This window comes from Dermacentor andersoni, chromosome 2 (assembly GCF_023375885.2).
Source record: "Dermacentor andersoni chromosome 2, qqDerAnde1_hic_scaffold, whole genome shotgun sequence".
Taxonomy (NCBI): Eukaryota; Metazoa; Arthropoda; class Arachnida; order Ixodida; family Ixodidae; genus Dermacentor; species Dermacentor andersoni.
The window spans coordinates 206,484,772-206,628,950 of NC_092815.1; positions in this window are offsets into that span (position 1 = coordinate 206,484,772).

Sequence of the window (144,179 nt, forward strand, 5' to 3'; positions counted from 1 at the left end):
GCTTCATTTCCAAAGCGTGTTGACGGTCGTGCTCCTCTTTACGTTTGCGCTCGTCTTTCTCTTTTTGCTCTTTAAGTTCGCGCTCCTGTCTTTTTGCCGTCTCCTTCTCCTGAATGGTTTCAAGGCATTCCGACAGCTCGTCATCCTCAGCTTCTAACTCAAGAATAGCCCTTAGCAGTTCTGGTTTTCTGAGTTTGTCTGAGACATCCAGACCCAGCTCTCTTGCAAGCTCCAGCAATTTCGGTTTGCGCAACGACTTCCAATCCATGGCTGCTCTGAATGCTGCTTTCTCTACTGCCTACTATTGTCTTGCCGCAAACTAACCCGGCAGCAACGACAACCACAATTACCAGCTCTGTTTCTGACACTAACAAAAGCCTGGCAAAACTCAGAAGAAGAAAGTCCCGCACTCACCAAACCTCGCAGACAAGAATTCAGCGCAGTCGTTCCGCTGCAGGCAACCAGTCATCACACAGGGCTCGTTGCACTGCTCCCGGATGGTCGTTGTGCTGCTCAGCATACTGTCGACCACATATCTTCGCTGCTGGCCTCCGTTGTCGCGATCTCACCGCTGGCAGACAGTTGTTGCATCTGGGTCGCAAGCCCCAAAGGTAGCGTTGGCCTGGCGGCCTGGGGCACAGCTGGAAGCATCCGAAGGTCCTGGCAAAGGATGAGTCGATTGCTAACAGAACAACTTGTTTATTATAGCATCGCAAAAAAGCGGCCGGTCAGGTCGACCTGAGTGGAGAGATGGGAGAGCACGTTACTCGACGGAAGAATTCGGAGCCTCTCTTTGGCGTCCTGGGGCGGCTGCTTATATATATATATATATATATATTATACCAAAGATAGCAAGGTAAAAGAAATAAATACCGTGTATAACGCATAAAAACTGGACGAAAGTGACTATTTAGTAACTGTTTTCCAAGCACATAACCGACCTACACACAGTGCAAATTTTCGGTGCACGTCACCAGAAAGGGGCCCTCAAAGCCGAAGTACGAATCTGACTGACGAGTCATGTATGTCTATTCTATGTAGATTCATCAGAGCCTCTGTAGAAAGTTCCTAATAGAGCATCGCAGGGTGTCAGACTGCCGCTAATCAAAATGTTTCCCGGACTCCTAAAAACAACATGAGAGACGGTAGAAATTCCGCGGCTTTAGAAACAACTGTAAACGCAATGCGCTGCGAAACTTTCACTTTCCTGCTTTAGATGCAAGTGTTGCAGATCAGCCTTCTAAACCCCGATTTCCATGTGCATTCATGCATCGTACGAGATTCGTAGTTTGTTTCTCCGGTGTCATCAGGGAGGTCAACGAGGCATCTTGTTTATATCTGGGACAACATATGGCCAATGTGTAGGCAATGTTCGGAATGGGTGTGCTAAATGCTCATTTTCCATTGGAATACGTATGCAAGTGGTCCATAGCGTTATTAGTTTGTTTTAAGAGCGGTGTAATACTTAGACGGCTGCGTTGGCATAACTACAACTACAACTGAGGTCAACTGAACAATCCGCCAAGTTTATGTGCGATAGTAAATGCGTGTTGATCAGATACAGCGTTAATAAAAATGTAAGCAAGCGTTCGAAAGTACCACGCTGCTGCTATTAGCTACGTCTCCCAATGCCCCAAGAGAACTCTGTTTCAGATATTTTATACATCGAAGAAATAGGCGGCATTTCAAGTGCAATATGTCGCGTAGTTTTACAGTTTCTGGCTTATTTAGAAGCGTTACAAATAATTATTGAAAACTTATCTGTTCCTTTTTTTCATGCATGATATCTTAGTTTCGCCTAGAGTCTTCACTGAAGGAGGCAGCTTCGTTATTTTCGGGATTACAGTCAAGGTAATCAATCGTATGATCGATAGTTTTTCTGCGCTCTGTTAGACATTCCCGTTGGAATTATTCTGATAGCAACGTCATGAAGCGTTTTAAATCGCGCGTTCAAATCACGGCCGTGGCCGCCGCATTTCCATGAAGGTTAATTGCAAAAACACCACTGCACCATGAAATCGGTGCACGATAAAAAACCGCATGTGTTCAAAATTATTCAGGAGTCCCTCGCTGCGGCGTGCCTCATAATCAAATCGTGGTTTTGGCTCGTAAAACTCAGCCTTTAATTTTTTTAACCGTTTCCAATCACAACTGAACTGCATCTAGTTGTCACATTTGACAATATCTGGCAGGTTGGGGGGCCTGAAAAAGCAAAACTTCGACCGCTTAGAGTGCTGCTAGCTGTTCTTCAATAAAATGACGCAAAATTTGCACTTTGGTCAACTAGGCCACATCATTTTTAATGACAGCAGCCGTGAAGACGCAGAAGCTTCTCTCAGATTGTCTAATGTTCCGATGCTGCGTCTAGGCTGTTTTAACGATGTCCCAAAGTGCGGGACATGCTCATAAGTGCGCGTTATTTTGCTAATTGCCTTCGACAAATATCAAGTGCAGTTTGCTTTTCCCACCGTTGGTTACCTTAATCCATCAGCGTTTCGACAGCGTACGTACAAATTATCACGAACAATCCTTGCCTACGTGCGGGGTTTTCACTCACAATAGTACGAGCAGTCAAATTAAGAGCGACGTCCAACCGAAGCTTGACTAGAACTCCAATCTCTTATATATAGAACATCGCCTGCGCATGTATCCTTATTTATTCGGTGGAGTATTGGGCGAAGCTCTACATTACGGTACGGCACTGTACCGGAACTGAGCGAAGCATGCGCATTGTGGGCACTCCAGCGGCAATTGAACGCACACCAGACCGCTAATCTTGCGAATAAAAGGTGATAGAACGCAGCGATGAATTATGAGGAGGCTTCTGCACGCGTCCCGGACTTTACAACCATTGCTTCGCGAGCCTAAACAGTGCAGCAAAATATGAACCAGGTGCCTGCTGCACTACGTAAAAACAAGTGTTTCGCATCCAGCTTTTCTGAACACGAGGGCTTAGTTCGCGTGAGTGCAGGCACGTGGCGTACTGACCTTAAACTTTTCAAACTTCCCGCGGTGACGTGGTGTTAATGTCAACAATACAAAAATAAAATAATTAATACCTATACCTGCGCATTGAACTTCACCACAATGCTTGTCCCGCCGGCGTTATCAGTGTTCTTGATAAAGCGTAGCCGCTCGGCGGCTGGAAGTGACATCATTCTAAGAGTGTTAAGTCGCGACACGCCATGATTGATTCTGCACTTTCGATACGCTTCCTTTTTTTTGTTCTTTATTTTTTTTTTTTATGCAACGGAGTAAACAAGCCAGGATAATCGTCGGAAGCACTCAGTGGCAGCTTTTCTTCCGTCGGCACACATTCTTAACGTGCGACCATCGCACCATCATACGAGAGACGCCGTCGTGGACGGCTTTTGATTTTGATCGATCAATTTGCTTAAGGTGTCCTCAATAATTTCCCTAGCGACTTTGCAATCTGCACTCATGAGCTACCGCAGCAGCTGCAGATCGAGATGTGCTCAAGTATTAAGATATATACACGGATATGTTCGTTTTGCACCTTGAGACAAAAGACAAAACACAAGAATTGTGCAAACTGTCTCTATGTCGTCGTCCCTTAGCATGCTATGGCCGAAGCTGCTCGCAGTATTACGTCACATTTGCTGACTACCGGGCCAGGTGCACCTGTGGGCATGACATATATAGCACTTACATTTAGATCCCAAAGTTGTCTCCTGTTACGGTTTTCCACGTGAGGGCAGGAAGACCGCTATTTAAAGTTACTGTGCAGTAATATATGCGGGATTTGTCTGGTCTCCATTTTGTCTACCATGTTGCCGTTCTGCCTTTGTATTATGGCCGCAATGTATACTTGCAGGTATCGAGCGCATAAATTATGGGGTTTTACGGGTCAAAACCAGGATCTGATTATAAGGCATGCCGTAGTGGGGACTTCGGAATAATTTGGACCACCTGGGGTTCTCTAACGTGCGCCTTAACTTGAGTACATGAGTGTTTTCTCATTTCACCCATCGAACTACGGCCGATCCAAATACACCCATCGAAGCAGCCGAACCAAATAAAAACTAAGCAACTATGGCGGGGAAGGAATGTTGGCAGTTCGATGAAGGGGACAGTCGGCACGTGAGAAAATTTGTTTCCATCCTCATTTAGCGAGAATCGGTACGAGCCGTCGAAGACTCACGCAGTAGAGTGCATTGTATTTATTGTGATCGAGACAGCGTCCAAAATTTCAGACCCGAATCACCCTGTAATGAGTGACGACCAGGCATCTCGCTTATACATGCATTCGCCTGACAGCTGCCGGGCACTGGCGTCGTCCACAGGACCTACTTGACCTCTCTTCAGCACTTGCCGACATTCTCTGCCTACTTCGCACCATAGGGTTTCAGCTGAACTGGTTTAGCAGCCAATTTATTTTTCCAGAAACTTAGCCACCCTGTGAACGTTATGATGTTTTATTTTTAGGTCGTCTTTTATATTTTAGCTAGTGTTGCCCTGACATTCCCAGCGGTTTCACCTTTCCCAATAGGCCCGTATTTTTGTCGGCCTCAGTTCATATATTCAGGAATTTTAATAAACGTTGAAACCATAGCACGGCCCCCTGACCATGCTGCTCTAAAAGTGATTTTATTTTCCTGAGGTCTTGTGCAAGCTCTGCCTTCTTGTCATTTATCATCCTCCTGATTTCCCTGTCGCTTGTATCCCATTTGGTCGGCTACGATCCCACGGAAGTTGACAATGTTGTAATGGCCTGGGATTGAAGCTGTTTAAATCAATTCTACCGCGGACACGTAAGCCGCTTTTGCCCACTGCGAATGAAAATACTGCATTTTTGAGCGCCATTCTCAAGCATATAAATTCTAAAATTTAAAGTCTAAAAAATTATGCGGATCGGACGCACTGTGGGAATCGATGTAAGCGAAGCTTTGAATATTATTTGCTTTGATTGACAATAGTTAGCGGTAGTGCTGATTGCGAATATATAATTTCTTCAGCGTATAGTGCAATAGGTGAGTAGTGAGTTGATGGCAAATGTTACCTTACGTGCACTGCTGCTGGTTGTCTGCGTAGTAACACCACATACAGCCAGCCCTGTTTTCTTGAAACGTTGCTATACGTCATTGTAACCTATGAGACGATTGAGCATTGTTATTGTTTCCCATGGCACATTGCATGACCGCAGACGTGTTGGCAGAATTATGAGGGCCTACGTGCAAAACCAGAATGGGATTGTCAGGCACGCCGTAGCGCCGTACTCCGGATTAATTTTGATACCCTGGTGTTCTTTAACATGCTCCTAAATCAAACTGAACGACAGTTTTTGTATTTTGCTCCCATCGAAATCCGGGTCCCGCTGTGGGGATCGAACCCGAGACTTCGAGCAGTGCCATAGCCGTCAAGCTACCGAGGAGGGCACAGTAGTGTCGATTTGACGTGCGACCGCTTCAGTAGTGTCGGAAATACACTACGGAGAATAATTGCGGCTTTGCGCCTGCGCACCCTGCACCAGTTGTCCACTTGACAAATTTCCATGGTGTTTTTTTTTAGAAATATCAGAAAGTTACAGTACCGTGCCTTCAGTTTCCCCGCAACCGCTTTCATGTCTGTAGTAGTAGAGTTACGTTATCTTGTCACGTAGCCTTTTCCCTCTCCCGTCCATCGCCCCTATATGGGGACTGCGAGCGAAGAATCGCAAGGCCGTTATATACTCGTTTCGCAAATGCCCCGGTTCTACCCATTATCTGCCTCTTTTCCTGGCCCACTGTCTGCCATTCTATCTACCTCTCTTCAGGACTTGCATATTAGGATAAGGGTAAGCGCTGCAGTTTCTGCAATGCTTTTTGCGAGGGGTCACGGATAATTACAGTTGTCAAGAGGCTAATGTGACTGCGTCCAAGGAGTTCCAGGAAGCACTGTGCACATGCATGTGACGCAATGGAAAGGTTAAAAGCGTTTCTTGCGCCGCGTTTCCTCTTTTCCATGCTGCTTCCATGTATATGCACGCTATGAACCTCCCTGCAACACGGCGTGCAAGACAGTAACAGCACCGGTGAGAAAGTCGAAGGAAGAACCAAAGAGAGCTTCACTTTATGAAAATTGTCTTTATTTGTTGGCGTACAGTGGCGTGTTGGCGTGGCGTAGTTGAGTGGTTTGCGGGATTTCTAACCTGCAAGAGCCAACTGACCGACTTGCCCACTAGACTTTCTGTATTCAGGGGCGACCTTATCCTGTTGCCAAGACGCGAATGGTCTATCTAGTTTAGTACAAACCTACAAGACTGTTTTTTTTTTTCAGCCTGTTCATTATTTCCATCCTCCACAGCCAAACTGTGGAGGTACTTCCTTTTTAATTAGCTTCATTAATAAGTGAACTTGTTTTGAAAATATATTCTCTAATAGTGTTACATTCTTGCTATCATTGTCGTACGTAATCTACACAGAGTACACAGGCACCCTCCAAAAAAATGCTTTCAATTTTTCGCTGATTACGCCCGCCATCGTGATGCAAATAAACGGAACTTGAACTCATTTTCTCAGAAATAAACCCTGAATGAAACCCTGACGTCATCCGAAACAAGGTCAACAACCTCTGTAGCACTCAGATTTCTGATGCCCCTATTCACAAGCCTACTTTTTTTTTACGGCATGTGATCTTGTAACGTAGAAACGTCCCTCAGGCGCCTCTGATATGCTCAATTGTATTCTCAAGCACCCAATGTAATATGTCATCGCCGCAACTACATGATGTCCTGGTGGCAGGCTACCATGCCATGCCGCGCATTTAGAGCCACGCGGATTCATTTATGTTGGCATATATATTTCGTGCATCCTACTTCGCTACATTCATCTTTCAAACTATGTCAGAGCTCGAAAAGGCCGTCCATCTAACCTGATTGTCTTCTTGAGTCACTTGATATACCGTACGAGTGCTGTCATTAAGGTATTTTTCATATCACTCGACTGTTTGCCTCTGTTTATTTCCGCAAAGTGTATGTCTATCGCTGTTGTTACCAAATACACCCAACAGTAACCTACCACTCCAGCCTTTCTGGCGACCTGAGCAACTGAAGTCGAAGGCTTTCTTCAACACGGCGTTGACGTTCGATATAGCCATCCTCAAGTACTCTTCGCGGACTTCGCTCACAGCTTGGTCTCCAGTGGCATCGCTTACACTACTTGAACGCGGTAGACACGACACAAACACGCAACGATATTAATTAAATATCAATTACACGCTTGTAGACATGCTGGCGATGCAGTACATTTCCGCTGATCACCGGGTACTAATATGGCCCTGTCTTCGGTGATATTATCGGTCTGCAGTCTCCCTCAAGAACACTGCTCGTAACTCATCAGTTTTTTGGTCGATAGGAGCATACTGTATTTCCTCTCAATATACTTTCGGCTTTAGGTGTGATGTTGCACGCCCCGCTTATTCTGTTACGCTTACGGCGGCCGTTGTCGTCAGGCCGCCGCCTCATTCCGAGCTTAGCCGTCACCAGAGAGCACAGAAACATGACTTCAAAAACAAGCCACTGGGATTAGAGCCCATGTATTTGCAGCATTCTGGATTTGGGCGCTGCCATTAGGCTAGCCATTTCGCTACCACCTCCTCCTCACCTTCCCCCACTTCGCGGCTCTCCCACCAGCTTGCGACTGCGTGCGATCGTCGCCTTAGCTTTATTGCAAATTTGCTTTCACTGACTTTTTTCGCTTAAAGCTGGAACGCTGGACAAGAGTGAGACCTACCGTTATATTCTTTTTCTTGTTTTCTAGGTTTAAACCAAAAACGCTCATTGCTAACTTTAAAGCAGTGACACCTTCAGCATCAACGACTTGAGCGCTCATGTACAGAAATACTGATTTTTGAATAAACAGCACAAAGATACTATATTTCGAGGTTATCTTGCTGTCAATAGGAGCCGGCACCACGTATCGAAGAAAGGTCATCACGCTGCCGATACATGCGACAGCTTATTGAAGGACGAAAACAGAGAACACAACTGTTTTTTTTTTTTTTTTTCGTTCTCGCAACTTATACAAAGAACACAAGGCATCCGCCACCATGACACATTTTTTTCGACAACAGCGACGCACAACCGCGGACAGATATACTCATTAAAGGGTTTTAATGTAATCTTATTTTTTAATTAAAGCGGTTTAATTTATATTTCTCTTTAAGGGCGCCCTGCGCTTGCGCGCGGCGCGTCTGCAAGCGCAGCGCGTACACGACGGTCACGTATATACTGTAGCCGCGCTCTTTTTTCTCTAGCAATATGGCCGCCGGCGGCTTCACGCGCTCCCGTAGGCGGCGGCTGGGACTGGCGCTCCAGAACTTTAAGCATGTAACCCCTTTGCATAGAAACGACAGCATGGTTGGTAATAGACTGTTGGCTTGGATATGTGTGGCACGAGGCCCAAGACGGCACCCTGTCTTCTAAAGCGTTCTTATGTTTGCGTTCACGTCTCTGTCTCGAAGGGACGCGCAACGTAACATGCTGCAAAGGTGAGCGTATGTAATTCGACAGACTCTGTTCTAGACTCTCTGTTCTTTAACTTGTGCAGTGAAAATATGTTTTTCGTATTCCCGCAATCGCAGTTGTGACGAGTATGGCAACCGTAGCCGCAAGCGTCACGGTATGGTAGTAACTTCTCCCGACAGCGCGGTTGTAATTCACAGAGCCTGTCACTAAGGAATATACGGCGAGGTATGGCCGATGAATAAGTAATTGCCAGGACTGGTATTGAGTAAACTTTTATTACCAAGAACGGCAGGTGCTTATACTACCGCAAAGGACGGCCGATGATGGGCGGTGACTCTAATCGTTTACTTGCCACATCGCACATCTACATTGGAATTCAACTGACTTTACCAATTTTCGATGATACTCTGTCGACCCTAAACTGCGACTTCGCCTGCCACCCGGACTCCAGCTTTCCCTCTTTCTGTCCCCCGCTCCTTTTCTAATGTGCTAAGACGTGCTTCCACCGACGTTCGCTCCTCCTTTTTCTCAAAAAATGAAGGTATTCATCCATTACTTCCTAAACTGCTCCAGGAAACAGCCTGTCTTCATCTCCATAAGCATCCTGTCTGTGACCTGGACTCTCCCATCGCAATACAATGTTGCTGTGTTGCAAATGGCTGGGCGCCACATATACAATTTTGTAGGGATGACCAGCAGCGCGGTGTGCAATTTTCGGTGGGTGGCAACACAGTACGGAGCACCTTCTCTGCCACTTCCACATTCGGCACTCTGCTCTGTGAGCTACTATTAGCCGGTTTGACGGCAAGCCACTGTCGGAGAAAATATCCAGGGAACGTGGCCTCAGCATTACAAGATGCACAAGGCGAAAAAAGACCAACTGTGCTTCTTGAAAGCACAGTCGTGCACTGTGTGGACCGTGTCTACTGCAGTGTTCACTCCCGCTACCTCTTCATTCTTTCTATCTTTTTTTTCTTATCACTCCGTTTTTCTTTTAATGCGTAACATTAAGATTGTACAAGTGAAATGAAAACGTAAGCGTGTGAAGTATAGCAATCTGGCCACGTGGGAGAAGTAGAGAGCTGATGGGGCTGCTTCGCAAAGCGCCTATATATCCCTTTGATGCCCACTGTTGCCCTGGAGCAATAGCCCGAACATTATTTCTTTTTCTTGAATGCTGCCTCCTCCATGATACTGCTTGCGCCATCTGTGGGACAGACCAAGCATCTTGAGCTTCAAAAAAAAAAAAATATGTAGACATAGCAGCACCAGTTCTTTGTGTTCAAAAGTAGCGCGTTGTTGCATCGGCTGAGGGGTGGTCACGAGAGTTCAGCACACGTGAGTAAATTTCTTCAACCAAAGCGGTATAGGACACTACTATGACAACTGTTAGAGTTAAAACGGTTCAAAAGACTTTGCAAGATGTTTCATCATGACCATCATCATCATCATAATCATCATCATCAGCCTGGTTACGCCCACTGCAGGGAAAAGGCCTCTCCCATACTTCTCCAACTACCCCGGTCATGTACTAATTGTGGCCATGCTGTCCCTGCTCTTATCTTATCTCTTAACTCTTATCTCAACCCTTATCCCCAATTCTTCCCAATCCAGGTCTCTGAATACCTCCTGTAAACACTCTGTGAGTAGCATTGCAGAGATCGTATCTCCCTGCCTGACGCCTTTCATTATTGGGATTTTGTTGCTTTCCTTATGGAGGACTACGGTGGCTGTGGAGTCGCTGTAGATATCTTTCAGTATTTTTATATACGGCCCGTAATGCCTCCATGACTGCTGAGGTTTCGACTGAATTAAACGCTTTCTCGTTAGTAATTAAAGCTATATACAAAGGTCGGTTATATTCCGCACATTTCTCTGACACCTGATTGATAGTGTGAATATGGTCTATTGTTGAGTAGCCTTTACGGACTCCTGCCAACTCATTTGGTTGACAGAAGTCTAAGGTGTTCCTGATTCTATTTGCGATTACCTTAGTAAACACTTTGTAGACAACGGACAGTACGTTGATCGGTCTATAATTTTTCAAGTCTTAGGTGTCCCCTTTCTTATGGATTAGGATTATGTTAGCGTTCTTGCAAGACTCCGGTACGCTCGAAGTCATGAGGCAATGAGTATACAGGTTGGCTAGTTTTTCTAGAACACTCTGCCCACCATCCTTAAACAAATCTGCTGTTACCTGATCCTCCCCAGCTGCCTTCCCCCTTCGCATAGCTCCCAAGCATTCCTTTACTTCTTCTCGCGTTACTTGTGGGATTTCAAATTGCTCTAGACTATGCTCTCTTCCGTTGTCGTCGTGAGTGCCACTGGTACTATATAAATCTCTATAGAGCTTCTCAGCCACTTGAACTATCTCATCCATATCATTAATGATATTGCAGGCTTTGTCTCTTAGCGCATACATCTGATTCTTGCCCATTCCTAGTTTCTTCTTCGCTGCTTTTAGGCTTCCTCCGTTCCTGAGAGCATGTTCAATTCTATCCATACTGTATGTCCTTATGAGAGCATTCTTACGCTTGCTGATTAACTTAGATAGTTCAGCCAGTTCTATTCTAGCGTAGGGTTAGAGGCTTTCATACATTGGTGTTTCTTGATCAGATCTTTTGTCTCCTGCGATAGCTTACTGGTATCCTGTTTAACGGAGTTACCACCGACTTCTATTGCACACTCCTTAATGACGCCAACAAGATTGTCGTTCATTGCTTCAACACTAACGTTCTCTTCCTGAGTTAAAGCCGAATACCTGTTCTGTAGCTTGATCCGGAATTCCTCTATTTTCCCTCTTACTGCTAACTCATTGATCGGTTTCTTATTTACGAATTTCTTTTGTTCCCTCAACAAGTCTAGGCTAATTCGAGTTCCTACCATCCTATGGTCACTGCAGCACACCTTGCCGAGCACGTCCACATCTTGTATGATGCCAGGGTTAGCGCAGATTATAAGGTCTATTTCATTTCTAGTCTCGCCCTTCGGGCTCCTCCACGTCCATTTGCGGCTGTCCCTCTTGCGGAAGAAGGTATTCATTATGCGCATATTATTCTGTTCTGCAAATTCGACTAATAACTATCACCTGCTATTCATAGAGCCTATGCGATATTCCCCCCACTGACCTGTCTCCAGCCTTCTTCTTGCCTACCCTGGCATTGAAGTCGCCCATCACTATAGTGTACATTGTTTTGACTTTACTCATCGCCGATTCTACGTCTTTATAGAAGCTGTCGACTTCCTTGTTATCATGATTGGATGTAGGGGCGTAGACATGCACGGCCTTCATTTTGTTCCTCTTATTAAGTTTCACAACAAGACCTGCCACCCTCTCGTTATTGTTCTAGAGTTCCTGTATGTTACCAGCTATATTCCTATTAATCAGGAATCCGACTCCTAGTTCTCGTCTCTCCGCTAAGCCCCGGTAGCGCAGGACGTGCCCGCTTTTTAGCAATGTATATGCTTATTTTGTCCTCCTAACTTCACCGAGCCCTATTATATCCCATTTTCTGCCCTCTAATTCCTCCCATAGCACTGCTAGACTTGTCTCCCTAGATAACGTTCTAGCGTTAAACGTTGCCAGGTTCAGATTCCAATGGTGACCTGTTCGGACCCAGGTATTCTTAGTGCACTCTGCTTCGTCACAGATCTGACCGCCGCCGTGGTCAGTTTCTTCGCAGCCGCTGGGGACTGAGGGCCGGGGTTTGATTGTTGTATTCATACATCAGGTCGTGGCCAAGTACTGCACCAGGGTGGCCAATCCTGCTATGGTGAGGGAGGCCGTTACCTGGTCTGGTCACCGGGATCAGGCCGCACTCCAGGCCTGTTTATGCGATTATTTTTTAATCTGGCGGAAAATTGCGCGGCACCGGGATTCGAACCACAGTCCTCTTGCACGCGAGGCGGATACTCTACCTCTACGCCACCGCTGCACCGTTGCACCGCTGCACCACTAAGACGTCTTTGATGACGCTAACCGGTCTTGCCGTAATTTGCACAACAGAATTTTACCCGCCAAAATTGGTGTTGCTCATGGGCAACAACCGGCATATGCGGAAGCGTGATGAGTTATGCGGAGATACTGCTTGGCAGTACTTTGCATCACGCTACACACTGAGTTCATTTTTGAGCTCTTTGAACTGTTGCACAAGCTCATCCTGGAAACAAGCCAGTTTCTTTAGTCTAGCATCGACATCTGAGTGTCTTCTGATTGAATCGATTTCATCTCCCTTATTATCCTTCCCCTCGTCCACCTTCAGGGACCCCAGAACACTGCATGCTTGACTGTCATTTTTGTCATGTGTTGCATTTAACTTTGTTTAATGCAAACACAGGTTTCAGAGCGCGTTCCTACAAGCAAAGGCCGATAAGCACAGAAACTAACTCCTTAAAATGCCGCAAATTAAATATTACCCATGTTTCAAAAGATATAAATGCCGCACATGCCTAAGTCATATCATAAGAAGCCAACAAACGCTGACATCAAGGACAACATAGGGGAAATTACTTGTGTTTAATAGATGAAACGAAGAAACGATGAATTAATGGAAATTAAAGTGGATGAAAAAACAACTTGCCGCAGGTGGGAACCGAACCCACAACCTCCGCATTTCGCGTGCGATGCTCTACCAATTGAGCTACCGCGGCGCCGTTTTACCATCCACTTTCTTGGGTATTTATGTGTCCTAATAGAACCCTGGGAGTGTTAGCCAGTGCCACCACTCAAAGACCTTGGCGGCGGACGTGGAACGTCCTTTTTGCCGCAGGCGTCACGAGAACGTGATATTTTTGGGTGACGGCAACTGGTGAATAAACCCACATCTGCTACCTGAAGGCACCAATGTGGCCGGATTCGAGACCGTCGTTATGTAATCAACGGAAGAAACGGGGTTCGCACGCGTTCATGGACGCGGCCACGCTCTCACCGTCCTGTCAAAGAAATATTCCTGATGCTATTGCACACACACACACACACACACACACACACACTAAAACCACTAGTAGCTCATAATCTTGCCACTTCCAAACTACTATTCAGACATTATAAACACCTAACGCCTCACTTGCTTGCACGTGTTGAAAGACGTGGCACGAACGGAAGCTCTGACTATTCTTCGAAACCAAATACGCACGAAACACACCCGCGCACACGGAAAAATAAATTAAAAATAAACAATAAGAAAACAAGAGTACTAGGAAATCACTACTGAAAGACTAAAAATCAGTAAATCAAGAAAACAGAGGCAAGCTCAAAGCACGCACAAAAATTTTGTGTTTCATCGCTGCCTCGTAGCCCTGGAAAAACACGTCAGTCCACCACAAACATCTGTGACAAGTTTCAGCGCCACCTATGATTTTCTCTAGAGTAACTGGCTCGTCGGGTCACAAGTTGGAGTGCCTTGTCAGGTGAGTAGGCTGTCATATTTATCGTATTCCGGGGTCATGTCTGAGTGCTCGTCGCTAATAAGTTCTTGCGATGCTTTTTGGCAGTACCGGCAACAGAATTTCATTTCAAATATTTCTGCCTTAAGGACTCAAAGCATTCAACAAAGCTTGCGTTAACTTGTTTTTCTGGTACCCCGAAAATTACGAGCGTAATAAATAACGATAACAAAAGAAACGATCGCAACGCGAGAATGAAGTTTTTCAATATAATTTTACGTTAGTAGTAAAAGTTTCCTTAGTTTGTGGCAATAGTTCCATAGCGCGATATTAATCTACAAGATCAATGTTAGCTCCAAGTAATAATAAACATTTAAAGTGTTAGAAAAGAACAACTTATGAGCAGGATTAGAGAAATGTGCATGCCTCAGTTAACTCTGTCTTGCGCACAAAAAGATGTTTAGAGCTGCGAGTCATTCAAAGCGTTCAGTGATCAAAGAATGGGTGCTGCAGTTCTGATTGATAACTTAACAAGAAACATTAAGAAGGCGCCTTGTTGACAGCAACAACTATATTTGCATCCCTTGTCCCCAAATACTTGCCTTTGAAGACCGTGCTGCATCACTCGCGCATTTTCGGAAGAACATCAATAGTGTAGACAATGTGACGTAGTGCTTGATCTCATTCCAACAGCAGTTATATTACAATACTGCGCGAGATAATATTCATTTGGATGTTGAGATGGACGACTTCAGGGTCGTTTGATGATTGTGAGGGAATGTTGAATCGTGTCGCCATCTGTGCCAGCTTTCTGGCGTTGTCTGCTTCCAATTCATAAATGTCGACTACCACCAAGTGTGCACGCTGCTATCCTTCTTCTGTCAGTGTCACTTGTTCTTCTAGGCAAAGATTCGCTTAATAAACAGTTAGTTTCGCGACTCACAGTCTTTGTACTGCGTTTTTCACAGTCGCTACAACGTGGCAGTATAATATTACAAACTCTTTTTTATAGCAGTGCATGACAGAACTGGGCGGTACTGAAGTCTTTGCTGTTTTTGACGACGGGTATCTCAATATAGTCGAGCCGGTGGTAAACTCCGCGTTGATTATTGGAGCATATGGCTGGAGCACTGTCGTCGTTGCTGCTTCGCAACATACGCGCTAAAGTTATTATAAATTTATGCATTGAAATTGCGTTAAGCAAGCTTTCCCCTATATTGCATAACTTCTTATGTCTCTGATTTCTCTGAATTCAGGAGAACCAGTATGCGTATATTGATTCTTATCTCTTATACGAATAGCTCAGCAGCTGATGGTCGCTGTAGAAACATTATGGCCAGGCTGTACGAGGCCTTGCGTTTTCTCATTGTTGAGAAACAAGTGGGGCCGATTTATGTAATTTGGTCACTTTCTTACTGGGCTTCAGCTTTTGTGTGAGGCAGGTACTGACTATATCGCACCGATTATTACTTGGATTGCCAGTTTCTTCACTTACTAAGTGTTATAAGGCGCATGTTCGAAGATTGTTACAAGATCTGGCACATACCGCTTTGGCTGCTCAGCTACCACAGTGTGGCGCTCCTGAACACGAGGTCGTTCGCTCGATCACGCTCACGGGGCTCGCGTTCCGAAGGTGGCGGAAAGCAATAAAGCTGCAAGAAGTGTGCAACAATCTTATCTTGCATGATAGCGTCGAATGTTCTAACGCGGTCCAGTCGTTTCTGAAACGACATATCAGCAAATAGCACCCATTAGGCTAGTAAATATTGTTGACATTTATTAATGATCTACCCATTTATTTGTATAATTCGAAACGTTTTCTTTACGCCGATGATACAACCATTGTAACATTTGCCATAAACCCCATTCAACATTTGGATAACTTTAACTACACTGTACGCCGGCTGGTAGAGTGGTGTCATAAATATTGTATAAGCATAGACCCTGCTAAGCCTCACTTTATAGCTTTCCATTCTCCTCAAAGATCTAAACTCCTAATATACACATACGCCTAATTTACACATAAGCGACGGTGAAATTAAGCAAATAGGTTGTGCGAAGTTCCTAAGACACATCCTAGATTCCAGTCTAAAATTTGACGCTCACATTGATTCAGTAGTTAAGAAAATTGGCTTCCCCATAAGAACTTCCATTAAACTCGTTCAGCTTTTAGCATCAATACATTTCTCTCACCTTACCGCGCTTTCATCCACACACTGATTGAATATTGTATTACTGCTTGGGGAAATACTTGTCATGCTCACAGGTCTCACTTGGTGAGTATACACAAACGAACATTGGAAATTATAACCAACCAACTCGGTAGCTCTATTGCTATGGCCTTGTGCTGCTAAACGTAAGGTCGTTTGTTCAACCTGGCCATGGCCGCCATGCTCTAGTGGTGGTGGAATGCGAGAAACGCCACAAAAACTGTACAACGACTTGCTACGACGCCGCAGTGTCGAATGTTCCAGCGTTGGTCCAGGCGTTTCTGAAATGATATACTGCAAATAATCCCCTTTAGGCTTATAAATATGAAAAAATACTTTCTTTCGCGTATCACATAACATTTTTATTCGCTTTTTGCTTCAACTGTACAACACCACCATACACACTTTACGATGCTACAAGTCTAGCTTTTCAGGCACGTTTTGCATACACACGGCAAAATACTTCATTACCGACGGCGGTATCCATGATGAGCAGAGGGCCGACCTCCGTATCCAGCTGGAGCACCATAGACACCCGGAGAGTAACCCGCTGCATATCCAGCAGCCCCGTAGCCATAGGGAACACTGCCGCCGTAAGCGTATCCTCCAAGTGCTGGACCGCTGGCCGCGTATCCCCGACGTCCGTAAGGGGCGTTACCATGGACTCCAGCAACGCCTGCGTAGGGGTTGTATCCGTGTCTGCCGTATCCACTGTAGCCACCAGTATTGTAAGGTGATGCCGCCCTAGCAGCAAAAGCTGTGGGTGCACCAGTCTGTGCAGCTCCTGAAGGAACCGGAGGGACGACTGGCGCAGCGTTGAAGACCGCGTCGGCGCTGGCACCAGGGGCGGTGCCCGGCTCGTTGGTGTCCACGGTGGCACGGAAGCCGTTGGCATCGGCCACGTAGTTCACCCGGCGGTAGAGACCATTCGCGTCTCGATAACCATAGGAGCCGGTCTTGGCGTTGTTGGAATCGCCTTGTTCGCTGCGGAACTGCCGGTTGCCGTACTCGTCCACAGTGTCGTAGCCGAAGCTGTACGGCTGAGGTGGCTGCAAGGTATAGTGAGAACGAAAGCTTTATTGCTATAGCAGTTTTATGGACACTCCAGGCGAATTTTTGCCGCCGTCATCGTGAAATTCCGAATGTAATTAGATATATGTATGGCATATGTCATCCCATGCTATATGACGTGTGGTATGCGGGGGGGGGGGGGGGGGGCGAGTGTATTGCCGGGCTATTCATTCGCTAAAATTGCTCATACCAGGTCTTTTTTTAATTTCTTGAAAAACTTATTCCTCAGAAGTTTGAGAATGGCAGCCTACAAACAAATCCCTTGGAAGAGAGCACCGACCGCGCATGCTTTTTATCTTATATCGTCCCAGACTTAAATATTAATAGTGCGAAAAAAAACAGAGCTCAAATCTGAACTTGATGTATGGAATGGAATGGAAAACTTTATTGGTTCTTTAAGATATTAGCGAGTTGAGGACGAAGTCTTCATTCTTGAAAACTTTGGGTCCTCTTCAGCCTTGGGTGGGCCCCTAGTCCAGGGCACCACTGAGTCGGGCCACCTCGCTTGCGTGCGCTATGAGGGCCCTTTGGACCCCTAGCTCGCAGCTGGTGAGCCGGCTCTCCCATTGCTCCGCACTTGGTGTTGTATGTTTGTGGAATGTCTTGTTTCTCTCGCATTCCCATGTGATGTGATATAATGTTGGCCTTGCTCCACACCACGGGCATACGCCGCAATATTGTGTGGGGAACATCCTGCTTAGTACGTAAAGATTTGGAAAGGAACCCGTCTGCAGTCTACGCCATCCTGCGGCTTCCTCCTTCGTCAACGCTTTGTGTGGTGGGGGGTATTGGAATCTTCGCCCCCTATATAGGTTTAGCAGCTCTGAATAACTGTCCCCGCAAGTAATCTGAGGCTCTCCCGGGGTGACTGAGGCGCCCGCTCGGATGGTGAAGCCTCGAGCTAAGCTGTCCGCCCCTTCATTGCCCTGAATCCCTGCGTGGCTTGGTATCCAGATTATGTTGTGTGTAGGTTGTCCTTCATAGAGCGGTGCTCTACTAAGGATCTTGAGTGCCGTGCTGCTTATTCTACCCCTGATATAGTTTCGGCACGCCTCTTGTGAGTCTGTTAGGATGTTGAGGGATTTTCCTATCCTGTATCCTTCCTCTGCTGCCAGTGCAACAGCTATTTCCTCTGCTTCGGTTATGTCTGATACCGCTGCCGTGAGACTCGTGATTAGTTTGCTTTTATTATTAGCTACTACGGCTACTGCGTGTTTCCTGTGTTCTTTTGGATAGAGGGAAGCATCTGTGTAGAATGTGTTGTCTCTCTGCCCCATCGTTCTTTCGTAGAATTCTGCCCTAGCCTGTCGCCTGCTGGTATGGAGATTGGGGTCCATATTGCGGGGGACAGGTTGTATACGTAGTTTCTTCCTTAGCAGGTCCGGTATTATTGCCCTACTACTTTGCGGTTTTTCTATTTCCCAACCCAACTTTGTCAGGAGCGCCCTTCCTGTTGTTGTGTTACTGAGCCTTCGCGCTGGTGCCTTGAGCTGGCATTCTTTTAGTTCTTCAAACGTATTGCTGATTCCCAGTTGCATCAGCTTGTCATTGGATGTGTTTCTTGGGAGATGAAGGGCTGTTTTGTATGCCTTCCGAAGGATTGCTTCGGCTTGTTCTCTTTCGGCTTTGATGGTTACATGGTACGGCAGGGAGTATGTGACCCGGCTGACCACCAGGCTGTTGACCTTGATGTAAGTGTTTTGGCGCGGCTGTGCACTACCTCCGGGGTCAGCCTAGGACAGAGGCTTGAAACATACCTGATGCCGAAAAGTTGTGGTACAGTGGCTAAGAAAGACGTTCTTTTAATCAATAAACGTAAATGAACTTGTCCGATGACATTATTCACACGTACCTGATACGGAAAAGTTCTTGTAAAGCCGCTAAGGAATGCGTCAACTTTAATCAATAAGCATAAATTACCTTATCTGATAGCCGGATTTAAACAGAGGACCCTTGGAAGAACAACTCGTTTTTACTTGGACAGCTTGCGTTTACTTCAGTTCATGCTGCCACAACAGCTACGGGTATTCGTGTAATATTCCGATATGCTGCTATCGCGTTCACTGCTTCTCGCTTACGGGTAAACACGTATTTTGTTGTGGTAACAAAACGTCGAATGGGGGGGGGAGGGTGCAAGTAAAATATTGGAAACATTGTAGTCAAACAAGCTCTTGATAGTTTTGCTTTTTTGACTGTTGCTGTCATAATGACAAAGGCATGCTAAACGGTGTTAAGGCTACAAACAAAAACTTCAGGCAGCACTGGTGCATGCGAAATCCAAGTTGACTTACTATGTACTTATTTACGTAGCACTGAAACTAAGCGATATACTTAAGTAACTGCGTTCATGACGTTGTTATCGCAGAATTAGTTAATGGACAACCAACCCGATAAGCCTATTACGTGCGCAGATGCCGTTGCCATACGGCTAACACATTGGCGCTCCTTGGCAGCACTAGGGGTGCTTTCATATCCAAGGGAGACCAGGTATACGCAGAAAATGCTTGTTACGGCTGTTCCAGCATGCTTCTGATATGTGCTTACGCCATTTCCAGCAGTTCCGGCGAAATCAACAGGCTCTTATGTGATTGTCAAGCCAAATTAAACATTAGAAAAAAAAACGCCGTAATAATAAATGTTGGTACTGGTAATGAGCTGGGCTGCCTAAGCATTAATACATCAGCCTAATGCGTTTCTCAAGATCGCTTTGTAGCAGCGATACATAAAGTCATACATGTCACATGTCACACGGCGATTTCCGCGTATCACCGGGCTGTCCTATCTGACTCGCACATTGATTAGGCCGATTAGTCCTCTTAGGCTTATTGTTCAGCAGTTCACTTTTTTTTGGTCACCATACACACTGGACGCCAAGCCTTTCCAAACGTAACAGTGTAAATCAGCCGAACTGTATTGTGTCCAGTTATTTACAGAGTAGGCAAAGAAAGCTTCGCTTTTTTAAACCAACTTCTTGTGGTCTTCTGACTTCTGGAAATGAACAGCTAGGTATCGTTGGTTTCAGGAACACAGATGCTATGGTCGGCTTTAAAGCTCTCCACATTGATGGAAGGTCTGTGGTACCCCTTTTACATATCCGTGACTATAGCGTTTGTAACATAAGTGCTAGACTCCCGGCACTTCTGCTCCATCTTCGTGGTAGATTAGGGAAATAGGTTTAATCCTATGTTCGAGTGCGACGCTAGGCCCATTCAGAAGCCGCAATCATTGACAAGTTTTCTTTGAAAGATGTTTCTGAGCTTTCCGTAAGATGAGCGTTCAAGCTGAATTTCAGCTCAAGCTTGAGGTCTGACACCAAACTTCAGCATGTGCTAGAAGCCTGCTTCCTTCATTGGACTGCGCGTGACGTACGGTACTCCTGTTCGCTTACAAAGTGTCAGCGCCGGTTTCCTGTAACGCCGAGGACTACACTGACGAATGCTGAAGAGCGTGCATAAAGACTCTAGTGTGACGTGGACAATTCTGGCCTCCTTAACTCTGCGGCTTCAAGTGCAAGCAAGCGTAGCGGCATAGAAGACACACTCGACGCTCACAGAGGCATAGGCGTCGTATCGTTCGTAGGGCGCCGACGGAGTAGCATAGCCTGCGAAGCCTACATCCGTGTATCCAGCCAGGTTTGGCTGGTGATGGTCTAGGGCGTAGGCTTGAAGGACGACGCAGACGAACAGCACTTGCACCTGGGATAATTGAAAACAGTAATCGACTTTATGTAAGACATTACGAATGCATCTGTGTAAATGTCGTACAATTGCTTAAATTGGTGTGGCGATCAGCACAGCAAGCTTCGCAAAGCCAATTGTTGTCTACCTGAAGCGATAAATTGTTTGAAGGCGACACCTCATCTTAAAGGCAAAGGTGATAAGGATAAGGGATGCTCGCATAGGCCAGTTACAGTAACGTCGGTGGTATGTAGAATGACAAGGCAATTCATAGAATTAGAACCGCTAAACTGGGTGGAGAAAATTATTTATTGGGTGAACTACAGTATGGGTTCAATCTAGGCAGGCGCTTTGAGGGTATGTTTGTACTAACGCAGTGCGTAGCGATTACAGTGGTTCAAAACGGACCTTTATGGACGGCACTTCTAGATATAAGAGCAGCCTATCGTAACATAGACAGGAAATCGTTATGGGATATTTTCAAGCACGAAGTTATACATCACGATATCGAGAAGCTGCTGAAGGAGATATATAGAGCGAACTGTGAAAAATTGTATGGGAAGGCAGGAAAATGTAACGCAGTGGTGGAAATTCACCAATGACTTAAGCAAGGCTGTCCCCTGTCTTCATGCTTGTTTATGCTTTATGTTAATGGCATTCAAATACAACAACTGGAATACATTGAATTTGGGTTTGACTAGTCCTACATGCGTAATGGACAATTGGTGCAACAGAAGCTCCCTGGACTGATGTATGCGAAGGACCTATGTAGTGCTACTAGCACAAGCTAAAATAGATTTACAGACACTTGCGAATATATATGTGGCAACGCAGCGACAAATCTAGACCTTAAGAGGAAGCTTTAGCTAGGGTGCTCCTATCTAAATATATGTAAACGGAGAATTCGTTTTTCGCGGCAACCACAGCACCAATGTTGACGGGGCTTGTTGCATTTAAAAGAAAAACTTAAAATCTAGTGACTGTTGGTTTCGAATTTTCGATTTAAGTCGTCAATTTTTTATTAAAAATTCGCAAAAATCGCAAATTTTCAGAAAACGAAACTATCAAGTTTACAACTCTGTAACTCAGCAAGAATAGGTGATATCGCAATTCTGTTAATTGTACCTAATAGCACATCTAAAGCGGACAAATTTGACATCTTATACATGAATCTCAAAAAATTTATTAATATGTAATTACAACTTTTGCAGAACCCTCGTAAACAACGTAACAAACTCACGTAAGATGTAAAATGACATATGAAATTTGTCCGCTTTGAATAATCTAATGGATGCCGCTTACAGAACCGCCATATCTGTTCTTGATGCAGAGCTATTAGTTTGTAAACTTCGTGCTTCTATTTTTTTCGAACTTCTGAAATTTTGTAAATCTCTTTAACAAAATTCAAGCCCTAAATCAAAATTCCGCTTCCAACAGTCACTAGAATTTATCTTTCTCTCTCAAATGCAACAAATTTCATTAAAATCGGTCCAGGGGTTATCTCAGAAAAACGTTTTTGCGTTTTTACATGTATTTGAATAGGCCGCGTCGGAGTTGGGCCCGAGCTAAAGCTTCCTCTTAAGCTTAGCCCAGATATTCCGGCAATTAGCATCATTAATGAAGAGACGAGTAACTACATGGTTTCGATTCAACAGCAAATCTTATCTATAGTAAAGCAATATAAATACCTCTGCGTACACATAAATGAAGGAAAGACTTATAGAATCACGCACCAACATAACCTCAAAATAGCGAGGAAGCGGAATTCAGCATTTATAAAACATAGTGCACTGCGGGGCACAATAAGTATGAGGTGGTGCGTGGAATATGCAAATGAGTAATGGTGCCAGCGCTAACGTTCCCAAATGCCAGTCTGTGCTTAAAATCGGAGATTTTCTGACAAAACCAACAGGCCTAGCAGCCTGTTGGTTTTGTCCACAACAACCACAAATGAGGCAGTATAGGGAGACACATGGGTTGAGTCGACCATTGTTTGAAGTCAGAGAAACGCAGATAAAAATTAGCTTTGAAGACTCAGGAACTTTAGACCGGAATAAATGGGCAGATAAAGTTCACAAGCATCTTTGCCCGGAAAGCGTGGGCGCTGAGTGGAGGAAGAGGTCAAGGAAGTTGGCAACCAAGTACAGGGTAATTGAAAGTGCAGAGAGGCAACCAGGAGTAATCAGAAAGAAAGTTAGAGAAACAGAGACAGCGAATTGGATGCGAAGAATGGTAACGATAAATACCGTCGAGATTTAAAAGAATGAGACATAGGAATAGAAAAATCTGTACGATAACAGAAAGGACCACGCCTTGCTATTTGACGTTGGAGATGGTCGCCTATGGAGAAAACATACAAAAACATACCGAAGCAAACATTCGCAAGTAGATTAGGCATTTCTATGCTGCAGGAAAAATCGGGAGGCCACTCAACACATCCTCATGAAATTCCAACGGACTACCCAGTGAAACCTGTAGGCGACGAATACATCTTCCAGAATCGCTTAGAGTTAAAGTGGACGATAGTACCGAACGGTCAGCCGTTGACATGAGAAAAATACGTTTAGAGTATTTGCGAGAAAAAGAGCAAGGAAGAGATTGATATGACCGGATTCGTTACAGTCCTAGGTAGCGGTACTACGTAGAGACGTTTTGAGGAAGAGAAAAAGATTTAAGGAGATGCCAACAAAAATGCCAGAGTGAAAAGCATGTATAGCATATTAGATTAACTCAAGCATTCTAGGTGTTCCTTTGCCCCGGCCCCGTTTCAAAGAGGATGCAATAAATCATTATGATCATCATTGATGTTGTCGCTTTGAAATTTTGACGGCACCTAGGGGTGATGGGGTGACAAGCATTTCGCGCCTTGCAAGGGTCATCTGCAGAATAAAATCACAGTTGAGTGCGGTTTTTGCGACAAACTGGAATCTCTAGGGTAGTGCAGCTGTAAATTCAGGCAAATGAACTGTATTATTCTCGTAGTGAAACTCAAGCTACAGTTCTTAATTCTAGGCTGCATCATTAAAGATCGAATTATTTCGCTTTATTTAGCGTTAATGGGGAATTAGCCATCCGTATACCTTTATTCAGGTAGGTACATGTAAAGATTCTGTCAACCCTGATTTCTGATGGTTATAGCTTACGTACTCAGTAGTTGCCACTGTCCGATCGAGGTCAATGTTTAAGTTTGCTAAAAAAGCTAACTCCGCAGTCATGCACCGTTACATTAAATCTGTCACTATTTTTCCCCGAACCTCGATTGAATCGAGGCGGAGAAGGTATACGGCAGCAGATTTCTGCTTTGTTCGGAAAATACTATCATAAACACCCTCACCTTTAGGAACATTGCGGCGGTGGCGAAGATCCCCCAAGTAGTACGCAGAGCTACAATCTACACTGCGACGCAGAAGGGAAGGCGACGGTCTTCTGTTGGTCCCTGCCTGCGCGCAGGGAGCTTTTATACTTGACACAGCGACACCTCTCTAGTTGTTGCCACACAATGTTGCAGCGCACTTGGCTGCATTGCAGTGTTCGCTTTGCTTTTGCATCTTGCAAAACTGAAATGTTGTGCGTCATGGTGCTCCAAGTTTGCTTTTACTTAAAGTTGCGTCTTCTTTCAAACACGCCACTGCGTCTAGGACACAACTAAACGCACATTCGGATGAATGGTCCATAAATGCGCCATCATTCATCTATTATAATAAATGGTGGTAGGAAACAAGTGCTTTAAGGAGTGAACATAGCGAGTATCTGGATTTTATTGAAGAAGAAGCTGTGGCAAACATACAAATTGCTACCAATACAATTTAGCTCGCATTATTTCTATTAACAGTCTTAATCCAATAATATATTTGCCTACACTTTGCCTTTTCCCAGTAATTTCTTGCAGGTGTTCCTTATAATCTTGCATATATTTGTGGAGGGTATCGCAATGCAGCATCTGACTTCTGGATGTCCGGCTATGTATCATTTTACTGTGTTACAGATATTGCCTCAATAAACTTCTATCGAAAATAATCATGCCATTGACTGTCGATGAAGTTGTACTGATGAATTCTGAGGTCATGGATGCAGTAGCTTGGCACACATTATCGCTATGTGTAATCCTGAATATTTGTGCTGTTTAGAAAAACGAAAATTCTGTGCATCTGCTTCTGTAAGAAGAGGTCGGCGTGTTCGGAACGTATGGGGCGACATCTTTCCGAATTCAAATGTGCGCCCAATATGCCTCGGTATGGACAGTTTATTGTTTCTGGTTATCTCATCCCTTTCTCATAGTGCGTCTTGGCTATCGTCTATGCGGTACATGGGAAGTTCTTTTTAAATCTGTCGTTCAGCAGTTAACGGTTACTTGAGGTTTTTTATTCAAAGAGGCTTAAATAATCTGTTTAACACAAGTGAAATCACTATGTTGCGGAAGGGTGTTTATTGTTGCGGCAAAATAGCGACAACTTCATCACTGCTAGAAGCTCGACAACAAATTGTGCGGGAAGAAAGTCTGAACTGCACGCGGTTTTCGGCCCTTAGGTAAATTTGCGCACGCTTGACAAACTCGTATAAGCCGCGCCTGATTTTTCCGCAGCACGTGTGCGCGAGGAACTTAGCTCGGCAGCTGAACTTCATAGCTTTAGATTTGGTCTTCTACATCAGGGGCCCTATAACGTAAAACTAGTCCAATATGTTTTTATACCAATCCCTTGAGGTGAAATTTACGTAACCACCGACGCAAGTATCGGGCCGTGGGCCGTAGCGTTGCCGGAACAGCCAAATCAAACGCTATCCTCGTTTATAGAAGGTAACCTTGTTTACTTTCAAAACGAATAACATTGCCTACACTAATCAGTTTTGCTTGTTTAATTGGATGACAAGAGGCCAGGAGCACGCCCAAATCGAGAGGACTCCGATGGGGCTATGCCAGCGCACTATAAATAGAGAACCGGATGAAGGTGGAGGTGCCGGCGTCTGCGATTGGTCCGCTTTCCCTTACCTAGCTGGCGGTTGTTTGTCTGAAATCGCGGCGACCTGCAATGGATGGTTAAAAATGCCGCTAAAGAGGATTCTCATGAAAGAACTGTTGGCAGATCGATCTCGTATACGTGCCTAAAAGGCTCGATAAAGTTAGACGGCCACGCACAATGTTTTGTAATACGCAAATAAACCCATGCTCTCCGGCAGGTGCGAGTAGCCGGTGCCTGAGCAATCGGTGGTAGCTATCTTCTGTTCCAGCTATCTGCTATTCAGAAAAGAAATTCAATTTCGTTCGGCAAGTTAATGGATTATTAAAGCGTACACGTCACTTCGACGCAATTAATTTTCGCGGTTTTGTGACATCGCGTGAGACAGGTGAAGTGGGTAGAGCCTGAAAATTTTGGCCAATAGCAGCGGGTGAATCGCAAAAAGGCGACGAATCGGAAATAATAATTTTTCTTTCGTATGGTCGAATCATGCATAGTCAGTGTGTAAACATAATGTCAGATTGGGAGCTGTTGCGGTTTTTATGACGCCGCACGACAGACAGGCGAAATGTGGATGGTCCAAAAAAGTTTTTGACCCAACGCGGAGTGCTGATTGCAGAATTGGAATAGCATAGTTAGTAATAGCTTTACGTTACAATGCCCCGTGTATCAGTCATAGAACCTTGCACATGTCAAAAAGAGACCTTTACAATGGTAGTCAAGTAAAAGCTGTGAAAATATTATTGTTAGTAAACAGTAATATCACTAATAAATCGTAATTCCGAAAACAAAGCCACAGCAATCGCTAATGAAATTTTCTGCAACGTGAGTTACTTTTTCGACTTGGTGCACCACTATATTGCATGCTCCTCCGTAACATAGAGAGAGAGAGAGATGCAAATGAGGGGAAGGCAGGGAGGTTAACCAGACTTAAAACGTCCAGTTTGCTACCCTGCACTAGGGGAAGGGAAAGGGGAAGTAAAGACGGAAAGAAGAGCGTGACAAAAATGAAAGCGTGAGAAAAAAAATTATGAAAAGGGACCAAATGGGGTCATTATAGTCTTTCTAATGGGCCACTGTCACGTAGAAAAGTCAACAGAGCCTTGACCGACTTTTGCTGCGACGACAGTTCATGTCGGCACTCCGAAACTGACTGTTCTGAAAGTGGCCTGTCGTCAAGGCGTGCCAACGCGGTCGCTAGTGACAGCCGGTGCGCGCTGTATCGAGGACAGTGTTAAAGCACGTGTTCGATATTCTCTTCGCCGCCGCAGTGTCTGCAAGCCGCGCTGTTGTCCATACCGACTCGGAAGGCGAAGGATCTTGTGTAGGCAACACCAAGCCACAGTCGGCAAAGTACTGCTGTTTCGAGTCGAGAGAGTCCAGGTGGGGGTCGAAGTCGAAGGGATGCGTCCAGTCGGTGTAGACGTGTATGCTTTAAGCTGGGAGTGTTCCATAAAGTTTTGATGGCTTCATTTGCAAGCACACGAATTTTCGTTGCAGCGTCTGTTCTTGAGAATGGAATGGAGTCTTGCAAGCCCTCCTCGTGTGCAGATCGTGCTGCTGCGTCGGCATGTTCATTGCCCATTATGCCACAGTGGCTTGGAATCCACTGCAACGTGATGTCGTGTCCTTGCTCGACGAGGTGGTGAAGCAGCAGTCTGATTTCCATAACTAGTTGTTCGTGGGGTCCTCGGCGTAAGGCAGAAACCAAACAATGAAGAGCAGCCTTGGAGTCAGTGAACACGCTCCATTTCCTGGGTAGTTCTTCAGAAATTACACGAAGTGCACAACGAATAGCAGCAAGCTCCGCGGCAGTCGATGTAGTCTGGTGAGATAGTCGAATCTTTATGGTGGAAGGTTTTGCAGGAAAGATCACCGATCCTGCAGACCCATTCACCGTGGTTGAAGCGTCAGTATAAAGATGATGATGCTCGTTGTACGTCTCATACAGCAAGAGCAGTGAAAGCTGCTTGAGTGCTGGAGACGAGAGTTGTGCTTTTGTTCGTATTCCTGGTACCATTAGTCGAACATTTGCTTGAGCCAAGCACCATGGTGGAAACGGAACTTTCGCTGGAGCTGTATAACCTGATGGAAGGTATGCACGATAAGGCAGGACTGTTTCACAAAAGGAAGCACGTGGTCGATCCTCTGGCAGTGAGGCTAGATGATGGGCAGGGGCTCGATCAAGGTGTCTTACGTGTGCTCTGAGTGCTTCCATGACTATATGGGTCTTGGCTGGGAAATCGTGTGCAATGGCAATTGTTTCAGCCGTTGACGAACACCGCGGCAATCCAAGACACACTCTAAGTGCCTGGGCCTGGACGCTTTCGAGTGTACGGATATTACTTCTGCAGGTGTTGGTCAGCACAGGCAAGCTGTATCGCAAATACCCAAGAAAGAGCGTCCTGTACAGTTGCATCATTGCATGTACTGAAGTACCCCAGACATTTCCTCCAAGAAACTTAAACACATTAGAGATATCTGTCAGGCGCTTCTTTAGGTAGGCCACATGAGGACTCCAGCAGAGGTCACGATCAATTATTACGCCTAAGAATCGGTGCGTCCTGACATAAGGTATGCTTTGACCGTCGATAGAGACATCGTATGTACTCATTGGCATTCGGCTAAACGCGACCAATGGGCATTTTCTGGCGAGATCTTGAGGCCTTGTTCATTTAAGTATGCCGATGTTGACGTGGCAGCTTTTTGAAGCCTGGCGCGTACTTGCGGCCGTGTCACACCAGATGCCCAGACGCAGATGTCATCGGCATACATTGATATTTTAACTGTGTTCGGAAGTCGTTCCACGAGACCAATGAGTACAAGGTTGAAAAGTGTGGGACTCAAGACACCGCCTTGTGGAACTCCATGGTGCGTATAGTATTGCGAGGTTGGGCCAGCTTCAGTGTTAAGAAAGAGAGACCGCCTATGTAAATAACTGCGAGTCCAACGATATAATGGACCGCCTAGGCCCACCGATTCCAATGCTTCAAGTATGGCGTCATGAAGAACGTTGTCGTAGGCTCCCTTTATGTCTAAGAACATTGCGACAGATAACCTCTTACACGTCTTTTGGTGTTAAACATAGGTTACCAGATCGATAACGTTGTCGATAGAACATCGGTGACGTCGAAAACCAGCCATGGCGTCCGGGTAGATTTCGTAATGTTCAAGGTACCATTCAAGTCTGGCGAGAATCATTCGCTCCATTACCTTCCCAACGCAACTTGCCAGCGCAATTGGTCGGTATGAAGTAATCTCTAAGGGAGACTTGCCAGGCTTAAGAAGCGGTACCAGGCGGCTGATCTTCCAATCTCGGGGAACGTTGCCCTCCTGCCACGACTCGTTATTGATATTAAGGAGTGCTCTTCGTGCCCGTTCACCAAGGTGACATAGCATGCGGTAAGATATGCCATCCGGACCAGGCGACGACGACCGATTGCATAGGGCGAGCGCCGCGTCAAGCTCTTGCGTCGTGAAAAGCCGATCCATGCGTGAATCTCGTGAATCTGGAATACGGTTCAATGTAAGCGAACCTGTACGAGTTGGCTGGCCCGCAACCATAGCACAGAAGTCTTCCGCCACATCAATGTCTTGTCGGCGCTGGAATAGTGCTAGGGCCTTAAACGGGAAACGCTGTTCCGGAACAGAACGTAGACCTCGCACAGTTCTCCATATTTGAGATAGCCGTTTGCGGGGATCTAGCGACGCATAAAATTTCGACCACCGCTGAGCCTCTAGTTTGTCCATGCGGCGTTGTATCTTCTTTTGCATTCGCCTAGCTGTTCTTAGATCCTGAATTGACTTAGTGCGTCGATATCTTCTTTCGGCACGACGGCGAATCGCACGAAGCCGCTCCAATTCCAGGTCGAATGCAGAATACCTTGGAGAACACGTGAGTGTGCGCGTGGCTCTCTGTGCCGTTTCCTTGATAGCTTGTTGAAGACCACAAGAGAGGCCTTTGTGACAAGCGTCCTCAATGTGGGATTTAAAGACAGTCCAATCTATTCTTCGTATCGTGGTGGACGTATACGTGTTCGACATTCCCTTGATCTTGAGGTAAGTGGGGATGTGGTCACTTCCGTGCGTTTCAATGTCCAAAAACCACTTAACATGTGTGGCGAGGCGGTGGGAGACGAAAGTCAAATCGAGGCAGCTGCTGTACGTTATTCCCCGCAGAAATGTTGGACTCGCGTCATTCAGCAGGTAGAGACCATTGTTGGAAACTAATGAAGCTAGTTGTCTTCCCGTCGCGTTAACCTTAGAGCTTCCCCAAATGGTATGGTGTGCGTTGAAGTCCCCGGTGATAATCCATGGACCAGGTTGTGTTTTTAAGATGTCTTCTAGCCTTTTGGTGTCAAATCGGCTTGATGGAGACAGACACACCCCCAAGAGTGCAAAGGTGACATTCCTATTTTTAACAGTCATGCACACATACTGATTGTCGTCATGAGGTTGCACCGGTTGGACGACGTCAGTAAGTTCGCGGCGAATAAACACGACGACCTTGCTACTTTTGATGTTGCTTGATGAGAACGTTGTCTCGTAGCCGGATAGTCTTATTGGATGGGATAATCTTCGTTCACAGATGACAATGATTGGAAATCCGTTAGTGAGAACAAATTGACGAAAATCGGCGATGCGAGATCTTAGACCTCTCGCGTTCCACTGAAGGATCGACGCTTCTCTGACCTCCTTACGAAATGACTGGTGATTGTCAGTCATGGCTTCACTCAAGGCTTGCTAGGACGGGGCTCAGCGCGTCGAGCACTTGTAGTCCACTTCGAGTAGATGGAGTGTCAATGCTTGTCAGCATGGCCCTGATGACATTCACAATGGATCGCAGCACCGGGATCATTTGGCAGTCGACTGTTGAAGCCTCACCAAAAGAAGCGGGCTTCGATGGGAACATCAAGCGTGGAGGCTCCTTAGAAGACTGAGAGCTTGCAAGCGCCGGCCACTCTTCCACGGGGGCAGCGTTTCCCGTCTGAGGCCTCCTTGTGCTCTCGGGCGTTCTATTTGAGGATGATGGCGTTGGCGCAAGCGGCGCACGAACTCCACCCTGTCTTGAGCGTTTTCGTCGATGACGACGTCGACGCCGGATCTTTTCTGAGGCTTCTCTATGGGTTGAGTTATCCCTGATCATTTTCTTCAGAACTTCGAACTCTTTTTTGAGTCTTGGGCATTCTTTAGATGTCGCTTCATGGGTGCCTTTGCAGTTGCCACACCTAAAGTTTGTTGCACGGCAGACATCTACAGTGTGTGACACCGCGCACCGGGGGCACATTGGGGAGTTTGCGCAGGCGCCCTTAACATGCCCGATCTTGAAGCACTTGTGGCATTGAAGCGGCTTTGGGACAAACCGCCGTACGACATGTCGAAAGTGACCGACCTTTACGTGTGAAGGGATGGAATCCCCCTTGAACACAATCTTCACACAACGGCTGTTGCCGAGTCGGCATACGTGCGTGATGACCACTCCTTCGTATGCCGGTTTGATCAGAATTGGCAGGTCCGAGTTCGAAATAGCCAAGTCAACATCGCAGATCACACCTGCAGTGCAGGCCCCATCCATTGGTATGATCGGTCGTACTTTGATGTTCCCCAATTCTGTTATCTGCCGTAGCGTCTCCACCGTGGTTCCACAGGCTGTGTCGACAGCTAGAACATTCTTTCGTGTGTTCAGCCGGACTTCCTTGATTTCGTTTGGCGCCTTTCCCTCAAGAAAAACAGAGAGAGCTTGCCTGTTCAATACTCGAAGGTTGACGGAAGAATCCACTGGCATGAAGAGGATGGTGTGCGGCCAGCGTTCACTACCTGCCTGCATGGTTGACGTACTCGCTGGTGACGACGCCTTGATAAGCCTCCTTTTAGCCCTTCGGCTCCTCACCGACACGAAGCTGTCATCGGATGAGTCGTCACCTGTGATTGAGTAGACCTCTGTGTCTTCGCTAGTGCTGGACCAGGTGCCTCGTTTCCTTGAGGAACTTGTCAATGTAGTGATCTGGCCAGACGGGTCGGAAATAGGCTCTGCATCCATGGCCACAGGAGTACGAGTCTCTCTGGAGCGTTCACTGGTGGTTGACCAGGTGCCTTGACTCATAGAAGAGCTTGCAGATGCAGACTTCTGGCTGCACGAGCCTGCGGAACGTTCCGCGTCCATCGCCTCAAGCCAGGACGCGGGAAGCGCTCCAGAGACTGATGAAAATTTGACGAGAAACTGGCTAGCTGGCACAGGTGCGTTCTAGCACTGAGTAACTTCGTCGTCTCTCCGTAACATAAAAATGTGTAATAGTTGTGCAGCCAGTTCTATTTTGTGTTTTTGTTTTATTTTCAATGATAACATTATTTTTTTGTATCGTCTTAGCCATACAACAAAAATGCACACATCTATCCCGATTACTATTAGACGCCTGCTTGCATTACGCCTAAAAGGAATAAAAATACATATCTGACAAATTAACAAAATTTCACTGCTGAATATTATAACCAGTTACTTCAGCGCACAATGCAATTAGGAATTACCAGTGATTTCGCAAGGAACATCCACGTGGAAATAACTTTGCAACTTCCACCAGTTTTCATATACAGGGTGCCGAATTCTGGATAGAAACGTAACGTTGTTCCGATTGCTAATTTAACAAAATGTATTTTGATGCATTGAAAGTAAAAAATAATCTTAACGCCAATGCATGTCTTGCACACTCTAGGAATGTACATCTCAAAACAAAGGTCATCTTTGAAATTGGTTCCAAGTGAATATGACATGCGGACTCACAGCCACAGTTCGTAAACTTCAACATGTGCCTTAAAGTTATTATTTTAGAAATCACTTAGCGAAATTTCGTAATTCGTCATAGACGCATTTAAATTTCGCACGCAAATAATGTCGGAGTAATTGTGCCAAATAGTTGTAATTAGGCTGCCTGCCTCTGGCGGTTTATGGAATTCTGTGAATGATTGAAAAAACGATGTATATAAAGCAACGTCGGATGTACGCGTGAACAGCCAATGTGTCATCTTGAAGATACGGAGGATCCATAAGAAGAAACCTAGTCCACAACCCTATTCAGCGAAGCTAGGTAAGCGCTTCCTTCAAAATTCAGTGTTTAGAATATGCACAGAGCTGCTTATCATACACTTACACCTTCCCGTCATCAAATATGATAGATTGAAACATTCGCAAACAAGCAGGAGAAGTTACGTGCCGATTTAGTGCTCTCGCGGCAGGGGGCTCGCTATTCTAAAGAAAGAGGCGTTTAGAAGTGACTCTAGGCATTAAATACGTTGTAGGAGAAAATGTTAGAGCAGCATGTATGTAACGTACACAATAACCGACGATGAAACGCCGAAATTGGCTACATTAATGCGGCAAAAGACCCAACAGTTTTGTGGAAGTGGTTAATATGACAACTGGAAGAACTATTACACAAGTTACAGCTGTGGCGTAGGGCTTGCATCTCTGGTTGCTACGCCGCGGTTCCAGGTTCAATTCCACGTAGCACTTTCTATTCGTGGCACTTTCTCTGACGTGAAGAAAACTTCCGTGAGGTAGATCTGATAATGACAAATTACAGCAAACAGCGTGTCCTCGCTGCCGCTCGACAGCCACAGGCACTATAGCGTAAAATTATTCGGATCTATTTTTATTGCATTCTCCTGACGTCAAATTTATGCAACCACCGACGCAACGATCGATAGTGACCCGAACCGTTGTGTGAAACACCCATTCAAACGCTACCCTCATGTACAGATCGCTTGATTGAGGGCGCCGGTGCTGCCGACGATGATAACGATTTATTGACATCAGCATTGAAACGGGTTGTGACAAATAGTGACTTAGCCTGCTTCATTTTATCAGGTATTCCCGATTCCAAGTAAATGCTCGCCACCTCTCGGCGAAAACGAGAAGCAGCCGACTCAGGTTCATGCTTAAACCGACAGAGGGTGTCGTATCCCGGCATGCGCTAAAGCCCCTTCGTAAAGTAGCGACACTCTCCTCCTCCGCCTTCACTCCTCCTCGTTTCTCATCCCTTTCACGCTCCGTCCACGACCGTGGCGCCGCTTACGATGCTCGAGCGCAGCAGACGACCTTTCGCAGAGTGAATGCACGCATAGCAAGGCAGTGCTCTTTAGGCGTTCACGTTAGCTTTCCAGCTCCGCGTAACTTTGCGTACAGCGTAGAATTTCTAGTCGTATGGCTATACAAATTCAGTAACGGCAGCTTTTGTTTCATTTTTGATAACCATTTCTTTAAAAGTAACTGAAGGAGTGTTAACGCTGTGCGTTGACGACTGCGAATGTATCGCGTGCCCTACAATTATAATAATAATAATATTTGGGGTTTTACGTGCCAAAACCACTTTCTGATTATGAGGCACGCCGTAGTGGAGGACTCCGGAAATTTTGACCACCTGGGGTTCTTTAACGTGCACATAAATCTAAGCACACGGGTGTTTTCGCATTTCGCCCCCATCGAAATGCGGCCGCCGTGGCCGGGATTCGATCCCGCGACCTCGTGCTCAGCAGCCCAACACCATAGCCACTGAGCAACCACGGCGGGTGCCCTACAATTAGGTACGCAACATTTGTCAAGGGCGTGTGGCAAGATCTTGTTGCGAATAGTTGTAAATAACACGTTTACGATCTAATGACAACATCTTGACTTCCAGCAAGCCCTCAGCCCAAAGAATCTGCGCCTCCCTTACCTTGTGAATTCGCGGCGCGCATCAGCTATGACGTACAAAGGCTGACGGAGATCACTGCTCTGAAGGTTCGAAAGTGTATTAAAAGCTACAGTCCCGCCAACGTGCGTGCTTGCCAATCTAAGCGCGCGCAAAAGCTCATAGGTGGGCGCTGGTGCTATTATGTTTCTCGTGTCTCAACGTCGACAGAAATACCGCGGCCGATCATCGAGTCGGGACTCTGCGTACACAAAAAAATAAAATAAGTTTTTAGCATTCGTGCGCGAAGCGGGAGCACGATAGCAATGCTTGACTCAATCTCGAACAAGACCACTGTGGGCTTCAGTAATTTTTTTCAGGTTAATGACTTATCACGAATAACACTTCATCGTGCGTTGGTTCGTCCGTTTACTAAGTGACGTACTTGTCGCTAACCGAGTTGCACTGAAGTGCATGCATTGAGGACGGTTGCACTCCCTCCGAAGTAACATTTGCGAGACATGACTTTATTAGTGAAGTCATGATCGCGCAAAGAATCCCGCCGCCATGACGCGGCCAAAATTGCGGCAAGTGAAATGATGTTTTATCTAGAGGTCAAAATGATATGAAACGGCATTCGAGTTGCAAGTTAACAATTTATTTTCAGCATAAATGCATTACAGATTTGCCTTTGCAGACACAAGTCCGTGTGCACCATTTATAGTCTCATTGCGTAAATAAACGCACCAGACTAAGAGGCCTACTGCCAGCGCGTCTCAATTAGGCATAGTGACTGTAGAAACTAATAGTGGAATGAACGAGCAAGCGAACGACTATACGAGCGCGCGAACTAAACGAACGAGCCAACGACTAAGCACGAAAACCAGCCAGACAACGGGCAGGCGACCGCAAGTTTTCTTTGTGAGTGCTCCACCGCCGCATCTGAAGCTTCGCATACTTAAAAGCTCACGCGAATTCGCACATACGTCACAATTACCTATGATGCTGTCGCTCGGCGACGAACGCACCGCGTAACACGGTTTCGGGAGAGCACGCGCGCTTTTCATCGGTGCCTCTGTATGGCAAGTCCACCGGGCGACCGCCAACGAGGTACACGAACAAATGAGGCAAACAACGCTATTCTATCTAAAGAAGGCTAGTAAGTAACCACAAAAGGCAGAGAGTTGCTCTCCTGCGGCGCTTTCATGATCGAGATTGAAATTTTGTCAAAAGGACTGCGCTGAATCTTACCAATTTTGTAATCATGCTATTGCACGCAGCCTCGCGTGCCCGCGAACTCAAGCCGGTTGGCATACGAAACGATTAGGCGCACCAAATACGACTAACACGACCAAGTAGTGCGTACATAAACAGAGCAGACGTTGTGTAAAAATCGTGTTAAAGCGTGCGTACAAATGACAACATGCACAGTGAACTGTGAAATATCTACTACGTTATTGCCCGCAGCACAATACGCAAGCCTGGCACATACTATACTCTGAGAGACTCGCAACTTACCTCGCATAGTCGCGCGGAGGAAGTTGGTCGGAAGTTCTCCCTCCCGATTCGGTGATGTCATGTCTTTCTTCTTAACCCGTGGCGCTTACCGGACGCTATCGCGAACAGATTCTTGCCTTTGCTACAACTATATTGGCATCCGAACGCGCAGCAGGTCATGGTCACAGAAAATGACGTGAAGCGACGTCGCACTTGCCACAAAATGAAAAATGAAAACTACACAGAATGGAACGGAAGGAATGGCGCCAACAAGCGCCGCTTCTCGAGCAAAAATGGCACTGAAGCGTGACTGTAAACAAACGAAGCCGGCGCAAGGGGCCACGTGATGCCATTAGGCAAATAGCGACGTGGCGTCGGCTTTGGGCAGAGCTCTCGAGGAGGGGGCGGCATTCTTCAAAGCGTGGCAGTACTTTACGAAGTTTAAGGGGTTTTAGCGTGCGCTGAATGCATCGCAGTTCTCATATGGTCATGCCGCCCCGCACAGACCCGAAAATGGAAAAACACCGATGTCGAAATATTTTTATTGTGTACTTTTATGCGTGCCACCGTCGTCGAAAGACAGCAATGTATAATTTCATAATTTCCAGAAAGAAATAGATGACGCGCATCTGAGAAGGACTTGCATAATGACCTCCCTCATTGGGAAAATGTGACTGGCACCTACCGGTTTGCTCAATACACTTCACCCGGGATGACTTCTTTCTTCCTGGCGAGTAGACCACTGCTTTCTTTTTATTAATAATAAACAGCTGGCTGGCGTTTAAACCGCTGAGCGTGGTTTCTGTAGGCCGGCGCTTTGGTAAATTATAGTGATACACGCTCGTGCTTCATTTGGTTTTTTGGTTTACAGTAATGGGCCCCAGCGTTAGTGTTATTAGTGCTTTAAGTATCAGGAATATTCTAGCTAATATGGTTTTGGGTGCACGGTAGCGGAAATGGTAACTACCTCGTAATGTCTGAAGTTGATCATGACACCATACGCATATCTACCGAGTAGGCAACGAGGCGCTTGCCCCTCCACTGTCAAGGGGGGGGGGGGGAAGTATGTCAGTTGACACCCCCCCCCCCCAGTTCTCCAAGCCGGCGCTTTCGGCTACATGCCGAAAAATCCAGCAGAACAGCAGCTGAAGTAAAATTTTGTTTCTTAATAGAGTGACCTCATAATTAATGCTTTTCGTTGCTACGCATCCCCTGCTAGGACAGCGAGGATTGCCTTTTGAGCCCTCTCAGGCCGTCCTGTAGCGGGCGACGTACACGCTCGTGTTGCGGATGAGGCCTGGCGCTGGGCAGTTCCCGCCCTAACAAATCTGGGCTTGCGTAACTTGCATCATGTCTAGTTTTTGGGACGGCCATATTCGTATTCTATAACACAATCAGCTTCCTACATTTAACCTGCGGTGGAGTGGGATGTTAGGATGAAATATTATAATCAGCCGCGCTCGTTGGATTACGAATTACTGGAACTATTTAATCTCTTTGCAGACATAGCCTACTGTTACGTCCCAGCACCACAAAGGCGTTAATTGGACGTTCGCCCCAAGACAAACGCCCGCCCATCCATCAGCGCCTATCCAGATGTCAACGGGGCGTGGACACCGTCTCTTGAGGGGTCCTGATAAAGGGTACCGTTCCACCATTACCTGGCAGCCTGAGCTAAGGATGAAAGGTGGGGAGACAATGACGGTCACCTGGGAATCGCAGTTAATTATACGTTTGCCACGAGGCAAGGCACCACTGTTGCATCTGGGTCGCAAGCCCCAAGGGTAGCGTTGGCCTGGCGGCCTGGGGCACAGCTGGAAGCATCCGAAGGTCCTGGCATAGGATGAGTCGATTGCTAACAGAACAACTTGTTTATTATAGCATCGCAAAAAAGCGGCCGGTCAGGTCGACCGGAGTGGAGAGATGGGAGAGCACGTTACTCGACGGACGAATTCGGAGCCTCTCTTTGGCGTCCGGGGGCAGCTGCTTTTATACTCTCGGAGTCGAGGGCAAGAAGGAACGGCTCGTGATGAGGCGCACGTGACAGCGGCGCCCGGACACGTTGAGACGAGAAGTGATGCATCCGCCGGGCCGGCGCCGGTCAGACCTCCTCGCTTCACAGTTGGGGAGCTCCTCTCCCCGGCTGCCGCGCTTTGACAGGCGTGGGCACCAACATGTACAGACACACACACACACACACACACACACACACACACACACACACACGAAGACACGTGGCATTGAAACATGCCTGGACGCGCTTGGGAGGAAGCGTTGCGGCAGCGCTGAACGGGCCAAAATGTCCGCCGCTTTGAACGAAGCCCCGGCGTCCGTTGCATCCGCGCCGGCTATACCGCGCGTCGGAGAGGAAACGTAACAGACCGCCCCGCCGGGAGAAGGAGATCCCGGTGGTCAGGAGACTGCATCCGCTTTCCAGAGGGATGTCGCTCGATGATGCTCATAACCGAAGTCGGTCGTCCCTCGGTGTTTCTTGAGCGCAGCGCACACAGAAGGCCTCGTTCTCACGTTCAGGTTCACACAGGACACTGCAAAGTGACTTCGGGAGAGTTGCCATTTTTTTCTCTCGTTCCCAGCAAGCGTTACAACTACGCCGAATTTCAACCGCTCAGTCAGCAAGCACGGCACAACCCTCACTAAGCCATGCCAGGCTCTTTCCCCTTTTATACTACTGCCTAGTTCCTTACAGTAGTCTAGTAGTCTAGTAGTCTTGCACTAGAAAGCACGTCATCACTTTGAAACACTAAACAAAAGAAATATGTTAAAAATCCTGCCTCGGGAAGGAAACATCAGTAACAAACAACTTTGAGGCTAATTCCTACGTTAGGGGCGTCGACTTAAGCCATCGGCGTTACCGTTGAGACTCCCCTTTTTGCAACGCACCTCAAAGGAATATTGTTGCAAAGCGAGGCTCCAGCGCAGGAGGCGGCCATTTTTGGAAGAGATGGTCTGCAGCCATTGGAGAGGGCAGTGATCCGTCTAGAAGCATGCGAAGCGGAGACCGCAGCGAGCGACCGTATACCAGCTCAGCTAACGAAAACCCCGTAGCCGCATGCGGCGCGGTCCTTAATGCAAATATCACCCCAGGCAGACACAGCTCCCAGTCAGTTTGTTGTTCAAAACACAATGCTCTCAACACGCGCGTCATGACGGAGTGGAGCTTCTCAACGGAATTCGACTGTGGGTGGTACACTGAGCTGTGTAACAGCTTTACCGCACACCTTTCGAGAAAGGCTGTCGTCAAAGCGCTAGTAAACACTGTGCCCTCATCTGACTGGATTTCCGCAGGAAAACCAACTCACGGAAATGTGGACAGTAGTGCATTGACTATCTCAACTGAGCTGAGTTCCTTAAGCGGCACTGATTCAGGGAACTTTGTCGCTGGGCAGATCACAGTCAAGATGTGTCTGTACGCTGTGGTTGTTACCGGCAGAGGTCCCACTGTATCAATAACGAGCCGTCTAAAAGGCTCCGTAATAATAGGTGCCAACTTCAACGGCGCCCTCGATTTGTCCCCTGGTTTGCCCACCCGCTGGCAGGTGTCACATGTCCTCACAAAGTGTTCTGCTTCACGAAAACACCCTGGCGAATAGTACTCTTGCAAGAGATGGTCCTTAGTCTTCTTAACTCCTAGGTGTCCGGACCACGAACCTCCATGCGACAAGCGCAACAGATTCTGACGGTAGCACTGAGGCACGATCAGCTGATCGAACTCCACTCCCCTGCGGTCTAGATACTTCCGGTACAGGACCCCACCTCTTTCTACAAAACGAGCATTTTTCTTGGTGATACCTTCCTTGACATTGCAGCGCATGTTTTCTAGGCTGCCATCCTATTTTTGCTCGGCTATCAAGGCCGACCGGCTGACTTTTAGCAACCTATTGAGTCCATCTGACGTAGGCGCAATGAGCAAATATGCAGATAGCTCTTCTAACTTTCCCGTGTCGGGCATGTACTCTCCAGTATCTGGTGCCTTGAACGCTACAGGCTCAATTTTATTCAGTTCGGGCGTGCTCTGAATATCAGCTTGCTGCGCCTCCGACCCTTTCTCATGGTTCGACAACGTCGGCCCCGCAACTACTGCCTTTGCAGCGAGCTCCCGAACCCTCGATCTGGTTGAGGCCTCAACGCTTGCCTCACCAGACAAAAGCCCCTTCTCGCGCAGGAGGTGATCGGACCTGTTCGAAAATAGGTACGGGTACTGAGGGGGCAGCATAGATGACACTGCGGCCTCCGTCTCAAGTGCTCCGAAAGGTCCTTCAATAAGCACGTTTGCTACGGGCAGACACACGCTATGAGCTTCCACGGCTTGCTTGATCCATGCGCACTCGCCCGTGAACATATCGGGTTCTACGTAAGAGGTGTGAACTACATCCATTGTAGCTGCGGAATCACGAAGCACTCGGCACTCTTTCCCGTTCACGAGGAGGTCTCGCATGTAAGGCTCGAGAAGCTTCATGTTCTCGTCAGTGCTGCATAATGACAAAAACACGACTTTTGTTTTTGTTTCTGGACACTGCGCCGAAAAGTGACCCGGCTTCTGGCACGTATAACACACGCGCGCTTGCCTCGTCTCGAACCGCTTTCTGCGTTCGGCTTCGGCTGCCGCCGTCTCCTTACGTTCGGTCGGACTGCTTTCACTCGCATCCGCACTACGTGTCCCCCCCTTGCTCTCATGGGTGTGAACTTCGGCCTCTCAAACTTGGAGCCAAATTCACCCTTTTGACCATCCTTAGCTCCGCGAGCCCGACGCGTCACAAACTCCTAGGCTAGCTCGGCGGCTTTAGCCACCGTACTAACGTCTGGCCTATCCAAGACCCAGTACCGCACGTTCTCAGGTAACCGACTATAAAACTGTTCCAGCCCGAAAAACTGCAGAACTTTCTCGTGGTCACCAAACGCTTTCTCTTCTTTGAGCCACTCCTGCATGTTTGACATAAGCCTGTAGGCAAACCCTGTATATGACTCACTTCTTCGTTTCTCATTTTCCCGAAACTTCCGACGGAACGCCTCCGCTGACAGCCTGTACTGTTTTAGCAGACTCGATTTCACTTTGTCGAAATCCTCTGCCTCCTCTCTCTTCAAGCGAGCGACTACGTCGGCCGCCTCGCCGGGTAACAAAGTGAGCAAGCGCTGTGGCCACGTTTCCCGAGAGAACCCCTGCTTCTCGCACGTTCGCTCAAAGTTAACCAGGAACAAACCAATGTCCTCTCCAAGCTTAAAGGGCCGCATCAGGTCAGTCATTTTGAAGGATACTCGTTCTCCTGCACCGTGTGCCTGACTTCCATTACGATCGCGTTCCATCTCTACCTCGAGACGCTTCATTTCCAAAGCGTGTTGACGGTCGTGCTCCTCTTTACGTTTGCGCTCGTCTTTCTCTTTTTGCTCTTTAAGTTCGCGCTCCTGTCTTTTTGCCGTCTCCCTCTCCTCAATGGTTTCAAGGCATTCCGACAGCTCGTCATCCTCAGCTTCTAACTCAAGAATAGCCCTTAGCAGTTCTGGTTTTCTGAGTTTGTCTGAGACATCCAGACCCAGCTCTCTTGCAAGCTCCAGCAATTTCGGTTTGCACAACGACTTCCAATCCATGGCTGCTCTGAATGCTGCTTTCTCTACTGCCTACTATTGTCTTGCCGCAAACTAACCCGGCAGCAACGACAACCACAATTACCAGCTCTGTTTCTGACACTAACAAAAGCCTGGCAAAACTCAGAAGAAGAAAGTCCCGCACTCACCAAACCTCGCAGACAAGAATTCAGCGCAGTCGTTCCGCTGCAGGCAACCAGTCATCACACAGGGCTCGTTGCACTGCTCCCGGATAGTCGTTGTGCTGCTCAGCTTACTGTCGACCACATATCTTCGCTGCTGGCCTCCGTTGTCGCGATCTCACCGCTGGCAGACAGTTGTTGCATCTGGGTCGCAAGCCCCAAAGGTAGCGTTGGCCTGGCGGCCTGGGGCACAGCTGGAAGCATCCGAAGGTCCTGGCAAAGGATGAGTCGAATGCTAACAGAACAACTTGTTTATTATAGCATCGCAAAAAAGCGGCCGGTCAGGTCGACCTGAGTGGAGAGATGGGAGAGCACGTTACTCGACGGAAGAATTCGGAGCCTCTCTTTGGCGTCCTGGGGCGGCTGCTTATATATATATATATATATATATATATATATATATATATATATATATATATATTATACCAAAGATAGCAAGGCAAAAGAAATAAATACCGTGTATAACGCATAAAAACTGGACGAAAGTGACTATTTAGTAACTGTTTTCCAAGCACATGACCGACCTACACACAGTGCAAATTTTCGGTGCACGTCACCAGAAAGGGGCCCTCAAAGTCGAAGTACGAATCTGACTGACGAGTCATGTATGTCTATTCTGTGTAGATTCATCAGAGCCTCTGTAGAAAGTTCCTAATAGAGCATTGCAGGGTGTCATACTGCCGCTAATCAAAATGTTTCCCGGACATCAAAATGTTTTCCGGTGTCATCAGGGAGGTCAACGAGGCATCTTGTTTATATATGGGAATACATATGGCCAATGTGTAGGCAATGTTCGGAATGGGTGTGCTAAATGCTCATTTTCCATTGGAATACGTATGCAAGTAGTCCATAGCGTTATTAATTTGTTTTAAGAGCGCATAATACTTAGACGGCTGCGTTGGCATAACTACAACTACAACTGAGGTCACCTGAACAATCCGCCAAGTTTATGTGCGATAGTAAATGCGTGTTGATCAGATACAGCGTTAATAAAAATGTAAGCAAGCGTTCGAAAGTACCACACTGCTGCTATTAGCTACGTCTCCCAATGCCCCAAGAGAACTCTGTTTCAGATATTTTATACATCGAAGAAATAGGCGGCATTTCAAGTGCAACATGTCGCGTAGTTTTACCGTTTCTGGCTTATTTAGAAGCGTTACAAATAATTATTGAAAACTTATCTGGTCCTTTATTTCATGCATGATATCTTAGTTTCGCCTAGAGTCTTCACTGAAGGAGGCAGCTTCGTTATTTTCGTGATTACAGTCAAGGTAATCAATCGTATGATCGATAGTTTTTCTGCGTTCTGTTAGACATTCCCGTTGGAATTATTCTGATAGCAACGTCATGAAGCGTTTTAAATCGCGGGTTCAAATCACGGCCGTGGCCGCCGCATTTCCATGAAGGTTAATTGCAAAAACACCACTGCACCATGAAATCGGTGCACGATAAAAAACCGCATGTGTTCAAAATTATCCAGGAGTCCCTCGCTGCGGCGTGCCTCATAATCAAATCGTGGTTTTGGCTCGTAAAACTCAGCCTTTAATTTTTTTAACCGTTTCCAATCACAACTGAAGTGCATCTAGTTGTCACATTTGACAATATCTGGCAGGTTGGGGAGCCTGAAAAAGCAAAACTTCGACCGCTCAGAGTGCTGCTAGCTGTTCTTCAATAAAATGACGCAAAATTTGCACTTTGTTGAACTAGGCCACATCATTTTTAATGACAGCAGCCGTGAAGACGCAGAAGCTTCTCTCAGATTGTCTAATGTTCCGATGCTGCGTCTAGGCTGTTTTAACGATGTCCCAAAGTGCGGGACATGCTCATAAGTGCGCGTTATTTTGCTAATTGCCTTCGACAAATATCAAGTGCAGTTTGCTTTTCCCACCGTTGGTTACCTTAATCCATCAGCGTTTCGACAGCGTACGTACAAATTATAACGAACAATCCTTGCCTACGTGCGGGGTTTTCACTCACAATAGTACGCGCAGTCAAATTAAGAGCGACGTCCAACCGAAGCTTGACTAGAACTCCAATCTCTTATATATAGAACATCGCCTGCGCATGTATCCTTATTTATTCGGTGGAGTATTGGGCGAAGCTCTACATTACGGTACGGCACTGTACCGGAACTGAGCGAAGCATGCGCATTGTGGGCACTCCAGCGGCAATTGAACGCACACCAGACCGCTAATCTTGCGAATAAAAGGTGATAGAACGCAGCGATGAATTATGAGGAGGCTTCTGCACGCGTCCCGGACTTTACAACCATTGCTTCGCGAGCCTAAACAGTGCAGCAAAATATGAACCAGGTGCCTGCTGCACTACGTAAAAACAAGTGTTTCGCATCCAGCTTTTCTGAACACGAGGGCTTAGTTCGCGTGAGTGCAGGCACGTGGCGTACTGACCTTAAACTTTTCAAACTTCCCGCGGTGACGCGGTGTTAATGTCAACAATACAAAAATAAAATAATTAATACCTATACCTGCGCATTGAACTTCACCACAATGCTTGTCCCGCCGGCGTTATCAGTGTTCTTGATAAAGCGTAGCCGCTCGGCGGCTGGAAGTGACATCATTCTAAGTGTGTTAAGTCGCGACACGCCATGATTGATTCTGCACTTTCGATACGCTTCCTTTTTATGTTCTTTATTTTTTTTTTTTATGCAACGGAGTAAACAAGCTTGGATAATCGTCGGAAGCACTCAGTGGCAGCTTTTCTTCCGTCGACACACATTCTTAACGTGCGACCATCGCACCATCATACGAGAGACGCCGTCGTGGACGGCTTTTGATTTTGATCGATCAATTTGCTTAAGGTGTCCTCAATAATTTCCCTAGCGACTTTGCAATCTGCACTCATGAGCTACCGCAGCAGCTGCAGATCGAGATGTGCTTAAGTATTAAGATATATACACGAATATGTTCGTTTTGCACCTTGAGACAAAAGACAAAACACAAGAATTGTGCAAACTGTCTCTATGTCGTCGTCCCTTAGCATGCTATGGCCGAAGCTGCTCGCAGTATTACGTCACATTTGCTGACTACCGGGCGAGGTGCACCTGTGGGCATGACATATATAGCACTTACATTTAGATCCCAAAGTTGTCTCCTGTTACGGTTTTCCACGTGAGGGCAGGAAGACCGCTATTTAAAGTTACTGTGCAGTAATATATGCGGGATTTGTCTGGTCTCCATTTTGTCTACCATGTTGCCGTTCTGCCTTTGTATTATGGCCGCAATGTAGACTTGCAGGTATCGAGCGCATAAATTATGGGGTTTTACGGGTCAAAACCAGGATCTGATTATAAGGCATGCCGTAGTGGGGACTTCGGAATAATTTGGACCACCTGGGGTTCTCTAACGTGCGCCTTAACTTGAGTACATGAGTGTTTTCTCATTTCACACCCATCGAACTACGGCCGATCCAAATACACCCATCGAAGCAGCCGAACCAAATAAAAACTAAGCAACTATGGCGGGGAAGCAATGTTGGCAGTTCGATGAAGGGGACAGTCGGCACGTGAGAAAATTTGTTTCCATCCTCATTTAGCGAGAATCGGTACGAGCCGTCGAAGACTCACGCAGTAGAGTGCATTGTATTTATTGTGATCGAGACAGCGTCCAAAATTTCAGACCCGAATCACCCTGTAATGAGTGACGACCAGGCATCTCGCTTATACATGCATTCGCCTGACAGCTGCCGGGCACTGGCGTCGTCCACAGGACCTACTTGACCTCTCTTCAGCACTTGCCGACATTCTCTGCCTACGTCGCACCATAGGGTTTCAGCTGAACTGCTTTAACAGCCAATTTATTTTTCCAGAAACTTAGCCACCCTGTGAACGTTATGATTTTTTATTTTTAGGTCGTCTTTTATATTTTAGCAAGTGTTGCCCTGACATTCCCAGCGGTTTCACCTTTCCCAATAGGCCCGTATTTTTGTCGGCCTCAGTTCATATATTCAGGAATTTTTAATAAACGTTGAAACCATAGCACGGCCCCCTGACCATGCTGCTCTAAAAGTGATTTTATTTTCCTGAGGTCTTGTGCAAGCTTCTGCCTTCTTGTCATTCATCATCCTCCTGATTTCCCTGTCGCTTGTATCCTATTTGGCCGACTACGATCCCACGGAAGTTGACAATGTTGTAATGGCCTGGGATTGAAGCTGTTTAAATCAATTCTACCGCGGACACATAAGCCGCTTTTGCCCACTGCGAATGAAAATACTGCATTTTTGAGCGCCATTCTCAAGCATATAAATTCACAGTCTAAAAAATTATGCGGATCGCACGCACTGTGGGAATCGATGTAAGCGAAGCTTTGAATATTATTTGCTTTGATTGACAATAGTTAGCGGTAGTGCTGATTGCGAATATATAATTTCTTCAGCGTATAGTGCAATAGGTGAGTAGTGAGTTGATGGCAAATGTTACCTTACGTGCACTGCTGCTGGTTGTCTGCGTAGTAACACCACATACAGCCAGCCCTGTTTTCTTGAAACGTTGCTATACGTCATTGTAACCTATGAGACGATTGAGCATTGTTATTGTTTCCCATGGCACATTGCATGACCGCAGACGTGTTGGCAGAATTATGAGGCTCTACGTGCAAAACCAGAATGGGATTGTCAGGCACGCCGTAGCGCCGTACTCCGGATTAATTTTGATACCCTGGTGTTCTTTAACATGCTCCTAAATCAAACTGAACGACAGTTTTTGTATTTTGCTCCCGTCGAAATCCGGGTCCCGCTGTGGGGATCGAACCCGAGACTTCGAGCAGTGCCATAGCCGTCAAGCTACCGAGGAGGGCACAGTAGTGTCGATTTGACGTGCGACCGCTTCAGTAGTGTCGGAAATACACTACGGAGAATAATTGCGGCTTTGCGTCTGCGCACCCTGCACCAGTTGTCCACTTGACAAATTTCCATGGTGTTTTTTTTTAGAAATATCAGAAACGTACAGTACCGTGCCTTCAGTTTCCCCGCAACCGCTTTCATGTCCGTAGTAGTAGAGTTACGTTATCCTGTCACGTAGCCTTTTCCCTCTCCCGTCCATCGCCCCTATATGGGGACTGCGAGCGAAGAATCGCAAGGCCGTTATATACTCGTTTCGCAAATGCCCCGGTTCTACCCATTATCTGCCTCTTTTCCTGGCCCACTGTCTGCCATTCTATCTACCTCTCTTCAGGACTTGCATATTAGGATAAGGGTAAGCGCTGCAGTTTCTGCAATGCTTTTTGCGAGGGGTCACGGATAATTACAGTTGTCAAGAGGCTAATGTGACTGCGTCCAAGGAGTTCCAGGAAGCACTGTGCACATGCATGTGACGCAATGGAAAGGTTAAAAGCGTTTCTTGCGCCGCGTTTCCTCTTTTCCAGGCTGCTTCCATGTATATGCACGCTATGAACCTCCCTGCAACACGGCGTGCAACACAGTAACAGCACCGGTGAGAAAGTCGAAGGAAGAAGCAAAGAGAGCTTCACTTTATGAAAATTGTCTTTATTTGTTGGCGTACAGTGGCGTGTTGGCGTGGCGTAGTTGAGTGGTTTGCGGGATTTCTAACCTGCAAGAGCCAACTGACCGACTTGCCCACTAGACTTTCTGTATTCAGGGGCGACCTTATCCTGTTGCCAAGACGCGAATGGTCTATCTAGTTTAGTACAAACCTACAAGACTGTTTTTTTTTTTCAGCCTGTTCATTATTTCCATCCTCCACAGCCAAACTGTGGAGGTACTTCCTTTTTAATTAGCTTCATTAATAAGTGAACTTGTTTTGAAAATATATTCTCTAATAGTGTTACATTCTTGCTATCATTGTCGTACGTAATCTACACAGAGTACACAGGCACCCTCCAAAAAAATGCTTTCAATTTTTCGCTGATTACGCCCGCCATCGTGATGCAAATAAACGGAACTTGAACTCATTTTCTCAGAAATAAACCCTGAATGAAACCCTGACGTCATCCGAAACAAGGTCAACAACCTCTGTAGCACTCAGATTTCTGATGCCCCTATTCACAAGCCTACTTTTTTTTTTCGGCATGTGATCTTGTAACGTAGAAACGTCCCTCAGGCGCCTCTGATATGCTCAATTGTATTCTCAAGCACCCAATGTAATATGTCATCGCCGCAACTACATGATGTCCTGGTGGCAGGCTACCATGCCATGCCGCGCATTTAGAGCCACGCGGATTCATTTATGTTGGCATATATATTTCGTGCATCCTACTTCGCTACATTCATCTTTCAAACTATGTCAGAGCTCGAAAAGGCCGTCCATCTAACCTGATTGTCTTCTTGAGTCACTTGATATACCGTACGAGTGCTGTCATTAAGGTATTTTTCATATCACTCGACTGTTTGCCTCTGTTTATTTCCGCAAAGTGTATGTCTATCGCTGTTGTTACCAAATACACCCAACAGTAACCTACCACTCCAGCCTTTCTGGCGACCTGAGCAACTGAAGTCGAAGGCTTTCTTCAACACGGCGTTGACGTTCGATATAGCCATCCTCAAGTACTCTTCGCGGACTTCGCTCACAGCTTGGTCTCCAGTGGCATCGCTTACACTACTTGAACGTGGTAGACACGACACAAACACGCAATAATATTAATTAAATATCTATTACACGCTTGTAGACATGCTGGCGATGCAGTACATTTCCGCTGATCACCGGGTACTAATATGGCCCTGTCTTCGGTGATATTATCGGTCTGCAGCCTCCCTCAAGAACACTGCTCGATACTCATCACTTTTTTTGTCGATAGGAGCATACTGTATTTCCTCTCAATACACTTTCGGCGTTAGGTGTGATCTTGCACGCCCCGCTTATTCTGTTACGCTTACGGCGGCCGTTGTCGTCAGGCCGCCGCGTCATTCCGAGCTTAGCCGTCACCAGAGAGTACAGAAACATGACTTCAAAAACAAGCCACTGGGATTAGAGCCCATGTATTTGCAGCATTCTGGATTTGGGCGCTGCCATTAGGCTAGCCATTTCGCTACCACCTCCTCCTCACCTTCCCCCACTTTGCGGCTCTCCCACCAGCTTGCGACTGCGTGCGATCGTCGCCCTAGCTTTATTGCAAATTTGCTTTCACTCACTTTTTTTCGCTTAAAGCTGGAACGCTGGACAAGAATGAGACCTACCGTTAAATTCTTTTTCTTGTTTTCTAGGTTTAAACCAAAAAACGCTCATTGCTAACTTTAAAGCAGTGACACCTTCAGCATCAACGACTTGAGCGCTCATGTACAGAAATACTGATTTTTTAATAAACAGCACAAAGATACTATATTTCGAGGTTATGTTGCTGTCAATAGGAGCCGGCAGCACGTATCGAAGAAAGGTCATCACGCTGCCGATACATGCGACAGCTTATTGAAGGACGAAAACAGAGAACACAACTGTTTTTTTTTTTTTTTTCGTTCTCGCAACTTATACAAAGAACACAAGGCATCCGCCACCGTGACACATTTTTTTCGACAACAGCGACGCACAACCGCGGACAGATATACTCATTAAAGGGTTTTAATGTAATCTTATTTTTTAATTAAAGCGGTTTAATTTATATTTCTCTTTAAGGGCGCCCTGCGCTTGCGCGCGGCGCGTCTGCAAGCGCAGCGCGTACACGACGGTCACGTATATACTGTAGCCGCGCTCTTTTTTCTCTAGCAATATGGCCTCCGGCGGCTTCACGCGCTCCCGTAGGCGGCGGCTGGGACTGGCGCTCCAGAACTTTAAGCATGTAACCCCTTTGCATAGAAACGACAGCATGGTTGGTAATAGATTGTTGGCTTGGATATGTGTGGCACGAGGCCCAAGACGGCACCCTGTCTTCTAAAGCGTTCTTATGTTTGCGTTCACGTCTCTGTCTCGAAGGGACGCGCAACGTAACATGCTGCAAAGGTGAGCGTATGTAATTCGACAGACTCTGTTCTAGACTCTCTGTTTTTTAACTTGTGCAGCGAAAATATGTTTTTGGTATTCCCGCAATCGCAGTTGTGACGAGTATAGCAACCGTAGCAGCAAGCGTCACGGTATGGTAGTAACTTCTCCCGACAGCGCGGTTGTAATTCACAGAGCCTGTCACTAAGGAATATACGGCGAGGTATGGCCGATGAATAAGTAATTGCCAGGACTGGTATTGAGTAAACTTTTATTACCAAGAACGGCAGGTGCTTATACTACCGCAAAGGACGGCCGATGATGGGCGGTGACTCTAATCGTTTACTTGCCACATCACACATCTACATTGGAATTCAACTGGCTTCACCAATTTTCGCTTATACTCTGTCGACCCTAAACTGCGACTTCGCCTGCCACCCGGACTCCAGCTTTCCCTCTTTCTCTCCCCCGCTCCTTTCCTAATGTGCTAAGACGTGCTTCCACCGACGTTCGCTCCTCCTTTTTCTCAAAAAAATGAAGGTATTCATCCATTACTTCCTAAACTGCTCCAGGAAACAGCCTGTCTTCATCTCCATAAGCATCCTGTCTGGGACCTGGACTCTCCCATCGCAATACAATGTTGCTGTGTTGCAAATGGCTGGGCGCCACATATACAATTTTGTAGGGATGACCAGCAGCGCGGTGTGCAATTTTCGGTGGGTGGCAACACAGTACGGAGCACCTTCTCTGCCACTTCCACATTCGGCACTCTGCTCTGTGAGCTACCATTAGCCGGTTTGACGGCAAGCCACTGTCGGAGAAAATATCCAGGGAACGTGGCCTCAGCATTACAAGATGCACAAGGCGAAAAAAGACCAACTGTGCTTCTTGAAAGCACAGTCGTGCACTGTGTGGACCGTGTGTACTGCAGTGTTCACTCCCGCTACCTCTTCATTCTTTCTATCTTTTTTTTTCTTATCACTCCGTTTTTCTTTTAATGCGTAACATTAGGATTGTACAAGTGAAATGAAAACGTAAGCGTGTGAAGTATAGCAAGCTGGCCACGTGGGAGAAGTAGAGATTTGATGGGGCTGCTTCGCAAAGCGCCTATATATCCCTTTGATGCCCACTGTTGCCCTGGAGCAATAGCCCGAACATTATTTCTTTTTCTTGAATGCTGCCTCCTCCATGATACTGCTTGCGCCATCTGTGGGACAGACCAAGCATCTTGAGCTTCAAAAAAAAAAGCATATGTAGACATAGCAGCACCAGTTCTTTGTGTTCAAATGTAGCGCGTTGTTGCATCTGCTGAGGCGTGGTCACGAGAGTTCAGCACACGTGAGTAAATTTCTTGAACCAAAGCGGTATAGGTCACTACTATGACAACTGTTAGAATTAAAACGGTTCAAAAGACTTTGCAAGATGTTTCATCATCATCATCATCATCAGCCTGGTTACGCCCACTGCAGGGAAAAGGCCTCTCCCATACTTCTCCAACTACCCCGGTCATGTACTAATTGTGGCCATGCTGTCCCTGCTCTTATCTTATCTCTTTAACTCTTATCTTAGCCCTTATCCCCAATTCTTCCCAATCCAGGTCTCTGAATACCTCCTGTAAACACTCTGTGAGTAGCATTGCAGAGATCGTATCTCCCTGCCTGACGCCTTTCATTATTGGGATTTTGTTGCTTTCTTTATGGAGGACTACGGTGGCTATGGAGCCGCTATCGATATCTTTCAGTATTTTTATATACGGCCCGTAATGCCTCCATGACTGCTGAGGTTTCGACTGAATTAAACGCTTTCTCGTTATTAATTAAAGCTATATACAAAGGTCGGTTATATTCCGCACATTTCTCTGTCACCTGATTGATAGTGTGAATATGGTCTATTGTTGAGTAGCCTTTACGGACTCCTGCCAACTCATTTGGTTGACAGAAGTCTAAGGTGTTCCTGATTCTATTTGCGATTACCTTAGTAAACACTTCGTAGACAACGGACACTAAGTTGATCGGTCTATAATTTTTCAAGTCTTTGGTGTCCCCTTTCTTATGGATTAGGATTATGTTAGCGTTCTTCCAAGACTCCGGTACGCTCGAAGTCATGAGGCACTGAGTATACAGGTTGGCTAGTTTTTCTAGAACACTCTGCCCACCATCCTTCAACAAATCTGCTGTTACCTGATCCTCCCCAGCTGCCTTCCCCCTTCGCATAGCTCCCAAGCCTTCCTTTACATCTCGCGTTACTTGTGGGATTTCAAATTGCTCTAGACTATGCTCTCTTCCATTGTCGTCGTGAGTGCCACTGGTACTGAATAAATCTCTATAGAGCTTCTCAGCCACTTGAACTATCTCATCCATATCATTAATGATATTGCAGGCTTTGTCTCTTAGCGCATACATCTGATTCTTGCTCATTCCTAGTTTCTTCTTCACTGCTTTTAGGCTTCCTCCGTTCCTGAGAGCATGTTCAATTCTATCCAAACTATATGTCCTTACGAGAGCATTCTTACGCTTGCTGATTAACTTAGAAAGTTCAGCCAGTTCTATTCTAGCGTAGGGTTAGAGGCTTTCATACATTGGTGTTTCTTGATCAGATCTTTCGTCTCCTGCGATAGCTTACTGGTATCCTGTTTAACGGAGTTACCACCGACTTCTATTGCACACTCCTTAATGACGCCAACAAGATTGTCGTTCATTGCTTCAACACTAACGTTCTCTTCCTGAGTTAAAGCCGAATACCTGTTCTGTAGCTTGATCCGGAATTGCTCTATTTTCCCTCTTACTGCTAACTCATTGATCGGTTTCTTATTTACGAATTTCTTTTGTTCCCTCAACAAGTCTAGGCTAATTCGAGTTCCTACCATCCTATGGTCACTGCAGCACACCTTGCCGAGCACGTCCACATCTTGTATGATGCCAGGGTTAGCGCAGATAATAAGGTCTATTTCATTTCTAATCTCGCCCTTCGGGCTCCTCCAGGTCCATTTTCGGCTGTCCCTCTTGCGGAAGAAGGTATTCATTATGCGCATATTATTCTGTTCTGCAAATTCGACTAATAACTATCACCTGGTATTCATAGAGCCTATGCGATATTCCCCCCACTGACCTGTCTCCAGCCTTCTTCTTGCCTACCCTGGCATTGAAGTCGCCCATCACTATAGTGCACTTTGTTTTGACTTTACTCATCGCCGATTCTACGTCTTCATAGAAGCTGTCGACTTCCTTGTTATCATGATTGGATGTAGGGGCGTAGACATGCACGGCCTTCATTTTGTACCTCTTATTAAGTTTCACAACAAGACCTGCCACCCTCTCGTTATTGTTCTAGAGTTCCTGTATGTTACCGACTCCTAGTTCTCGTTTCTCCGCTAAGCCCCGGTAGCGCAGGACGTGCCGGCTTTTTAGCAATGTATATGCTTATTTTGTCCTCCTAGCTTCACTGAGCCCTATTATATCCCATTTTCTGCCCTGTAATTCCTCCCATAGCACTGCTAGACTTGTCTCCCTAGATAACGTTCTAGCGTGAAGCGTTGCCAGGTTCAGATTCCAATGGCGACCTGCTCGGACCCAGGTATTCTTAGTGCACTCTGCTTCGTCACAGATCTGACCGCCGCCGTGGTCAGTTTCTTCGCAGCCGCTGGGGACTGAGGGCCGGGGTTTGATTGTTGTATTCATATATCAGGTCGTGGCCAAGTACTGCACCAGGGTGGCCAATCCTGCTATGGTGAGGGAGGCCGTTACCTGGTCTGGTCACCGGGATCAGGCCGCACTCCTGGCCTGTTTGTGGGATTATTTTTTAATCCGGCGGAAAATTGCGCGGCACCGGGATTCGAACCACAGTCCTCTTGCACGCGAGGCGGATACTCTACGTCTACGCCACCGCTGCACCGTTGCACCGCTGCACCACTAAGACGTCTATGATGACGCTAACCGGTCTTGCCGTAATTTGCACAACAGAATTTTACCCGCCAAAATTGGTGTTGCTCATGGGCAACAACCGGCATATGCGGAGGCGTGATGAGTTATGCGGAGATACGGCTTGGCAGTACTTTGCATCACGCTAGACACTGAGTTCGTTTTTGAGCTCTTTGAACTGTTGCACAAGCTCATCCTGGAAACAAGCCAGTTTCTTTAGTCTAGCATCGACATCTGAGTGTCTTCTGATTGAATCGATTTCACCTCCCTTATTATCCTTCCCCTCGTCTACCTTCAGGGACCCCAGAACACTGCATGCTTGACTGTCATTTTTGTCATGTGTTGCATTTAACTTGTTTTAATGCAAACACAGAAGGTTTCAGAGCGCGTTCCTACAAGCAAAGGCCGATAAGCACAGAAACTAACTCCTTAAAATGCCGCAAATTAAATATTACCCATGTTTCAAAACATATAAATGCCGCGCATGCGTTAGTCATATCATAAGAAGCCAACAAACGCTGACATCAAGGACAACATAGGGGAAAATACTTGTGCTTAATAAATGAAACGAAGAAACGATAAATTAATGGAAGTTAAAGTGGATGAAAAAACAACTTGCCGCAGGTGGGAACCGTACCCACAACCTTCGCATTTCGCGTGCGATGCTCTACCAATTGAGCTACCGCGCCGCCGTTTTCCCATCCACTTTCTTGGGTATTTATGTGTCCTAATAGAACCCTGGGAGTGTTAGCCAGTGCCACCACTCAAAGACCTTGGCGGCGGATGTGGAACGTCCTTTTTGCCGCAGGTCAATGAACCCACATAAACAAACTGTGGGTCAATAAACCCACATCTGCTACCTGAAGGCATCAATGTGGCCGGATTCGAGACCGTCGTTATGTAATCAACGAGAAGAAACGGGGTTCGCAAGTGTTCATAGACGCGGCCACGCTCTAACCGTCTTGTCAAAGAAATATTCCTGATACTATTGCACACACACACACACACACACACACACACACACACACACACACACACACACACACACACACACACACACACACACACGCACACGCACACGCACACACACACACACACACACACACACACACACACACACACACACACACACACACACACACACACACACGCACGCACGCACGCACACACACACACACACACACACACTAAAACGACTAGTAGCTCATAATCGTGCCACTTCCAAACTACTATTCAGAAATTATAAACACCTAACGCCTCCCTTGCTTGCACGTGTTAAAAGACGTGGCACGAACGGAAGCTCTGACTATTCTGCGAAACCAAATACGCACGAAACACACCCGCGCACACGGAAAAAGAAATTAAAGATAAACATTTTGAAAACAAGAGTACTAGGAAATCACTACTGAAAGACTAAAAATCAGTAAATCAAGAAAACAGAGGCAAGCTCAAAGCACGCGCAAAAATTTATTGTTTCATCGCTGCCCCGAAGCCTTGGAAAAACACGTCAGTCCACCACAAACATCTGTGACAAGTTTGAGCGCCACCTACGATTTTCTCTAGAGTAACGGGCTCGTCGGGACACAAGTTGGAGTACCTTGTCAGGTGAGCAGGCTGTCATATTTATCGTATTCCGAGGTCATGTCTGAGTGCTCGTCGCTAATAAGTTCTTGCGATGCTTTTTGGCAGTACCGGCAACAGAATTTCATTACAAATATTTCTGCCTTAAAGACTCAAAGCATTCAACAAAGTTTGCGTTAACTTGTCTTTCTGGAACCCCGAAAATTACCACCGTAATAAATAACGATGACAAAAGAAACGATCGCAACGCGAGAATGAAGTTTTCCAATATAATTTTACGTTAGTAGTAAAAGTTTCCTTAGTTTGTGGCAATAGTTCCATAGCGCGAGATAATCTAGAAGATCAATGTTAGCTCTAAGTAATAATAAACATTTAAAGTCTTAGAAAAGAACAACTTATGAGCAGGATTAGAGAAATGTGCATGCCTCAGTTAACTCTGTCTTGCGCACAAAAAGATGTTTAGAGCTGCGAGTCATTCAAAGCGTTCAGTGATCAAAGAATGGGTGCTGCAGTTCTGATTGATAACTTAACAAGAAACATTAAGAAGGCGCCTTGTTGACAGCAACAATTATATTTGCATCCCTGTCCCCAAATACTTGCCTCTTTGAAGACCGTGCTGCATCACTCGCGCATTTTCGGAGGAACATCAATAGTGTAGACAATGTGACGTAGTGCTTGATCTCATTCCAACAGCAGTTATATCACAATACTGCGCGAAAAATATTCATTTGGATGTTGAGATGGACGACTTCAGGGTCGCTTGATGATTGTGAGGGAATGTTGAATCGGGTCGCCATCTGTGCCAGCTTTCAGCATTGTCTGCTTCCAAATCATAAATGTCGACTACCACCAAGTGTGCACGCTGCTATCGTTTTTCTGTCAGTGTCACTTGTTCTTCTAGGCAAAGATTCGCTTAATAAACAGTTAGTTTGGCGACTCACAGTCTTTGTACGGCGTTTTTCACCTTTGCTACAACGTGGCAGTATAATATTACAAACTCTTTTTTATAGCAGTGCATGACAGAACTGCGCCGTACTGAAGTCTTTGCTGTTTTTGACGACGGGTATCTCAATATAGTGGACCCGGTTGTAAACTCCGCGTAGATGATTGGAGCATATGGCTGGAGCTCTGCCCCATCGTTGGTGCTTCGCAACATACGCCCTTAAGTTATTATAAATTTATGCCTTGAAATTGCGTTAAGCAAGCTTTCCCCTATATTGCATAACTTCTTATGTCTTTGATTTCTCTGAATTCAGGAGAACCAGTATGCGTATATTGATTCTTATCTCCTATACGAATAGCTCAGCAGCTGATGGTCGCTGTAGAAACATTATGGCCATGCTGTAAGAGGCCTTGCGTTCTATCATTGTTGAGAAAGAAGTGGTGGCGATGTATGTAATTTGGTCACTTTCTTACTGGGCTTCAGCTTTTTTGTGAGGCAGGTATTGACTATATCGCACCGATTATTACTAGCATTGCCAGTTTCTTCACTTACTAAGTGTTATAAGGCACATGTTCTAAGATTGTTACAAGATCTGGCACATACCGCTTTGGCTGCTCAGCTACCACAGTGTGGCGCTCCTGTACACGAGGTCGTTCGCTCGATCACGGTCACGGGGTTCGCGTTCCGAAGGTGGCGGAAAGCAATAAAGCTGCAAGAAGTGTGGAGGAATCCTATCCTGCATGATAGCGTCGAATGTTCTAACGCGGTCCAGTCGTTTCTGAAACGACATATCAGCAAATAGCACCCATTAGGCTAGTAAATATTGTTGACATTTATTAATGATCTACCCATTTATTTGTATATTTGGATACGTTTTCTTTACGCCGACGATACAACCATTGTAACATTTGCCATAAACCCCATTCAACATTTAGATAACTTTATCTACACTGTACGCCGGCTGGTAGAGTGGTGTCATCAATATTGTATAAGCATAGACCCTGCTAAGCCTCACTTTATAGCTTTCCATTCTCCTCAAAGATCTACGACTCCTAATACACACATACGCCTAATTTACACATAAGCGACGGTGAAATTAAGCAAATAGGTTGTGCGAAGTTCCTAAGACACATCCTAGATTCCAGTCTAAAATTTGACGCTCACATTGATTCAGTAGTTAAGAAAATTGGCTTCCCCATAAGAACTTCCATTAAACTCGTTCAGCTTTTAGCATCAATACATTTCTCTCACCTTACCGCGCTTTCATCCACACACTGATTGAATATTGTATTACTGCTTGGAGAAATACTTGTCATGCTCACAGGTCTCACTTGGTGAGTATACACAAACGAACATTGGAAATTATAACCAACCAACTCGGTAACATGGAATCTTCCAGCGTTCTCCAGGCGTTTCTGAAATAACATATCTGCAAATAACACCCATCAGACTATTAAATATGAAAAAATGCTTTCTTTCGCGTATCACATACCATTTTTATTCGCTTTTTGCTTCAACTGTACAACATCCACCATACACACTTTACGATGCTACAAGTCTAGCTTCTCAGGCGTGTGTTGCATACACACGGCAACAGACTTCATTACCGACGGCGGTATCCATGATGAGCAGAAGGCCGACCTCCGTATCCAGCTGGAGCACCATAGACACCCGGAGAGTAACGCGCTGCATATCCAGCAGCCCCGTAGCCATAGGGAACACTGCCGCCGTAAGCGTATCCTCCAAGTTCTGGACCGCTGGCAGCGTATCCCTGACGTACGTAAGGGGCGTTACCATGGACTCCAGCAGCGCCTGCGTAGGGCTTGTATCCGTGTCTGCCGTATCCACTGTAGCCACCACCATTGTAAGGTGATGCCGCCCCAGCAGCAAAGGCTGTGGGTGCACCAGTCTGTGCAGCTCCTGAAGGAACCGGAGGGACGACTGGCGCAGCGTTGAAGACCGCGTCGGCGCTGGCACCAGGGGCGGTGCCCGGCTCGTTGGTGTCCACGGTGGCACGGAAGCCGTTGGCATCGGCCACGTAGTTCACCCGGCGGTAGAGACCATTCGCGTCTCGATAACCATAGGAGCCGGTCTTGGCGTTGTTGGAATCGCCTTGCTCGCTGCGGAACTGCCGGTTGCCGTACTCGTCCACATTGTCGTAGCCGAAGCTATACGGCTGAGGTGGCTGCATTGTACAGTGAGAACGAAAGCTTCATTGCGATAGCAATTATATGGACACTCCAGACGAATTTTTGCCGCCGTCATCGTGAAATTCCCTATGTATTTAGATATATGTATGGTATATGTCATGCCATGCTATAGGACGTGCTGTATATCGGGGAGGGGGGGCGGGTATATTGCCGCGCCATTCATTTACTAAAGTTGCTCATACTAGGTCTTTTTTTATTTTTTGAAAAACTTATTCCTCAGGAGTTTGAGAATGGCAGCCTACAAAAAAATTCCCTTGTTAGAGAACACCGACAGCGCATGCCTTTTATCTTATATCTTCCGAGACTTAAATATTAAAAGTGCGAAAAAGAAAACACAGCTCAAATCTGAACTTGATGTAAGTGTTTTGGCGCGGCTGTGGACTACCTCCGGTGTCAGCCAAGGAAAGAGGCTTGAAACATACCTGATGTAGAAAAGTTCTGGTACAGTGGCTAAGAAAGACGTTCTCTTTAATCAATAAACTTAAATGAACTTGTCCGATGATATTATTCACACATACATGGTACGGAAAAGTTCTTGCGTCAACATTAATCAATAAACATAAATTAACTTATCTGATAGCCCGTTTAAACAGAGGACCCTTGGAACAACAACTCGTTTTTACTTAGCTTGCGTTTACTACAGTTCATTCTGCCACAACAGCTACGGGTCTTCGTGTAATATTCCAACATGTTGCTATCGGGTTCACTGCGTCGCACTTGCGGCCAAACAGGTATTTTGTTGTGCAACTAAAATATTCGAAACATAGTAGGCAAACAAGCTCTTGACAGTTTTGCTTTTTCGACTGTTGCTGTCATAATGGCAAAGGCATGCTAAACAGTGTTAAGGCTACAAACAAAAACTTAAGGCAGCACTGGTGCATGAGATATCCAAGCTGACTTACTATGTACTAAGCGATATACTTAACTAAGCGATATACTTAAGTAACTGCGTTAATGACGTTGTTATCTCAGAATTAGTGAATGGACAACCAACCCGAAAAGCGTATTACATGCGCAGATGCCGTTGCCATACGGCTATTAGATTGGCCCTCCTCGGCAGCACTAGGGGTGCGTTCATATCCAAGGGGGACCAGGTATACGCAGAAAATGCTTGTTACGGCTGTTTTAGCGTGCTTCTGACATGTGCTTACGCCATATTCAGGAGCTGCCGCGAAATCAACAGGCTCTTATGTGATTGTGAAGCCAACTTAAACATTAGAAAAAAGCGCCGTAATAAAAAAGGTTGGTACTGGTAATGAGCTGGGCTGCCTAAGCATTAATACATCAGCCTAAAGCGTTTCTCAAGTTCGCTTTGTAGCAGCGATACATAAAGTCATACCTGTCACATGGCACACGGCGATTCCCGCGTATCACCGGGCTGTCCTATCTGACTCGCACATTGATTAGGCCGATTAGTCCTCTTAGGCTTATTGTTCAACAGTTCATTTTTCTGGTCGCCATACACACTGGACACCAAGCCTTTACAAACGTAACATTGCAAATCAGCCGAACTGTATTGTGCCCAGTTATTTACAGAGTAGGCAAAGAAAGCTTCGCTTTTTAAACAATCTTCTTGTGGTCTTCTGACTTGTGCAAATGAACAGCTAGGTTTCGTTGGTTTCAGGAACACAGATGCTATGACCGGCTTTAAAGCTCTCCACATTTATGAAAGGTCTGTGGTACCCCTTTCACATATCCGTGACTATAGCGTTTGTACCATAAGTGCTAGACTCCCGGCACTTCTGCTCCATCATCGTGGTAGATTAGGGAAATACGTTCATTCCTATGTTCGAGTGCGGCGCTGGGCCCATTCAGGAGCCGCAATCATTGACAAGTTTTCTTTGAAAGATGTTTCTGAGCTTTCCATAAGATGAGCGTTCAAGCTGAATTTGAGCTCAAGCTTGCGGTCTGACACGAAACTTCAGCATGTGCTAGAAGCCTGCTTCCTTCATTGGACTGCGCGTGACGTACGGTACTCCTGTTCGCTTACAAAGTGTCAGCGCCGGTTTCCTGTAACGCCGAGGACTACACTAACGAATGCTGAAGAGCGTGCATAAAGACTCGAGTGTGGCGGGAGCATTTCTGGCCTCCTTAACACTGCGGCTTCAAGTGCAAGCAAGCGTAGCGGCATAGAAGACACACTCGACGCTCACAGAGGCATAGGCGTCGTATCTTCCGTAGGGCGCCGATGGAATAGCATAGCCTGCAAAGCCTACACCCGTGTATCCAGCCAGGCTCGGCTGGTGATGGTCTAGTGCATAGGCTTGAAGGACGACGCAGACGAACAGCAGTTGCACCTGGGATAATTGAAAACAGTAATGGACTTCATGTAGGACATTACGAATGCATCTGTATGCACCACAGCAAGCTGCGCAAGGCCAATTGGGGTCGACCTCAAGCAATAAATCGTTTGAATCCGACCACCTCATCTTAAAGGCAAAGGTGATAAGGATAAGGGATGTGCGCATAGGCTAGTTACAGTAACGTCGGTGGTATATAGAATGACAATGCAAGCCATAGAATTATAACTGCTAAACTCTGTGGAGAAAAATTATTTAGTGGGTGAACTACAGTATGTGTTCAGGATAGGCAGGCGCTTTGAGGGTATGTTTGTACTAATGCAGTGCATAGAGATTACAGTGGCTCAAAACGGACCTTTATGGATGGCACTTCTAGATATAAGATGAGCCTATCGTAACATAGGCAGGAAATTGTAATGGGATATTTCCGAGCACGAAGTTATACCTCACGATATCGAGAAGCTGCTGAAGGAGATATATAGAGCGAACTGTGAAAAATTGTATGGGAAGGCAGGAAAATGTAACCATGTGGTGGAAATTCACCAATGACTTAAGCAAGACTGTCTCCTCTCTTCATACTTGTTTATCCTTTATGTTAATGGCATACAAAGACAACAACAGGATTGCATTGAATTTGGATTTGATAGTCCTACATGCGTAATGGACAACTGGTGCAACAGAAGCTCCCTGGACTGATGTATGCGAAGGACCTATGTAGTGCTACTAGCACAAAATAAAATAGATTTACAGACACTTGCGAATATATGTGGCAACGCAGCGACAAATCTAGACCTTAAGCTTAGCCCAGAGAATCCGGCAATTAGCATAATTAATGAAGAGACGAGTAACTACATGGTTTCGATTCAACAGCAAGTCTTATCTATAGTAAAGCAATATAAACACCTCTGCGTACACATAAATGAAGGAAGGACTTACAGAATCACGCACCAACATAACCTTAAAATAGCGAGGAAGCGGAATTCAGCATTTATAAAACATAGTGCACTGCGGGGCACAATAAGTATGAGGTGGTGCGTGGAATATGGAAATGAGTAATGGTGCCAGCGCTAATGTTCCCAAATGCCAGTCTGTGCTTAAAATTGGAGATTTTCTCCGGGCTGGAAGTTAACCACGACCGGTAGGCCCGTTGGTTTTGGGTGCTTGAAAACCACAAATGCGGCAGTGTAGGGGGACATGGGTTGCGTTAAGCTTCGTTTGAAGTCAGAGACACGCAGATAAAAATAACTTTTGAGGACTCAGGAACATGGATCGAAATAAATGGGCAGATAAAGTTCACAAGCATCCTTACCCGAAAAGCGTGCACGCAGAATGAAGGAAGAGGTCAAGAAAGTTGGCAACCAAGTACAGGGTAATTGATAGTGCAGATAGACAACCAGGAGTTTTAAACTCCTGGTTTAAACCATCGTAGAAAACCATCGAGATTTAAAAGAATGAGAACATAGGAATAGAAAAATCTGTACGATAACAGAAAGGACCACGCCTTGCTATTTGACGTTGGAGATGGTCGCCTATGGAGAAAAACATACAAAAACATACCGAAGCAAACATTCGCAAGTAGATTAGGCATTTCTATGCTGTAGGAAAAATCGGGAGGCCACTCAACACATCCTCATGAAATTCCAACGGACTTACCCAGTGATACCTGTAGGCGACGAATACATCTGCCAGAATCGCTTAGAGTTAAAGTGGACGAAAGTACCAAACGGTCAGCCGTTGACATGAGAAAAATACGTTTAGAGTATTGGCGAACAAAAGAGCAAGGAAGAGATTCATATGACCGGATTCGTTACAGTCATAGGTAGCGGTAACAAAAATGCCATTGTGAAAAGCATGTATAGCATACCAGATTAACTCAAGCATTCTAGGTGTTCCATCGCCCCGGCCCCGTTTCAAAGGGGATGCAATAAATCATTATGATCATCATTGATGTTGTCGCTTTGAAATTTTAACGGCACCTAGGGGCGATGGGCTGACAAGCATTTCGTGCCTTGCAAGGATCATCTGCAGAATAAAAACACAGTTGAGTGTGGTTTTTGCGACAAACTGGAATCTCTAGGGTAGTGCAGCTGTAAATTCAGGCAAATGAACTGTATTATTCTCGTAGTGAAACTCAAGCTACAGTTCTTAATTCTAGGCTGCATCAACAAAGGTCGAATTATTTCGCTTTATTTAGCGTTAATGGGGAATTAGCCATTCGTATACCTTTATTCAGGTAGGTACATGTAAAGATTTTGCCAACCCTGATTTCTAATGGTTATAGCTTACGTACTCACTAGTTGCCACTGTCCGATCGAGGTCAATGTTTAAGTTTGCTAAAAAAGCTAACTCCGCAGTCATGCACCGTTACATTAAATCTGTCACTATTTTTCCCCGAACTTCGATTGAATCGAGGCGGAGAAGGTATACGGCAGCGGATTTCTGCTTTGTTCGGAAAATACTATCATAAACACCCTCACCTTTAGGAACATTGCGGCGGTGGCGAAGATCCCGCAAGTAGTACGCAGAGCTACAATCTGCACTGCAACGCAGAAGGGAAGGCGACTGTCTTCTGTTGGTCTCTGCCTGCGCGCAGGGGACTTTTATACTTGACACAGCGACACCTCTCTAGTTGTTGCCACACAATGTTGCAGCGCACTTGGCTGCATTGCAGTGTTCGCTTTGCTTTTGCATCTTGCAAAACTGAAATGTCGTGCGTCATGGTGCTCCAAGTTTGCTTTTACTTAAAGTTGCGTCTTCTTTCAAACACGCCACTGCGTCTAGGACACAACTAAACGCACATTCGGATGAATGGGCCATAAATGCGCCATCATTCATCTATTACAATAAATGGTGGTAGGAAAGAAGTGCCTTAAGGAGTGAACATAGCGAGTATCAGGATTTTATTGAAGAAGAAGCTGTAGCAAACGTACGAATTGCTACCAATACAATTTAGCTCGCACTATTTGTATTAACAGTCTTAATCCAATTTGCCTACACTTTGCCTTTTCCCAGTAATTTCTTGCAGCTGTTCCTTATAATCTTGCATATATTTGTGGAGGGTATCGCAGTGCAGCATCTGACTTCTGGATGTACGACTATGTATCATTTTACTGTGTTACACATATTGCCTCAATAAACTTCTCACCACTAGGGGTTTCAACGATCGAAAATAATCATGCCATTAACTGTCGATGAAGTTGTACTGATGAATTCTGAGGTCACGGATGCAGTAGCTTGGCACACATTATCGCTATGTGTAATCCTGAATATTTGTGCTGTTTAGAAGAAAGAAAATTCAGTGCATCTGCTTCTTTAAGAAGAGGTCGGCGTGTCCGGAACGTATGGGGCGACATCTTTCCGAATTCAAATGTGCGCCCAATATGCCTCGGTACGGACAATTCATTGTTTCTGGTTATCTCATCCCTTTCTCATAGTGCGTCTTGGCTATAGTCTGTGCGGTACATTGGAAGTTCTTGTAAAATCTGTCGTTCAGCAGTTAACGCTTACTTGAGGTTTTTTATTCGAAGAGGCTTAAATAATCTGTTTAACACAAGTGAAATCGCTATGTTGCGGAAGGGTGTTTAGTGTCGCGACAAAATAGCGACAATTTTGTGACTGCTAGACGCTCGACAACAAATTGTGCGGGAATAAAGTCTGAACTGCACGAGGTTTTCGCCCGTGAGTAAATTTGCGCACGCTTGACATAACTCGTATAAGCCGTGCCTGATTTTTCCGCAGCACGTGTGCGCGAGGAACTTAGCCTGGCAGCTGAACTTTCTAGCTATAGATTTGTTCTTCTACATCAGGGGCCCTATAACGTAAAACTACTCCAATATGTTTTATACCAATCCGTTGACGTGAAATTTACGTAACCACCGACGCAAGTATCGGGCGGTGGCCCGAAGCGTTGCCGGAACAGCCAAATCAAACGCTATCCTCGTTTATAGAAGGTAAGCTTGTTTACTTTCAAAACGAATAACATTGCCTACATTAATCAGTTTTGCTTGTTTAATTGGATGACAAGAGGCCAGGAGCACGCCCAAGTCGAGAGGACGCCGATGGGGCCAAGCCAGCGCACTGGAAATAGAGAACCGGATGAAGGTGGAGGTGCCGGCGTCTGCGATTGGTCCGCTTTCCCTTACCTAGCTGGCGGTGGTTTGTCTAAAATCGCGGCGACCTGCAATGGATGGTTAAAAATGCCGCTAAAGAGGATTCTCATGAAAGAACAGTTGGCAGATCGATCTCGTATACGTGCCTAAAAGGCTCGATAAGGTTAGACGGCCGCGCACAATGTTTTCTAATACGCAAATAAACCCATGCTCTCCGGCAGGTGCGAGTAGCCGGTGCCTGAGCAATCGGTGGTAGCTATATTCTATTCCAGCTATCTGCTATTCAGAAAAGAAATTCAATTTCGTTCGGCAAGTTAATGGATTACTAAAGCGTACACGTCACTTGGACGCAATGAATTTTCGCGGTTTTGTGACATCGCGTGAGACAGGTAAAGTGGGTAGAGCCTGGCAATTTTGGCCAATAGCAGCGGGTTAATGGCAAAAAGGCGATGAATCCGAAATAATTTTTCTTTCGTATGGTCGAAGCATGCAAAGTCAGTGTGTAAACATAATTTCAGGTTGGGAACTATTGCGGTTTTTATGACGCCGCACGACAGACAGGTGAAATGGGGATGGTCCAAAAAAGTTTTTGACCCAACGCGGAGTGCTGATTGCAGAATTGGAATAGCTTAGTTTGTAATAGCTTTACGTTACAATGCCCCGTGTATCAGTCATAGAACATCGCACATGTCAAAAAGAGACCTTTACAATGGTAGTCAAGTAAAAGCTGTGAAAATATTATTGTTAGTAAACAGTAATATCACTAATAAATCGTAATTCCGAAAACAAAGCCACAGCAATCGATATTGAAATTTTCTGCAACGTGAGTTACTTTTTCGACTTGGTGCACCACTATATTGCATGCTCCTCCGTAACATAAAAATGTATAATAGTTGTGCAGCCAGTTCTATTTTGTGTTTTTGTTTTATTTTCAATGATAACATAATGTTTTTGTATCGTCTGTGCCATACAACAAAAATGCACACATCTATCCCGATTACTATTAGACGCCAGCTTGCATTACGCCTAAAAGGAATAAAAATACATATCTGACAAATTAACAAAATTTCACTGCTGAATTTTATAACCAGTTACTTCAGCGCACAATGCAATTAGGAATTACCAGTGATTTCGCAAGGAACATCCACGTGGAAATAACTTTGCAACTTCCACCTGTTTTCAGATCCAGGGTGCCGAATTCTGGATCGAAACGTAACGTTGTTCCAATTGCTAATTTAACAAAATGTATTTTGCTGCATTGAAAGTAACAAATAATCTTAACGCCAACGCATGTCGTGCACACTCTAGGAATGCACATCTCAAAACAAAGGTCATCTTTGAAATTGGTTCCAAGTGAATATGCCATGCGGACTCACAGCCACAGTTCGTGAACTTCAACATGTGCCTTAAAGTTATTATTTTAGAAATCACTTAGCGAAATTTCGTAATTCGTCATAGACGCATTTAAATTTCGCATGCAAATAATGTCGGAGTAATTGTGCCAAATAGTTGTAATTGGGCTACCTGCCTCTGGCGGTTTATGGAATTCTGTTAATGATTGAAAAACGATGTATATAAAGCAACGTCAGATGTATGCGTGAACAGCCAATGTGTCATCTTGAAGAATCGGAGGATCCATAAGAAGAAACCTAGTCCACAACCCTATTCAGCGAAGCTAGGTAAGCGCTTCCTTCAAAATTCAGTGTTTAGAATATGCACAGAGCTGCTTATCATACACTTACACCTTCCCGTCATCAAATATGATAGATGGAAGCATTCGCAAACAAGCAGGAGAAGTTACGTGCCGGTTTAGTGCTCTCGCGGCAGGGGGCTCGCTATTCTAAAGAAAGAGGCGTTTAGAAGTGACTCTAGGCATTAAATACGTTGTAGGAGAAAATGTTAGAGCAGCATGTATGTAAAGTACACAATAACCGACGGTGAAACGCCGAAATTGGCTACATTAATGCGGCAAAAGACCCAACAGTTTTGTGGAAGTGGTTAATACGACAACTGGAAGAACTATTACACAAGTTACAGCTGTGGTGTAGGGCTTGCATCTCTGGTTGCTACGCCGCGGTTCCAGGTTCAATTCCACGTAGCACTTTCTATTCGTGGCACTTTCTCTGACGTGAAGAAAACTTCGGTGGCGTAGATCTGATAATGGCAAATTACAGCAAACAGCGTGTCCTCGCTGCCGCTCGACAGCCACAGGCACTATAGCGTAAAATTATTCCGATCTATTTTTATTGCATTCTCCTGACGTCAAATTTATGTAACCGCCGACGCAACGATCGATAGTGACCCGATCCGTTGTGTGAAACACCCATTCAAACGCTACCCTCATGTACAGATCGCTTGATTGAGGGCGCCGGTGCTGCCGACGATGATAACGATTTATTGACATCAGCATTGAAACGGGTGGTGACCAATAGTGACTTAGCCTGCTTCAGTTTATCAGGTATCAGGTATTCCAAGTAAATGCTCGCCACCTGTCGGCCAAAACGACAAGCAGCCGACTCAGGTTCATGCTTAAACCGACAGAGGGTGTCGTATCCCGGCATGCGCTAGTGTTCCTGTATATGCTCCCGCAGGGAGCAGAGTTGCGCATACCTTTTCCGGCGCCGCTCGCACCGCTATTGGCCGAGCGCGAAAAATGACGTCAAATGATCCGCGCCGCTGTAAAGCCAACTTTACGGGCGCATCGCTGACTCATGCGAACTCGTCGTTTCCGTCAGTGCCATCGCCATTGCAATCAGCGGACCGTCGATCGTGCGTTGAGAGGAGCAGCTGCGGGTTTCCGGTACGGTATTCGACGATGTGAAGTCAACGACCTTGGTGAAGTGATACGAAACACATCGTATGCATATGCATATTTAGCTCTCTAGCTGTGATAATTGTAATATATTCTTTCTCCGTGTGAAGTTTTGAGAACAGTAAAATTGATTCTAGTCAATTTATTGTCTTGAAGTGCATAGGCTTATTTATTTTGTTAACTAATTGCTGCCATAGAAGCTAAGCCGGAATTGTATGTGTGCTAGCTTGTGAGCATCATGTATCAGCCAGTGGAACAAAAACTTGTCGTTAAATTAAACATGCTGGAAATCTACGTTGTGCTTTGATGAATGCTGTTTCCTGTGGGCGGGAGTGGAGTGAATGCACTGTTGAATGACGTAAAATTTCCTTGCCTCTGATGCGATAGGTCACAAAGCTTTGTAACCTGGCTTTTTGGCCAAAGCCTGCTTCAGTGATTTCATTTACTTCATACATTGTCTTCAACTACTGCCTTTTCTCTGAGTGGTAAGAGATCAAGAAAAATGTGTTGTCATATTACAGTCTGCACTGTGTGAATAATTACTCTGCAAGTTTGCCATCTTGATGTGATTAGTGCAATAAAAATAACCTGTTGTTACTCTGAATAGCTTGTTGCCTTTCCAGTTTCTTTGAATTCTGCCCCCAAGGTTCCAAGAACCAGCACACTTGGCCTGCTGCCAGCAGCCGTTCATGCATTCCCTTGTATAAAATAAATTTGATCTAGAAGCTCTTGCATTTTGAATCTTTTTCTACTTGCAGATTTGCTGCTACTATGTAGCTGATTATTCTGCGGTATGAAGGAATCGTAAAAGTAAGCTTTGCTTAAAATGTGCGCATGTGAACATTTGAAATGCGCCTAAATCTGTGTCTGCACCGCATGTATCGAAAACGCGCAGCTGTTGTTAACGATGGTTAGTGATAAATGGCGCTCTGTTAACGGTCACTGACATAACTATAGGCACGATAGCTCTCTTGGCGACGGTCATTAATCGGCTGGTTTCGGCAGCCAAAATGCGCTAAGTGTCCGCCTTACGTGTGTGAAGTTTTAAACTCTTTAAAACATTTCTTGCTTTCTGACCATGATAAGACGACTTCATATGCATGCTGAAAATCATTGCACCGCTTTTTGTGGCAACGTACTGCGCGTTTGCGAGCGAACTTTGGAGCTGTTCGAGCCACGGGAGTATCTTATATTGGGGAATCGAAGGTGGTCCTACCCCCTATTCGTACGTTCGTGTGTGTGTTTATATATGCGTGTTTACATCGGTACATACAAAGTTTCAGTTGGTTGGAAGCCCACCCCCTCCGGCTGCACGAATGACTCGTTCGAGCGTAGCCTGTATTAAGAAGTGACCTTTGCTAAGCGCCTGCGAACAATTGGCGCTTGTAGCGCGCGACCACTAGAGAAAAAAGCGGAACACCGCGCGGCATTTGGCTCCTGCGCGCGCGAGGAGTGGCTTCGCTGCAGAGCTGGATCACGGCGGCGGAACTATGCGCAACTCTGCTCCCCGCGGGAGCATATACAGGAACACTAGCATGCGCTAAAGCCCCTTCATAATGTAGCGACACTCTCCTCCTGAGCCTTCACTGCTCCTCGTTTCTCATCCCTTTCACGCTCCCTCAACGACCGTGGCGCCGCCTACGATGCTCGAGCGCAGCAGACGACCTTTCGCAGAGTGAATGCACGCATAGCAAGGCAGTGCTCGTTAGGCGTTCACGTTAGCTTTCCAGCTCCGCGTAACTTTGCGTACAGCGTAGAATTTCTAGTCGTATGGCTATACAAATTCAGTAACGGCAGCTTTTGTTTCATTTTTTAATAACTATTTCTTTAAAAGTATCTGAAGGAGTGTTAACGCTGTGCGTTGACGACTGCGAATGTATCGCGTGCCCTACAATTAGGTACGCAACATTTGTCAAGGGCGTGTCGCAAGATCTTGTTGCGAATAGTTGTAAATAACACGTTTACGATCTAATGATAACATCTTGACTTCCAGCAAGCCCTCAGCCTAAAGAATCTGCGCCGCCCTTACCTTGTGAATTCGCGGCGCGCATCAGCTATGACGTACAAAGGCTGACGGAGATCACTGCTCTGAAGATTCGAAAGTGTATTACAAGCTACAGTCCCGGCAACGTGCGTGCTTGCCAATCTAAGCGCGCGCAAAAGCTCAGAGGTGGGCGCTGGTGCTATTATGTTTCTCGTGTCTCAACGTCGACAGAAATACCGCGGCCGATCATCGAGGGGACTCTGCGTACACAAAAAAATAAAATAAGTTTTTAGCATTCGTGCGCGAAGCGGGAGCACGATAACAATGCTTGACTCAATCTCGAACAAGACCACTGTGGGCTTCCGTAATTTTTTTCAGGTTAATGACTTATCACGAATAACACTTCATCGTGCGTTGGTTCGTCCGTTTACTAAGTGACGTACTTGTCGCTAACCGAGTTGCACTGAAGTGCATGCATTGAGGACGGTTGCACTCCCTCCGAAGTAACATTTGCGAGACATGACTTTATTAGTGAAGTCATGATCGCGCAAAGAATCCCGCCGCCATGACGCGGCCAAAATTGCGGCAAGTGAAATGATGTTTTATCTAGAGGTCAAAATGATATGAAACGGCATTCGAGTTGCAAGTTAACAGTTTATTTTCAGCATAAATGCATTACAGATTTGCCTTTGCAGACACAAGTCCGTGTGCACCATTTATAGTGTCACTGCGTAAATAAACGCACCAGCTTGAGAGGCCTACAGCCAGCGCGTCTCAATTAGGCATAGTGACTGTAGAAACTAATAGTGGAATGAACGAGCAAGCGAACGACTATACGAGCGCGCGAACTAAACGAACGAGCAAACGACTAAACGAGCGTGCGAACGAACGAGCCAACGACTAAGCACGAAAACCAGCCAGACAACGGGCGGGCGACCGCACGTTTTCTTTGTGAGTGCTCCACCGCCGCATCTGAAGCTTCGCATACTTAAAAGCTCGCGCGAATTCGCACATACGTCTCAATTACCTATGATGCTGTCGCTCGGCGACGAACGCACCGCGTAACACGGTTTCGGGAGAGCACGCGCGCTTTTCATCGGTGCCTCTGTATGGCAAGTCCACCGGGCGACCGCCAACGAGGTACACGAACAAATGAGGCAAACAACGCTATTCTATCTAAAGAAGGCTGGTAAGTAACCACAAAAGGCAGAGAGTTGCTCTCCTGAGGCGCTTTCATGATCGAGATTGAAATTTTGTCAAATGGACAGCGTGGAATCTTACAAATTTTGTAATCATGCTATTGCACGCAGCCTCGCGTGCCCGCGAACTCAAGCCGGTTGGCATACGAAACGATTAGGCGCACCAAATACGACTAACACGACCACGTAGTGCGTACATAAACAGAGGAGACGTTGTGTAAAAATCGTGTTAAAGCGTGCGTACAAATGACAACATGCACAGTGAACTGTGAAATATCTACTACGTTATTGCCCGCAGCACAATACCCAAGCCTGGCACATACTATACTCTGAGAGACTCGCAAGTTACCTCGCATAGTTGCGCGGAGGAAGTTGGTCGGAAGTTCTCCCTCCCGATTCGGTGAAGTCATGTCTTTCTTCTTAACCCGTGGCGCTTACCGGACGGTATCGCGAACAGATTCTTGCCTTTGCTAAAACTATATTGGCATCCGAACGCGCAGCAGGTCATGGTCACAGAAAATGACGTGAAGCGACGTCGCACTTGCCACAAAACATCCTTCAATGCGTTCACAAGATCAAAACTACACAGAATAGGAACGGAAGGAATGGCGCCAACAAGCGCCGCTTCTCGAGCAAAAATGGCACTGAAGCGTGACTGTAAACAAACGAAGCCGGCGCAAGGGGCCACGTGATGCCATTAGGCCAATAGCGACGCGGCGTAGGCTTTGGGCAGAGCTCTCGAGGAGGGGGCGGCATTCTTCAAAGCGTGGCAGTACTTTACGAAGTTTAAGGGGCTTCAGCGTGCGCTGAATGCATCGCAGTTCTCATATGGTCATGCCGCCCCGCACAGACCCGAAAATGGAAAAACACCGATGTCGAAATATTTTTATTGTGTACCTTATTGCGTGCCACCGCCGTCGAAAGACAGCAATGTATAATTTCATAATTTCCAGAAAGAAATAGATGACGCGCATCTGAGAAGGACTTGCATAATGACCTCCCTCATTGGGAAAATGTGACTGGCACCTACCGGTTTGCTCAAAACACTTCACCCGGGATGACTTCTTTCTTCCTGGCGAGTAGACCACTGCTTTCTTTTTATTAATAATAAACAGCTGGCTGGCGTTTAAACCGCTGAGTGTGGTTTCTTTAGGCCGGCGCTTTGGTAAATTATAGTGATACACGCTCGTGCTTCATTTGGTTTTTTGGTTTACAGTAATGGGCCCCAGCATTAGTGTTATTAGTGCTTTAAGTATCAGGAATATTCTAGCTAATATGGTTTTGTGTGCACAGTAGCGGAAATGGTAACTACCTCGTAATGTCTGAAGTTGATCATGACACCATACGCATATCTACCGAGTAGGCAACGAGGCGCTTGCCCCTCCACTGTCAAGGGGGGTGGGAAGTATGTCAGTTGACACCCCCCCCCATTTCTGCAAGCAGGCGCTTTCGGCTACATGCCGAAAAATCCAGCAGAACTGCAGCTGAAGCAAAATTTTCTTTCTTAATAGAGTGACCTCATAATTAATGCTTTTAGTTGCTACGCATCCCCTGCTAGGACAGCGAGGATTGCCTTTTGAGCCCTCTCAGGCCGTCCTGTAGCGGGCGACGTACACGCTCGGGTTGCGGAAGAGGCCTGGCGCTGGGCAGTTCCCGCCCTAATAAATCTGGGCATGCGCAACTTGCATCATGTCTAGTTTTTGGGACCGCCATATTCGTATTCTATAACACAATCAGCTTCCTACATTTAACCTGCGGTGGAGTGGGATGTTAGGATGAAATATTATAATCAGCCGCGCTCGTTGAATTACGAATTACTGGAACTATTTAATCTCTTTGCAGACATAGCCTACTGTTACGTCCCAGCACCACAAAGGCGTTAATTGGACGTTCGCCCCAAGACAAACGCCCGCCCATCCATCAGCGCCTATCCAGATGTGAACGGGGCGTGGACACCGTCTCTTGAGGGGTCCCGATAAAGGGTACCGTTCCACCATAACCTGGCAGCCTGAGCTAAGGATGAAAGGTGGGGAGACAATGACGGTCACCTGGGAGTCACAGTTAATTATACGTTTGCCACGAGGCAAGGCACCACTGTTGCATCTGGGTCGCAAGCCCCAAGAGTAGCGTTGGCCTGGCGGCCTGGGGCACAGCTGGAAGCATCCGAAGGTCCTGGCAAAGGATGAGTCGATTGCTATCAGAACAACTTGTTTATTATAGCATCGCAAAAAAGCGGCCTGTCAGGTCGACCGAAGTGGAGAGACGGGAGAGCACGTTACTCGACGGACGAATTCGGAGCCTCTCTTTGGCGTCTGGGGGCAGCTGCTTTTATACTCTCGGAGTCGAGGGCAAGAAGGAACGGCTCGTGATGAGGCGCACGTGACAGCGGCGCCCGGAGACGTTGAGACGAGAAGTGATGCATCCGCCGGGCCGGCGCCGGTCAGACCTCCTCGCTTCACAGTTGGGGAGCTCCTCTCCGCAGCTGCTGCGCTTTGACAAGCGTGGGCACCAACATGTACACACACACACACGCACACACACACACACACACACACACACACACACACACACACACACACACACACACAAACACACACACACACACACACACACACACACACACACACACACACACACACACACACACACACACACGAAGACACGTGGCATTGAAACATGCCTGGACGCGCTTGGGAGGAAGCGTTGCGGCAGCGCTGAATGGGCCAAAATGTCCGCCGCTTTGAACGAAGCCCCGGCGTCCGTTGCATCCGCGCCGGCTATACCGCGCGTCGGAGAGGAAACGTAACAGACCGTCCCGCCGGGAGAAGGAGATCCCGATGGTCAGGGGACGGCATCCGCTGTCCAGAGGGATGTCGCTCGATGATGCTCATAACCGAAGTCGGTCGTCCCTCGGCGTTTCTTGAGCGCAGCGCACAGAGAAGGCCTCGTTCTCACGTTCAGGTTCACACAGGACACTGCAAAATGACTTCGGGAGAGTTGCCATCTTTTTCTCTCGTTCCCAGCAAGCGTTACAACTACGCCGAAACTCAACCGCTCAGTCAGCAAGCACGACACAACCCTCACTAAGCCATGCCAGGCTCTTTCCCCTTTTATACTACTGCCTAGTTCCTTACAGTAGTCTAGTATTCTGCACCTCAAAGGAATATTGTTGCAAAGCGAGGCTCCAGCGCAGGAGGCGGCTATTTTTGGAAGAGATGGTCTGCAGCCATTGGAGAGGACAGTGATCCGTCTAGAAGCATGCGAAGCGGAGACCGCAGCGAGCGACCGTATACCAGCTCAGCTGGCGAAAACCCCGTAGTCGCCTGCGGCGCGGTCCTTAATGCAAACATCACCCAGGCAGACACAGCTCCCAGTCAGTTTGTTGTTCAAAACACAATGCTCTCAACACGCGCGTCATAACGGAGTAGAGCTTCTCAACGGAATTCGACTGTGGGTGGTACACTGAGCTGTGTAACAGCTTTACCCCGCACCTTTCGAGTAAGGCTGTCGTCAAAGCGCTAGTAAGCACTGTGCCCTCATCTGACTGGATTTCCGCAGGAAAACCAACTTGCGCAAATATGGACAGTAGTGCATTGACTATCTCAACTGAGTTGAGTTCTTTAAGCGGCACTGATTCAGGGAACTTTGTCGCTGGGCAGATCACAGTCAAGATGTGTCTCTACCCCGTGGTTGTTACCGGCAGAGGTCCCACTGTATCAATAACGAGCCGTCTAAAAGGCTCCGTAATAATAGGTGCCAACTTCAACGGCGCCCTCGATTTGTCCCCTGGTTTGCCCACCCGCTGGCAGGTGTCACATGTCCTCACAAAGTGTTCTGCTTCACGAAAACACCCTGGCCAATAGTACTCTTGCAAGAGACGGTCCTTAGTCTTCTTAACTCCTAGGTGTCCGGACCACGAACCTCCATGCGACAAGCGCAACAGATTCTGACGGTAGCACTGAGGCACGATCAGCTGATCGAACTCCACTCCCCTGCGGTCTAGATACTTCCGGTACAGGACCCCACCTCTTTCCACAAAACGAGCATTTTTCTTGGTGATACCTTCCTTGACATTGCAGCGCATGTTTTCTAGGCTGCCATCCTATTTTTGCTCGGCTATCAAAGCCGACCGGCTGACTTTTAGCAACCTATTGAGTCCATCTGACGTAGGCGCGATGAGCAAATCTGCAGATAGCTCTTCTAACTTTCCCGTGTCGGGCATGTACTCTCCAGTATCTGGTGCCTTGAACGCTACAGGCTCAATTTTATTCAGTTCGGACGTGCTCTGAATATCAGCTTGCTGCGCCTCCGACCCTTTCTCATGGTTCGACAACGTCGGCCCCGCAACTACCGCCTTTGCAGCGAGCTCCCGAACCCTCGATCTGGTTGAGGCCTCAACGCTTGCCTCACCAAACAAAAGCCCCTTCTCGCGCAGGAGGTGATCGGACCTGTTCGAAAATAGGTACGGGTACTGAGGAGGCAGCATAGATGACACTGCGGCCTCCGCCTGAAGTGCTCCGAAAGGTCCTTCAATAAGCACTTTTGCTACGGGCAGACACACGCTATGAGCTTCCACGGCTTGCTTGATCCATGCGCACTCGCCCGTGAACATATCGGGTTCTACGTAAGAGGGGTGAACTACATCCATTGTAGCTGCGGAATCACGAAGCACTCGGCACTCTTTCCCGTTCACGAGGAGGTCTCGCATGTAAGGCTCGAGAAGCTTCATGTTCTCGTCAGTGCTGCATAATGACCAAAACACGACTTTTGTTTTTGTTTCTGGACACTGCGCCGAAAAGTGACCCGGCTTCTGGCACGTATAACACACGCGCGCTTGCCTCGTCTCGAACCGCTTTCTGCGTTCGGCTTCGGCTGCCGCCGTCTCCTTACGTTCGGTCGGACTGCTTTCACTCGCATCCGCACTACGTGTCCCCCCCCCCCCCCCTTTGCTCTCATGGGCGTGAACTTCGGCCTCTCAAACTTGGAGCCAAATTCACCCTTTTGACCACCTGAGCTCCGCGAGCCCGACACGTCACAAACTCCTCGGCTAGCTCGGCGGCTTTACCCACCGTACTAACGTCTGGCCTATCCAAGACCCAGTACCGCACGTTTTCAGGTAACCGACTATAAAACTGTTCCAGCCCGAAAACTGCAGATCTTTCTCGTGGTCACCAAACGCTTTCTCTTCTTTGAGCCACTCCTGCATGTTTGACATAAGCCTGTAGGCAAACTCTGTATATGACTCACTTCTGCCTTTCTCATTTTACCGAAACTTCCGACGGAACGCCTCCGCTGACAGCTTGTACTGTTTTAGCAGACTCGATTTCACTTTGTCGAAATCCTCTGCCTCCTCTCTCTTCAAGCGAGCGACTACGTCGGCCGCCTCGCCGGGTAACAAAGTGAGCAAGCGCTGTGGCCACGTTTCCCGAGAGAACCCCTGCTTCTCGCACGTTCGCTCAAAGTTAACCAGGAACAAACCAATGTCCTCTCCAAGCTTAAACGGCCGCATCAGGTCAGTCATTTTGAAGGATACTCGTTCTCCTGCACCGTGTGCCTGACTTCCATTACGAGCGCGTTCCATCTCTACCTCGAGACGCTTCATTTTTAAAGCGTGTTGACGGTCGCGCTCCTCTTTACGTTCGCGCTCGTCTTTCTCTTTTTGCTCTTTAAGTTCGCCCTCCTGTCTTTTTGCCGTCTCCCTCTCCTCAATGGTTTCAAGGCATTCCTACAGCTCGTCATCCTCAGCTTCTAACTCAAGAATAGCCCTTAGCAGTTCTGGTTTTCTGAGTTTGTCTGAGACATCCAGACCCAGCTCTCTTGCAAGCTCCAGCAATTTCGGTTTGCGCAACGACTTCCAATCCATGGCTGCTCTGAATGCTGCTTTCTCTACTGCCTACTATTGTCTTGCCGCAAACTAACCCGGCAGCAACGACAACCACAATTACCAGCTCTGTTTCTGACACTAACAAAAGACTTGCAAAGAAAGTCCCGCACTCACCAAACCTCACAGACAAGAATTCAGCGCAGACGTTCCGCTGCAGGCAACCACTCATCACACAGGGCTCGTTGCACTGCTCCCGGATGGTCGTGTGTGTAGTGATTTTAAGATGAAAGGAAGAGAAAAGTGCAGTGCCGTAACTGTCTCTCAAGGGAGGGCACCTCAACAGCACTGCACGGGGTAAGGGGAGTGGGGAGAAAAAGATTAGAGAGAGAATGAAAGAGAGCGGAAAAAAAACAAAAAGGTTAAAGAAGAAGCAAGGCGGGGCTTACAGCCGCGCTCTCAGCTGAGTCTCGTCACAAAAGCCAAGGAGGGCAGCAAGCCCTCTCTTGGCGATGGAGGCGGGGGCTGCGTGAAATAGGAGATCACCCTCCGTGCTGCACGGTAGTCCGACTCGGCGATATAGACGAGAAAACCATGGCCAGGCGGCGCTACTGCGCCTCCTGACAGCGCCCCCAATGTGGAAACGTGATGCAGCGCGGTCGTGCCGTGGCGCGGTCTCCGCTTTGTTTACACCGGTTCGCCCGCGCGTTTCTTCGCTGCTCGTTCTCACGGCGCTCAGTTTTCGACGGCGGCAGATCGCCTGCTTGCGCAACAGCGACGCAGAGATTGCAATGCGGTTTCAAGAAGGCTGCCGACGCGGACAGATTTTTTCGTGGCGGCAACCTCACGAAAGGGGAGCGTCTGCTTCCGCACGTGTACGGCGTTCAACAAATCGTGGACGGTGATGTGACAGTGAAAGCCAAGGGCGTGTCACAGGTGTCCAGGATCGTATACGACGTCGATTTAGAGGTATACACCAAGTTCAGAAGTTTAGCCACTTTATTTCTATATGATGCAGGCACAAAGCGGTCATGCATACTTGCAGAGATGTGGAGGGACGGTGACGATTGCCGTTAGTTTCCTCGGTAGCTGAGTGCGCGCACACGGCTGCTCTCATTTTGTGCTTCCGCCTTTTGCTGCTAAATTTCTTGGCTGGAGCATTAGTAAATTACACGTTTGTGTTCGTTCTGATTTGCGCGGAGCTGTCAGCGAACAACGGCAAGCGTTATCGATGTCTTCGCTTCGCAAAGCCTGCTTGTTTTTGTAAATTCGCATGCTTTTGGATGGCTCCCAAGGAGTGTCATCAGCACTGCGTGCACAGAAAGAACACATGTATTAGGCACAAATGAGCATGGAACGTTACTAACGAGAAAGACCATCTTCCCACCTTCAACAACGTGGCCTAGCCTATAGCTCATTATACCCTCTCAGGCTTAGGTTCAGGCAAATCACAAATTGAGCTGTTTTTGGCAAACTGTACATGCCTTTAATACATGGTGATTCGGAGATGCTAGTGCCTGTAATTTGTGATGCCTATTTCTTGCCCCAATAACGTCACTGCGTGGCACGAAGAGAACTGCCTTATAAAGCTAACGCAGTAATGTGGGAAGTTGGGCGAGTTGGTGATTAATCATCATACCGTGTTGGTGAAGCAGTGCAATGACCAGTACAAATAGGAGAGACACAAGCACAGCGAGTGTCTTGTATTCATGTGTGTGTCTGCCTTGTCCTGGTCAGTACGCTGCTTCACCAGAACACTAAAGCAGTTTCCTTCCCAGGATACACGAAATCCTAGAACACAACAGCCAAAACACACATCTGCTCAAAATTAGCAATTTAAATACTATATAGGCGCATATTGCTTTGAATCATGCTGCAATAAATATTTAGTGTATATCACGCCTTATTCAATGCAGATGTTGGAGTCATTGCAACTCATCGCATTAATCAGCAGGGTGCCTTTTCACTGCTAATGAGGATTGGCTCGTACAGACTGCTCCGCGAAATGAACCCAGACCACGTTAACAGGCGATTACCTTAGGACCAACAGCACGAGCGCAAGCATTAGAGATACATGCCTCACCAAAGCAAATCTAGTGCCTCGTCGGGCGAACAGCTAAAGTAAGCTTGCACCGATGGCCGGCTACTACAGGAAACGAAGGTTTTTGGCAGGAAGAGTGAATCAGCAAGAATGTGCAAAGTGGTAATTACCTTAAAGCAAGCTTGGATATTGTGAACTTAGAAAGCATGGCCAAACAACAAACATAACGCGCACGTCTCGATCGGCTGCTTTCCGATCTGCCGCTTACCGACGCACGCGACGACCGCGGCTTGCATTAAATGCTGTCTGCAATCAGACAAAAGTAGCGCGCGTCCCCTTTCGTTACCTGCACAACTAGTAAATTAAGTTGCAGCGTTTGGAAAATGGAAATAATTCTCTAAAGCTCGTCCATGCCGATTGCGAGTGAAGGCACAGTAGAATCAAATAAATTCGGGGGTTTTAACTGCCAAAACCATGCAAAACCACTAAATCATTATGAGGCACGCTGTAATGGTTAGTCTCAGGAATACTTATTACCTCCGGGGGTTCTTTAACGTGCACAAAAATCAAAGCACGCGGTAGCAAGGGCGTTCTTGCACTTCGCCCCTATCGAAATGCGGCCGCTGTGGCCGGGAATCGAGCTCGCGTCGACAAGCTCAGCGTGGCAACACGCATGCATTTACCGCTAACAAGCAACGGATGTCAACACAATTCAACAACGTGGCATGACTAAACAAATGGTTGGGCGCTAAAAACAGGCATATCACTATTCCGTTTCATCGAGCAGCCGCGATATTGCACGCGAATACGAAAGTATGGTGCTTACTTGACTCGGCGCACTGCAATTATCCATGCTTGTCGTCTGACCTCGTACCACTTCCCCGGAAATCTGTAGAATTTCATGGGCGGCGTTCGACCTTTCGTATTTTCGAGGCTGTTATGGCAATCAACAATACAGCAGTATTGCGTGCCACCTTTCCTTGCTGATGAGGTCGCACTCGCCATCGCAAAAACAACGCGCCCGAGCCAGCACGAGCGCTCCCGCCGAACAGATCACGGGCGCGCGCTCGCGCAGCGACGACCCTCGAAACTTCCATCGGTCCGCTAGGGGAGCATTCGGCGCTGGTGCCGCGCGGGCAAACTTTAGGTTGCCTCGTCTATGAAGCACAGAGCGCGGCAGGCCCCGCACACTCTCAAGTTCAACAAATGGCCACAGAGGGCGAAAAAATCGACCGCGCGCTGCTGCTAACAAAACCAGCATAGTAATATCACTTCGGGATGCTTACGTTAGTTTGAACATTTTCCGCTAGAGGCGCCGTAGTAAGCGCAATATTTTTTTGCAAACTTTCTCCTACAATTACCGAAGCACGTTTATTACATGAAAAAGAGAGCGAAATTATCATTGCTAATTTGATATTGTATTCTTTGTAAGTAAGTTTATTGTTTCTTTGTCATTATAAACGCAAATAGCGTTCAGCATCATCGATCTTTCACGTGACCTCTGGCCTCGATTTAAAATTTTTACCGGTATTTTCGAGTGCATGGCGGCACGGATTCATTCGTTCGTGCGCTCAGACTGGTTGTTTCTTTTTCGCTAAAACTAGTTTATTGCGCTTCGATGTCACGCGTTATTTAACCTGGGGTGAAGTGACGTGTTTGCAAGTGGACATGTAAGCCCGAAAGTTGGGTATCGGTCGTGAGCCATTCGGAACACGTCTGCATCGAAACGGGAGCTGGATTCTGGTGCGGCTGAAAACGGCAATAACGGTGAGTCGTTTAACACCGCTGCTTGAATCGCTATATAATATTCGCCTCATTAACTTACAGGCGGAGACAAGTTAACGAACTAGATCCTGCACAGCATATGGCAGTCGGGATCCTCCGTTGCTGTTTCCTAAATAAACCGTTACTTGCGAGGCTGTCGTTATACACACACAAATCGGGAAAGAAAGAGCGATATCGGAACGCGCGCCTCATTTTTCATCTTATTGTAGCCGTGGCCATAGGTGACTGGGTAGCCTTAACAATATACATATAAAACTTATTTTCGAGTCCGCCGGCAACCTTTTTCGTCCACAAAATCGAATAATCCTTTGGTAAAATGATGTGAAAGTACAGAATTTGATGTATTAAACAGTTGCAAGCGTGATAATTCACTCATATTTCGTACTTGTTGGTTCCAAATGTTCTTGCTGTTCAGTTTGGTTTACCGTAGGGCATTTATTTTTGCAGTAGTGCAGCAGTGCATCACGTTCGTGCAGAAAAATAATGCATCAGTTCTAATAGCTTCATGACTTTCATGTATTTGCTTGTGGAACCAGCAGTGTGATCTCTTCCAGTGTATAAATGAACGCACAAATGTTCTCATTTGTGATCTTAATAATACTTAAACTGTTTACATGCATTGTATAGTTAGGCAGGCATAAATTTATGGACAATAGCAATATTTAACGTGCTGCTTAAGTGCCCTAGAACGGACAGGGTATATTTGCATGTGTTCTGTAGTCGCAAACCATTACAATATATATGTCACACCTTTTTGCATTTCATATTGCAAAATTGTGCTTTTTTCAATTTCTGATTCAGTCAAAATTTCTGTTCCAGACATGCAGTAATGAGGATGGCACCAGTATAAAGCAACACACTCCACACACTAAACAGAAGCTGCTGCCTGCTACAACAAGGCCATTGTGTGGACATTGGCTGCTACTACAAGGTAAACAACATGTGGTTCAGAAATAAGTATGCCTGATATATGCTGTATTGTCTTGCTAGTCTTGAGATACATGTCATTTGTTTGCAGCAGAAATGAATGTTTGCTCATGTTTATGGTTCAGTATAATTGGTTCGAACATAAAAGAAAACACACATGAGTTTGGCTAATCTGTGCTGTATCTCATGTGTCACCGTTCTGCCCCAACAGAGTCCATGCCAAGCATACCTTGGTCATCACAGGAGCTCCTATCCACACCAACAGAAAGGGGCTGGAGCTGAATTTGCAAGGCTTTTACACCACGAACAAAGAAGCGCATGCAGAAGAATTTACATGAGATATCAAGTCTGCAGAGCACTGTGTCAAGACTGAAAAGAGCTTCAGCCACCATTCCACCAGCGCGGACAAATTGGCTGAGTCATCCAGGTAACTCAAAAAGGACTTTATGGAAATTCTTCGTCTCCAGATGCGCCTGCAACTTCTGATCAAGCACGGACGACGCTGGCCAAAAGAGTTCCATCAGTTTGCCCTTAATCAGCTTCCTGGCCATGTCAATTCCATTTGTGCCAAGTGTAATTTTTCTTCTATAAATGCAAGCTTTTTCATTCTCCATTCTCGTTAGAGATCATTCATCCTCATCATCATCATCATCATCAGCCTGGTTACGCCCACTGCAGGGCAAAGGCCTCTCCCATACTTCTCCAACTGCCCCGGTCATGTACTAATTGTGGCCATGTTGACCCTCCAAACTTCCTAATCTCATCTGCCCACCTAACTTTCTGTCGCCCCCTGCTACGCTTCCCTTCCCTCGGAATCCAGTCCGTAACCCTTAATGACCATCGGTTATCTTCCCTCCTCATTACATGTCCTGCCCATGCCCATTTCTTTTTCTTGATTTCAACTAAGATGTCATTAACGCGCGTTTGTTCCCTCACCCAATCTGCTCTTTTCTTATCCCTTAATGTTACACCTATCATTCTTCTTTCCATAGCTCGTTGCGTCGTCCTCAATTTAAGTAGAACCCTTTTCGTAAGCCTCCAGGTTTCTGCCTCGTACGTGAGTACTGGTAAGACACAGCTGTTATAAACTTTTCTCTTGAGGGATAATGGCAACCTGCTGTTCATGATCTCTGAATGCCTGCCAAACGCACCCCAGCCCATTCTTATTCTTCTGATTATTTCACTCTCATGATCCGGATCAGCAGTCACTACCTGTCCTAAGTAGATGTATTCCCTTACCACTTCCAGTGCCTCGCTACCTATCTTAAACTTCCTTCCTTAAACTTCATTCATCCTCATCCAAACATAAAGGTCAACCAATTCTTCGCTGATACTTAATACCAGTCACTGTCTAGTAGCATAACATATCTGTAGCAGTACCTTTTAGTGCATGTTGTCATGCACGATTCCTCTCCTGAAATAGCTGATGCAACATCGACATGTTTCTTGCATTAACCTACGCACTGTTTGCAATGCACCATTTTACTTTTCTTGATGTTTTTGGCCTTCAATGCTTGCACAGCAGGGTGGCTTCTCTCTTGAATGCAAGCTTTCTCATTTTCCATATTCCTAGTCTCGTTGATGGTTGCTCTTCTTCCTCGATAGCCTGGGTCTTTGCGCAAGCTACACTGAATGATAGATTGCAGAATCTTGTTTTGCTGCCCCACTTGGTTGTGGTCACCGTGTTACATTTCTCGGATGTGGGGGCCTGCTCAGTTACATTGGTAAGCAGTCTCTCGAGGTAAGCATTTGCTCCTGCAGTCCGCACAGCGACATAGACTCCCAGTGTACACACACCATAACTGGTGCTCCCCGTTCATTTTTTCCTGCTGCATCCATGGGCAAATTGTGCTTGTGGCCTACCTCGGCCATGATTTGCTCAAAACTGAGACCAGCATATGTGCTTACATGGTTCGAAGTGTATGAAGTTGATAGCCGTACGGGGGGAAATGCCTGCAAAAATGGCTGCCAAAGGTGATGCCCACGAAAGCGACTTGTCCATATTGAGACAAAGTGGGACACCAAATGTGAGCCACACATTAGTGGCCCTCGACAGAAAAGAAGCATGCAGGTTGGAAAGGAGTTAATGCTAAAATGTCGGATAGTCCATTTCGCTGTGTTGGTTGCGACAGCAGATGCCTGCGTCACCAGATTGCTTCGCAATGGAAGTTGCTCATCTTCAACGGCTACTGTCGTTTCAAACAGGTGCGACGCTCTGTCCAATCTGTTTGTACTGCTGTTTGTCACTCGTTACCAGACCACCACATGTGACGAAGGAAAGCATTATGCCTGTAAGTAGGCGGCTGAATGTATCCTAAGAGACCCGTATATGTGAATGCTCACTGTTGCCATATGGTTTGTAGCCAATGTATAATGTATTCTCTGAACACTATGTTGCGAATGATTGCTGTTTATTTTTGCTGTTCTCACTTGGTTACGGTCACCGTATTATGCTTATCGGATGTGGGGGCCTGGTCAGTTGCATTGGAAAACAGTCTCTCGAGGTAAGCATTTGCTCCTGCAGTCCGCACAGCGGCATAGACTCCCAATTTACACACCATGATTCGTGCTCCCCGTTCAGCCTTTCCTGCTGCAGCCATGTGCAAATTGTGCCTGCGGCCTTTCTCACTCGCAATTAAGCACGAACGGAGACAAGCATACGTGCTTACATGGTCCAACGTGTTTTAAGTTCATAGCCACATGGGTGGAAAGGCCCGCATAAATGGCTGCCGAAGGTGATGCCCACGAAAGCGACTTGTCCATATGGAGACAAAGTGGGACGCCAAATGTGAGCCACACATTAGTGGCCCTCGACAGAAAAGAAACATGCAGGTTGGAAAGGAGTTAACGCTAAAATGCCGGATAGTCCATTTCGCTGTGTTGGTTGTGGCAGCAGATGCCTGCATCACCTGATTTCTTCGCAATGGAAGTTGCTCATCTTCAACGGCAACTGTCGGTTCAAACAGGTGCGACGCTCTGTCCAATCTGTTTGTACTGCTGTTTGTCGCTCGTTACCAGACCACCACATGCGACGAAGGCAAGCATTATGCCTGTAAGTAGGCGGCTGAATGTATCCTAAGAGACCCGTGTATGTGAATGCTCACTGTTGCCATATGGTTTGTAGCCAATGTATAACGTATTCTCTGAACACTATGTGGTGAATGATTGACGTTTATTTTTGCTGTTATCTCACTTGGTTACGGTCGCCGTGTTATGCTTATCGGATGTGGCGGCCTGGTCAGTTGCACTGAAAAGCAGTTTCTCGAAGTAAGCATTTGCTCCTGCAATCTGCACAGCGACATAGAGTCCCAATTTACACACCGCGATATGTGCTCCCCGTTCACGTTCATCCTTTCCTGCTGCAGCCATGGGCAAATTGTGCCTGTTGCCTTTCTCGGCCGCGATTAAGCACGAACGGAGACCGGCATACGTGCTTGCATGGTCCGACGTGTGTGAAGTTGGGTGCAAAGGCCCGCAAAAGTGGCTGATGAAGGTGATGCCCACGAAAGCGACTTGTCCATATTGAGACAATGTGGGACACCAAGTGCGAGCCACACATTAGCGGCCTCCGAAAGAAAAGTAACGTGCAGGTTGGAAAGGAGTTCAGGCTAAAATGCCGGGTAGTCCATGTCGCTGTGTTGGCTGCGGCAGCAGATGCCTGGTTCACCCGATTGTTTCGCAGTGCAAGTTGCTCATCTTTAACGGCGACTGCCGCTGCAAACAGGCGGGACACTGACCAATCTGCATAAGCCGCTGGTTGTCGCTCGTTACTAGACCGCCATGTGTGACGACGACGGTGAGCCGTTTACGAGCTCGCGTCGAAGATTCCAGTGTATCTCGACATACAAATTTTATTTCTGCTATTGCACGAGAATGTACATACACTGCTTGTCTTCTGCCAATAAAGTCGCACGTTCTGTTCACTCACTTGTGGCTTGTTTGTATGGGCGTCAGTAGAGGCTCTTTGGTCTCCTGGCAATTAGAACGCACCGGCTACGCGGCAGCCGAGGCGAGTACGGCGCGTACGAGCGGATACAAGCGTACACGAGCGGATACAAGCGGCCATATTGAATAATGCTCTAAAAAAAATGCGCATTTCCGCTTCCTGTTTTAGCAACGTCATCTGGCGTCCACCTAGGTAAGTTCCATGCGCTGCCGCTGCTTATTTTCGAACCACTGCGGAAGGTACAGTTTCCCTTCTCTAAAGTTGTTCTTTATTCTATGAGCGCGGTGCGCTCAACGTCGAAGGATGGGCAACGCAGGAGAAGGTGTTCCAGTGTCTCATCCTCGCCGCATTCCGTACACACGGGGCTGCCTGTTTCGTGCAGTCTGTGCAATCGGGCGGCCGTGCTGTAGCAGCCGACGCGCAGCCGCAGGAGAAAGGAGCGATCCCAGCGGGAGAGGCCGGCGCGGGGGAGGAGGCGAGGGGGCGTCCCCGCAGCAACACGTGAGTCAGGATGATGCGCGCGGAGGGTGCGCAGTATGGCCGTCTTGGCCACGTCGAAGCGAGTGACAGAGATGGCGAGGGGGAAGCGAGCCGCGAGAGCTTGCTTCGCAAGGGCGTCGGCTGTTTCGTTTCCGGGCAGGCCAATGTACGCGGGGACCCACTGCAAAACCAAGTCGCAGCCCTGATTTACGACGTGGCGCAGTTTCGATCCCACGCGCTGCACAAGTGGGACACCGGCATAGTCTTTCCGCAGCATGCACAGAGCCGCGCGCGAGTCACTCAGGATCGCAGCAGACGAGACACCGCACTGGTGAAGAAGGTCAGCCGCAAGGTCGATGGCCGCGAGTTCGGCGACTGTCGATGAGGCAGGGAAATGGAGACGGCACTGCCGGGACGCAGAAATGTCCGGTGCCGTGCACGCAGCAGCAGCGGAGCCGTCACTGGAGACAGAGCCGTCAGTGTAGACTAGGAGGCGGTCGCGTAGATGTTCGTGAAGCAGTGCAGCCGTCTCCTGCTGCATGGCACATAGTGCTGTTCGGCGCTTGCTCGTGACGCCCGGGACGCTGATGTTAACGTCAAGCAGCGGGGAAGCGTGCGGCGATGGCGGCAAGGGAAGGAGTTGCGGCAGAGACGCGATGCGGGCGCTGAAGTCGGTGGCATGCTGACCCATGCCCGAGCCCTCGAGGGTGTGGAGGCGGCACACGAGAGACTGGCCCTGTGGCGACCGTTGCAGGCGCTCGATGTGGTGAAGCGCCTGTTTCCTCGCACGAAGTGAGGGCGGCCAGTTTCCCGCTTCGGCGAGAGTTGCCCCCACTTGCGAGAAGCGGGGAAGCGCGTACATCTGGCGAACTGCAGTGCGGTGTTCGACGTCAACGGCCCTCCAGTTGGCTGCACTGGCGTTGGTGAGCGGGAGTCCGTAGAGCGCTCGCGAAGTAGCGATCGAGTTAGAAACTCGGAGCGCAAGATGCGGTGTGCAGCCGCGGCCACGGGCGAGCAGGGAGCGTACGGCGCCTGCAACTTTCCTGGCGTCCCTGCAGAGCTGTGTGGTTGCCGCATTAAAGTTCAGGCGGCAGTCGATGTGAAGGCCCAGGTAGCGAACTTTTCTCTGCTCCCGGATGGTCGCTGTGCTGCTCAGCATACAGTCGACCACATATCTTCGCTGCTGGCCTCCGTTGTCGCGATCTCACCGCTGGCAACCAGTTGTTGCATCTGGGTCGCAAGCCCCAAAGGTAGTGTTGGCCTGGCGGCCTGGGGCACAGCTGGAAGCATCCGAAGGTCCTGGCAAAGGATGAGTCGATTGCTAACAGAACAACTTGTTTATTATAGCATCGCCAAAAAGCGGCCGGTCAGGTCGACCGAAGTGGAGAGACGGGTGAGCACGTTACTCGACGGAAGTATTCGGAGCCTCTCCTTGGCGTCCGGGGTCGGCTGCTTATGTATATACATACATATATATATATATATATATATATATATATATATATATATATATATATATATATATATATATATATATATATATATATATTATACCAAAGATAGCAAGGCAAAAGAAATAAATACCGTGTATAACGCATAAAAACTGGACGAAAGTGACTATTTAGTAACTGTTTTCCAAGCACATGACCGACCTACACACAGTGCAAATTTTCGGTGCACGTCACCAGAAAGGGGCCCTCAAAGTCGAAGTACGAATCTGACTGACGAGTCATGTATGTCTATTCTGTGTAGATTCATCAGAGCCTCTGTAGAAAGTTCCTAATAGAGCATTGCAGGGTGTCATACTGCCGCTAATCAAAATGTTTCCCGGACTCCTAAAAACAACATGAGAGACGGTAGAAATTCCGCGGCTTTAGAGACAACTGTAAACGCAATGCGCTGCGAAACTTTCACTTTCCTGCTTTAGATGCAAGTGTTGCAGATCAGCCTTCTAAACCCCCGATTTCCATGTGCATTCATGCATCGTACGAGATTCGTAGTTTGTTTCTCCGGTGTCATCAGGGAGGTCAACGAGGCATCTTGTTTATATCTGGGACAACATATGGCCAATGTGTAGGCAATGTTCGGAATGGGTGTGCTAAATGCTCATTTTCCATTGGAATACGTATGCAAGTGGTGCATAGCGTTATTAGTTTGTTCTAAGAGCGGTGTAATACTTAGACGGCTGCGTTGGCATAACTACAACTACAACTGAGGTCAACTGAACAATCCGCCAAGTTTATGTGCGATAGTAAATGCGTGTTGATCAGATACAGCGTTAATAAAAATGTAAGCAAGCGTTCGAAAGTACCACACTGCTGCTATTAGCTACGTCTCCCAATGCCCCAAGAGAACTCTGTTTCAGATATTTTATACATCGAAGAAATAGGCGGCATTTCAAGTGCAACATGTCGCGTAGTTTTATCGTTTCTGGCTTATTTAGAAGCTTTACAAATAATTATTGAAAACTTATCTGTTCCTTTTTTTCATGCATGATATCTTAGTTTCGCCTAGAGTCTTCACTGAAGGAGGCAACTTCGTTATTTTCGTGATTACAGTCAAGGTAATCAATCGTATGATCGATAGTTTTTCTGCGTTCTGTTAGACATTCCCGTTGGAATTATTCTGATAGCAACGTCATGAAGCGTTTTAAATCGCGGGTTCAAATCACGGCCGTGGCCGCCGCATTTCCATGAAGGTTAATTGCAAAAACGCCTCTGTACCATGAAATCGGTGCACGATAAAAAACCACATGTGTTCAAAATTATTCAGGAGTCCCTCGCTGCGGCGTGCCTCATAATCAAATCGTGGTTTTGGCTCGTAAAACTAAGCCTTTAATTTTTTTACCCGTTTCCAATCACAACTGAACTGCATCTAGTTGTCACATTTGACAATATTTGGCAGGTTGGGGAGCCTGAAAAAGCAAAACTTCCACCGCTCAGAGTGCTGCTAGCTTTTCTTCAATAAAATGACGCAAAATTTGCACTTTGGTCAACTAGGCCACATCATTTTTAATGACAGCAGCCGTGAAGACGCAGAAGCTTCTCTCAGATTGTCTAATGTTCCGATGCTGCGTCTAGGCTGTTTTAACGATGTCCCAAAGTGCGGGAAATGCTCATAAGTGCGCGTTATTTTGCTAACTGCCTTCGACAAATATCAAGTGCAAGTTTGCTTTTCCCACCGTTGGTTACCTTAATCCATCAGCGTTTCGACAGCGTACGTACAAATTATCACGAACAATCCTTGCCTACGTGCGAGGTTTTCACTCACAATAGTACGCGCAGTCAAATTAAGACCGACGTCCAACCGAAGTTTGACTAGAACTCCAATCTCTTATATATAGAACATCGCCTGCGCATGTATCCTTATTTATTCTGTGGAGTATTGGGCGAAGCTCTACATTACGGTACGGCACTGTACCGGAACTGAGCGAAGCATGCGCATTGTGGGCACTCCAGCGGCAATTGAACGCACACCAGACCGCTAATCTTGCGAATGAAAGGTGATAGAACGCAGCGATGAATTATGAGCAGGCTTCTGCACGCGTCCCGGACTTTACAACCATTGCTTCGCGAGCCTAAACAGTGCAGCAAAATATGAACCAGGTGCCTGCTGCACTACGTAAAAACAAGTGTTTCGCATCCAGCTTTTCTGAACACGAGGGCTTAGTTCGCGTGAGTGCAGGCACGTGGCGTACTGACCTTAAACTTTTCAAACTTCCCGCGGTGACGCGGTATTAATGTCAACAATACAAAAATAAAATAATTAATAGCTATACCTACGTATTGAACTTCACCACAATGCTTGTCCCGCCGGCGTTATCAGTGTTCTTGATAAAGCGTAGCCGCTCGTCGGCTGGAAGTGACATCATTCTAAGAGTGTTAAGTCGCGACAAGCCATGATTGATTCTGCACTTTCGATACGCTTCCTTTTTTTGTTCTTTAATTTTTTTTTTATGCAACGGAGTAAACAAGCTAGGGTAATCGTCGGAAACACTCAGTGGCAGCTTTTCTTCCGTCGGCACACATTCTTAACGTGCGACCATCGCACCATCTATACGACAGACGCCGTCGTGGACGGCTTTTGATTTTGATCGATCAATTTGCTTAAGGTGTCCTCAATAATTTCCCTAGCGACTTTGCAATCTGCACTCATGAGCTACCGCAGCAGCTGCAGATCGAGATGTGCTCAAGTATTAAGATATATACACGGATATGTTCGTTTTGCACCTTGAGACAAAAGACAAAACACAAGAATTGTGCAAACTGTCTCTATGTCGTCGTCCCTTAGCATGCTATGGCCGAAGCTGCTCGCAGTATTACGTCACATTTGCTGACTACCGGGCCAGGTGCACCTGTGGGCATGACATATATAGCACTTACATTTAGATCCCAAAGTTGTCTCCTGTTACGGTTTTCCACGTGAGGGCAGGAAGACCGCTATTTAAAGTTACTGTGCAGTAATATATGCGGGATTTGTCTGGTCTCCATTTTGTCTACCATGTTGCCGTTCTGCCTTTGTATTATGGCCGCAATGTAGACTTGCAGGTATCGAGCGCATAAATTATGGGGTTTTACGGGTCAAAACCACGATCTGATTATAAGGCATGCCGTAGTGGGGACTTCGGAATAATTTGGACCACCTGGGGTTCTCTAACGTGCGCCTTAACTTGAGTACATGAGTGTGTTCTCATTTCACACCCATCGAACTACGGCCGATCCAAATACACCCATCGAAGCAGCCGAACCAAATAAAAACTAAGCAACTGTGGCGGGGAAGGAATGTTGGCAGTTCGATGAAGGGGACAGTCGGCACGTGAGAAAATTTGTTTCCATCCTCATTTAGCGAGAATTGGTACGAGCCGTCGAAGACTCACGCAGTAGAGTGCATTGTATTTATTGTGATCGAGACAGCGTCCAAAATTTCAGACCCGAATCACCCTGTAATGAGTGACGACCAGGCATCTCGCTTATATATGCATTCGCCTGACAGCTGCCGGGCACTGGCGTCGTCCACAGGACCTACTTGACCTCTCTTCAGCACTTGCCGACATTCTCTGCCTACTTCGCACCATAGGGTTTCAGCTGAACTGCTTTAACAGCCAATTTATTTTTCCACAAACTTAGCCACCCTGTGAACGTTATGATTTTTTATTTTTAGGTCGTCTTTTATATTTTAGCTAGTGTTGCCCTGACATTCCCAGCGGTTTCACCTTTCCCAATAGGCCCGTATTTTTGTCGGCCTCAGTTCATATATTCAGGAATTTTTAATAAACGTTGAAACCATAGCACGGCCCCCTGACCATGCTGCTCTAAAAGTGATTTTATTTTCCTGAGGTCTTGTGCAAGCTTCTGCCTTCTTGTCATTCATCATCCTCCTGATTTCCCTGTCGCTTGTATCCTATTTGGCCGACTACGATCCCACGGAAGTTGACAATGTTGTAATGGCCTGGGATTGAAGCTGTTTAAATCAATTCTACCGCGGACACATAAGCCGCTTTTGCCCACTGCGAATGAAAATACTGCATTTTTGAGCGCCATTCTCAAGCATATAAATTCACAGTCTAAAAAATTATGCGGATCGCACGCACTGTGGGAATCGATGTAAGCGAAGCTTTGAATGTTATTTGCTTTGATTGACAATAGTTAGCGGTAGTGCTGATTGCGAATATATAATTTCTTCAGCGTATAGTGTAATAGGTGAGTAGTGAGTTGATGGCAAATGTTACCTTACGTGCACTGCTGCTGGTTGTCTGCGTAGTAACACCACATACAGCCAGCCCTGTTTTCTTGAAACGTTGCTGTACGTCATTGTAACCTATGAGACGATTGAGCATTGTTATTGTTTCCCATGGCACATTGCATGACCGCAGACGTGTTGGCAGAATTATGAGGCTCTACGTGCAAAACCAGAATGGGATTGTCAGGCACACCGTAGTGGCGTACTCCGGATTAATTTTGATACCCTGGTGTTCTTTAACGTGCTCCTAAATCAAACTGAACGACAGTTTTTGTATTTCGCTCCCGTCGAAATCCGGGTCCCGCTGTGGGGATCGAACCCGAGACTTCGAGCAGTGCCATAGCCGTCAAGCTACCGAGGAGGGCACAGTAGTGTCGATTTGACGTGCGACCGCTTCAGTAGTGTCGGAAATACACTACGGAGAATAATTGCGGCTTTGCGTCTGCGCACCCTGCACCAGTTGTCCACTTGACAAATTTCCATGGTGTTTTTTTTTTAGAAATATCAGAAACGTACAGTACCGTGCCTTCAGTTTCCCCGCAACCGCTTTCATGTCTGTAGTAGTAGAGTTACGTTATCTTGTCACGTAGCCTTTTCCCTCTCCCGTCCATCGCCCCTATATGGGGACTGCGAGCGAAGAACCGCAAGGCCGTTATATACTCGTTTCGCAAATGCCCCGGTTCTACCCATTATCTGCCTCTTCTCCTGGCCCACTGTCTGCCATTCTATCTACCTCTCTTCAGGACTTGCATATTAGGATAAGGTTAAGCGCTGCAGTTTCTGCAATGCTTTTTGCGAGGGGTCACGGATAATTACAGTTGTCAAGAGGCTAATGTGACTGCATCCAAGGAGTTCCAGGAAGCACTGTGCACATGCATGTGACACAATGGAAAGGTTAAAAGCGTTTCTTGCGCCGCGTTTCCTCTTTTCCATGCTGCTTCCATGTATATGCACGCTATGAACCTCCCTCCAACACGTCGTGCAAGGCAGTAACAGCACCGGTGAGAAAGTCGAAGGAAGAAGCAAAGAGAGCTTCACTTTATGAAAATTGTCTTTATTTGTTGGCGTACAGTGGCGTGTTGGCGTGGCGTAGTTGAGTGGTTTGCGGGATTTCTAACCTGCAAGAGCCAACTGACCGACTTGCCCACTAGACTTTCTGTATTCAGGGGCGACCTTATCCTGTTGCCAAGACGCGAATGGTCTATCTAGTTTAGTACAAACCTACAAGACTCTTTTTTTTTAAGCCCGTTCATTATTTCCATCCTCCACAGCCAAACTGTGGAGGTACTTCCTTTTTACTACGCTTCATTAATAAGTGAACTTGTTTTGAAAATATATTCTCTAATAGTGTTACATTCTTGCTATCATTGTCGTACGTAATCTACACAGAGTACTCAGGCACCCTCCAATTAAATGCTTTCAATTTTTCGCTGATTACGCCCGCCATCGTGATACAAATAAACGCAACTTGAACTCATTTTCTCAGAAATAAACCCTGAATGAAACCCTGACGTCATCCGAAACAAGGTCAACAACCACTGTAGCACTCAGATTTCTGATGCCCCTATTCACAAGCCTACTTTTTTTTTTCGGCATGTGATCTTGTAACGTAGAAACGTCCCTCAGACGCCTCTGATATGCTCAATTGTATTCTCAAGCACCCAATGTAATATGTCATCGCCGCAACTACATGATGTCCTATTGGCAGGCTACCATGCCATGCCGCGCATTTAGAGCCACGCGGATTCATTTATGTTGGCATATATATTTCGTGCATCCTACTTCGCTACATTCATCTTTCAAACTATGTCAGAGCTCGAAAAGGCCGTCCATCTAACCTGATTGTCTTCTTGAGTCACTTGATATACCGTACGAGTGCTGTCATTAAGGTATTTTTCAAATCACTCGACTGTTTACATCTGTTTATTTCCGCAAAGTGTATGTCTATCGCTGTTGTTACCAAATACACCCAACAGTAACCTACCACTCCAGCCTTTCTGGCGACCTGAGCAACTGAAGTCGAAGGCTTTCTTCAACACGGCCTTGACGTTCAATATAGCCATCCTCAAGTACTCTTCGCGGACTTCGCTCACAGCTTTGTCTCCAGTGGCATCGCTTACACTACTTGAACGTGGTAGACACGACACAAACACGCAACGATATTAATTAAATATCAATTACACGCTTGTAGACATGCTGGCGATGCAGTACATTTCCGCTGATCACCGGGTACTAATATGGCCCTGTCTTCGGTGATATTATCGGTCTGCAGTCTCCCTCAAGAACACTGCTCGTTACTCATCACTTTTTTTGTCGATAGGAGCATACTGTATTTCCTCTCAATATACTTTCGGCTTTAGATGTGATCTTGCACGCCCCGCTTATTCTGTTACGCTGACGGCGGCCGTTGTCGTCAGGCCGCCGCCTCATTCCGAGCTTAGCCGTCACCAGAGAGCACAGAAACATGACTTCAAAAACAAGCCACTGGGATTAGAGCCCATGTATTTGCAGCATTCTGGATTTGGGCGCTGCCATTAGGCTAGCCATTTCGCTACCACCTCCTCCTCACCTTCCCCCACTTTGCGGCTCTCCCACCAGCTTGCGACTGTGTGCGATCGTCGCCCTAGCTTTATTGCAAATTTGCTTTCACTGACTTTTTTCGCTTAAAGCTGGAACGCTGGACAAGAATGAGACCTACCGTTATATTCTTTTTCTTCTTTTCTAGGTTTAAACCAAAAACGCTCATTGCTAACTTTAAAGCAGTGACACCTTCAGCATCAACGACTTGAGCGCTCATGTACAGAAATACTGATTTTTGAATAAACAGCACAAAGATACTATATTTCGAGGTTATGTTGCTGTCAATAGGAGCCGGCACCACGTATCGAAGAAAGGTCATCACGCTGCCGATACATGCGACAGGTTATTGAAGGGCGAAAACAGAGAACACAACTGTTTTTTTTTTTTTCGTTCTCGCAACTTATACAAAGAACACAAGGCATCCGCAACCATGACACATTTTTTTCGACAACAGCGACGCACAACCGCGGACAGATATGCTAATTAAAGGGTTTTAATGTAATCTTATTTTTTAATTAAAGCGGTTTAATTTATATTTCTCTTTAGGGCGCTCTGCGCTTGCGCGCGGCGCGTCTGCAAACGCAGCGCGTATACGACGGTCACGTATATACTGTAGCCGCGCTCTTTTTTCTCTAGCAATATGGCCGCCGGCGGCTTCACGCGCTCCCGTAGGCGGCGGCTGGGACTGGCGCTCCAGAACTTTAAGCATGTAACCCCTTTGCATAGAAACGACAGCATGGTTGGTAATAGATTGTTGGCTTGGATATGTGTGGCACGAGGCCCAAGACGGCACCCTGTCTTCTAAAGCGTTCTTATGTTTGCGTTCACGGCTCTGTCTCGAAGGGACGCGCAACGTAACATGCTGCAAAGGTGAGCGTATGTAATTCGACAGACTCTGTTCTAGACTCTCTGTTTTTTAACTTGTGCAGCGAAACTATGTTTTTGGTATTCCCGCAATCGCAGTTGTGACGAGTATAGCAACCGTAGCAGCAAGCGTCACGGTATGGTAGTAACTTCTGGCGAAAGCGCGGTTGTAATTCGCAGAGCCTGTCACTAAGAAATATACGGCGAGGTATGGCCGATGAATAAGTAATTGCGAGGACTAGTATTGAGTAAGCTTTTATTACCAAGAACGGCAGGTGCTTATACTACCGCAAAAGACGGCCGATGTTGCGCGGTGAGTCTAATCGTTTACTTGCCACATCACACATCTACATTGGAATTCAACTGGCTTCACCAATTTTCGCTGATACTCTGTCGACCTTAAACTGCGACTTCGCCTGCCACCCGGACTCCAGCTTTCCCTCTTTCTCTGCCCCGCTCCTTTTCTAATGTGCTAAGACGTGCTTGCACCGACGTTCGCTCCTCCTTTTTCTCAAAAAATGAAGGTATTCATCCATTACTTCCTAAACTGCTCCAGGAAACAGCGTGTCTTGATCTCCATAAGCATCCTGTCTGTGACCTGGACTCTCCCATCGCACTACAATGTTGCTGTGTTGCAAATGGCTGGGCGCCACATATACAATTTTGTAGGGATGACCAGCAGCGCGGTGTGCAATTTTCGGTGGGTGACAACACACTACAGAGCACCTTCTCTGCCACTTCCACACTCGGCACTCTGCTCTGTGAGCTACTATTAGCCGGTTTGACGGCAAGCCACTGTCGGAGAAAATATCCAGGGAACGTGGCATCAGCATTACAAGATGCACAAGGCGAAAAAAGACCAACTGTGCTTCTTGAAAGCACAGTCGTGCACTGCGTGGACCGTGTGTACTGCAGTGTTCACTCCCGCTACCTCTTCATTCTTTCTATCTTTTTTTTCTTATCACTCCGTTTTTCTTTTAATGCGTAGCGTTAAGATTGTCCAAGTGAAATGAAAACGTAAGCGTGTGAAGTATAGCAAGCTGGCCACGTGGGAGAGGTAGAGAGTTGATGGGGCTGCTTCGCACAGCGCCTATATATCCCTTTGATGCCCACTGTTGCCCTGGAGCAATAGCCCGAACATCATTTCTTTTTCTTGAAGGCTGCCTCCTGCATGATACTGCTTGCGCCATCTGTGGGACAGACCAAGCATCTTGAGCTTCAAAAAAAATATGTAGACATAGCAGCACCAGTTCTTTGTGTTCAAAAGTAGTGCGTTGTTGCATCTGCTGAGGGGTGGTCACGAGAGTTCAGCACACGTGAGTAAATTTCTTGAACCAAAGCGGTATAGGACACTACTATGACAACTGTTAGAGTTAAAACGGTTCAAAAGACTTTGCAAGATGTTTCATCATCATCATCATCAGCCTGGTTACGCCCACTGCAGGGAAATGGCCTCTCCCATACTTCTCTAACTACCCCGGTCATGTACTAATTGTGGCCATGCTGTCCCTGCTCTTATCTTATCTCTTTAACTCTTATCTTAACCCTTATCCCCAATTCTTCCCAATCCAGGTCTCTGAATACATCCTGTAAACACTCTGTGAGTAGCATTGCAGAGATCGTATCTCCCTGCCTGACGCCTTTCATTATTGGGATTTTGTTGCTTTCTTTATGGGGGACTACGGTGGCTATGGAACCGCTATCGATATCTTTCAGTATCTTTATATACGGCCCGTAATGCCTCCATGACTGGTGAGGTTTCGACTGAATTAAACGCTTTCTCGTTATTAATTAACGCTATATACAAAGGTCGGGTGTATTCCGCACATTTCTCTGTCACCTGATTGATAGTGTGAATATGGTCTATTGTTGAGTAGCCTTTACGGACTCCTGCCAACTCATTTGGTTGACAGAAGTCTAAGGTGTTCCTGATTCTATTTGCGATTACCTTAGTAAACACTTTGTAGACAACGGACAGTAAGTTGATCGGTCTGTAATTTTTCAAGTCTTTGGTGTCCCCTTTCTTATGGATTGGGATTATGTTAGCGTTCTTCCAAGACTCCGGTACGCTCGAAGTCATGAGGCAATGAGTATACAGGTTGGCTAGTTTTTCTAGAACACTCTGCCCACCATCCTTCAACAAATCTGCTCTTACCTGATCCTCCCCAGCTGCCTTCCCCCTTCGCAAAGCTCCCAAGCCTTCCTTTACTTCTTCTCGCGTTACTTGTGGGATTTCAAATTGCTCTAGACTATGCTCTCTTCCATTGTCGTCGTGAGTGCCACTGGTACTGTATAAATCTCTATAGAGCTTCTCAGCCCCTTGAACTATCTCATCCATATCATTAATGATATTGCAGGCTTTGTCTCTTAGCGCATACATCTGATTCTTGCCCATTCCTAGTTTCTTCTTCACTGCTTTTAGGCTTCCTCCGTTCCTGAGAGCATGTTCAATTCTATCCATACTATATGTCCTTATGAGAGCATTCTTACCCTTGCTGATTAACTTAGAAAGTTCAGCCAGTTCTATTCTAGCGTAGGGTTAGAGGCTTTCATACATTGGTGTTTCTTGATCAGATCTTTCGTCTCCTGCGATAGCTTACTGGTATCCAGTTTAATGGAGTTACCACCGACTTCTATTGCACACTCCTTAATGATGCCAACAAGATTGTCGTTCATTGCTTCAACACTAACGTTCTCTTCCTGAGTTAAAGCCGAATACCTGTTCTGTAGCTTGATCCGGAATTCCTCTATTTTCCTTCTTACTGCTAACTCATTGATCGGTTTCTTATTTACGAATTTCTTTTGTTCCCTCAACAAGTCTAGGCTAATTCGAGTTCCTACCATCCTATGGTCACTGCAGCACACCTTGCCGAGCACGTCCACATCTTGTATGATGCCAGGGTTAGCGCAGAGTATAAGGTCTATTTCATTTCTAGTCTCGCCCTTCGGGCTCCTCCACGTCCATTTTCGGCTGTCCCTCTTGCGGAAGAAGGTATTCATTATGCGCATATTATTCTGTTCTGCAAATTCGACTAATAACTATCACCTGCTATTCATAGAGCCTATGCGATATTCCCCCCACTGACCTGTCTCCAGCCTTCTTGCCTACCCTGGCATTGAAGTCGCCCATCACTGTAGTGTACTTTGTTTTGACTTTACTCATCGCCGATTCTAGAAGCTGTCGACTTCCTTGTCATCATGATTGGATGTAGGGGCGTAGACATGCACGGCCTTCAATTTGCACCTCTTATTAAGTTTCACAACAAGACCTGCCACCCTCTCGTTATTGTTCTAGAGTTCCTGTATGTTACCAGCTATACTCCTATTAATCAGGAATCCGACTCCTTGTTCTCGTTTCTCCGCTAAGCCCCGGTAGCGCAGGACGTGCCCGCTTTTTAGCAATGTATATGCTTATTTTGTCCTCCTAACTTCACTGAGCCCTATTATATCCCATTTTCTGCCCTCTAATTCCTCCCATAGCACTGCTAGACTTCTCTCCCTAGATAACGTTCTAGCGTTAAACGTTGCCAGGTTCAGATTCCAATGGCGACCTGTTCGGACCCAGGTATTCTTAGTACCCTCTGCTTCGTCACAGATCTGACCGCCGCCGTGGTAAGTTTCTTCGCAGCCGCTGGGGACTGAGGGCCGGGGTTTGATTGTTGTATTCATATATCAGGTCGTGGCCAAGTACTGCACCAGGGTGGCCAATCCTGCTATGGTGAGGGAGGCCGTTACCTGGTCTGGTCACCGAGATCAGGCCGCACTCAAGGCCTGTTTATGCGATTATTTTTTAATCCGGCGGAAAATTGCGCGGCACCGGGATTCGAACCACAGTCCTCTTGCACGCGAGGCGGATACTCTACGTCTACGCCACCGCTGCACCGTTGCACCGCTGTACCACTAAGACGTCTATGATGACGCTAACCGGTCTTGCCGTAATTTGCACAACAGAATTTTACCCGCCAAAATTGGTGTTGCTCAAGGGCAACAACCGGCATATGCGGAGGCGTGATGAGTTATGCGGAGATACGGCTTGGCAGTACTTTGCATCACGCTACACACTGAGTTCATTTTTGAGCTCTTTGAACTGTTGCACAAGCTCATCCTGGAAACAAGCCAGTTTCTTTACTCTAGCATCGACATCTGAGTGTCTTCTGATTGAATGGATTTCATCTCCATTATTATCCTTCCCCTCGTCTACCTTCAGGGACCCCAGAACACTGCATGCTTGACTGTCATTTTTGTCATGTGTTGCATTTAACTTTTTTTAATGCAAACATAGAAGGTTTCAGAGCGCGTTCCTACAAGCAAAGGCCGATAAGCACAGAAACTAAATCCTTAAAATGCCGCAAATTAAATATTACCCATGTTTCAAAAGATATAAATGCCGCACATGCCTAAGTCATATCATAAGAAGCCAACAAACGCTGACATCAAGGACAACATAGGGGAAATTACTTGTGTTTAATATATGAAACGAAGAAACGATGAATTAATGGAAATTAAAGTGGATGAAAAAACAACTTGCCGCAGGTGGGAACCGAACCTACAACCTTCGCATTTCGCGTGCGATGCTCTACCAATTGAGCTACCGCGGCGCCGTTTTACCATCCACTTTCTTGGGTATTTATGTGTCCTAATAGAACCCTGGGAGTGTTAGCCAGTGCCACCACTCAAAGACCTTGGCGGCGGACGTGGAACGTCCTTTTTGCCGCAGGCGTCACGAGAACGTGATATTTTTGGGTGACGGCAACTGGTCAATAAACCCACATCTGCTACCTGAAGGCACCAATGTGGCCGGATTCGAGACCGCCGTTATGTAATCAACGGAAGAAACGGGCTTCGCACGTGGTCATGGACGCGGCCACGCTCTCACCGTCCTGTCAAAGAAATATTCATGATGCTATTGCACACACACACACACACACAAACACACACACACACACACACACACACACACACACACACACACACACACACACACACACACACACACACACACACACACACACACACACACGCACACACACACACACTAAAACCACTAATAGCTCATAATCTTGCCACTTCCAAACTACTATTCAGACATTATAAACACCTAACGCCTCACTTGCTTGCACGTGTTGAAAGACGTGGCACGAACGGAAGCTCTGACTATTCTTCGAAACCAAATACGCACGAAACACACCCGCGCACACGGAAAAATAAATTAAAAATAAACAATGAGAAAACAAGAGTACTAGGAAATCACTACTGAAAGACTAAAAATCAGTAAATCAAGAAAACAGAGGCAAGCTCAAAGCACGCACAAAAATTTATTGTTTCATCGCTGCCTCGTAGCCCTGGAAAAACACGTCAGTCCACCACAAACATCTGTGACAAGTTTCAGCACCACCTATAATTTTCTCTAGAGTAACTGGCTCGTCGGGACACAAGTTGGAGTGCCTTGTCAGGTGAGTAGGCTGTCATATTTATCGTATTCCGAGGTCATGTCTGAGTGCTCGTCGCTAATAAGTTCTTGCGATGCTTTTTGGCAGTACCGGCAACAGAATTTCATTTCAAATATTTCTGCCTTAAGGACTCAAAGCATTCAACAAAGCTTGCGTTAACTTGTTTTTCTGGTACACCGAAAATTACGAGCGTAATAAATAACGATAACAAAAGAAACGATCGCAACGCGAGAATGAAGTTTTTCAATATAATTTTACGTTAGTAGTAAAAGTTTCCTTAGTTTGTGGCAATAGTTCCATAGCGCGATATTAATCTACAAGATCAATGTTACCTCTAAGTAATAATAAACATTTAAAGTGTTAGAAAAGAACAACTTATGAGCAGGATTAGTGAAATGTGCATGCCTCAGTTAACTCTGTCTTGCGCACAAAAAGATGTTTAGAGCTGCGAGTCACTCAAAGCGTTCAGTGATCAAAGAATGGGTGCTGCAGTTCTGATTGATAACTTAACAAGAAACATTAAGAAGGCGCCTTGTTGACAGCAACAATTATATTTGCATCCCTTGTCCCCAAATACTTGCCTCTTTGAAGACCGTGCTGCATCACTCGCGCATTTTCGGAAGAACATCAATAGTGTAGACAATGTGACGTAGTGCTTGATCTCATTCCAACAGCAGTTATATTACAATACTGCGCGAGAAAATATTCATTTGGATGTTGAGATGGACGACTTCAGGGTCGCTTGATGATTGTGAGGGAATGTTGAATCGGGTCGCCATCTGTGCCAGCTTTCAGCATTGTCTGCTTCCAATTCATAAATGTCGACTACCACCAAGTGTGCACGCTGCTGTCGTTCTTCTGTCAGTGTCACTTGTTTATCTAGGCAAAGATTCGCTTAATAAACAGTTAGTTTCGCGACTCACAGTCTTTGTACGGCGTTTTTCACCTTCGCTACAACGTGGCAGTATAATATTGCAAACTCTTTTTATAGCAGTGCATGACAGAACTGCGCGGTACTGAAGTCTTTGCTGTTTTTGACGACGGGTATCTCAATATAGTGGACCCGGTTGTAAACTCCGCGTAGATGATTGGAGCATATGGCTGGAGCACTGCCCCATCGTTGCTGCTTCGCAACATACGCGCTAAAGTTGTTATAAATTTATGCCTTGAAATTGCGTTAAGCAAGCTTTCCCCTATATTGCATAACGTCTTATGTCTCTGATTTCTCTGAATTCAGGAGAACCAGTATGCGTATATTGATTCTTATCTCCTATACGAATAGCTCAGCAGCTGATGGTCGCTGTAGAAACATTATGGCCATGCTGTAAGAGGCCTTGCGTTTTATCATTGTTGAGAAAGAAGTGGTGGCGATGTATGTAATTTGGTCACTTTCTTACTGGGCTTCAGCTTTTGTGTGAGGCAGGCACTGACTATATCGCACCGATTATTACTTGGATTGCCAGTTTCTTCACTTACTAAGTGTTATAAGGCGCATGTTCGAAGATTGTTACAAGATCTGGCACATACCGCTTTGGCTGCTCAGCTACCACAGTGTGGCGCTCCTGAACACGAGGTCGTTCGCTCGATCACGGTCACGGGGTTCGCGTTCCGAAGGTGGCGGAAAGCAATAAAGCTGCAAGAAGTGTGCAGCAATCCTATCCTGCATGATAGCGTCGAATGTTCTAACGCGGTCCAGTCGTTTCTGAAACGACATATCAGCAAATAGCACCCATTAGGCTAGTAAATATTGTTGACATTTATTAATAATCTACCCATTTATTTGTATAATTGGAAACGTTTTCTTTACGCCGATGATACAACCATTGTAACATTTGCCATAAACCCCATTCAACATTTAGATAACTTTAACTACACTGTACGCCGGCTGGTAGAGTGGTGTCATCAATATTGTATAAGCATAGAACCTGCTAAGCCTCACTTTATAGCTTTCCATTCTCCTCAAAGATCTACGTCTCCTAATATACACATACGCCTAATTTACACATAAGCGACGGTGAAATTAAGCAAATAGGTTGTGCGAAGTTCCTGAGACACATCCTAGATTCCAGTCTAAAATTTGACGCTCACATTGATTCAGTAGTTAAGAAAATTGGCTTCCCCATAAGAACTTCCATTAAACTCGTTCAGCTTTTAGCATCAATACATTTCTCTCACCTTACCGCCCTTTCATCCACACACTGATTGAATATTGTATTACTGCTTGGGGAAATACTTATCATGCTCACAGGTCTGACTTGGTGAGTATACACAAACGCGCATTGGAAATTATAATCAACCAACTCGGTAGCTCTATTGCTATGGCCTTGTGCTGCTAAACGTAAGGTCGTTTGTTCAACCTGGCCATGGCCGCCATGCTCTAGTGGTGGTGGAATGCAAGAAACGCCACAAAAACTGTACAACGACTTGCTACGACGTGGCAGTGTCGAATGTTCCAGCGTTGGTCCAGGCGTTTCTGAAATGATATACTGCAAATAATCCCCTTTAGGCTTATAAATATGAAAAAATACTATCTTTTGCCTATCACAACATTTTTATTCGCTTTTTGCTTCAACTGTACAACATCCACCATACACACTTTACGATGCTACAAGTCTAGCTTCTCAGGCGTGTGTTGCATACACACGGCAAAAGACTTCATTACCGACGGCGGTATCCATGATGAGCAGAAGGCCAACCTCCGTATCCAGCTGGGGCACCATAGACACCCGGAACGTAACCCGCTGCATATCCGGCAGCCCCGTAGCCATAGGGAATACTGCCACCGTCAGCGTATCCTCCAAGTGCTGGACCACTGGCAACGTATCCCTGACGTCCGTAAGGGGCGTTACCATGGACTCCAGCAACGCCTGCGTAGGGGTTGTATCCGTGTCTGCCGTATCCACTGTAGCCACCAGTATTGTAAGGTGATGTCGCCCTAGCAGCAAAGGCTGTGGGTGCACCAGTCTGTGCAGCTCCTGAAGGAACCGGAGGGACGACTGGCGCAGCGTTGAAGACCGCGTCGGCGCTGGCACCAGGGGCGGTGCCCGGCTCGTTGGTGTCCACGGTGGCACGGAAGCCGTTCACGTCGGCCACGTAATTCACCCGACGGTAGAGGCCGTTGACGTCACGGTAGCCGTACGAGCCGGTCTTGACGTTGTTGGAGTCGCCTTTCTCGATGCGGAACTGCCGGCTGCCGTACTCGTCCACGTTGTCGTAGCCGAAGCTGTACGGCTGAGGTGGCTGCAAGGTATAGTGAGAACGACAGCTTTATTGCGATAGCAATTTTATGGACACTCCAGGCGAATTTTCACCGCCGTCATTGTGAAATTCCGAATGTATTTAGATACATGTATGGCATATGTCATGCCATGCTATATGACGTGCGGTATGCGGCGGGGGGGGGGGGGGGGGGGCGAGTATATTGCCGGGCTATTCATTCACTAAAGTTGCTCATACCAGGTCTTTTTTAATTTCTTGAAAAACTTATTCCTCAGAAGTTTGAGAATGGCAGCCTACAAACAAATCCCTTGAAAGAGAACACCGACCGCGCATGCTTTTTATCTTATATCGTCCCGTACTTAAATATTAATAGTGCGAAAAAAAAAGAGCTCAAATCTGAACTTGATGTAAGTGTTTTGGCGCGGCTGTGCACTACCCCTGGGGTCAGCCTAGGACAGAGGCTTGAAACATGCCTGATGCCGAAAAGTTGTGGTACAGTGGCTAAGAAAGACGTTCTTTTAATCAATAAACGTAAATGAACTTGTCCGATGACATTATTCACACATACCTGATACGGAAAAGTTCTTGTAAAGCCGCTAAAGAATGCGCCAACTTTAATCAATAAACGTAAATTACCTTATCTGATAGCCGGATTTAAACAGAGGACCCTTGGAAGAACAACTCGTTTTTGCTTGGACAGCTTGCGTTTACTTCAGTTCATGCTGCCACAACAGCTACGGGTCTTCGTGTAATATTCCAACATGCTGCTATCGCGTTCACTGCTTCGCACTTACGGCTAAACAGGTATTTTGTTGTGGTAACAAAACTTCGAATGGGGGGGGGGGGGGGGGTGCAAGTAAAGTATTGGAAACATTTTAGTCAAACAAGCTCTTGATAGTTTTGCTTTTTTGACTGTTGCTGTCAATGACAAATGCATGCTAAACGGTGTTAAGGCTACAAACAAAAACTTCAGGCAGCACTGGTGCATGCGATATCCAAGTTGGCTTACTATGTACTTATTTACGTAGCACTGAAACTAAGCGATATACTTAAGTAACTGCGTTCATGACGTTGTTATCGCAGAATTAGTTAATGGACAACCAACCCGATAAGCCTATTACGTGCGCAGATGCCGTTGCCATACGGCTAACACATTGGCGCTCCTTGGCAGCACTAGGGGTGCTTTCATATCCATGGGAGACCAGGTATACGCAGAAAATGCTTGTTACGCCTGTTCCAGCATGCTTCTGACATGTGCTTACGCCATTTCCAGCAGCTCCGGCGAAATCAACAGGCTCTTATGTGATTGTCAAGCCAAATTAAACATTAGAAAAAAAAAACGCCGTAATAATAAAGGTTGGTACTGGTAATGAGCTGGGCTGCCTAAGCATTAATACATATGCCTAAAGCGTTTCTCAAGTTCGCTTTGTAGCAGCGATACATAAAGTCATACATGCCACATGTCACACGGCGATTCCCGCGTATCACCGGGCTGTCCTATCTGACTCGCACATTGATTAGGCCGATTAGTCCTCTTAGGCTTATTGTTCAGCAGTTCATTTTTCTGGTCACCATACACACTGGACGCCAAGCCTTTTCAAACGTAACATTGTAAATCAGCCGAACTGTATTGTGTCCAGTTATTTACAGAGTAGGCAAAGAAAGCTTCGCTTTTTTAAACCAACTTCTTGTGGTCTTCTGACTTCTGGAAATGAACAGCTAGGTTTCGTTGGTTTCAGGAACACAGATGCTATGGCCGGCTTTAAAGCTCTCCACATTCATGGAAGGTCTGTGGTACCCCTTTTACATATCCGTGACTATAGTGTAACGAAGAAGAGTAGCCTGCCTGCGCCACAGCACCATCGCTACCGCCATGAGCTCGTGAAGTTTTCTCCGGCCTCTTGGGATCGTGTGCGCAAACGTTTTTCTGCACGAAGCTTTCTTACTGCAGGCCGACCGAAAACTTGGGTAAAGCTGGTCTTGAAGACCAACCACGAAGTGAGGTCGGCTTCATGGTTTAGAAACCATAGTTTCGCAACGTCCGTAAGATAAAATGCGACGTTTCTGAACTTGGTAACGTCGTCGCACTGGTTATGGGCACTCACTCGCTCATAAGACGAGATCCAATCTTCAACGTCTTTGTCATCTGTGCCGGAGAAGATAGGGGGATCTCGCTTACGCAAGGCACCGGCACAAACCAAGGTGGCCGGCGCCGTTGGAGGAGCTGGAGGAGTGCGTGCGTCGTCGGGCATGATGGGGGGTAGAGTGCGACTCCGAAGTTCCAGGGTGGTCGAAACCCAGCACGTCCACCACTTGCTAAGAGATTTATTAGCAACGGGCGCGAACGGGTAGCCGTCACAAGCGTTCGGCGAAAGACAGCAACCACGAGCTCATGCCAGTAGCGATGGTGCTGTGGCGCAGGCAGGCTACTCTTCTTCGTTACAATAGCGTCTGTAACATAAGTGCTAGACTCCCGGCACTTCTGCTCCATCTTCGTGGTAGATTAGGGAAATAGGTTTAATCCATGTTCGAGTGCGACGCTAGGCCCATTCAGAAGCCGCAATCATTGACAAGTTTTCTTTGAAAGATGTTTCTGAGCTTTCCGTAAAATGAGCGTTCAAGCTGAATTTGAGCTCAAGCTTGAGGTCTGACACGAAACTTCAGGATGTGCTAGAAGCCTGCTTCGTTCATTGGACTGCGCGTGACGTACGGTACTCCTGTTCGCTCAAAAAGTGTCAGCGCCGGTTTCCTGTAACGCCGAGGACTACACTAACGAATGCTGAAGGGCGTGCATAAAGACTCGAGTGTGGCGGGAGCATTTCTGACCTCCTTAACTCTGCGGCTTCAAGTGCAAGCAAGCGTAGCGGCATAGAAGACACACTCGACGCTCACAGAGGCATAGGCGTCGTATCGTCCGTAGGGCGCCGACGGAGTAGCATAGCCTGCGAAGCCTACATCCGTGTATCCAGCCAGGTTCGGCTGGTGATGGTCTAGGGCGTAGGCTTGAAGGACGACGCAGACGAACAGCACTTGCACCTGGGATAATTGAAAACAGTAATCGACTTTATGTAAGACATTACGAATGCATCTGTATAAAAGTCGTAGAATTGCTTAAATTGGTGTGGCGATCAGCACAACAAGCTTCGCGAAGCCAATTGTTGTCGACCTCAAGCGATAAATTGTTTGAAGGCGACACCTCGTCTTAAAGGCAAAGGTGATAAGGATAAGGGATGCTCGCATAGGGCAGTTACAGTAGCGTCGGTGGTATATAGTCGTGGAAATTCACCAATGATTTAAGCAAGGCTGTCCCCTGTCTTCACGCTTGTTTATGCTTTATGCTAATGGCATTCAAAAACAAGAACAGGAATGCATTGAATTTGGATTTAATAGTCGTACAGGCGTAATGGACAATTGGTGCTACAGAAGCTCCCTGGACTGATGTATGCGAAGGACCTATGTAGTGCTACTAGCACAAAATAAAATAGATTTACAGACACTTGCGAATATATGTGGCAACGCCGCGACAAATCTACACCTTAAGCTTAGCCCAGAGAATCCGGCAATCAGCATCATTAATGAAGAGACGAGTAACTACATCGTTTCGATTCAACAGCAAATCTTATCTATAGTAAAGCAATATAAATACCTCTGCGTACACATAAATGAAGGAAAGACCTATAGAATCACGCACCAACATAACCTTAAAATAGCGAGGAAGCGGAATTCAGCATTTATAAAACATAGTGCACTGCGGGGCACAATAAGTATGAGGTGGTGCGTGGAATATGGAAATGAGTAATGGTGCCAGCGCTAACGTTCCCAAATGCCAGTCTGTGCTTAAAATCGGAGATCTTTTCGGGGCTGGAAGTTAACCAAGACCGGTAGGCCCGTTGGTTTTGTGTGTTTGAAAACCACAAATGCGGCAGTGTAGGGGGACATGGGTTGAGTTGACCCTCGTTTGAAGTCAGAGAAACATAGATCAAAATTAGTTTTGAAGACTCAGGAACATGGATCGGAATAAATGGGCGGATAAAGTTCACAGGTATCTTTACCCGAAAAGCGTGGACGCAGAATGGAGGAAGAGGTCAAGAAATTTGGCCGCCAAGTACAGGGTAATTGAAAGTGCAGATAGACAACCAGGAGTAATCAGAAAGAAAGTTAGAGAAACCGAGACAGCGAATTGGATGCGAAGAATGGTAACGATAAATACCATGGAGATTTACAAGAATGAGAACATAGGAATAGAAAAATCTGTACGATAACAGAAAGCACAGCTCCTTGCTATTTGAGGCTGGAGGTGGTCGCCTATAGAGAAAAACATACAAAAACATACCGAAGGAAACATACGCAATTAGATTGGGAATTTCTATGCTGCAGGAAAAATCTGGAGGCCAATAACCACATTGAAGCAAGCTTCGTGGATGCCGCGGCATATGTCCAACAAGAGGCATTCGCCGTCTCCATCGTAGACTCCAATTGAAGGCTCACTTGCTGCGCTACGGTACGCACTTCGAGGCCCGTGGTAGGCGAACAGGTTGCAATCGCGCTGGCTGTGCTCGATGGTCGCAGAGAGGCAATATATAGTGATTCAAAGGCAGCCATTAAGGCCTACCAAACCGGTATGGTCTCCCCCCCGGCCCTCCGCATTCTCGAAAGCGCCAAAAGTATCTCTCCGCATTCTCTCATTTGGTTTCCCGCTCACTTGGGGTCGATTGAGGGTTCTCCCTCTAACCCTAACGAGGGCGCACACGAGGCCGCGCGAGGACTCACTGACCGTGCCGCCTCAGCAGTACCCCAGCCCCGCGGGGAACCCTTGGTTACGTTTAATGAAATCACCACACACTACTATCTCTCAAGATGGGTATTCCCCCTCCCGCACCCCGCCTTATGCAGGGCGCGGGCGGCTACCCTTCGACTTCTACAAGCCCGTTCGTACCCTAACCTCGCGGTTCTTCATGCCATATACCCTGAAAGATATCCCAGTGCGGACTGCCCTGCCATTGGACCATGTGTTATGGGAGTGTGAAGCCATCGGCTTCTCCTTCAGCGAGGATAGGTGGGCTGCGCTCTTGGGCAGCCCCGAACTCAACGACCAAACCCTGGCCGTCCAGAGTGCCCGCGATCGGGCCGTCAAGCTCGGCTTGGCGGTCCCTACGTGGGACTAGCCGGGTGGCGCGGGGTCTTCCCTGCGTCTTCTCTGGACCGAAATAAAGTTATTTCACTCACTCACTCACTCAACACATCCTCATGAAATGCCAATGGACTACCCAGTGAAACCAGTAGGCGACGAATACATCTTCCAGAATCGCTTAGAGTTAAAGTGGACGAAAGCACCAACTGGTAAGCCGTTGACATGAGAAAAATACGTTTAGAGTATTGGCGCGAAAAAGAGCAAGGAAGAGATTGATATGACCGGATTCGTTACAGTCATAGGCAGCGGTACAAGGTAGAGGAGTTTTGAGGAAGAGAAAAAGATTGAAGGAGAAGCCACCAAAAAGGCCAGAATGAAAACCATGTATAGCACACCAGATTAACTCAAGCATGCTAGGTGTTCGTTTGCCCCGGCCCCGTTTCAAAGGGGATGCCAATAAATCATTATGGTCATCGTTGATGTTGTCGCTTTGAAATTTTAACGGCACCTAGGGGCGATGGGGTGACAAGCATTTCGCGCCTTGCAAGGATCATCTGCTGAATAAAATCACAGTTGAGTGCGGTTTTTGCGAGAAACTGGAATCTCTAGGGTAGTGCAGCTGTAAATTCAGGCAAGTGAACTGTATTATTCTCGTAGTGAAATTCAAGCTATAGTTCTTAATTCTAGGCTGCATCATTAAAGGTAGAATTATTTCGCTTTATTTAGCGCTAATGGGGAACTAGCCATTCGTATACCTTTATTCAGGTAGGTACATGTAAAGATTCTGTCAACCCTGATTTCTGATGGTTATTGCTTACGTACTCAGTACTTGCCACTGTCCGATGGAGGTCAATGTTTAAGTTTGCTAAAAAAGCTAACTCCGCAGTCATGCACCGTTTCATCAAATCTGTCATTATTTTTCCCCGAACCTCGATCGAATCGAGGCGGAGAAGGTATACGGCAGCGGATTTCTGCTTTGTTCGGAAAATACTATCATAAACACCCTCACCTTTAGGAACATTGCGGCGGTGGCGAAGATCCCGCAAGTAGTACGCAGAGCTAGAATCTGCACTGCAACGCAGAAGGGAAGGCGACGGTCTTCTGTTGGTCTCTGCCTGCGTGCAGGGGGCTTTTATACTCGACACAGCGACACCTCTCTAGTTGTTGCCACACAATGTTGCAGCGCACTTGGCTGCATTGCAGTGTTCGCTTTCCTTTTGCATCTTGCAAAACTGAAATGTCGTGCGTCATGGTGCTCCAAGTTTGCTTTTACTTTAAGTTGCGTGTTCTTTCAGACATGCCACTGCGTCTAGGACACAACTAAACGCACATTCGGATGAATGGGCCATAAATGCGCCATCATTCATCTATTATAATAAATGGTGGTAGGAAACAAGGGCCTTAAAGATTGAACATAGCGAGTATCTGGATTTTATTGAAGAAGAAGCTGTAGCAAACGTACGAATCGCTACCAATACAATTTAGCTCGCATTATTTGTATTAACAGTCTTAATCCAATAATATCTTTGCCTAGACTTTGCCTTTTCACAATAATTTCTTGCAGCTGTTCCTTATGATCTTGCATATATTTGGGGAGGGTATCGCAATGCAGCATCTGACTTCTGGATGTCCGACTATGTATCATTTTACTGTGTTACACATATTGCCTCAATAAACTTCTTACCACTAGGGGTTTCAACGATCGAAAATAATCATGCCATTGACTGTCGATGAAGTTGTACTGATGAATTCTGAGGTCACGGATGCAGTAGCTTGGCACACGTTATCGCTATGTGTAATCCTGAATATTTGTGCTGTTTAGAAAAAAGAAAATTCAGTGCATCTGCTTCTTTAAGAAGAGGTCGGCGTGTTCGGAACGTATGGGGCGACATCTTTCCGAATTCGAATGTGCGCCCAATATGCCTCGGTATGGACAGTTCATTGTTTCTGGTTATCTCATCCCTTTCTCATAGTGCGTCCTGGCTATAGTCTATGCGGTACATTGGAAGTTCTTGTAAAATCTGTCGTTCAGCAGTTAACGCTTACTACAGGTTTTTTATTCGAAGAGGCTTAAATAATCTGTTTAACACAAGTGAAATCACTATGTTGCGGAAGGGTGTTTAGTGTCGCGACAAAATAGCGACAATTTTATGACTGCTAGACGCTCGACAACAAATTGTGCGGGAATAAAGTCTGAACTGCACGAGGTTTTCGGCCCTTGGGTAAATTTGCGCACGCTTGACAAACTCGTATAAGCCGCGCCTGATTTTTCCGCAGCACGTGTGCGCGAGGAACTTAGCCCGGCAGCTGAACTTTCTAGCTATAGATTGGTTCTTCTACATCAAGGGCCCTATAACGTAAAACTACTCCAATATGTTTTATACCAATCCCTTGACGTGAAATTTACGTAACCACCGACGCAAGTATCGGGCGGTGGCCCGAAGCGTTGCCGGAACAGCCAAATCAAACGCTATCCTCGTTTATAGAAGGTAACCTTGTTTACTTTCAAAACGAATAACATTGCCTACATTAATCAGTTTTGCTTGTTTAATTGGATGACAAGAGGCCAGGAGCACGCCCAAGTCGAGAGGACGCCGATGGGGCCAAGCCAGCACACTGGAAATAGAGAACCGGATGAAGGTGGAGGTGCCGGCGTCTGCGATTGGTCTGCTTTCCCTTACCTAGCTGGCGGTGGTTTGTCTAAAATCGCGGCGACCTGCAATGGATGGTTAAAAATGCCGCTAAAGAGGATTCTCATGAAAGAACAGTTGGCAGATCGATCTCGTATACGTGCCTAAAAGGCTCGATAAGGTTAGACGGCCGCGCACAATGTTTTGTAATACGCAAATAAACCCATGCTCTCCGGCAGGTGCGAGTAGCCGGTGCATGAGCAATCGGTGGTAGCTATCTTCTGTTCCAGCTATCTGCTATTCAGAAAAGAAATTCGATTTCGTTCGGCAAGTTAATGCATCATTAAAGCGTACACGTCATTTGGACGCAATGAATTTTCGCGGTTTTGTGACATCGCGTGAGACAGGTGCAGTGGGTAGAGCCTGACAATTTTGGCCAATAGCAGCGGGTTAATGGCAAAAAGGCGACGAATCCGAAATAATAATTTTTCTTTCGTATGGTCGAAGCATGCAAAGTAAGTGTGTAAACATGATGTCAGATTGGGAGCTATTGCGGTTTTTATGACGCCGTATTACAGACAGGCGAAATGGGGATGGTCCAAAGACGTTTTTGACCCAACGCGGAGTGCTGATTGCAGAATTGGAATAGCAAAGTATGGAATAGCTTTACGTTACAATGCCCCATGTATCAGTCATAGAACATTGCACATGTCAAAAAGAGACCTTTACAATGGTAGTCAAGTAAAAGCTGTGACTACATTATTGTGTGTAAACAGTAATATAACTAATAAATCGTAATTCCGAAAACAAAGCCACAGCAATCGCTAATGAAATTTCCTGAAACGTGAGTTACTTTTTCGACTTGGTGCACCACTATATTGCATGCTCTTCCGAAACATAAAAATGTGTAATAGTTGTGCAGCCAGTTCTATTTCGTGTTTTTGTTTTATTTTCAACGATAACAACGATAACTTAATTTTTTTGTATCGTCTGTGCCATACAACAAAAATGCACACATCTATCCCGATTACTATTAGACGCCTGCTTGGATTACGCCTAAAAGGAATAAAAATACATATCTCACAAATTAACAAAATTTCACTGCTGAATTTTATAACCAGTTACTTCAGCGCACAATGCAATTTAGGAATTACCAGTGATTTCGCAAGGATTATCCACGTGGAAATAATTTTGCAACATCCATCAGTTTTCCGATACAGGGTGCCGAATTCGGGATAGAAATGTAACGTTGTTCCAATTACTAATTTAACAAAATGTCTTTGGATGCATTCAAATTAAAAAAAATGATCTTAACGCCAACGCATGTCGTGCACACTCTGGGAATGCACATCTCAAAACAAAGGTCATCTTCGATATTGCTTCCAAGTGAATATGCCATGCGGACTCACAGCCACAGTTCGTAAACTTTAACATGAGCCTTAAGGTTATTATTTTAGAAATCACTTAGCGAAATTCGGTAATTCGTCATAGACGCATTTAAATTTCGCACGCAAATAATGTCGGAGTAATTGTGCCAAATAATTCTGATTGGGCTACCTGCCTCTGGCGGTTTATGCAATTCCGTTAATGAATGAAAAAACGAAGTGTATAAAGCTACGTCGGAAGTACGCGCGAACAGCCAGTGTGTCATCGTGAAGATACGGAGGGTCCATGAGAAGAAAGCTAGTCCACAACCATATTCCGCGAAGCTAGGTTGGCGCTTCCTTCAAAATTCAGTGTTTAGAATATGCACAGGGCTGCTTATCATACACGCACACCTTCCCGTCATCAAATATGATAGATGGAAGTATTCTGTAGTGCCATTACCACAAGCCCGGATTCCGAATCTGCAAGATGCAGAATTTATCCTGCGAGCGCCCTAATTCTCCCTTGACAAGTCAAGATGCTGAGCCGTCAGGCCGTGGTGTTCTGCGGAGAAGCCTCGGCGAGCAGCAGGTTCCAACGTGTCGCGAAGTGCCAGACAGCCTGGCGCCGTAGACATCCACTAGGTGACCTCCGGCCCTTGCCTGAAGGTCACCGCGCCCGCCACAATTGAACCAGGTGGCCAGCGCGGTCGCTGGTTGGACCTCTCGGACGACCGTCGAGTGCTCGCTTTGTATTGGGCCGTTTGGGTGACAATGGTTTTGGGGGCTTATAAGCGGAGGCGCGCCGCCTGAAAAACCGGATCCGCCGACCCACCGGGAGCCAGTGCCGCTCTCGACTGGAGCGAGATGTGTCACGCGTTTTCGCCGGACGTTGCCGTACGGGAACAGTCGCGTTTGCTGTGAGCTCTCGGCCCCAGTGCCGACCCCTTCATGTCCTGTATAATGACCTGTATATAGTGTATAAAGTCCCTTTTGTTATTCTCATCGACGCCTGGCTCGGAGTCTTCGCTACCAACGCTCTGTCACGAAACGGGTGACGAGCGCTACGGGACGACAAAGTCGTAATAGTGGTGCAGCGGTGCAAAGTCGTACCAGTGGATGGCAGCTACGGGATTGACCGGCATCAGCTACCTCGGCGCGGTGAGTGCCTGAAGTTTACCTCAAACACCAGACTTTCTCTGACACAGGTTATAGTAGCTCAGGGAAGGATTTGGTGTTGCATTGTGTTAACCTTGTGTGTTTCAAGCCTAGTTAGAGTGTTTTGAAAACCAGGGGATGCTGAGGGGGTAAACAGGGCAGTGTGTGAAATACTTGCATATGTCTTACTAGTAGCATTACAGTAGCGTACGGCAGGTATATTCAAAAAGGGCAAACAGCAGGAGGACAGTGTGAACGATGGAGAAGTACAAGGTCAAGGAACTTCTCCAAATTTGTGAGGAGTTGGGCATTGAGTTGGGCTCAAGTAAAAGAAAGAATGCGATCCTTGAGGTCATGAGGACTGGGGACGTAACGGATGAGGAAGCCGCAGAGGCCTGGGCGGATATCAATGAACGTCGGGAAAGGGAGGAAAGGAAAGAAAAGGAACGTCGCGAGGAGGAAAAGGAGGAAAGGAGAGAACGTCGTGAGCACGAGCTTAAAATGAAAGAGTTGGAGACCCGAAATAGCTCGCCGGCGCCTAGTCTAACTTCTAACGTTCCAAGAATACGCGATCAACTTCCACCCTTTGTCGTCGGAGAGGATATGGCCAAATACCTCGTGAAATTTGAGCACGTGTGCGAACGGAATAGCATTGAGCGATCCCTCTGGGCACAGAATCTGTTAGCCTTGCTTCCTGGGGAGGCATCAGACGTAATAACTTGCTTATCGAAAGAGGCGTTTGAAAGCTACAGTGATGTGAAGGAAGCGCTACTGCGGAAGTACAAATTGTCGCCCGTAGCTTTCCGGCAGAGGTTCCGGTATGCAAAAAAGGGCAGGGAGTCGAATGTTGACTTCGCGTTTCGTCTAAAAGCCGACCTGGTGGAATGGCTGAAGGGCGAAGAGGTTTACGACGACCGCGACAAAATCGTCGAATGCATCGCGTTGGAGCAGTTTTACCGTTGCATTGATGAGGATGTCAGGCTCTGGCTGCAAGATAGGCTAAAGGAGGTTAAGCTAAACAAGGCAGCAGAGTTAGCGGAAGAGTATTACACCCGCCGCAGCTTGCACAGCAAGGCAGTGCGCGTAGAAAAAGCAGATAGGAGAGATGGGTTTTCCGGGGAGCCCGATGAACGGAAAGAAATCAGGCGTCGCGAGTTTCGGGAAGACGAGTCCCTTCCCAAAGAAACTGTAAGGGAAGGACAGAATGCATCTCAGAATGATGACGATGGTCCGAAACAGCGAAACGATACGACGCGTTCTTTTGAAAAACGGAAACCGTTAACCTGCTACAATTGCAAAAAGCAAGGGCACATCGCTGCAAGCTGCCCAGAGAGAATTGCTTTTGCAACAATACAGGAAACTCACAAAAACATACGTCTATTGGAGCCCTATGTGCAGGAAATTAAGATAAACGGTAAGAAGTGCCGTGCACTTCGGGACTCTGCAGCAACTATGGACGTTGTTCACCCGTCTTTCGTCTCCTCGAGTGATTTTACGGGAGAGTGTGCTAGGATACGGCAAGTGGCCGAGGAGGAGAGTGTCTGTTTACCGATCGCAACGGTTATCATTGAAGGAGAGTTTGGGAAACTTAACACCGAAGCCGCTGTGTCAGCCGCCCTCCCGGAGCACTTTCCCTACCTCTTCTCAAATAGCTCGGAGCAGCTGCTGAAGGATCAGGGCGAATCGTTCTTTGCCGACGGGGCGTACATGGCCCTCACGCGATCCAAAGCGCGCCCGCTGTCGAGGGAACTTGACTTTGCGTCGGTGAGCGAACAGCGGTGCGGCACACGGACCGATCAAGGTAACTTGAGTGGCGAGCAGGCACGGGAGAGGCAGAGGTCGGAGGCTGGCCTGGGCGAGCGGGTCCTGGAAGTGAGTGGGAGTGACGCGTGCAGTGCTAGCCGCGATATAGACGCGACGCCGCAATAAGGTGACGCGGGCTCCACACTCGCTCCGGTTTCCGCCAGCTGGCAGGAGCAGGCGGCAGTTGAAAGAGAAACTCTGATTCGCGAGCAACAGGAAGACTGTTCACTAGCCGATCTGAGGAAGAGCGTCAAACGGGGAGTGAAAAAAAAGAGGGTTTCATTTGGCAAGGAATCTGGCTTATTGTACCGCCGCTACACGGATAAGCAGGGTCGCAAATATAAGCAGCTTCGGATTCCGCGAAAATATCGCCGGGAAAAATGAATGACCTCATTTGCTTCCTCAGTAGTATGTTTTCGGTCCAAGTGATTTCAAGGGGACCATTCTATTTGTCATTATTATTGTTGATTATTAATTGTCCTGATACTTTTGGTGTGTTGTTAGTTTGAAAACTGGTTGTTTGAGCCTTGTGTACTAGATCGTACACCTGCCTCTTGTTGCAGCGGGAGCAAAAAGGGGGATAGCAATTCAGTTAGGTTGATTTGGATTATAGCCTTGTCTGGTGTTTGACGGGAGACAGAGGGCACTTGTTCGTGTTGGGTGTTGCCTTTTGCCGGTCGGTTTTGCAAGCTGCAGAACGACCAACCGGGACCAGTGGCGAGAAGCAAGGGCTTAGGAACGACCCGAGCGGAGCTGGTCGAGGTGCCTTGGCGACAACGCGGTGAGCAGAGCTCCTGTCCTGGCGAGTCAGACCTGGGCACGTGAAGTTACCTGGCGTCCCGACACTGGACGTGAACTTGGACGAGCCTGACGAACGTGCGCGCCTGGCATCCGAGCCACGTGGAGGCAGCTCGTCTTCCCGGCGCCTTATCTGAGGGCGGGGATGCTGTTGTGCCATTACCACAAGCCCGGATTCCGAATCTGCAAGATGCAGAATTTATCCTGCGAGCGCCCTAATTCTCCCTTGACAAGTCAAGATGCTGAGCCGTCAGGCAGTGGTGTTCTGCGGAGAAGCCTCGGCGAGCAGCAGGTTCCAACGTGTCGCGAAGTGCCAGACAGCCCGGCGCCGTAGACATCCACTAGGTGACCTCCGGCCCTTGCCTGAAGGTCACCGCGCCCGCCACAATTGAACCAGGTGGCCAGCGCGGTCGCTGGTTGGACCTCTCGGACGACCGTCGAGTGCTCGCTTTGTATTGGGCCGTTTGGGTGACAATGGTTTTGGGGGCTTATAAGCGGAGGCGCGCCGCCTGAAAAACCGGATCCGCCGACCCACCGGGAGCCAGTGCCGCTCTCGACTGGAGCGAGATGTGTCACGCGTTTTCGCCGGACGTTGCCGTGCGGGAACAGTCGCGTTTGCTGTGAGCTCTCGGCCCCAGTGCCGACCCCTTCATGTCCTGTATAATGACCTGTATATAGTGTATAAAGTCCCTTTTGTTATTCTCATCGACGCCTGGCTCGGAGTCTTCGCTACCAACGCTCTGTCACGAAACGGGTGACGAGCGCTACGGGACCACAAAGTCGTAATAGTGGTGCAGCGGTGCAAAGTCGTAACAATTCGCAAACAAGCAGGAGAAGTTACGTGCCGATTTAGTGCTCTCGGGGCAGGGGGCTCGCTATTCTAATGAAAGAGGCGTTTTGTACTGACTCGAGGCATTAAATGCGTTGTAGGAGAAAAATGTTAGAGCAGCATGTATGTAAAGTACACAATAACCGGCCTTTGAAACGCCGAAATTGACTACATTAATGCGGCAAACGACCCAACAGTTTTGAGGAAGTGGTAAATACGACAACTGGAAAAACTATTAGACAAGTTACAGCTGTGGCGTAGGGCTTGCATCTCTGGTTGCTACTCCGCGATTCCTGGTTCAATTGCACGTAGCACTTTCTATTCGTGGCACTTCCTCTGACGTGGAGAAAACTTCCGTGACTTAGATCTGATAATGGCAAATTACAGCAAACAGTGTGTCCTCGCTGCCGCTGGAGGCACTATAGCGTAAAATTATTCCGATCTATTTTTATTGCATTCTCCTGACGTCAAACTTATGCAACCGCCAACGCAACTATCGATAGTGACCCGAACCGTTGAGTGAAACACCCATTCAAACGCTACCTTCATGTACAGATCGCTTGATTGAGGGCGCCGGTCGTGCCCACGATGATAATGATTTATTGACATCAGCATTGAAATGGCCCGACGTCAGCATTGAAGCGGCCCCGACGTCACTCTTTGTGAAGCTAAAGTGAAACCGGAAGTTGGCGTTGCTCATGGCGTTGCTCCTCTCTTGTTTACATTTCTCGCGAAACCACGCCGCGCTGCGCGCAACCGTGCTGCTCGGACTCGCGCGCTCCGCAGCAATACTAAGCAATCGTTAACTCGTTAGCTTGATTCCGCGAAAGAGGGCCCCATTTCCCGCGGATATTACTTCGTCCGTAGCCATTGCCGTGGCGCGGTACATTGCGTACAGCGTTGCATGCGCGTTCATTTCACGAACTTTAGTTCCTCCTGTCCCACCTGGCCACAGCAACATCCGGTAGAGCACGGTCCAGATAACACAGTGCAACAAAACACGGAGACCAACGCAAACCTGCCCGCACGGCGCCTTTGCCACAGTACGAAACCTACGGAGCAACACGTGTGAGCGCACAGAACCATAACAAAGCCGCCATTGTAGACCGAAAGGCGTGGCCTTCCTCCGTGGCGTGGCCGCTACAGCAAAGAAATAAAAAAAACAGCAAGAAAGAGAAGAACCTTCTACGTCATTTCCTCCACACTTTTCTCCTAGCGCGCGGAGGGGGACGGTCTCTCCTCAGTTTCCTTCCTCCATGGCCTGCTTCATTTTATCAGGTATTCCAGACTCCTAAAGTCCCCGACTCCAAGTAAATGCTCGCCACCTGTCGGCCAAGCGGACAAGCAGCCGACTCAGGTTCATGCTTTAACCGACAGAGGGTGTCATACCCCGGCATGCGCTGAATGCATCGCAGTTCTCGTATGGTCATTCCGCCCCGCACAGGCCCGAAAACAGAAAAACACCGATGTCGAAATATTCTGCAAAAAAAAGTACATACTTTATGGATTTGAAGAAAGGAAGTTAACGCTTGGCATATTTGTAGATTTTTCGAAGGCGTTCGACAGGATTAATCATACTACTTTATTATGCAAATTAGCACATTATGGGTTTCGTGGAATACCTTTAGAATTACTAAAATCATATCTCGAACAAAGAAAACAGTGCATCGCTATTTCAGGCGAATATTCATCTTTGCTTCCTGTGAAGGCTGGGGTTCCGCAGGGCAGTATACTGGGACCGATCTTAGTCAATCTTTATATTAATGATTTAATAAGCATTAGTGATCAAGCATATTTTGTTATCTATGCAGATGATACCAGCATTTTCTTTCAGTCCAAGGATATTAAGGAACTCGCAACATTAGCAAATACTACCCTTGATAGATTGTTTAAATGGAGCACAGTAAATTCCTTAAATATACACGCAGCAAAAACCAAATGTATTTTATTTACGCCGGTGCAAAAGCAAATAAATCGTTGCTTGGATATGTATTTTCACAATTCTAAAATTGAGCTTGCGAAACAGGTTAAAACACTAGGAGTCATTTTCAACGAAAATTTAACTTGGGACGCTCATGTTGACCTTTTAGCTAAACAGTTGGCGAGGGCATGTGGAATGATTCGCAGATTGCGACAGGTGATTCCACCGAAACTCAAGCTTCTTCTATATAATGCCTTATTCCTCCCGCATATAAACTACTGTAACCTTGTTTGGGGGACAACACCTCGAACAAACATTCACAAATTACTTGTAATACAGAAAAAAGTTATTCGCCATATCGCAAAAGCCCCATACGATTCCCATACGCGGGATTTGTTTCAGTCACTTAATTTCCTTTCTGTCAAGCATGCATACATATTTAACCTGTTCTTAAAATACAAGGGCAGCTTAAAACACAAAAGTTAGCATTTTCTTCGAATGAGCTGCCTCAAAAAATCCTTGCAGCTGCCGTACAGCGTAAGGCAAAGAGAAATATGGGATTTGCCATTTTCCCGAACCAATAATGGTTTTAACAGGTTACAATATCATGTACCATTCCTGCTAAATAGCTTTGAAAAGAGGCATATAGACCCGAGGACCATCACTAGAAAACAATGGAAAGAATTTTTAACGTCATTTTAGAATTTAGAAAGAATTTTAATGGTTCATTGCTTTAACACTAAGGTCCTCTTCCTGAGTTAAAGCCGAATACCCGTTCTGTAGCTTGATCCGGAATTCCTCTATTTTCCCTCTTACCGCTAACTCATTGATCGGCTTCTTATGTACCAATTTCTTCCGTTCCGTCCACAAGTCTAGGTTAATTCGAGTTCTTACCATCCTATGGTCACCGCAGCACACTTTGCCAAGCACGTCCACATATTGTATGATGCCAGGGTTAGCGCTGATTATAAGGCCTATTTCATATCTAGTCTCGCCCTTCACGGCTCCTCCGCTTCCACTTTCGGCTATCCTGCTTGCGGAAGAAGGTATTCAGTATCCGCATACTATTCTGCAAATTCTACTAATAACTATCCCCTGCTATTCGCAGAGCCTATGCCATATTCCCCCAATGCCTTGTCTCCAGCCTGCTTCTTGCCTACCCTGGCATTGAAGTCGCCCATCAGTATGGTATATTTAGTTTCGACTTTACAGATCGCCGATTCCACATCTTCATAGAAGTTGTCGACTTCCTTGTCATCATGATTGGATGTAGAGGCGTAGACCTGCACGACCTTCAATTTGTACCTCTTCTTAAGTTTAACAAGACCTGCCACCCTCTCGTTAATGCTATAGAGTTCCTGTATGTTCCTTTTATTAGCTATATTCCTATTAATCAGGAATCCGACTCCTAGTTCTAGTTTCTCCGCTAAGCCCCGGTAGCACAAGACGTGCCCGGTTTTTAGCAGTGTATACGCTTATTTTGGCCTCCTAACTTCACTGAGCCCTATTATATCCCATTTGCTGCCCTCTAATTCCTCCCATAGCAGTGCTAGACTCGCCTCACTAGATAACGTTCTAGCGTTAAATGTTGCCAGGTTCAGATTCCAATGGCAGCCTGTTCGGATCCAGGTATTTTTAGCACCCTCTGCTGCGTCACAGTTCTGACCGCCGCCGTGGTCAGTTGCTTCGCAGCCGCTGGGGACTGAGGGGCCGGGGTGTGATTGTTGTATTCATATATGAGGTTGTGGCCAAGTGCTGCACAAGGGTGGCCAATCCTGCTGTGGTGAGGGAGGGCGTTACCTGTTCTGTTCACCGCCATCAGGCCGCACTGCGGGCCTGTTTATGCAATTTTATCAACACACGGATTTTTTTTATTGCGGCGGAAAATTACGCGGCACAGGGATTCGAACGACGGTCCTCTTGCACGCGAGGCGGGTACTCTACCTCTACGCCACCGCTGCACCGTTGCACCGCTGCACCGCTAAGACGTTTATGATGACGCTAAGCTGTCTTGCCGTAATTTGCACAGCAGAATTTTACCCGCCAAAATTGGTGTTGCTCATGATCAACAACCGGCATATGCTAATGAGGGATGGGGAGATACTGCTTGGCAGTACTTTGCATCACGCTACACACTCAGCTCATTTTTGAGCTGTTTGAACTGTTGCACAATCTCATCCTGGAAACCAACCAGTTTCCTTAGTCTAGCATCGACATCTGAGTGTCTTCTGATTGACTCGATTTCATCTCCATTCTTATCTTTCCCCTCGTCTACCTTGAGGGACACCAGAGCACTGCACGGTGGACTGTCATTTTTGTCATGTGTTGCATTTAGCTTTTTCTAATGCAAACACAGAAGGTTTCAGAGCGCGTACCTACAAGCAAAGGCCGATAAGCACAAAAACTAACTCCTTAAATCCGCAAATTAAATAGTACCCACGTTTGAAAAGGTATAAATGCCGCACATACCTAATGTATGACACGCGCTCACTGTCCTGTCAAAGCAATATTCCTGATACTAGTGCACGCACGCACGCACGCACGCACGCACGCACGCACGCACACACACACACACACACACACACACATACACACGCACACACATTAAAACAATTAATAGCTCATAATCTTGCCACTTCCTAACTACTATTCAGACACTATAAAGACTTGACGCCTCACATGCTTGCACGTGTTGAAACACGTGGCACGAACGGAAGCCCTGACTATCCGCCGAAACCAAATACGCACGAAACACACCCGCGCACACGGCAAAAGAAAGAAAAAATAAACAATGAGAAAACAAGAATACTAGCAAATTACTACGGAAAGGCTAAAAAATCAGAAAATCAAGAAAACAGAGGCAAACTCAAAGCATGCACAGAATTTTATGGTTTCATCGCTGCCTCGAAGCCTTGAAAAAACACGTCAGTCCACCACAAACATCTGTGACAAGTTTCAGCGCCACCTACGATTTGCTCTAGAGGAACTGGCTCGTCGGGACACAAGTTGGAGTGCCTTGTCAGGTGAGTAGGCTGTCATATTTATCGTATTCCGGGGTCATGTCTGAGTGCTCGTCGCTAATAAGTTCTTGCGATGCTTTTTGCCAGTGCCGGCAACAGAATTTCATTTCAAATATTTCCGCCTTAAGGACTCAAAGCATTGTAAGAATGTGGCGTTAACTTGTTTTTCTGGAACCCCGAAAATTACCCGCGCAATAACGTTAACAAAAGAAACGATCGCAACGCGAGAATGAAGTTTGTCAATATAATTTTACTTAGTAGAAAGTGTTTCCTTAGTTTGTGGCAATAATTCCATAGCGTGAGATTGATCTACAAAATCAATGTTAGCTCCAAGTAATAATAAACATTAAAAGTGTTAGAAAAGAACGACTTATGAGCAGGATTGGAGAAATGTGCATGCCTCAGTTAACTCTGTCTTGCGCACAATAAGAATGTTTAGAGATGCGTGTCATGCAAACCGTTCAGTGATCAAAGAATGAGTGCTACAGTTCTAATTGATAACTTAACAAGAGACATTAAGAAGGCGCCTTGTTGACAGCAGCAATTATATTTGCATCCCTTGTCCCCAAATACTTGCCTTCAAAGACCGTGCTGCATCACTCGCTGCATTTTCGTAAGGACTTCAATAGTGTAGACAATGTGACGTAGTGCTTGATCTCATTCCAACAGCAGTTATATTACAATACTGCGTGAGAAAATATTCATTTGGATGTTGAGATGGGCGACTTCAGGGTCACTTGATGATTGTGAGGGAATGTTGAATCGGGTCGCCATCTGTGCCAGCTTTCTGGCGTTGTCTGCTTCCAATTCATAAATTTCGACAACCACCAAGTGTGCACGCTGCTATCGTTCTTCTTTCAGTGTCACATGTTCTTCTAGGCAAAGATTCGCTTAACAAACAGTTAGTTTCGCGACTCACATTCTTGGTACGGCGTTTTTCACCGTCGCTACAACGTGGCAGTATAATATTTCAAACTGGGCGGTACTGAAGTCTGTGCTGTTTTTGACGACGGGTATCTCATAATAGTGGACCCGGTTGTAAGCTCCGCGTTGATTACTTTAAATAAATAACACCCATTAGGCTAGAAAATATTCTTGACATTTATTAGTGATCTACCCATTTATTTATATAATTGGAAACGTTTTATTTACGCCGATGATACAGCCATTGTACCATTTGCCATAAACCCCATTCGACTTTTAGATAAGTTAAAGAACACTGTACGCCGGCTGGAAGAGTGGTGTCATAAATATTGTATAAGCATAAACCCTGCTAAGTCTCACTTTATAGCTTTCCATTCTCCTCAAAGATCTACTACTCCTAATTTACACATGCGGCACATACGGCTAAATTACACATAAGCAATGTTGACATTAAGCAAATAGCTTTTGCGATGTTCCTAGGAGTCATAATAGATTCCAATATAAAATTTGACGCTCACATTTATTCAGTAATTAAGGAAGTTTGCCTTCGACATAAAAACTTCAATTGAATTCGTTCAGATTTTAGCATCAATACATTTCTCTCACCCTACCACGCTTTCATCCACACAATGATTGAATATTGTATTACTGCTTGGGGAAAAACATGTCATGCTCACATGTCTCTCTGGGCGAGTATACACAAACGGGCATTGAAAATTATAATCAACCGACTCGCTAGCTCTATTGCTATGGCCTTGTGCTGCTAAACGTGATGTCGTTTGTTCAACCTGGCCATGGCCGCCATGTTCCAGGGGTGGTGGAATGCAAGAAACGCCAGGAAGAAGTGTAAAACGACTTGTTACGACGTGGCAGCGTCGAATGTTCCAGCTTTGTCCAGGCGTTTATGAAATCATATATCTGCAAATAACACCCATCAGGCTAGTAAATAAGAAAAAAAAAAACTTACGCGTATCACATAACATTTTTATTCGCTTTTTGCTTCAACTGTATCAACATGCACGATACACACCTAACGATGCTAGAAGTCTAGCTTCTCAGGCATATGTGGCACACACACTGCAACAGACTTCATTACCGACGGCGGTATCCATGATGAGCAGAAGGCCAACCTCCGTATCCAGCTGGGGCATTATAGACACCCGGAGCGTAGCCCGCTTCATATGCGGCAGCCCCGTAGCCATAGGGAACGCTGCCGCCGTAAGCGTATCCTCCAAGTGCGGGACCCCTGGCAGGGTATTCCTGACGTCTGTAAGGGGCGTTACCATGGGCTCCTGCAACGCCTGCGTAGGGGTTGTATCCGTGTCTGCCGTACCCAGTGTAGCCACCAGCATTGTAAGGCGATGCCGCCCTAGCAGCAAAGGCTGTAGGTGTACCAGTCTGTGTAGCTCCTGAAGGAACCGGAGGGACGACTGGCGCAGCGTTGAAGACCGCGTCGGCGCTGGCACCAGGGGCGGTGCCCGGCTCGTTGGTGTCCACAGTGGCATGGAAGCCGTTCCCGTTGGCCACGTAGCTCACCCGGCGGTAGAGACCGTTCGCGTCTCGATAACCGTAGGAGCCGGTCTTGGCGTTGTTGGGATCGCCTTGTTCGCTGCGGAACTGCCGGTTGCCGTACTCGTCCACATTGTCGTAGCCGAAGCGGTACGGCTGGGGTGGCTGCAAGATATAGCGACAACTAGCGATTTTCGATGTTGCGCGAAGTTTTATAGCGTCCAACAATAAGTGTAGAAAGCTCGTACGTGAAAAGAAGCCTTGGCAGTGTCATCAAGGGCCTTGACTGAGTCTCAGTTAACATCAAATACGCTTCGGCAGTTTCGGCTGAGTGTCGCTATGCAAAAATAGACTCAGAAGAGACTATGCTGCGGCTAAAGCTACAAACTAAAGCAGAACAGAGGAATGATATTACCAAGTTGAGTTGGTATTTACTTAATGTCTTAGCGCAGAAACCGAGAGATTTCCACAATTGATGGCTTTGTTTACGCTGCCATCAGAAAACGAAATAAATGTACAACCAACAGACCCACGCTTTAGAGATAGCAGTTTTTTGTTGCTATGCTGCTAATACGCTCGTTCTCTTCGGCACGACTAGGGACACGCGCACTGCCAATGGTGGACTAGTGATGGGAAGGTGCTAATATGATTGTTCTCGTGTGCTGATGAGACGTGCCGATGCCATCTGCAAGAGCAGCCTCGAAAAAAGCAAGAATAGGTTGGTTCTTTGAGTAATTGTCGTGCTACAATAAACGTATAAAAAATCGACGAACTATCTATGGTCGCTACTAGCGCAGACATACGCTGATCAAACGTTAACGGCCTTAGTAGTTTATAAAGTTCCTGGGCTGGTAGTGGTGGGCGACGTCATACGTGCAACACATCATTCGACGTTCCTCGCGTACCGTTTGCTTTCCCTATCTTATTTCCAGATTATTTCAGCAAATTAGGCCTCTACTCTTACGTTGCAGCAATTATATTAGCAGCAACCGTATATAAGCGCACACTGAACGCCAAGACTACTCAAACGACACGTTAAATGAGTCTATTCGTAATGCGTCAAGCTTCCTTTGCAAAGGGTAAGGGAACAAAGCTGCTCCTTTAAAAGGAACTCCTAAATTGTTTCTTTGTCATCTGACACCTGACTAGCAAGTTTTACTTGTTTAAGAACATTAAGCACTATGGCAGGTTACCCACCGTTGTTGCTCAGATGCAATAGTACTGGGCTGCTGAGCACAAGGTCGTGCAATTGAATCGCGAACACGGTGGCCGCGATTCGATTCCTCGTGCTGAGCAGCCCAGCACCATAGGCCGCATTTCGATGGGGGCGAAATGCGAGAGCACCCGTATACTCAGATTTAGGTGCACGTTAAGGAACTCCACGTGGTCGAAATTTCCGGAGTCCTCCACTACAGTGAGCCCCATAATCAGAAAGTGGTTTTAGAACGTAAAGCCCTATAATTAAATTAACTATAATTAACTATGGCAGATTTTCAAACTCGGAACTTTGAATAACCGCCGGATGATTTCATTAACACACGCGTCCCAGTATGCACCAAGATCAGTGCTCGCTTGAGTGTGATGTGGCCGTGCCATGATGACGATCACCTCTGGGATCACATGTACTCGCATGTTAGAGTAAGCCTGTGCCGCATTCACATGCCTTTTTCAGAGAAGCTGCGAAGCTTTGCATTAACATGTTTCCGATGAGCATTCAAGCTCATATTCAGCTTTAGCTGAAGCTTGACGTGGCACACGAAATTGCAACATAAACTCGAAGCTTCATCAACTTGTTTGACTCTGCGTGGCCCACGGGGCTCGTGTTGGCATACAAATTTCCAACGTATAGAGGCACATTGCTGAATGTTGAAGGGAGTGTCGACGAATAAAGAGCTCTCACTCCGAAAACGTGTGACAGGGGTGATTTTCGGTCTCTTGAAGTTCGACGAAGCCTGGTGATATTAAAGACACTTGACACTTACAGAGGCATAGGCGTCGTATCTTCCGTAGGGTGCCGGTGCCGCAGCATAGCCTGCGAAGCCTACCCCGGTGTATCCAGCCTGGTTCGGTTGGTGATGTTCGAGGGCGTAAGCTTGAACGACGATGCAGACGAGTAGCGCTTGCACCTGGGATTACGGGGAAATGCAGTTGATTTTCTGGGTGTCCTTTCGAGTGCATCTGCATACATCTCACACACACTGCTCACGCTAGTGCTACGATCATTACAGAGCGCCCCGCAATATATTTACTACACAAACTAAGTTAGTAATCAAGTACTTTTGCACTTCATTTGTTCACTTTACGCCCAAACTTTGATTTAAACGTCGTAATGAGTATACATGGCGTTTCACCTAATTTAGGCCAAACTTTAGAAATATGAAATGCTACGTAGCAAGACAGAAACAAGGCAATGTTGATTGCCGTCGCTTGGAGACAGTCAGGTGATTCTTTGCATTCCGCTTAGCTAGACAAATAGTGCTAATTAGTTAATCAACTTCTAAATATAATTAGATGAAAAGTGTCAATGACTATGTTGTAGAGCAACATCAGAAACTTCCGATATTGCTTTCTGTTGCTCAGTACGTACTGCATAAAAGTTTTCCCGGCGGGAAAGAAGCCCGCGAATACACGCAAAGTGCTTTAAGCGGCCAGTCGCGCGGCAATATTGCACACGTTCGCGGGCATCTTTCGCACTCGGGAAAAGATATTTATATAGCTCGTATTGAGCAACAGAAAGCTTTATCGGAAATAATTCACGTCGCTCTATAATTTTCTCATTGGCACTTTTCATGTGCCTTTAATAATTGAGAAGCTGAATATTTGGTTAAGCCAAATTATCCAATTAGACGGAATGCAAGAAATAATCTGAGCATCGCCAAGCGACGGCAAACATTACCTTCGTTCTGTCCAGGTACGTAGCATTTGCATATATTTAAAGTGTGGCCACAGTTAAGTGAAACAGCTTATATGTGGCAACTGATTCTTGCATTGCTCAGAAGACGCTATCATAACCAGCCTCACCTTTAGAAACATTTCCACTGTTGCGAGGCTCGCACAAGTAGACGACAGAGCTTCTATTCACAAAGTTACGCAGATGGGCAGGCGAATCTCTTTTGTTTGTCTCTGGCCGCGCGAAGTGGGCTTTTATACTCGAGACAGCGACACCTGTCTACCTTTTGCGACACGCTGTTGTAGAACTCGTTGTTGTTGTGCAGTGTTCGCTTCGCCTTTCCATCTTGCAAAACTGCACTGTCGCGTGTCACAGTGGCTCAAGCTTAATTTCACTGGCAGGTGCTTCTGCTCTGTAACGCACCACGGTGTCTAGGCCGTACGTGCACCGGCATATGCGTGAACGGCATTAAGAAACAGCTGTTCCAGTGTTTGAAGGTTTTGGCTGTCTAGAGTTCTTTGAACAATAATATGGGGTAAACACATTTGCTAATAGCTACTCAACGCTTTAAAGGACAACAATGGCGAGTAGCGGTGGCAACGATACAAAATAATTCTGCCATTTATAGCCCAATTTAGTTGCAGTCATAATTTTTAGACCATCATGCGACGTCATTTAGGGCACATCATCATTACATCGAAACCTCAAGGAGTTTAAGCAATTTGCCACAGAGCGATCGGCTCGCAGTTGCAGGCTAAAATGCTCTCCGATGCGGGAAGCGTGGTTGAGATCAACGTCGCCCTGCCGCCAAAGAACTATTTCCTTTTTTCGCATGTGATACATCTAGGCGTCGCTGCGATAAAAACAAAAAGCGGGCAGGCGAAATGCAACCTGCACACTTGCACAGGCAAGAGTACAGGGTGGATCGCCGTATGGAGTTGTGCCTTTGCTTTAACTTTTTCTCGAAAACGTTGATATTCGCGGTATTCAATGCTAACCACACTGTTGTAGAACATTAAGTGCAGTCGTACAGCACGTTTCAGTTTCGACAAATATAGAGATCCAGATATCACCGAGAAAATAAATGTTAAACTAAATGCGAAATATTATCCACCGAAAAGTTTAACTAGATGTCTCGGGCCGAAATCACAATGCCTTTTTTTCGTAAGTGGTGTTTGCTATTGGCGGCTAGCTTTTTCTAATAACATGTCCAGCATCAGGATGGGCTTGCACCTCCTTTTATGAACAGTTGTAGCGTAAGAACATAAATTTGTACATACGGGCCTTGCTGTGTAACCTCCAGTACAAGTCACTGACGGGAGCACGCCTGCCGTTCTTGGAACGCGCACTGCCCGCGTCACCATCTCTGGCTACAGGGCAACTGTTCTATTTCTTGACCTTGAGCAGTGCCCACACAAAGTGATCCTGGATATTTGCTTTCTTTCCACAAACTTGGCCGTTACCGACTATGGAATCAACGGCTTTCAATTGGAACTTTCTTTTGTACCTGAAACTGCTGCTGCTACCTCATACTACTGTGTCTCCTTGAGTTCGCACCGAATCGCGCGATGGCTGCCTCAATCCACAACACATGTTCTCTTCACGCCCTCACCGTGTGTCGTTCACAATGATTACGTTATATTGCCTATTCTTGGCGTTGTCTTGGCGCACAGTGGGATCCACCACACGCGCTTGTCGAAATTGTCAAGAATGAAGCTTATCTAGGTCTGCTGAATTTCGGCTCATCCACCCATGCTACCTTGTTCTCCCTAGATGGCTGTCAAATATCCTAATTAACATTTGCAGCCCCTTCACATCCCACGCTCATATTATACCCATCGTAAGAGAAACGCAGGTTTCACCGACGGCCTCTTATCCCTGTCGTGCATGAACCCAATTCACACATCGTCCCATACTTTCCTATGTAATTTTAGCAGTTAGCCCTTTGCCACTCTACACTCCATTTCTCTTATTGGCGCACCTTTATTTTCTGGAATGGCTCACCACTGATCTCTCCCACACGTTGAACAATGTAGCCGATGATACTTCATCCATTTAACCTCAAGAAGATTGTCATGTGCTGGTGCTCAAACGGCACGATGTTTCCTTAAATAAAAGAAACAATTTACTCACCTGAAATGGTGACAGGGACTGCTTTTCACGTAATAGTAGCAATAATGACACAAATCATGCAAGACAAAGAGAAACAACGTCACAAGTTCCAGAAATCTAGAGTGGAGTTTTATGAAGTACTGTGCAGGAACTAGTCAATGTAAGCGAATAGCCGAACGCTTCTAGAGAGCTATATATGGGCTGTAATAAAGGAATGATTCGTTTGAAGGTGTATGTTCGTTGCAGTGAGGGTGCTTATGTGGCATATTTTTATTATTTCATTGCGTGATTCAGTAGAGAAATAGCCGTTCAGCAGCACGTCCACACCGGTAGTGCAGGTGGACAGCACAAGCGTCTCGGAGCTGTAAAAGTTGCCTTCCGCCACGAACATGCCCCCCGACTCGGTTGCGCAAGAGCATGGGCCCTTTACGCAGGCGCTTTGGATCGGCGGTGAAAGGACACTGACCACGGAAATGAGCGAAAGACCTGATGAGAGCTATCGGTTTTCGAGGAGTAAATGGTGTCTGCATACAGTCTTAGATACACAAGAACATACAAAGAGAAAAGTACAGCGAAAATGCCACCCCACGCTATATTGAGTACCGACATGTACACCTTTACTGAATTTCAAACATGTGCACACATGCTACTCTCTATAGGGACGGGGAAGGGGATTAAAGGGTGTCAGAGGAGAGTGAAAAAAATGACAATGAAACCAAATAATAAATGGGCAAAAGGACCTTATATTAACAGTTGTAAGTGAGATGGTGGGTAAAGGCAGGCTTTTCTCTTTGAAATGGTGAGTCTTTAGAGCTTTCCCACTAGACCACCTTCTGAGAGGTATTTGAACAATAAATACAAAACTCGCCGCTGTTTCGAAGGGCCGGGCATTGTACCTAAGACGCTGCATAAGGTTGACGAATCGTGGCAAGTCTTTTCCATTTGTCATTCAAAAAATTCTCTATGGTCGCGGTAGGCGGGACATTCAAGTATTATGTGCTCCACTGTCTCTAGGCTGCAACAGTTAGCATAGTAAGGATTAGTGGTACGCCATATGCAGTACGGACAATATTTCGTGTATGCCACGTTCAGTCGAACTGAATCGTACAATGTCTCTAAGTGTCAAGAAATTGGTCGTAGAATATTCGGTCTCACTGCTGAGTCAATATAACGCGGAAAGCCATCTTGGTGAATAGGCAGATTGCAGAGGCGGCCTTTTGCTTCATAGGCATATATATATTTTTTTGCCATGTTCGAAGCGTAGGCGCAATAGCTAGAGGTTAAAAGAAACGCTGGCCAAAGTACGGGGATGAATGGCTTACAAAGCATCACCTTAAAGGACGAAAGACGCGGAGATTGCGTCAATAACCACATCTTGGACATTGTTAACAATCAGCCTGGTTTTATTTCACAATGCGGCTGCGCTGTGTGCAGTGGCGCTATGCAGAACATTAGTTAGAAATGATTTTCCTGTTGACGAACACGAACATCTGTAACCACTTCAGAGTTGGCCTCTTCAGTCGAATTCTGAAGCGGAGTCCAGAATTCGACTGCGGCGGCCAGCTTCTGCACAGCCGTCAACCATGGCATCCACTATCAAGCTCTTCTCGGGCCACAAGGCGCAGCGTAATATTTGTTAAATGAAAGTCGAGGTTTCTCCTTTTGCCCTTCGCAGTTCGAATCGACGACGCAGAATAAAACTATAGACCAAGCACAGCGTGCAGAATACATCTCAATCTCACATTTGCACGAGAGATGCGTTAATAATTTCACATAAAAAATTTAACCAGAACATGAACACTTAGAGAACACTGTGCTCACCGCATGCATAGAGCTTGCGAGCTTGGTTCCACCAGAAGAATTCTATAGCAACTGAGCCAGGCACCTACCCAGGGGGGGCGCAGGCCCTCCCCACCCCCCATCCCTGAGGCACTACTCCTCACACACATTCCCAAAGCGTCGACAAATCAATCTATTCGGCGGTTAACACGTTCCTTCCTTTTACAGCAAAATTAGTGTATGATTAACTTCCGTACTTTTTTTTCGGCGTCCGTTAAGAGAAAAAATCATCCTGCGGGCTGATCCTGGTGATAGTGCAGAAGGTTCCAAGAACAACGGCACATAACACATTTGGACTCGGGAACCTATAGCGCGCCCTTCGGAACCTTCGGGATGGACCCACGTATGGGGAGCGCTTAACGCCTGCTACACCTCCGCCGCGGGTGGGCCCGGTATTGCAATAGCTTCGGGATCGGCTTACGTACAGGGAGTTCTTAATGCCTGCGTCAGCTTCACCACGGGTCGGCCCGGAATTGCACTACCTTTGGGATGGACCCATAGCAAGTTTCTCTTCCATCGCCACCACCCATGAGATTATCGCAGCCCATCTGAGTTTGCATATTTAGCCGTGCTGAGCGTTGCTAGGAGGAAAAAAAACACAAATGAAAGTATTCGGCTATATTACAGTAGCTCCCCTTACGCGCTTCATGCTGGAAAGCGCTGCGTTTGATTTTTTGCCCTCTGGGGCGTTTGCCAACGTGACAACGTGACTGCCTGTGTGCCAACGCTGACAATTGTTGCCTCTTTTGCCGAAGATCCAGAGGTACGCATTCCGTTACCCAAGTTGGCCAGACGTTCATTGTATAGCGTGACATGCCTTCAAGGCGCAGCTTGCTGAAGCCGTGGCGCGAAAGACGTTCGTTGAAAAGCAGCGAGTGCACGATGCATTTGTGGCGCACTGTTTCGGTCCGTCATGTGTGTCGTCCATGGGCTATGAGCAAAACGTGAACAAGGTGAATGCAGGAGCCTGGTGAATGCAGGAGCCAACGTTTCGACAAGTGGACTTGTCTTCTTCAAGGCGACATATGCTTTCCTCGCATTCACCTTGTTCACGTTTTGCTCATCGCCTTGAATTGCCATCTCCCGGATTCCCCGTCTTTTCTCTGTCCATGGGCTATGTTGTCCAATAAGGAAATGCACATCGAATGGCGAGTCTTCTCTGTGGGGTGCAATATCAAGAATCTGATGGTATGCTGATTCAAAATCAACAAATTGTGTCGTCGAAATTTTGGTATTCTCAAATAACTCGTCACTTGAAGGACCTGTATCACTTAACGGAGTTTCAACCGGACTGGTAACATCTCTTGAGAAGCTGCTTGTCGTTGCCATTTTTCTAAGTTCAAAATTATTTGTAGTTTATTTTTCTGGCGTATAGCGTGCACGGTGTCATTTATAGATCCTTTCGTCGGCCATGAATATGAATCGTGCTGACTAGTGCTGGCACGTTTCTCGCGTATAGCACGTTTCTCGCACACACATAGTGATAAATACAATGTAAGGGAATATGCATTTGTAGCGCAGCCTGCTAAATCATCGGGTTGTTGTCATTGAGGAGCATTAGTGAAGTGGGTTTGATACCACCCAGCATATCAGAGCTTTTTCTGTCATTTTAGAGTGGCACATTCCCAGTGGTACATACCTAGGTACCTATGGTGGCGTCGAAGATGTTCGCTAAACAGCGGCAGTCACCTACTGTCACATATTCAGTGGCCAAAGTTGGCATCAAATATGTTCATTGAAGATCAGCACAGACCGAGTGGCACACACCCAGTGCTCCAAGTCGGCGCAAAAGTGTTTCACGGAATCGCCGCAGCTACCCAGTTCCGCATTAACAGTGACTCATGTTGGTGTGAAAGAGGTTCGTTGAAAAACAGCACATATGTATACTGCATACTTAGTGGCCAAAGTTGGTCCGTTGGTTGGTTTCAAACCCTGTTTCCGTAAAACAGCAGCCCGCTGCGTACCTATTCGATCGTGGGCTACCCAATAATTGAGGTAGGCGTTAGAGACACAGATACATAAAAAGTTAGCTCCAGGAGAGTGTGCGAAGTACCCAAAAAATGAAAGGCCTGCGCGACACACGCGGCTTATAGTCAAAGCCTAAGCTGGAGGAGCGGCTTCACATGAGACCGTCGCCAACCGCTCCCGGTGCGCCGACGCTACCGGGCCTCATTTTCTGCTACACGTGCATGAGTATTTTCATGGCGAAGCTGCAGGGTCGCATTTCCGGCAGCAAGCACTTGTCGGTATTCGCGGCGAAGTCTCTTTGCGTCTGTTTTACGAGGATGGACTGAACTGTACCCTCGGCATCGATGGCGAGCTGGGGATTGTGCTGCTCTTTGAACAGCAGCCTGCTCAGCCCGACGTTGCCTGGGGATGTATTATCGGGCGATCGCTTTCGGCGATATCACCTTCAGTGCGCGTTTACTGGCTGGTTAAGCAAACCCAGATGACGTGATTGGCTGGTTTAGCACTGCGTCACCCGAAAGCGATAGCATCGCTGAAAGTGATCATCCGATAATACGTCACCTGGGTGCAGCCGCGCGCGTATTTCTATGATTACCTTACTCAGCAGGGGTTCGTACCTTGCGAAGACGGGCCATAACGTGTACCGAAGCGTAAACGCAGGTATCGAGACTACGGGGCGCACATATCACGTCCCTTAACACGTGCCACGATACGGTGCAACTGATGCATGTCGCGACACTTGGTGGAATACAAGGCAACTGAAGTGGAATATTTGCACGTATGAATGCAACGCGACGCACATCTCACATCGCTTCACAAGTGGCACGATACCATGCTGCTTATGCTTATGATGATGGTGATTTATTGGCATAACTATTTAAACAAGGCGGCGACAAATAGTCGCATAGCCTGATTGATTAATTCAGTTATGCTAAACATGTTTTTCATTCTAGAATATTTGTATAACCTTCTTTTTCTTTCTCAAAACTTGTCTACCTTAAACCGCTACCGGTACAACTGTAATATGGAGTGCCACCTGGTGCAATAATATGCAACTGCAATGCAAAATGTGCCCGTATCAACGCTGCATGTCGCGCATCTCGCGTCGCATGACTCCTCGCGTGAGAGGACGCGTGTGTGGGGTATGTTTTCTCAGTGACCAGCAAGCACTGACGTGGTACAGTGGTACCCCGTCATGGAGTGGGAGACGCCCACTCCATGAGAGCCCAAAGCTCTCGTGGCCTGCAGGACGTCGAATAAAGTTGATTTCCTTCCATCCTTCCTAGCTGACTTCCGCGCAGAGAGCCCTCCTTTAATTTGGGGGGGACTGGGTGTTTACTTCTTTTTTTCTCATTCCCATGGCAATTGCTACGACACACAACGGGAACAGCGAAAAACATCGCCAACCGAAATGGCTATTGAAGTGAGCCCATAACAGCTTACGGAAGAAGAAGAAGAAGCATGTGCTTGCTGGGGACGCGTCCACGCCGGCTCCCGCTTTCTCGCCAATTTAAATGTGCCTTTTGCCCACATTTGTGCATTTTCTACTCGGAATCGGATTTTTGAAGTTCTTTTCCACCAAGGGAGACCACATTTCAACAACTGCGTCACTTTTTTTACGAGTGATTTCATCTCTCGCCGCCCCGCCACGGGCTCTAAGCCTAACGACGAGTACGGCCGCCACCATTAATGCCCGTCTCGATTCCGACTAAGCCGCCAACGACCTCATACCTCGCCGCGCCCACCCCGGCTGAAGGCGCCTGCAGCGTTCACAACAAACGAGCCTTCCACCCAAGAACGACCTCACCGCGATGGCAAATGAAGTCAATGGCCAAGACATGAGCCCGGACGACTTCACCGCAGACGCCGGCTGGACTATCGTGGTGCCGCGCCGGTCAGTAATCAAGACTGCTTTGAGCCAGCCCAACCTCGCTAACCTCCAGCGAAAGGGAGGAAATACGAACGCAACTGTCTCAACAGCAAGAAACTCCGTGATTAAAGGAACCAGGATGCCCGCGCTGCCTCAAGACAACATCAAGATCGTGATTAGCATACGTGGCGAAATCAACATAGCCAAGGTAGGCCAACTTACGGTTACCAAAGCAATTTGCATGGCTGCTTGGATCGAATTTAACGAGCGAAGCAAGGCCACGATATGCCCCAATTTGAAGCAAAACATCATGGTGGTCAGCACACCGTCCGAAGCGAACGCAGCGAAATACTTCAGGATCCGCAACATTTCCATACGAGAAAAACGTTTGAAGCCACTGCACATAGGACGGCGCCGCACGAAACGTGCAAAGACTCTATAAGAGGGGTTCCGCTCGAGGAGACGCAGGACTCCATAAACCGCAAGATCGTCAACCCACGCAACCCGCTCGCACTGGCGGGAAAGAGAATCAAGGAAACTCGCACGGTCATCATCGCCTTCGATGGCTTTCGAGTCCCGAACTATGTCAGATACGACAACGCCCTGATCAAGTGTTCTCTTTACCGCAAGCAGATCGCCATGTGCCATGTGTGCGGCAGACTTGGCCATCGTGCCGACGTATGCCCTTCGGCCGACGACGCCATTTGCAAAGGCTGTGGACAAGCTAACCCTAACGCAGACCATGTGTGCACCTCGATCAAGTGTGCGCTCTGCGAGGGAAATCACGTCACGGCCAGCAAGGAATGCACGAACCGCTTCCAACTTCTCTACGTCGTCCGAAGAAGACCAGTTGAAAGACGAATCGCAGCAAACGCAAGCAAAAGTACCAAGAGATCAGGACCAATCGCCCCGAGTCAGCAGGACTTCCCGCCGCTCAAAAATGGCGACAGTAGCGCCATCAACCACAACGTGGCCGCCAACGCAGATGCTCGCTTGTCCGGCGAGCGGGGGCGCTCGACATCGAGGAACCGCAGTCTCCCGTCGTCACGGTCCGGAGGGCGCTCCAGGAAACCGAGCCAGAGATCCACGTTAAGGATACGATTCGCCCCCAGCCCACGAGTTGGCGGTGATGAGCCGTTGACGCGGGCCCAACGAGCTCAGAAGCAGCAACAACAGGAGCGACAAGAACAGCAGCACCAACAGCAGGGCGCCAGCCAGGTGGGTCCGACGGCATCGCAAGTAGAAATAGCAAATACGATTAAAAGACCTGAACACGAAAACAAAGAGTTAAGGCAAACAATCACACAACTTATCGAGGAAATCAGACAACTCAAAACGCCATCACCCTCCAACTCTAATCAAACCGACACCACATCAGAACCCATGGTAGTGGAGGTACCAGTCGCGGAATCCACGCGCAATCCGCATAAGAGAAAAGCCGTGACAAAGAAACATCCCTCGAGCACGGACAGTGACATTAAGGAAATCAAGGAAATGCTCGGTGGCCTTGCAACTACCGTCGCTTCACGGAAGGAAAGGCAAGACAAACTTGCGACGACTGTAGGAACCCTCAAGGAAGATTACGACAGGATAACGCTACAAATCAACCACATAATGGAGACCATCAACAGCCACGGGGCAAGGCTGAACGCGCTAGAAATGGCAGACCACCCGTCTGTGATGTCACAGTCTACTATCACCAAGCTTCCGCGGTCGTTGTCGCTCGATAGACAAAGTAACAACGTGGCCTCACAAAGGCCACCCAACGCCATCAACAAAGACGGTTGTGTAAACTGAACCGTTTCGCCTTTAGCAATGGAATTGCAGGGGCTACGTCCGCAAAAAGGACCCCCTGCAACAATTTATTCGAGCCAAGAAAGACAAACCCCAAGTCATTCTCCTACAAGAGATAAATACCGTTACAGCCTCGCTGTCCGGCTATGACGCGGCCGCTACGACACCGCAACACATACGCAGAGGTATCGCCACGTTGGTCAGCAACAAGCTAGCCCACACGACACACAACATTAATCACGACCGCAGCAATTGCGAATTTATTATCACGGAAGTCTTCCCTAAAGCCAATAACGCCAAGAGCATATTCATCCTAAATGTTTACAGCAGCCCCAAGCACAGAGCACAAAAATGTAGGCAAATACTCCAGCTCGCCCGCAACCGTGCCGGCGACAACCCCATGATCGTGGCCCAGGAATTCAACGCCCCTAACACGGCCTGGGTATACGTGGCCAGCAGGGCCAAGGGCAAGGCCTTACTAAACGACGCCGATGAACTTGACCTAACGCTTATCACGAACGCCGCATACCCCACAAGAACGGTTAACTCGGTCAACCACGACTTAATGCCAGATCTCACTTTCGTCTGCAAAGTTCCAAACTATCAGTGGAACAACCTCTTCGAGGATCTAGGCAGCGATTATTGAGACAGCGATTGACACCCCATCCAGAGAACTCAGAAAAATGACGTACGTCGATGGGGACAAGTTTCGCGAGTTAAGACACGAATGCCGAACAAGCAAAGAATCAACGGAACAATGGACATCGGAACTAAAGACAGACATTAAGTCGGCCACGAAAGCAATAGAGACAGATCTCCCCGTTCAAAGCATGGACAGCCGACTGGCTCACATGCTCGAAGCCAAACAATCGCTCACCAAGAGATGGAAAGAACAAAGACGCAATCGACGGCTGAGGAAAAGAATTTCTTCCCTCAACTGGCTGATTGCAGAATATTGCACACAACTATCTAACCAGCAATGGAACGAAGTGTGCGACGCCGCAGACGGCCGCATCAACAGCGGGACGACGTGCCACCTGCTCAAACATCTTTTAGACAGAACCAGGACCAAAGCGGACCAGGGTCGCACGCTGAGCAGGATCATGCATGAGGAACACAAGATTACCACGGAAAATCAGCTCATTGACCGTCTCGTGGACAAGTACCTCCCGCTGGCCAAAAATGCTAGAGGCACGATTACCGAATCATATGGCGGCAAGGCAAACCCAGAGCTAGCTCGGTCCGGACTTCTCAACCGAAGAGGTACGGCGCTTCAGAACCTAAACAGCAAGTCAGCGCCGGGGCCGGACGGACGTCTTGCGTCGGCAAGGTAGCCGAGCACGCGGTCCTGAACAGGCTCTCGAAACATCTCGAAGAAAAAGATATCTACCTCGCAACAATGATTGGCTTTAGACCCGGGCTATCCACCCAAGACGCCATGAAGCTCCTCAAACATGAGATCATAGACGCAGACACGAGAGACGCGAGAGTAATCCTAGGGCTAGACGTCGAAAAGGCCTTCGATAATTTAGGACATGACTACATACTCGACACGATCTCCAACCTCGACCTCGGCACGAGACTCTACGCTTATACAAAATTGTTCCTGGGCGACAGAACGGCCACCCTCTGTCTAGGCGAAATCAAGTCTCAGAAATACACACTCGGCGGCAAAGACACCCCGCAAGGTTCTGTCATCTCTCCGACGCTTTTTAACCTTGCGCTAGCCGGCCTAGGCAAGAGACTGTATCAAATTGAGAACGTCAAATACACCATATACGCAGATGTCGTAATGCTCTGGATCACCGGAGGTGGCCTGAGTTCAATTGAGAACGCTCTACAGCAAGCGATCGACGCGATCGAGGAATACCTCGCTCCCACGGGCCTGCGATGTTCGCCTGCGAAGTCGGAGCTCCTTGTCTAAAAACCATCGAGAAGCGGTCCCAAGCCAAAGAGCGAAGTCAGAGACACACACGCCATTAGTCCCAGAAAAAAAGACGGAGGAACCATTCCGCACGTCAGCAAACTCAGAGTCCTCGGCGTGCTCATTGAGAGCAACGGCTCTAACGCCGCGACAGTGGAGAAGATCGTGACAAGGTCGAATAATGCCTTGAATATCATACGACACGTAGCAAACAGACAACACAGCCTTAAGGAAGAAAATATCCTCAAGCTAACACACGCCTTTGCGCTATGCCACTTCACGTACGAGGTGGCCGTGCACGGATGGAAGGTAGCGGAGAAAGACAAACTCAATGTGCAACTGAGGAAGCTAGTAAAACTAGCGCTAGGAATCCCCAAGAACACCGAGACAGAGCTCCTGCTGCAACTGGGGGGGGGGGGGGGGGGGTAGACAATACACTTGAAGAAATCGCCGAAGCTCAAGAAAGGGCTCAATTAACAAGATTCTGGAACCAAACCGGTTAGAGAAATCCTAGCCAACCTAGGTCATGGCACCACAGCAATCGCGAATCTCTACAAAAGCGTTCCGACGGACACACGCAACTCCTACATGGTTCGCCCACTCTCGTGGAACATGAACCCCGCGCACCATCAACCCAGAAGGCAGGCACGGGGATCGTTCATCCTACTCGAAATACGTGATAAGAAGTTCCTAGCCTGTTTCGCAGCCGCGGCACAGTACCCATCCAGGAAGGCCTTTGTTGCCACCATGGTCAATAAGCAAGGTCAAGTCACAAACGCTCTCACAGTCAAGGCCCACAAGTCACGCGGATCGTTCATCCTACTCGAAATACGTGATAAGAAGTTCCTAGCCTGTTTCGCAGACGCGACACAGTACCCATCCAGGAAGGCCTTTGTTGCCACCACGGTCAATAAGCAAGGTCAAGTCACAAACGCTCTCACAGTCAAGGCCCACAAGTCACGCGGATCGTTCATCCTACTCGAAATACGTGATAAGAAGTTCCTAGCCTGTTTCGCAGGCGCGGCACAGTACCCATCCAGGAAGGCCTTTGTTGCCACCACGGTCAATAAGCAAGGTCAAGTCACAAACGCTCTCACAGTCAAGACGCACAAGTCCGAGATAGCAGAACAGGTCGCCATCGCACTCGCGCTCACAGACCCGACCACCACCCACATCTACAGCGATTGAAGCTCGACCGTCAAAGCCTTTCAGAAAGGAGCCGTTGCAAGCCAAGCACTAGAAATAATCAATAGCTCCGCACCGCTGCAGCATCACACCATCTGCTGGTTCCCCGCACACCTCGGAGATGTCGAGGACGCCCCTCCGAATCTCAATGAAAGGGCTCACATGAGCGCGCGAGACCTAACCCTCCGCGAAGCCACCTATTCCGGTCGTGATCATCTCAGCGAGAATTGGGACCCTCCCTCCACATATAACGAGATCACAAAGCACTTTTATCTGGACCGCAGAATATACAGCACACTTCACAATGAGCTCACTAGGCCTCCAGCCCTCACGTTCAGAATGCTTGAAACCAACACGTACCCCACGCAGAACAGACTACATCACTACATGCCTGACCTATACACATCACATTGCGAAAATTGCCATAGCACATAAGAAGTATATCACTTGCTCTGGCCATGTAGTCGGACCCACGCAAACAAGAATCAAGACTCCGCCAGTCTAAAAGAAGCGTTACGCAGCACGGACCTGGCGGAGCAGCGAGCCCACGATGCGGCCAGGGAGCTAAAACTCCCGGTCCCAACGTGGGGGCAGCCCGCTCTATGGGGCATTGCGCCCCCTAGCTCGCAGGACCCTTCATTACAGTTATTCCATGCATCCATCCATAACAGCTTACATTGTAATAACGCTGACGCATTAAAAATGTCCGGACCGCGAGATGGCTTTGTACACGATGTGCACGATGTACACGATGTCTTCCGAGGGTAAATGGAGGCCAAATTGGCAGGCCCAGAACTTGCGGTTTGGATATTGAACTGAACCGGAACCCGAACTGAATACTAAGCAAACCCTAACCAAAATACGAAATATTAACCTTAACCAAAATTGTTGCCAGAAATAACCCCGAACCGATTTACTAGCAACTGTCCTCTACGCCAAACAAACCTGAACTGCAGAAAAAAAACAGCATGTTCGACACGAGATGGTTAGAGCAACAGTGAGCGCCTACGGCTGCGCAATAAATTGAGGATTCTTCGCGTCTCTACTTCATTTCGACGCACCCTATACCTTAGCATATTGTTACGAATGACGCGTTGCGTTCTGTGATAGAATGGAGATAGACAACGTGCACGCGCTGGTAACAACTGTCACCTCGGCAGATACGCTTCCAATTCTAAATCGGACCATGCAGTTTGTTATTCACGGACAAGAAGTTGTTTCAGAAGCTCCACGGAATCGTCATTTCTGTTTTACCTTACATCAAGACAGTTAGGTCATCTCGTTAATATAACCAATAGGGGTGTGCAAATAATAGAATTCAGCAAGTTAGAAGGCAGATAGCAAACTAGTCGGCAGCCGTAGGAATTAAGGATAGTAGTTTTATTGACCGCTTAAACTCATAAACATTCGCTTACTAACTAAATTAACAAGCATCGTGTCAGCGCTCAAAGGCAAATATGAACACACCTCACTTGATGACCGCGGACATTCGCTGTCTAAATGCTGGCGTGAGGAAGCGCAACAGCAGCAGCAAGTGAAATGACCTCCGATCTGTCTATCGCTTCCACGCAAACTGAGCGGCGAGAACACACAACACGCAAAGCTACGAGCTGTCGGCCAACCTGACTGCGCCCCCAAAGCATATCGCTTCCAAGATGAAGCCCGCACAAACGAACCCAGCCGCGCCATACACAACTGCTGCCGAAGTACAGCGCTCCCCTCCCTCCTACCCCCTTAGTGTCATGCGCACGACGGAAGACGTCGCGTTTCCTCCCTGCTTTCCTTCCTAGCGCGCACGAGATTGAGATGCGATTGTCGGCTCTCCTTCGCACGCTTTCGTTAGCACAGACAGCATACGACGCGTGGCGACAGTATTCTTTCCATTGGACTTTGTACGAAACATCGTGGCGATGGCGACACAGATATGGGGGAAGGCGCCTGGAGTGACTATATAATAGTTATCGCAACAAAAGCTACAGAATCATGCTCTTAAAGACGTCAATACGTTTTTGTTTTGTATGGGCAAAGCCAGAAGAAGCAACAAGCCACGGGAAGAGCAGACAACAAAGAAAACGACAGCAGACGACAGCCGTCGTCTTATGATTGACTGGAGATAATTGTTCTAAATACCGCACTAATATCAGTCCATGTCGAAATGACGTAACTCACGTCTTTCAACCACTTCGTACGATGTTCTCTCTACTCATCTCACTGAAGAAGCCTTTTATGGGCGTTTGTGAATTCAGCGGAAGAATTTTCTTCCAGCCGGTCACGGCCTGAGGGTGCTCCGCTCCAGCTGTGCAGTAGTCAGGTCTACATGACAGATGAAAAAGCCGGCCACAGTGACCTGGTATCGTGAAGTGAACAATGTGACGCGTGCACAACGATAAGCATGGTCACTAAAACACGTCGCATCAGCGATCAGCAAGGTGAACATTTGCGTTGCTCGAATTATGCTGCCTTCTCTGCTCTCCCGGCGGCACACACCTTGATCGCTTAATTCAGCGCACTTGCAAGAAGAGGCGACATTTGCGTGTAATTAGCGGGTGAAAGTGCTGGAGGACTTAACGAACTTCACATGAAGGTCGTGGTAAATGCAGCATTCGGCTCATAACTCAAAAATTACTTCACTTGTGTGTTCTCCGTATTTACGTTCAACCACAGCGCGCGTATCCGCAACTCTTCAGGCTTCGACTCGGCCTTAGCAATAGTTGCGACTTCACGTGTTTTAGTCAACTGCAAAAAAAAAAAGCGGAAGAATAGTTATCGAGAAAGTGGTCAGACAAGAAGACACAATCTCTCCAATGATATTCACTGTATGCTCAAAAGAAATATTCTAACTGTTGCACTGGGAAGGATCGACTATCGAAGACGAATATCTCAACAACATTTAGCTTGCCGATGGCATTGTACCGTTCAGCAACGCTGGGGTTACATTGCAACGATTGATTGATGACCGATATTACTATGCCGACGACAAAGGTAATGTTGAATAATTCGTCAAGCGAGCACTAATTCCTCATCGACAGTCACCCTCTAGAATCTGTGCTGGAGCAAGTTTATCCAGGCCAATACACACATGGAGCCCTGATCATGAGACGGAAATTGACAGAATGAAAATGGGTTTACAGAAAGGTGTTTGTCGTCAGTTGGATAGCACCACCCCCACCTTGTCCTCGCACTACATGCGCAGTGACTGCTCCGCACAATATGCAAGATCGACGACTTGAACAGATTACTCCGAGACTCATCAGACTATTGAACCATGATGTGCTTCGTGTATGGTGTGCAGTGCTATGCGTTATTCTGACGTGCACTCGAACGTGTGTTCTCATGAGGCTGGTAAATTTATGGCAACGTTTGCGCTTATAATTGTGGTGGTGCTGACTGATTAGCCTCAAATGCTATGAGGTGCCACTTGGGCTATGACAGACAACGGAGTTAGGGGCTGCAGGCCCTGACGCCACCAACCTATGATTTGTTACCCGTCTCCAAAATTGAAGCGTACGCACCTTTGTGCATTTCGCCTCTGTCGAAATGCGACCGCCTGAATCTCCAGAACAAAATCTTGACCTGGTACGAGCCATCACCGTGTTTGCTAAGAGTAGGAGAAGCCAAGAAAAAGCGATAAATGCTGATGTTATGGCAAAGTGTGATACGCAGAGAAACTTTCTAGTGCGGATGTTACGTAGTGAAATAGTCTGTCATAATTTTTGGAATGTCAGCAGCCACGGCTCGATTGTGCATTTCTTTTTAGGGATGCTTTCATGGCTCTACGTTAAACCGAGAGGGAACCTACGCGAAGGCAGGGCGCGTTTCGTCGTAGGTTGGCGCTCGACGGCCTCGTCGAGTAACCACGTCGACGGTACCAGCTACCGAGGGAGTTGATATTCAGCCTATGCGTGGCATTATAACAGCACCTGCAGCCGTGTGCTGCGCGTTCACATACCACACCGATAAACATACAAGTGCTGGTCCCCTTGCCCTGAGACCACATGACCTATACAATATGCACC